Source organism: Onychomys torridus, chromosome 5, assembly GCF_903995425.1.
Source record: "Onychomys torridus chromosome 5, mOncTor1.1, whole genome shotgun sequence".
Taxonomy (NCBI): Eukaryota; Metazoa; Chordata; class Mammalia; order Rodentia; family Cricetidae; genus Onychomys; species Onychomys torridus.
This window is the reverse complement of record NC_050447.1, coordinates 22473533-22613714: the sequence shown is the minus strand read 5'-3', so window position 1 is coordinate 22613714 and position 140182 is coordinate 22473533. Positions and strand designations below refer to the sequence as shown.

The 140182-nt window shown below is 50.9% G+C and overlaps 4 protein-coding genes across 14 annotated transcripts in view; 1 reads left to right on the top strand and 3 right to left on the bottom strand.

The window, feature by feature from the left end:
- The first annotated feature begins 49448 nt into the window (after nt 1-49448).
- On the top strand, nt 49449-83568 carry Kifc3 (kinesin family member C3). 9 transcript variants are annotated; one of them, XM_036187910.1, is made up of 21 exons: nt 49449-49616; nt 53871-54075; nt 56833-56975; nt 62498-62645; nt 65081-65262; nt 73546-73611; nt 74054-74197; nt 74289-74528; nt 74883-75056; nt 75482-75629; nt 75752-75882; nt 76752-76863; nt 77678-77859; nt 78573-78677; nt 79248-79378; nt 79755-79878; nt 80442-80571; nt 80781-81010; nt 81268-81402; nt 81883-81991; nt 82962-83568. In XM_036187910.1, exons 2-21 carry the CDS (start codon nt 53910-53912, stop codon nt 82985-82987), a joined length of 2826 nt encoding a protein of 941 aa, XP_036043803.1. In that variant the 5' UTR covers nt 49449-49616; nt 53871-53909; the 3' UTR covers nt 82988-83568. The 9 variants fall into 9 exon arrangements, with proteins under 9 accessions (XP_036043803.1, XP_036043804.1, XP_036043808.1 ...); XM_036187911.1 differs by lacking the exon at nt 49449-49616 and adding an exon at nt 49623-49788; XM_036187913.1 differs by lacking the exon at nt 49449-49616 and adding an exon at nt 49982-50083.
- Nucleotides 83569-84502: 934 nt separating this feature from the next.
- On the bottom strand, nt 84503-103365 carry Katnb1 (katanin regulatory subunit B1). 2 transcript variants are annotated; one of them, XM_036187916.1, is made up of 20 exons: nt 103285-103365; nt 101818-102112; nt 97483-97613; nt 94743-94860; nt 90049-90149; nt 89729-89770; nt 89101-89184; nt 88819-88934; nt 88426-88497; nt 88146-88296; nt 87851-88041; nt 87611-87741; nt 87213-87263; nt 86342-86409; nt 86125-86244; nt 85878-86027; nt 85579-85655; nt 85432-85506; nt 85168-85284; nt 84503-84895 (listed from the first exon to the last, which is right to left on the bottom strand). In XM_036187916.1, the coding sequence occupies exons 2-20, from the start codon at nt 101855-101857 to the stop codon at nt 84763-84765; spliced, it is 1968 nt and encodes a 655-aa protein (XP_036043809.1). In that variant the 5' UTR covers nt 101858-102112; nt 103285-103365; the 3' UTR covers nt 84503-84762. The 2 variants fall into 2 exon arrangements, with proteins under 2 accessions (XP_036043809.1, XP_036043810.1); XM_036187917.1 differs by lacking the exon at nt 103285-103365 and adding an exon at nt 102738-103236.
- A 2958-nt stretch (nt 103366-106323) lies between these two features.
- Nucleotides 106324-129062, bottom strand: Drc7 (dynein regulatory complex subunit 7). The gene is made up of 18 exons (XM_036188549.1): nt 129019-129062; nt 126179-126418; nt 125683-125857; nt 124525-124650; nt 123806-124000; nt 121427-121585; nt 120924-121142; nt 116219-116347; nt 114042-114114; nt 113148-113276; nt 112867-112995; nt 111615-111835; nt 109972-110187; nt 109279-109389; nt 109086-109196; nt 108000-108194; nt 106638-106777; nt 106324-106554 (listed from the first exon to the last, which is right to left on the bottom strand). The coding sequence occupies exons 2-18, from the start codon at nt 126382-126384 to the stop codon at nt 106461-106463; spliced, it is 2628 nt and encodes an 875-aa protein (XP_036044442.1). The 5' UTR covers nt 126385-126418; nt 129019-129062; the 3' UTR covers nt 106324-106460.
- Nucleotides 129063-135757: 6695 nt separating this feature from the next.
- The window catches only part of Adgrg3 (adhesion G protein-coupled receptor G3), a 9078-nt gene continuing 4653 nt past the window's right edge, over nt 135758-140182 (bottom strand). For both annotated transcript variants that reach the window (XM_036188334.1, XM_036188333.1), the window contains exons 7-9: nt 140164-140182; nt 139548-139822; nt 135758-135870 (exon numbers count right to left, since the gene is read on the bottom strand). The exon at nt 140164-140182 is cut by the window's right edge and continues 75 nt beyond it. In XM_036188334.1, coding sequence (XP_036044227.1) covers nt 135758-135870; nt 139548-139822; nt 140164-140182 — 407 coding nt within the window. The remainder of the gene's footprint in view (nt 135871-139547; nt 139823-140163) is intronic.

Below are 140182 nucleotides of genomic sequence, written 5' to 3'. Positions count from 1 at the left end.
GTAGACAAGGCTGGCCTTGAACTCAGAGGTCTTCCTGCCTCTGCCTCCCGAATGCTGGGATTAAAGGTGTGCGCCACCACTGCTTGGCTTGTTCAGAATTCTAATAGCAACCAAGGCCCGCAGTTTCTCTCCTCTGGCCCCTTGTGTTCTCATTTCCTTCTTCGGCCTCGGCTCCCTGGCTTCTGTTTCCAGCACTCTGCTGCCCCTGCCCTGGGCATGCTCCTGGACTGCTCAACCTCTTCAGCGCACAGGCAGCGGGCTGCCTTGCTGCGTTTGAGTGACAGCTCAACCAGCTGCGCCACACCGCTCTTTCTGCTGCTGTTACCACTCAGCCCACACTACTGAAACGAGACAAGGAAAGACTGACTGAAAGACTTCCGTTGGGCCGGATGTTGCAACCCCAGAAGAGACAGCACAGCATGGTATGTGTCTCCCAGCCGACTCACCAAGCCGACTTACCAAGCAAGCCTGAACCACCTGCCTGTGTGCCACAGGAGGGGTGATTGTACTAATTACAATACACTTCACTTGCAGTTGAAGGTCAGCGATGGCATCAGTCACTGTACTCTCTCTTAGGACCAGTCACAGGCCGGTGGCTTCCCCAGGCCACAGCGGAAGTGCTGTCCCTCTGGGCTAGGTGCCGATGGTCATAGAGTCCTTTAGAGTTTTCTAAGGCTCCAACACCTTGTTGTTTCCAACAGTCCTGGCTGCAGCCGTACCTTCAGGAGAGGGGCAATCAGCTGGGGCCGAGTAATTTTTCTCAGAGCTCCTAAGAACGGTGATGCTGACAAGAGACTAATGGTGGGGTTCTGAAGAGTATGACAGCTGTCAGTCACGGAATCCGATTGCCCCAACTCCCAAAGTTTTTGATGCTTACAGTAGGCACTTAAGGAGTTATTAGCACTCATCACACGATCTTAACAGTGGTTTACCAACATTTGACACCTGCCCCACGCAGAAGTGGGTCCCCCCCAGTCCTGTCAGTCTCACTTACACATATGCTCACCCAGCCCCAGTGAGACATCTTGAAGGCTGGTTCTGAACTTCAGCTCTCTAGGGTCTTGCTCTCAAGTCTTTCCCTAAAAGCAGAGCTGAAGAGATCAGCATTGGACATGGAGAGGACAAGTGTGGTAATGTTTTGTCTGTGCTCTAACAAAGCTTGCCTGGAGATCAGAGTGTGGCGCTAGCCACTAGAGGCCAGGCAGAGGTGGCACACACCTCTAATCCCAGCACTTGGGAAGAGGAAACAGGAAGTGATGTGGCTGGGAGGAAGAAGAAATGATAAGGCAGGTGGAGACAGGAATTTGGTTCCCTTTCAGGCTGAGGATTCCTAAAAGTAAAAAGTCTTTCTAGTGGCTGGCTGCCCTGCTCCTCTGATCTTTCAGCTCTCACCCTGATACCTGACTCTGGGTTTTTATTATTAAGATGCACTACAGATAAGGGCTTTTATAGTCCAGGAGTATAAGGAGTTTCCAAATTGGGGGGGGGGTGGTGGGCAAGCAAATGGGCTCTCATACGAATTATGAGACCCATGTGCAAACTGCAGCTTCTGGTGTTACCCTCAGATTATAAGGTATCTCTGGAACTGTAGTGCATTTTTCTCTGTCCAGCCAGCCAGCTCCCAGATAACCACATGGAGATCTATATTAATTATAAAAGCTCGGCAGATGGCTTAGGCTTGTTTCTAACTGGCCCTTATAACTTAAATTAATCCATTTCTATTAACTTACTTTCTGCCTCATGGCTCTGTTACCTCTGTAGTGTCCATCCTGTTTGTTCTCTGTCTTCTGGCATCTCCACCTTTTCTTCCCCACATTCTCTCTGCCCGAAAAATTCTGCCTAGCTCTTGGCCATTTGACTTTTTATTAAAACAATCACAGTGATATATCTTCACACAGTAAAAAGGAATATTCCACAACATGGAACCACATTAAGTACCTCTCTCATTAAAAGAGAGAGAGGGAAATCCCCCAAAATGTTTCTTTTTTTCCCCCCAAAATGTTTCTTATAGCACAATTTTATTTACTTATTCATTTAGGTGGGCAGGTATAGAACTCACTATGAAGAACTGGTTGACCATGAACTCACATAGATCTGCCTGCCTCTACCTCCCAAGTCCTGAGATTAAAAACATGAACCATTGGGGTTGGGGATTTAGCTCAGTGGTAGAGTGCTTGCGTAGCAAGCGCAAGGCCCTGGGTTCGATCCTCAGCTCAAAAAAAAAAAAAAATGAACCATCACATTTGTCTAATAATAAATCTTTAAAAACAAAACAATACAACCTTCCAACTCTGCTTCACTGGTTAGCCCTGAAATTCTCAGTGTTGAAGTCAGACCCTGATGAGGTTCTTAAAAGATCTCCAGGCTGGTGAGGATGGCAGTGTGGAGCAGTGTGTCTGTGCTGTCACTGTGAGGATAGCAGTGTGGAGAGGTGTCCTGTCACTGTGAGGATGGCAGTGTGTCTGTCCTGTCACTGTAGGATGGCAGTGTGGAGCAGTGTCTGTCCTGTCACTGTTGACAGAATGACTTCCCAGGTTTGAACATTAGGAAAGTCTTTCTTCATCATCTGATAAATACTTATGTCACCTGTAAATTTGTTTCTGACTCTCCTCCCCAAGGGTGACAGGAAATTGGGCAATTCCCCCCTCCCCCGTGTGTATTTGACACAGAGGACTCATTTGAGAACCTTGGTTCTACTCATAAAACATTACTGATATGTAAGAGAGACCATTTAAATTATGGCCCTTACTAACCAAACCCTCCTCCTCTTGATGCCCGTGAAAAGAAGCCTCATGCCCAGGATCCTTGCGTGCCTTCGCTCATGAGGCCTGCAGTCACTCTTGACAGTGTGTCCCTCTACAATCTGCTGCTCCAAAGCTGACTTGTGACTTTTGCAAATCCGAGTGAGCCCTTATTTTCAGTGCTTTGAGTTGCCAGGAATTTGGCAACATGCGGCCTCTTCCCTCACAACCTGTAACAGTTCAAGACGGTGGCCACTTCTGATATTGGTAGCAAGCCCTCAGCTGCCAGACTTTCTGACTGACAGGTGATACACTCAAGGAATGCCACATCCCCTCCTCAGGTGGGCTCATTTGCTGAACAGCTCCCAGCATGCAGGAACTTAACAGTGCTTCAACTGTCTGGCCTATTCAAAACGATGAGATGAGAGACAGAGAGGGCTGGGCTGGGCTCCTGAGCACTTGCTTGCACCCCGCAACCCAGGGAGTCAGGGCACACAGAACCCCTTTAACACATGGCTGCATTCACCCACTCATGGGAGCTCAGCAAATCTCTTTCTCTCTCTGACTTATTTACAGAAGTCAGTCTTTACTCCTGCTGTCCACTGCTTGCTGCCAGGAGGTTAAGGGGGTGAAAGTTCCAACCTTCTAACCATCCCCCTTTCTGGTGTCCCACCCCATCCCGAGGCCACCTAGTAGCCTTACCTCAGACCATCCATTAGCATTTACACAGGTTGACTGAGAGCAGCTCCATATTTATTTATTCTAGACAGGCTCTCCCTACATAGTCCAGGCTGGCCTTGAACTCCTGACACTCCCACCTCAGCTAGGCAGAGATCCTGGGACCACAACTAAATAGGTTTTCCTCTACTGCAGAATCATAAAGGCATGTGAAGTCCTTTCATGGGTCATCGTGCTGTTGTGTTCATAAAAGAGCTCTCTTTGTCACAGTCAAGCTTGGGAGGTTTCTCAAAACGCACTACCTGAGTGTTTGGGGAGGAAACTCAACCTGTGGAAAAGAGATGGATGTGAGTGGGTCAGTGGGGCGGCCTTGATCTAGCCTCCTGGGAGACATTTTTAATCCGCTTTTCCCCTGTGGTAACTGGATGGAAAGGGAAAGAGAAGGCGGAGGATCCTCCGTGGGAGTCTTGCTTAAGAAGGGCTTGGCAAGAGAATCGCGCCTGTCTGGGCAGTACCACCATCCTGGCCCAGGTGGCCAGGTTTCCCAGTGGTACCTCACTTGGTGCCCACAGGTGCAGCTTGCCTTCTTCAGTGTTGTAGTTCGGAGCATGTGTCTGGAACAGAGGTGGTGGGAGGCCACAGGTAGGGATCTGATAGCTCTGCTTTTCCTAGCTGAGCTTCAGGTCTGGGGCCAGGGACCAAGAGAGATCCCAAGACCCTGGATGTGAGTGCCTCGCCTTCCCTACTCTGGAATGGGTGCCGCTCTCCCTTACCTTCCCCCAGGTGCCTCCAGAGTTTGCTTTGGTGAGGTGGAGTTGGATGCCTATATGGTCTCTAGCCCTCACCCATCCATCTCCCCAAGGGACAGGAACGTGGGAAGTGTCCTCTGTTCTTTTTCTTGTTCCAGCAGCTATTCCATGCCCTTCATTCACACCTTTGCAGCAGCCATCCCATGCCCTTCATTCATTCACACATCTTTGCAGCAGCTATCCCATGCCCTTCATTCACACACCTTTGTTGCAGCCATCCCATGCCCTTCATTCATTCACACATCTTTGCAGCAGCTATCCCATGCTCTTCATTCACACACCTTTGCAGCAGCCATACCATGCCCTTCATTCACACACCTTTGCAGCAGCCATACCATGCCCTTCATTCACACACCTTTGCAGCAGCCATTCCATGCCCTTCATTCACATACCTTTGCAGCAGCCATCCCATGCCCTTCATTCATACACCTTTGCAGGGCCTTTGCTCCACACCAGGCTGGGGAATGGCTGCCTGGGAGCCCTTGGCAAACACTGTGGACAAAGATCGCAACATGTAGGGCTTACTGTCCTTCATAGAGGGACATAGGAGGTGAAGTACAAGCCATCAGATGCCCTGTCACCAAGCATAATAAGTGACTGTGCAGCTATGACAAAACAAGGCCACAAAGCCAACCATGGCAGTGCACACCTATGATCCCAGTTGAAGGAGGAAGGCTGAAGCAGCAGGATCTTTCAGGGGTTCAAGGCCAACCTGTGTTACAGTGTGAGGCCCTGTCTCAAAAACAAACAAGGGCTGTTGTGGGATTTTTGTACACAGTGTGAAGATGTATTGCTCTGATTGGTTTAATTAAAAAGGTGAATGACAATAGCTAGGCAATAGAGGGATGGGTGGGGCTGGCAGGCAGAGAAAATAAGTAGGAAGAGGAATCTAGGCTGAGAGGGAAAGAGAGAATGAGGGAGAAAAAGAGGGAGATGCCCATGCCTGGGGCCAGCCAGCCAGGCAGCCACCAGCCAGCCAGACACAGAGTAGGACATACAGAATGAAAGGTAAAAAGCCCCAAGACAAAATGTAGATGAGAAGAAACAGGTTAATTTAAGTTATAAGAGCTAGTAAAAAACAAGCCTAAGCTATAGGCCAAGCTTTCATAATAAAAAAGTCTCCATGTCATTATTTGGGAGCTGGCTGGCATGGTGTCCAATGTGGGGCACATATTTCCGCATAGGACCTGAGAAAGTTTTTTTTTAAAAAAAAAACCTCCAAAAATGCAAACACAGAGCCAGACACAGCTTCCTAGTCCCACAGTCTCTCAGGCAGGCTGCAGTGTACAGAGATGAAGCTCCCAGCTGCTGCCTGAGGTCTTGAGCCAGCCAGCACCATGTGTGGAGCCCTGCTGTGGATTTAAAGCTTGGCTTATGTGGTCAGAGAAGGCTGCAGGTGCTCAATAAAGCAGTTCAGACTGAGCAAACCTTTAAACAGATCCAGTAAAAAAAATGGGTATAGACAGTCATAGAAAAAAATAGTTTAAAAATAAAGTCTTTAAAAAGAGAATAAAGCAATATATAAAATAAGCCACATAAGAATGAGAAATGCATAGGGTGTCTGGATCCTGTTTGGTGCTTTGTTGAGTTGGACTTTTTAAAATGCTAATGTACAAAAAACAATAGCTACTTGAGAGACATAGGATTATGGAAACTGCTAAATTAAACCAACCTATATATTTTTAAAATGTCTTAACTTTAAAATGGAAGTAAAAAATATGTTGCATTGGGGGAGAGGTCATGCCTTTGTTTCCACAGGAAACAACAAGTTATGGTTCTCTTCAAAATTAACAAAGATTTGATTGGGGGTACCTCCTGAAAATCCTGGCTACAGACATTATAAAGGAAACCAAGAAAGACTAAAGGACAGGTATCATATACACTGATCCCTCAACATGGGAACAGCTCTGAGCCTGGATAAGACATGATAAATCTTGTTGGCTACAGAGTCCTTGTGACTTATTGTTATATGCCATCCTTTTATTTGGCATAATATAGATTTGGACATACAGTCCTTTTACCTGCTCCAATGTAGAACAAAAAAAAAACATCATCTTTAGCTGACTTGTGCACACTACAAGTTCCATACTGTGTTAATGCAGATATGTGTGTATATATATATATATATATATATATATATATATATATTACATATATAATCTTTTTTTTTTTTTTTTTTGGAGCTGAGGATCGAACCCAGGGTCTTGCACTTGCTAGACAAGCTAACTACCACTGAGCTAAATCCCCAAGCCACATATATAATCTTTAAAGGTTTATATGTTTTTAGAAAAAAATGACCAGACACCAATAAAGATAAGTAGCCAGGTGATCTAGCCTCTCAGAATGCTTCTGTTGTAGTTTCCTTAAATTTATGCATCCAAGACAACTTCAAAGCTGCTAGCTGAGATGGTCCAGCCTCACAGACTATCCAGCCAGGACTGCAGATTAGCTTTACACTTTCCCATCATACTGAGACTGGACAACAACTAGCTCTCCCAGGACTTGACCATTATACCAATTTTCCCAGGGTCTCCTAAAGATGCCATCTCCCCCAGACAACAGGAAGCAGTTTAGAGAATATGACACCCACGTTCCCAAGAGGTGGGGTGAGTGGTTTTTGGCCATTCAGTGGGTTATGGATGTTTGTCATTGTTTAGGAGGGTTGGTTATAAGTTGTTATTGGTCATGGTCAGGGAAAAAGCTGAACAAAGGAGATTAGATTCAGAGATCTCTTTCTGAAGGGAAGAGGGGGGATAAAATATATAAATGATGGGATAAAAGGGTGAATTGTTGAGACTACTTTTGAATAACCACTAGTCTCAAATATTTTACATTGGTATGGTTTTTTTGTATATTGATAAAAATTTAATGTTATTTTTGTTATATTGTATATATATTTCTACTCTTGTTTAAGGTGTTGTACATTTACAGCTCATTTTAAAATGTAATGTAAAGTTTTGGTCCTTGAAAGCTATTTAGGATAATAAAGAAAGACGGGGTTGGGGATTTAGCTCAGTGGTAGAGTGCTTGCCTAGCAAGCACAAGGCCCTGGGTTCGGTCCTCAGCTCTAGAAAAAAAAAAAAAAAGACAGACAGACAGATTAGTAGTTAGTCACCTATAACAATCAAACTTATAGTGACATTAGGTATGTTTTTAAGGTTAAACAGAGATATGTTTTAAATATAGATGGTCTTCAAAGACCTACAGAATATGGCATTTAAAATGTTTTAATAGGGGCTGGAGAGATGGCTCTGAGGTTAAGAGCACTGGCGGCTCTTCCAGAGGTCCTGAGTTCAATTCCCAGTGACCACTTGTGGCTCACAACCATCTATAATGAGATCTGATGCCCTCTTCTGGCCTACAGGCATACATGCAGGCAGAACACTGTATACATAATAAATAAATAAATCTTTAAAAATGTTTTAATAACATGAGGCTTTTCATGACCATGAGGCAACTCTGCTTCTGGCAGCACTGATTTAACTTCAAAAAGGGATGATGGGCATCAGAAAACCTCCATGTGGAGTTTGCTTTCAATTTGGCAAAGTTAGCCACTGGGCAAGAAACTGCCCTTACCTTGACTGCTGATAGTGTGCTGTCCAAATTAGACAAACTGGACACAAAAGAAGGTGATTGCCAAAGTTTGCCAAGATAAGGTGGGACAGTCATTCAAAATTCCTGCTTTACAAGAAAGTGTGTCAGATATTCTAGGCCTGTAGGTTGAAGATGGATGCCCCAACATTGCAGAGGAAACTTGGGTGACTGTCCAGGCAGCCAGCTGTTTTTGTCATTTCTATAGTTTTGGAAGGTGCTTGCTGTGAATCTCCTGTTTACTCAAATAATATTATATCCTTCTTGGGTCTTTGATGGGGTTGAAAACTAGATAATTATAGTTATAGTTTTCCTTGTTGCCAAATACAGAAAAGAAACTCACAAAAGAGGTATAAAGTATATAAGGTTGAGAGACATAAAAGCTTAAATTGTTCATCTAAGAAAATGTTTTGAACTCTAGAAAGATAGGTGCTGTGGATATCGCTCTGTGTAAATAAAGTTTTGATTGGCCATTGGCCAGGCAAGAAGTATAGACAGGACAAGAGAAAAGAGAATTCTGGAAAGTAGAAGGTTGGAGGGAGACACCGCCTACCGCCGCCATGAGAAGCAACATGTAAAGACACTGGTAAGCCACGAGCCATGTGACAAAGTATAGACTAACAGAAATGGGTTAATTTAAGATAGAAAAGGTAGATAACAAGCAGCCTGCCACGGCCATACAGTTTGTAAGCAATATAAGTTTCTGTGTGCTTTCTTGGTTGGGTCTGAGAGACTGTGGGACTGGTGGGTGAGAGAGATTTGTCCTGACTGGGCCAGGCAGGAAAATTCTAACTACAGATAGGTTTAGGATGGTAATACAAGTTATGATAGAAAGTGGTTTAGGTATAAAACTTTGGACTCATTAAGATAAGATACATAATAGAGTAATTTTTCCAAATTTGCAAAATACAAATGGGCTGGACATTGTGAATGTAATTCTTACCTGATAATTCTTCTTATTGTATTTAGTTTTTCTGTGTTAGAGTTAAAACCTTTCCTTTTTATTTAGACAAAAAGGGGGAAATGTTGTGGGATATTTGTACAATTTGTGAAGATATATTGCTGTGATTGTTGTAATAAAGAGCTGAATGGCCAATAGCTAGGCAAGAGGTATAGGCAGAATTTCCAGGGAAAGAAAGGAAGAGGAATCCAGGGGCAGGAGAAGCCAGGAGACATGGAGAGGAAACAGGAGGTGCAAGATGGAAGAGAGGTAATGCCATGTGATAGAATGTAGATTAATATAAACAGGTTATTTAAGTTATAAGAGCTAGCTAGGAACAAGCCTAAGCTATAGGCTGAGCTTTCATAATTAATAAGAAGTCTGTCATTGATGGGACAGAGAAAGACTTGTTCCAAAGAGCAGACTTGGAGAAGTCGACACTCTGTACAAAGAGGGAAGATAAGGGGGTGACTTTAAGGGAGGAAATCAGATGAAGCCCCTTGAGGAAAAATGCTGCTGTGGAGGTAAGGAGTTGAGGATGCCCAGCAGATTTCAGGAGTGTGGAGGGATTTGGGGAATAATGTACAACATGAAACAGCGCGCTCGAGGGACACTGTGTTTGGTGTGATTTTTGTTTGGGTTTGCGTGGGGGTCATTGAAAGCTCTGAGCAAGAAAGTGATGGGACTGGGCTTTGGTTTTAAGAGAGTCCCTGGATGCCATGATAAGATGTGGCTAGAGCCTATGGTAGGGCTCCAGGCTGAGATGTGGTTGGATTCTGGATTGTATTTGAAGGGAGGGTGTACAGAGTGTGGTGATAGAATGTGGAGTGTGAAAGGGTTGACTATGATAGCACACACCTGTAGTCCCAGCACTTGAGAGCCAGGGGCAGGAGGATCTGACAATCATGGCCAGCCTGGTCAACATGTTCAAACAACTGCCCCTTCCCCATTTCCAAACAAACAAAAAGACAAAAACCAAACCAAACCAACCAACCAACCAACCAAACCAAAAAACTCCATAAGCCTCAGGGGCTTGTGAATGGGCTCAGCAGGGAAGAGCATTTGCCACACATTCCCTGTTGACCTGGGCTCCAGGAACCCAAATGTGCTCTTAGTGCCTTCCTGGGATCCTGGACCTGGATCTACCCCAGAGCTCATGGGGTAGAGGGCGAGAACCCACTCCCCCAAACTGTGCTCTAACCTCCACAGGCATGCTGTGGCTGCATACATACTAACAGTAACATCAAACACAAGCATCAAAAAATGCCTGGGAACTTTCCATCCAAGTCACTCGAGGAGGAGGAAGTTGCTGTTGGCTGGGCCAAGAAGGCTGAGGATGAAACAGAATTGGGGAATCAAGATCAGGTGTGGATAACTTGCCAACCCTCAGGAGGTGGAGTCAGGAGGACCATGGTGTTCAGGGTCAGTCCTAGCTACACAGTTTGAAATCAGCTTCAGCTGCATGAGACCCTGTCTTTAAAAAACAAAACAAACAAACATACACCCCCCAAAAAAAAACAACAACAACAACCCTGGACATTTTGATTTTCCACTTGGAAGTTAGAAGCTGTGGCTGTTACAACTCTTAGGACCATGTAGAGTGGACTGCAGAGAAGGCATCTGTCTGAACACTCTTGTGTACGGGTGGTTTTTTTGTTGTTGTTGTTGTTTTGTTTTGGTTTTTTTTGTTGTTGTTGTTTTTAGCTGAGGATCAAACCTAGGGCTTTGTGCTTGCTAGGCATATGCTCTACTACTGAGCTAAATCCCCAACCCCCAAACACTCTTAATAAAAGGTCATGTTCTAAGACCCTTGATTGTGACCTGGGTGATTCCCTGGAAGCTGACGCAGATGCTGCTTCCAGAGCCCTTTAATGGCTGTACTAAAGCCTGAATGCCTCCTTGTTCACAGCTGAGCTACTGCTGGTGGAATTGGTGATCCAAGCAGAACACCCCAGGGCATGGGCTGCTGCAGGGTCCAGCTGGGCAGAGTGTGGTCAGGGCCAGCCTGGCAGTGGGTGCCATGCTTGTAGGGCCAGCCCTGGTCTGGTTGAGCTGGAACAGCTGGGCCCAGAAGTGGAGAGAAAAGTGGAAGAGAGACCCCAACAAAGACCTGGAGAAGATGGCTGGCGGGTGGTGGCCAGGTCTCTGCACCTCTGACCACGCCTCTGCAGAGCTCCAAGCTGGCGCCTCAGCAAGCATCCTGAGCTCAGAGGCCTGGGGCCCTAAACTCCAGGTAAGCAGCAGGACCTACCTAACCTTTGGATGAGGAAGCCCGTTCTCTAGTGAAGTGTGAATGTTTGCCTTGAGGCCCTGCAATCATGCCTGAGGTCTATGTTTCCTTTTCCCTAATATCTTCTGTTATGTCCAAAGTGCCTGCCAGTTGCACAGATCTAACTGGAAGAGATAGACCAGGTGTTTCTCTTGTTTGTTTGTGGAGATAAGGTTTCTCTGTGTGTCCCTGGCTGTCCTGGAACTTGCTCTGTAGACCAGGCTGGCCTAGAACTCAGAGATCCGCATCCTCCCGAGTGCTGGGATTAAAGGCATGCACCACCACATCCTGCATGAACCAGGTGTTTCTAATGATGAGTCTCAGCCCAGCCAGAACTAAATTCAGAACTGGCTCCTTCCCTTGGTTAATGAACCGAACCTGGTTTTCACTACCTAGTGTGTCAACGACTAAAATGAGGCATTTTGCAGACGAGGAAGTGCTTGTTCCGGAGGAGCATGTGGTGGCAGGGCTCTCCTCATAGCTGAGGCTGAAGGTAGGGAATTGAAGGGTTAGAAAGCAGGGTGGTTGAGGAAGGTGGCTAAGGGGACAATTGAGGTGATTGCTGGGTCTGCACATGTGTAATCAATACTGAGGTACTTTGGGGGTACATGGTCAGAAACAGTGCTGCTACCAAGAACTAAGGATGGCGTTTATCTGTTTGACATCAGAAGGTCACCCACTGGACACCTGTGTAGGTCCATGCGAAGGATTCTGAACAGTTTGAGATGGGCAAATGGCCTCCTATAAAGCCACCGAGGTGCCTATCATCACCTCATCTCATGCCTCAGAGGTATAGACCAAGGTGATAGATGAGTCCTGTTCAGCCGCTGACTTTGATAGGTAGCATCCCAGTAGTGAACCCTTGATTAGCATGTCTGAGACCCTGGTTCTATCTTGGCATCAAAATAAACAAATCAGTTCAATGATGACGGCAAGAAAGTAAAGTATGGGTTTTAAAGACTCATTGACTGGGAGGCAAACCAGAGGCCTGTATTTTAGACAGAATTTTCAATGAATTCTGACCCCACTGACATCCAGGTCAGTAGATGGCTCAGTGGGTAAAGGCGTTCTAGTTTCCTCATGGGTTTTTGTTTTGTTTTTTGAGACAAGGTCTCATCATGTAGCCATGCTTGGCCTAAGCAGTCTTTGCACACTAGGCTGGCCTCAAACCACAAACATCTGCCTGCCTCTGACTCCCAAGTGCTGGATGGGCTTAGAGGAATGCACCACCACACCTGGCTCCTGATGTGACTTTAACACAGTAATATGACCATGTGCTTCTACAATCTCAATTCACTTTGATGAATAGGGAAGGGCTCTTCTGATACAGCCTAGGAGTCTTGATGGAGTCAGTTTTTCTGCCAATTAAAGAATTTAAAAGCAGGAAAAATCTCTAATTTGGCAGACGGCGGCAGCAGAGAAATCTCAAGAACAGCAGACAGAATCAGCAGTTGAAGAAAGGCATTTATGGGGTGAGGAAACACACACACATGCTGCAGATACACAGAGAAAGAGGACATACACATATGACACACACACAGAGAACACATACACACATGCCACAAACACACACAGAAAGAGAACACACACATATGCCACACACAGAGAGAGAAAGAGGACACACACACATGTCCCAAATACACAGAGAAAGAGGACACACACACATGCCACACACACACACACAGAAAGAGAACACATACATGCCACAGAAACACAGAGAAAGAGAACATACACACATGTCACACACAGAGAAAGAAAGAGAACACACATACACACACATGCCACAGATACACAGAGAAAAAGGACACACACACACACACACACACACACACACACACACACACACACACCACAGATACACAGAGAAAAAGATCCTCTGCTAAGCAGAGCAGAGACTCAAGAAGTGAAAATTCCAGTCGTCTTGAGGGCTGGGTGTTTTTTGGGGGTGGGATTGTTTATTTGTTTTTTCTTGTTGTTTAGTTTCTGAACAGTTTTCTTCAGTTTGAAGAAAGATATGACCGTTGATTGACTGGCCCACACTGTTGTGTGACATGTCCTGATCTGGCCTCTCACCAGTCCATCAGCAGAGGGCCTACTGTTGGGAGAAAAAAGCCTACAGACCTTTGTTTTAAGCTACCAGACTTTTGTCTCAGGTTAGAGAGGAGGAAGAAGCCGGCCATTTGGAGAGTTTGCCTTTTATTGCGTAGCCCCAGCCCCTCTCCTGAGCTGTCTGTTTCCCAGTGCCTATCTTCTACTGTTAGGAATAAGGTGTTTACCAGCCAGTGTCTCATGGAGGTGCTGGACAGACTGTGTGTTTTATGTGTGTGTGTTTACATCAAGGTGCGAAGTCATCCTTCATTCTGAAAATGGAGTGAGTCTCCAATGACAAGGTCTAGCCTGGCAAAGCACTGTTTTACACAATATGGAGGACCTCAGGGCAGGACACAGCCTTACACCATTCCCGGCACACAATAGGGGTTCAGGGACACTTGTGGGGATTTGAACACAACCATGTGTTCTGGTGTTAGGGTCCTGGCTCTCCCCTGTGAGAGCTGTGTGATTTTGGGTGGGTACAAAACATCTCTTGAACCTTGGGGACCTGGTAACCATAGGACAATAGTTTGTCCTTTCCCTAGGTTGTGAGAATAATGATAATAAGTGACGAGGGCTGAGCATGAATGCCCACATTATAGTGTGATAAACTGTTACTGGATGGATTATGAAATTGAATTCTTCGATTACGATTAAATTATTTTTATTTTATTTTTCTCTTTATTAAATTTGTTTAAGATTTGTTTTTGAGTTTAAGGCCAAAGCCACCCTGGTCTACATAGTGAGTTTCAGGACAGCCAGAGGTACATAATGAAAAAAAAAAGACTTATTTTTATTTTATGTGTGTAGATGTTTTGCCTGCATGTATGTCTGTGTACCACATTTAGGCAGTGCCTGTGGAGCCTAGAGAGGGGGTCAGATCCCCTGGATCGGAGCTTCAGGTGGTGGTTAGCTGTTGTGTAGGTAGGTGCTAGTAGCTGAGCCCTAATCCTCTGCAGGAATAGCTAAGTACTCCTAACCACTGACCATTTCTCTAGCCCCCAAACTTAGTTTTTTTGAGATAAGGCTGCACTGAGTAGTTCATGTGAGCCTTGAACTCACTATGTAGCCCAGCCTGGCCTTAATCGCCTCCTTCCTCAACCACTGAATGCCTCCATGCCTGCACTGGATGTTCTTATTGCTATTGACAGAACAGAAGAGCCTGAGGTCTGGGTCAGATGTGAAGTCCTGAGTGGTTCTAGCCTGAGGCACTGGACCAAGTGAATTATTACACACTTATTATCTAGCTCTATTTGGTCTATTGATTACCTCACTCCATAAATATGCATCGGAATGCGTGCTAATACCCAGCCCGTCCATATCTGTGTGTGTGTGTGTGTGTGTGTGTGTGTGTGTGTGTGTGTGTGTGTGTGTGTGTCTGACCCTGAGTGGTCTACCCCCTTGGAGCTTGCATTCCTGGTAGAGAGACAAGAAGAAAACAAGATGGTTTCAGTGATAAGAACAAGGCTGTGTGTGATAAGATTAAAACACGGAAGGAAGGTGGGCATGTCAGAGGAGGGCTGTCTGTGGAGGAGGTGTTAGATGGAAGCCAGCCTTGGGGAATGTGTAGGGGGCCTAGAGAGGACAGAGGATGCCTAAGGAGCTTTGTAAAACAGCATGGGCTGAAGGCGTTGGGAGGTGGCTTGGGTTGACATTGCTTTTGCACAGTAGGGCCCGCTGGACTCAATAATGGCTTGGACACAGGTCTGAGAGGATTCAAGGCACTAGGCATCCCTCCTTAGCCCCCACCCTGCTCCATTGTGCATGCTAGGCAAGCTCTCTGCTTCTGAGCTATGCTCCAAGAGTCTCACAGCAAGGTTTTGATCTGAGCAGCTGGGGAACATCTGCAACTGGAAAAGCTGGGGAGTTGGTCAGGGAGGAGCCTGTCCTAGGAGGAGTCTCTTAGCGCTGAGTTCTCAGTGGGAAAAGAAAGTACTTAAAAGTGCAGAGACGTCCATATGCCAAACAGGAGCTGCTTAAGTATGATGGAATTTTAGATTCCTAAAAAGAGAGAGAAGAAGAACAGAAGAAAATCAGTCCACTTGAAATCTGAGTATTCGAGGAAACAAACCTGGTATTACATCCAACTGGCACTGGACAATAGTACCAAAATGGCTGTATTTTGCTGAGTATGGTGGCTTTAACATGCCTTTAACCCAGCACTCAAAATCTCCATGAGTTCAATGCCAGCCTGGTCTACATAGTGATTTCCAGGCCAGCCAGGACTACACAGTGAGACTGTCTACACATTTTTTTAAGCCTGTATTTTCAAGTTAGAGGTAAGTTAAATATCAATAAAAATATGCAATAAGATCAGAGGAATGGTACAGAGAAGTCTCCAATTTACTACTTTGGGGAGGACAGTTTAGTTACAGAAACATTTATAAATAATATTTAAAATAAATCTTTGTATTTATTTTGGAGGATTAGGGATTACACCCAGGCTAAGCATGCTATACCATAACCTTGATATTTTAGCAGACAGATAAAGACAGACATTCAAATGTAACAGAAACTAGCACTTGAGAAGCCCTGGACTCCATCCTCAGTAGCGATGGGAGACAGGCTGTACAAATCAGTAGTCAGCTTGTCCCTGGAGGCATCCCAGCATTATCTTGTTCCTGGTCTGTTCTTTCCTTGTGATAAAGTCAAATGACAAGGGACAGGCCCATCTATACATTGTAACTAGGGTGGAGACAACCTAAGTGGATAGCAGGCCTTTCGGGGTAAGAACATGAGGACCTACGTCTCCTGTCCCCATGAGTATCACCACTACTATCACCTACACTAAGGTTATATCTGGATGTGTCCTTAGGAAGAGTCCCAGTGTATTCTCCACCCCAACCCTGTATCCTGCTGCTCCCCAGGCCTCCCCGATCTTTCCCAGAGGCCATTCCATCCCAGCCATCTCTCTACCTAACTCACCTCAGTATCTAGCAGTGTCTTTTTGTTTTTTTTTTTGTTTTTTTCCCCACACACGCATGAATACTATCTGTTTTCACTTGATGAAGTCTGGGTTGACTTCAAGAGGCAAGAGAGGTTCAGGACTCAAAGATGACATTCCAAGCCTCATCACTTTTGTGGACGAAAGTGGTTCCACAAAGCTCTGGAACAAGCTTATCAGTAAGCATTTCTTTTTCTTTCTTTCTTTCTTTCTTTCTTTCTTTCTTTCTTTCTTTCTTTCTTTCTTTCTTTTAATTAAAACTGCTTGGCTATTAGCTCAGGCTTACTACTGACTAGCTCTTACACTTAAACTCAGCCCATTTCTGTTCATCTATATGTTGCCACGTGTTCCCTGCTTTACCTGTGTGCCATTACATGCTGCTCCCTGGATGGTGGACTGGCGTCTTCTGATTCAGCCTTCTTTTCCCCAGAATTATCCTTGTCTGCTTATCTCACCTATACTTCCTGCCTGGCTACTGGCCAATCAGCATTTTATTTATCAACAAATCAGAGCAACACATATTCACAGCATAAAGAACATCCCACAGCACCTCCCCTTTTCTGTATAATCAAAAAGGAAGGATTTTAACTTTCATAGTAAAATTACATATAATAAAATAGTTATCAAGCAAGAATTACAGTTATAATGTCTAGTATATTTGCAAAATTAAAGAAAATATTCTATCTATCCTATATTTATGAGTCTAAAGCTTCATATCTAATTTATCTTTTATCATAACCAAGGAAAATTATAACTATCTAGTCTTCAACTACATCAAAGACCTCAGAAGGATATAATATTACCTAAGTAAACAGGAAATGCATTTTAAGCAACTTCCAAAATTCTGCAAACAACAGAGACAGCTGCCTGCCTGGACAATCATCCAAACTTCCTCTGCAACGTTGGAACATCCATCTTCAGCCTATGGGATTAATCTTTTAGTCACTTTTTCCTGTATCCTGTAGAATGTCTGGCAGTTTCTTCAGTGAAGCAGGAACCTGAAGGATCATCTATCTTCCTTCCTTCCTTCCTTCCTTCCTTCCTTCCTTCCTTCCTTCCTTCCTTCCTTCTTCTTCTCTCTCTCTCTCTCTCTCTCTCTCTCTCTCTCTCTCTCTCTCTTTTTTTAATGCAAGCTACAGTCCCATCAAAATTTCAGCCAGTCCTTCCCTCCTGGGGAAGTCACAAAAGCAATATTTTCCACCTAGAGATTTTGTCACAAAAGCCATATTTTCCACCTAGAGATTTTCCCATCCCTGCAGAAATGGTTTGCCAATGGCTCCTATTTTCCTCCACAGAGCTGCACTTTCTGAATACTGTCCTGTGTGTGTGTGTGCTTGGTAGCAGACGCGCACAAAGCCTTGCCTCGGAGAGAAATCACTGCAGACAAGCACAGGCAGAGCAGTAAGCAGGTGGCGGTATTGGGACTTCCCTGGGTTGCGTTTAGTATTCCGTGTGCATTGTCCTTAGCAACCTCATAGCCGTGAAGACTAAGCCAAAGCTGCCTGTCTGTGCAGCTTTCTGTGTCTTAGGCTGAAGAGGTCTGCAGTAGACATCACCTGTCCTGGCAGATAACACAGCTTAATGCTCTCTGACCATTGCCGAGTCTGGGGAAACAGCTGGTGCATCTGTTTTCCTGTCCTTTGTCTTTGGGCAGCAAATTTGCTGACACTATGACATATGATGTGTAAATGAGGGTGATTTGAGAAGATAAATGAGGCCTTGCATCTTTTATGTATTTTAACTATGCTATGCAGCCTGCATATCCCAATTTTTTTTTTCTACTTCCCCTATAGAAGTTGACTGAGCAGGCCAATCTGAAACAGACCCCAGCTGTCACTGAGCTGGGGCTCTGCTGAAGTCACTCTGCATGGCCCATCCATGCTGTCTTTACATGGTGACTTTGGCTTTTCTGACCGGGGATGCTCTGTGCACTGCCTGTTAAACACCCCAATCCTACCATCCCCCAAGTGATGAACACTGGCAGGAGGAAGTGTGATACCCTCATTCTCACACATCCCTGAGGACACGTGTCTGCCCCACCTGCCCAGAACAAACGCTTGGGAAATGAAAATGTCAATTAAGCTGGGTTGCCATAGCAACCCCAATCTCATGTTTGCCGTTAATAGAAAGAAAAAAGAAAAAGTACAAGGCTGAAGATTGAGTGGGTTGAATTTTTCAGTTGTTCCATTCACCCTTTCAAAATACACAAATACTGTACACATTGATTTGTAAAGACTAAAGCAGCCAATGAGACTTTCTTAAATGGTTAGAGGGAATAAACCCAGGGCATTGTTCATGCTAGACAATCCCTCTCCACAAAGCCACAGCCCAAGCCCCCATAATTCATCTTTAGTTTTATTTATCATCGTCTTTTTTTGGGGGGTGTGTGTGGGGGGGGTTTCAAGATAGGGTTAGGGTTATCATCATCACCGTGTGTCTGTGTGTGCATGATGTGTGTGTGTGTCTGTGTGTGCGTGTCTGTGTGTGCATGATGCGTGTGGGAAGCCAGAAGACAACTTGGTGGGATTGTTTCTCTTCTACCTTTTTGTGGGTTCGGGGGCTCCAACTCAGGTCCCAGGCTTGCTGGCGAGTGCTGCTCCCGTGCTGAGCCGTCTGGCTGGCCCCTGGTGATGTCTCCTCTTAGGCTGGCTTCCCACTTGCAGAGCGCCTTCTCCCTGGGCTTCTGGAGCGCTGGGATGCCAGGTGGGAGCTACCAGCTCGGCGATCTGCCTTGTTGGGGCAGAACAGTGAAACAGGCCCAGAAACCTGCGGTTCTCCTCTGGACCTGGCTGGCGTGAGCTCCGCAGCCTCTCTTCATTGCGTTGTTGTTTTTAAAATGCGGCCTCTCTGCAGCCGGGGCTGGACCGGCGCATTCCAAACTGACCACAGGGATCCACCTGCCTCTGCCTCCTGAGTGCTGGGAGCAAAGGTGTGCGCCCACACCTAGGCTTGTCCTTAAACTCTCATCCTCCTGCCTCACCTCCTGAGTGCTGGGGTTTCCAGACTATACCACCACACCCGTTGTTTTCATGGTTCTGGGGAAAGATTCTAGGGTTTTGTGCATTGTGGATAAACACACTACAAACTGAGCTACATCTCCAGGTGTCTGCTGCCCCTTGTCCCACCCTATCTCCTCCACTCCCTTGTCCTGCCACCTTTTTTTTTTTTTTTTGAGACAGGGTTTCTCTGTGTAGCTTTGCGCCTTCCCTGGATCTCACTCTGCAGACCAGGCTGGCCTTGAACTCACAAAGATCCGCCTGCCTCTGCCTCCCAAGTGCTGGGATTAAAGGCGTGCGCCACCACTGCCCGGCTACCCTGCCACCTTTTTAAGCATGCCACTACATGCTTGTACCAAACTCTGGGTGCTCTGTAGGTTTTCTGCACTGAGTTTTGTTAGGCACAGTTTGGGGTAACTTAACCCCTTGTAGTCCTGGTTTGGGAAATGAGGCTGACAGGCATGGTGCTTATCAGGCTGGGGGTATGGTTAAGTGGCTAGCCCATGCCTGGAATGATGGCTCCCATCCACAGTCCCCTACCCAGCAAAAATGCTTCCCTTTTGATAGGGTTGTTCTGATAATTAGATGAAAAGCTATAGACACTCTGGCTCACGGTGAGTCCTGGGTAGAAGTGGATCATTGTTATATTAATGTTGGTGAGGGAATTCACAGAGTAGAAATACATTTGCCAAATGGCCATCACTGAAGGTACGTGCTTTAAATGGTACTTTCTAGTTTTCCCTTTTCTTTGTGTTGAGGAAGGGTATCGTGTAACTCAGGTTGTCTTCAATCTCATTGTGTAGCCAAGACTGATCTTGAACTCCTTATTCTCCTGCCCCAACTTCCAGAGTGCACATTACACTTATGTGCCACCACACCATCCTGGCTACTGAGCACTTCATGCATGCTGGGCCAGCACTCCACACTGAGCTGGGTCCCCAGACCCCTTTGCTAATGTTTGAAATGCATTCTGCTGGCTGGATATTGTTCACAGCATGTTTCTTTCTCTCCCTATCAATATATAAACTGATTTGTTTTGTGCTCTCTTCATTTTTACTTTCTGCCCTTGCCACTGCCAGAGAGTGAACCCAAGCATTAAGAGCCAGGCATGTGCAAAGCCAGTGAGCTATCACTCACTCTCCCTTTTAAAAAGAAGATGACTTAGGCCTATAATCATAGCACTTGAGAAGTGGAGACAGGAACATCAGGAGTTCAAGATCAGTCTCAGCTATGTAGTGAGTTGGAGGCCAGCCTGGGCTATGTGAGATCCTGTCTCCAAAAAGGCTTAGGACTGGGGTGTGGTATAGTGGTAGCACTTGCCTAGTGTACTCCGGGCTCTAGGTTGGATGCCAACCCCTGTAAAACCGTTGTGTTTTGTTTTGTTCTTATCTAATGAATGGTCAGTCACAACTACACAGATGTTAGTGTTGAACTCCTGGCGCAAAGGGGCAACATCTCTCCCATGACGGTCTCAGAACAAAAAAAGGAGCCTCCTTCTTACTCACAGGGTGGAGGGACCTGCAGGAATTAAGGCAGCCTTGGCAAAGAGGAAGACCAGGAAAGTTGTTGTGTATGTTTTAGGAGGAGCCTTTCCCCTCTCCTGAATTTTACAGTCACATCCAGGCATCTCCCACAGTCTCCCAGATTCTGTCCCTTAAGGAAAGATGGACAGCAGAGGCCTGGGCAGTGCCAGTCAATCAGGGCTTCGACGGGATGACCGCCAGGGAGGCTGGAGCTGCACCCATTCTGGAGAGCAGCCAGTCTTATTTGTGTTCACAGACTTCAGAATTTTAGCACGAAGGAAGGAGGGTGGGCCAACAAGATGGGTAAAGGCTCAGTGGGTAGAGGTGCTTGCCATCAAGCCTGACGACCTGAGTTCAAATCCCTGGTAGAAGTCAAAAGAATGCCTTTCACAAGTTCTTCTCTGCCCTCCACACATGTACTGTGGCACACAAGCGTGCAACCACATACAAAATAAATGTGTGTGTGGTTTGTTTGGTGTTTCTTATTTTTTGGGTTTTTTTGTTTTTGTTTTTTTAAGGAATAAGCTGACCAGGTGGTGGTGGCACACACCTTTAATCCCGGCACTCTGGGAGACAGAGGCAGGAATATCTGTAAATTCAAGGCCAGCCTGGTCTACGGAGCAAGTTCCAGGATAGCCAGGACTACACAGAGAAACCCTGTTTTGAAACTGCACACCCACACACAAACCCCTGCTCCCCGCCCCCCCACAAAAAAATGCAATGTCAATGTTTCTAAATTTTAGCACATGTATTACTTTAATGCCAAAGGGTAAATGCATTCCTGAATAGGGTCTTTCATTAAACTAATCATAAGCTGCGGGCACAATGTCTCATTAAAAATATGACTGAGCCTGTAACCCCAATACTCAGGAGCAAGAAGCTGAGGCAGGAGGACCAAGGTTCCAGGCCATCCTAGGCTACAGAGTGAGACCAGGTCTCAATAAAACCAAAGCCTCCCCACAGGGGCTGAGGGTGAACAACTCCATTGTAAAGTGCTTGGCTTGCCAGTCTGGGAACCTGTGTCCAGTCCCCAGGACCCACAGAAAGTGCCAGTCCTGGTAGCACATGCTTGAGTCTCAGCCCTGGCAGACATAAGAAGATTCGTGGAGCTCGCTGGCTAGTCAGTCTAGCCTGTTTGGAGAGTTCCAGGCCAAAGAGAGACCCTGTCTCAAAAGAGATAGGTGGTATCCTAGGATGACTCCCAAGGCTGTCCTCTGGTGCATGAGCACGTGAGTGCGCTTACACGTGCGTACACACACACACACACACACACAACTAAGAACAGCAAAAACAAAAGTTGAGGGCTGAAGAGATGGCTTAGTGGTTAAGTGCACTGGTTGCTCTTTCAGAGGACCCTGGTTCCAATCCAGCACCAGCCACCCATATGGTGGCTCACAACCATCTGTAACTCCAGTTCTGATGCTTCTTCTGATCTTCAAGGGCACCAGAGACATATACACACATACAGGCAAAACACTCATACACATAATATAAAATAAAGAAATCTAATTTTAGGCTGGGCGGTAGTAGTGCACACCTTTAATTCCAGCACTTGGGAGTCAGAGCAAGGCAGATCTCTGTGAGTTCGAGGCCAGCCTGGTCTACAGAGTGACATCCTCCTTCCTCTCCTCCCAGTGCCCCCACCCGCTCCCCCATCCACTCCTCCTATGGTTCCATGCAGGGGAGGGCAGGCCTCCCATGGAAATCAACCAAACAAGGCGTATCAAGTTGAAGGTTGAACAAGGCAACTCAGTATGAGGAAAGGGGTCCCCAAAACCAGTCATAGATGGAGAATAGACATCCTAGGTGTTTTGACCTCTGGCGACAGCTTCCAGGTGGAGTATCCTTGGGGTAAGCTGGCCCAGACCACGCCTGGAGGTTCCCTCACAGTCATGCCTGCCTTCTTTGGTGGTGTGTATACTCCACTTCCAGAGTGGGCTCCTCCCTCGGATCCCTTAGTGAGTTGGAGTTTGCCTCCACAGAGCGCTGTCCTCAAGCAGGAATTACGTCCAAGCAGAACTTTTGAGTCCTTCAACTTGCGTTTGCTGTAACCCCAAAGACCTCTCTCTTGTAGCTGGAAGGTTTCTCCTCCCACCTAGCCTGACAGTCCCACAGCTGCTTAGAAAATAATCACTCAGAGGCTTAATGTTATTTACAAACTGTATGGCCTATGACAAGCTTCTTGCTAGCTAGCTCTTTCATCTTAAATTAATCCATTTCTATGAATCTATATGTTGCCATGTTGCTGAGGCATTACCAGTCTGCTGGCATGTTGCTCCTTGGGCAGCAGGCTGGTGGTTCCTCTGCCTCTGCCTTTCTTCTTCCTCTGTCTTCTTTCTCTGTCTTGGATTTCCTACCTGGCTATAACTTGATTCGCCACAGGCCAGAGCAGCTTCTTTATTAACCAATCATAGCAACACATATTCACAGCACACAGAAAGACATCCCACCGGGCAGTGGTGGCGCATGCCTTTAATCCCAGCACTTGGGAGGCAGAGGCAGGCAGATCTCTGTGAGTTCGAGGCCAGCCTGGGCTACAGAGTGAGTTCCAGGACAGGCTCCAAAGCTACACAGAGAAACCCTGTCTTGAAAAACAAAACAAAACAAAACAAAACAAAAACAAAAACAAACAAAAAGAAAGAAAGACATCAAACAGCAACAACCTCTTTCTTAGGTGTCAAGTGGGAACACCCATCCCAGATGCCACTCTGAGCCCCTTCTTTTTTAGAAGAGCTGTCTGAGGTGATCCTGTAAGAATTGAAAATAACTACTGAGAGGTAGGGGAGATGGCTCAGTGGGTAATGTGACCACAGCACAAGCCCAAGGAACCAAGTTAAAATCCCTAACATCATATAAAAAGCCAGGCCCTGCTGGAGATCGGAGGATCCCAGGGGTGGCCAGTGTAACCAGTCAGTGAGCTCCAGACTTAATTAGAAACTCTGTCTCAAAAAATAAGGTAGAGAGGCAGCTGAGGTGATCACGGTAAAGATCCCTGTGAGAGCCTGAGGGCCTGAGTTCAATCCCCAGAACCACGATGGAAGAACAAGACTAATCTCAACCTTGTCCTCTAACTTGACATGCATGACATGGAGCACATGCACCCGCACTTACACACACACATTAAACACACAGTAGTAATAGGTCAAATTTAATTGTTTTAATTTCAGTAACTAGCAATGGAGGAAGGCGCCTGACATTGACCTCTGACCTCTACATATGCATGCATTGATACATGCACACATACACACAAACACAAAGATAAAAAAAAATTAAATACTCATAGCTGAGACCCCAAGTCTGATTTATTTATTTGTTTGTTTGTTTATTTAGGTTCTTTCAAGACAGGGTTTCTCTGTGTAGTTTTAGTGCCTGTCCTGGATCTTGCTCTGTAGCGCAGGCTGGCCTTGAACTCACAGAGATCCGCCTGGCTCTGCCTCCTGAGTGCTGGGATTAAAGGCATGTGTCACCACCACCCGGTGATTTTTGTTATTTTTTGTTTGTTTTGATTTTTTTTTTTTAACATATTCTCACTCTGTAACTCAAGCTGGCCTGGAACTCATATATCCTAGGGTAGCTTTGGATTTGAAGCAATTCTCCTGCCTCAGTCTCCCACATACATGAGTCACCAGGCAGAATCCAAGACCCCAAGGTCTGGACCACATCTTCCTGCAGGAATAGCTGACTTTGAGGACAGGGGACTGTGAGACTCTGCTCTGTCGGCAAGCCTGGGGTCCTGCTGCTGCAGAGGTCCTGTTGCTGCAGGGCTGCCTGCCTCCCAGAGCTTTGGAGGCATCCTAAGAAACTGTCCCTGTGGATGAGCAGATGGGGCTGTCATCACAGCTTACTGAAGCCTGGCTCACCGCACCTGGTCCTTTGCCCCATTGCACAGTTTCTGTCTTGGGCTGTGTAATCCCAGACTTCCAGGGCTTAAGTCACCCTGGCGGAGGAATTTCTGCTTCTGGGGCTTTAATTGGAGGCCAGGCTCCCTTTTCTTTCTGTCTAAGCTGTCCCCTCAAAGACCTGATAGGAAACAGGCTGACCTTACCTCTCCTTGTGGTCCCAGGGACTTGCTTTGGTGACATTTCCAAATTTATCAAAGTCTCAGGCAAACCCATAGCATAACAATTACTTGAGGCCCCGGGGATCTGCAGTTAATATATTTTTTCTTTTCTAAACAAATGACTGCTCTGCCTTTTGTTTGTTATGTTGGCCTTGCACTATAGAAAGCACTTGATTACAGCCCATTCTCATTACAATCATTTCATAAAAGGGAAAACACAGAGAACTGAAGTAATGTTTTCAGGGTCATAATTACATAGCAGAGCAGGGTCCAAAACTAGGTCTGTGTTTTTGAAGCCAGTGTGCTCTGGACACGTTGGGGAAACCAGGACCAAGCCAGGCATGGTGCACACATCTTTAATGCAGCACTCCCAAGGTAGAGGCAGGTGGGTTTGTGTGAGCATGGGACAGTGGTTCTCAACTTTCCTAATGCTTCGATTCTTTAATAAAGTTCCTCATGTTGTGGGGGGGGACCCCCAACCATAAGATTATTTTCATTGCTACTTAATAGCTATAATTTTGCTACTGTTATGAATCAGAATGTAAATATCTGTTTCCCTATGGTCTTAGGCAACCCCTATGAAAGGGTTATTCAACCCCCTCCCCCTCAGAGGGGTCGAGACCCACATGTTGAGAACTACTGGTTCAGGGCTAGTTTGGGCTACATATGGAGTTTCAGACTAGCCAGGACTACACAGTGAGACCCTGTAAAAATGGCAGCACAGCAATCGATGGTATAGGCGGGTAGGGGTTCCTTTCCGGGGGGGAGGAATAGCTAGAGTGTTCTGCATGGTCCTCGGCACTCTGTGTCCTTGCTCAGGGTGAGCACCTGCCCATGCTGGTACTGCCCCCGCCTTTTCTCCATGAATGACTGGCTTCTGAAATGCAGTTTCTTTTGCTCTGGTGGCTTCCTGGAAGGCCAGGAATTGAGCTGGGGCTACTTGCCCGCTAGGATTTGTGGCCAGCTGGGCAGGCTGGCAAGTGGTGTTCTGGCTGTGACCCTGTGGCCCTCTAGGGGACAAGTGAAGACGCAGTCACTCCCTGAAATGGCCCTAGCCAGCTCTTTAGTCACTGGGTTTGGCCAGACCAGAATGGCTTTTGGAGGGAGCATGCCTGGGTTCAAATTCTGCCCCATTGCGCATCTACAGTTCTGGGTACTTTTGCCTTTGGGACCTCCTCTCCACCAGAAAGAAAAAAAGCACCGAATGAATGTCACTGCTATAGCAGACTAGAGAGCATGTTCGTGTGATGTGAAAAGGATTATAAGTGCTAAGATTAAAAATAGGCACCCCTGTGCCTCGCTAAGACCAGGAATGTACATGCTAGGCAAGTACTCCACCACTGTGCCACATTCCCCAGCCCAGGCTGATCCTTTTGGAGCAGTCTTATATGTAAAATGGGTATAGTGACATGTCCATTCTGACTCACAAGCTGCGAGCATTGAGGAGGCCCCAGTGCTTAGTATCTAGTGCTGCTGCTGTACTTGGTGGAACTGTCCTTCCTGCCTTCTACTGGGCCAGGGCCTTATGCAGGAAGGGCTGAGCATGCCATGGAGGGGACAGAGTTTCTCCTGTGGGTGACAGGCAGCTCCTTGGGCACTTACTGAAAGAGGATTGAGACCAGGTACATAAGCTCAGCACTCTGGAGGCTGAGGGGGTTCATGATTCTGAGGTCAGTCTGTGCTACATGGTAAGACTCTGCCTCAAAAAAAGAAAAAGAAAAAAGAGGAAAGGAAAGAGGGAAGAAAGGTTTCCACTATCAGCTCTGTTGCTGGCTCCTGTGTCTCAAACAGTAGGGCCTGGATGTCCCAGGACTTGCCTTCTGCCCAGGCCTGCTCAAAGACCGTGTCTGTTCAGCAGCGCTGGGCCAGCAGCCAGGGTGCCATTGCGCTCTGCCTGCCTGTCTCTCCAGGGTGCACTCTCAGGCCGACCATTGCAAGCAGCCTTGGCAAGGACACACACACAGGGCTTTGCTTCCAGCCTCCCTCCTCCCACTGGCAGCCCACGCTGCCTCCTTGGCCTCACCCTGGCTCGTTCTGCTTTCACGTGGTCACATGTGCACGTGGCTGGCCACGTGCAGTGCCCAGGGAGAACTTTTAACGACGGCACAGCCCTGGACTGAGTCCCAGCTCTGTTGCTGACTGGCTGGGCAGGTTACTTCACCCCAGCTTCCTGGGAAAGGGACATAATCCCAGTTCCTACCTCACAAGTGACACCAGAGGACACAGGTGCCGTACCTGCATTGTGACCAACATTAGTATGGGCCCCATTTCATCCTGAGGTGGAAGTGGGGAAGGTCATGGAGCTGCTGGAGACTCAATTGTTCCTTCCTCTAGCAGCAGGTGAAGAATCCCACAAAGACCAGGGGCAAAGCTGTAGATCTGCCAGAGTGACCGATTCCCTACCATGCTATAACTTGGAGTCTGTACAACACTTTTCCACCCCTCAGCTTCCTCACCTGAGACTTGTCTCAAGCTGTTGCAGGAAGGAATAAATGTTGTCCCATCTGGAATGTTCCAGTTGGAATCTGGTATCCACCAAGGCTCTAAGGACATGCTGGGCCTTTTATTATTATTATTATTATTATTATTATTATTATTATTATTATTATTATTGAGACAGGGTTCCTCTGTGTAGCTTTGTTTCTTTCCTAGAACTCACTCTGTGGAGCAGGTTGGCCTCGAACTCACGGAGATCTGCCTGGCTCTGCCTCCCGAGTGCTGGGATTAAAGGCGTGCGCCGCCACCACCTGGTTTATTATTTCTTAATTATTATTATTTTTTCATTTTTTTTAGTTTCAGGCAGAATGACTTTAGTCTTCAAGACAGAACCTTCTAGAACTGACACCAATTCCAGAAATGAGAGTTCTCAGTCCCTTCCTCTCTCAGATGTCAGAGACCCATTCTTGTGCCTGCTGGAAGGGCTGTGACTCAGAGAGCACAGAGAGTTTCTGGCCACCCAGGGTTTCATGACGGCAGCTGCTCAGCCTCAGAAAATGCCCTCCACTGGAAGGCTGTGGGCCTAGGGTCACTCTGTGGGTATCACATAGGCAGGATGAGGCTCTGGACAGGCTTCCAGCTCCAAGAACCTGGAGAGACGGTGTCCCGTGTTCCCACCATGCCAGGCACCCTGAAGCTTCCTGGCTCAGCCCTGGCTTGTGACTGAAAGATGTCCTTTCAGATGAGTGGCCCTGTAGTCAGTCAGCCGGATCTTTGGATCGCTGGTCTCAGCTCTTGCCACATCTTCAGAGTGGGCATTATCCTTGGATGTGCAGCCAGCCATGTACTGGGCCTGTAGTCAAGGAATATTGGACCCCCCAGGGCACCGAGGGCAGACCTCTGTCTCTGAAACGAGGCTCCCACCGAGCATGGCTGTTTGCAGCTCACCTTCCTTTTGCCTTTTTCTCCCCTGGAGAACCCCTTTAGTCTGCTGCAGCACCCGAACGGAGGTGGCAGGATTCTTCTTTTCTGTTTGGCTCCTTCCTGGAGTAACTTTTGTTCCCCTGAGTCCTTACTGGCTGTTGGATAAAATATTAATGCCCTGGGTGTGTGAGCTCCAGAGCCTTCCTGAGCAGGGTCTGGTTTCACAGTCCTGAGGCTGCAGCTGTCCCCCGGGGTCTGCAGCAGGCCCCAGGGCCCCACACCTCAGCATACTTGTGTCCAGTAGCCCAGCCCAGCCCTTATACTGCATGGCGGCCACATCCGGGGTATCCAGGGCCAAGCAGCATGAGAGGTATGTACCCTGGCAATGGAGCATATAAAGACTTCTGGATTGGATTTGGACTTCATTACCTCTTACAACAGAACAAGGGTGGCTTCCTTAAGAATAACCAAGTCAAAACACGCCCACAGAGAAGTGATGGCTGGAGACAATTCTACCCTGTTCTAGTCTCCTCTTTTTTAATAAGGGGAAGGGTGTGCCATGGCATAACAAGAAGATCAGAAGACAACTTTCAGAAGTCAGTTCTCTCTTTCTATTACTACAGTCCTGGGGATCAAACCCAGGTTGTCAGTCTTGGTGGCAAACAACCCACCCCCCCACGCCCCCCCCCCTTTATTTATTTTTGAGACAGGGTTTCTCTGTGTAACAGCACTGGTGTTCTGGAACTCACCACGAAGACCAGGCTGGCCTCAAACTTAGCAAGATCTGTCTGCTTCTGCCTCCCTAGTGCTAGGATTAAAGGAGTGCACCACCACATGGCCTGACTCCCCTCTTTTAGACTGGGTTTATTATACAGCACTGGCTGGCCTAGAACTCACTTTGTAGACCAGGCTGGCCTTGAACTCACAGTGACTCACCTGCCTCTGGACTACTGGCATTAAAGGCATGCACCAAGCCTGCCACTCCCCAGCTCTCTTCTCATCCTCCTTGACATGAACTCTGTGAGTCTCCATCCAAACATCAAATGCAAAATAATTGCATGGCTTTTTATTAGGCTTTTAAAATTAGATTCCTAAAGGGGGGAGGTCACTGTAGCTCTGTAATTTCAGTCCGAAGGGATCTGACATCCTCTTCTGACCTCCATAGGGGCCAGGCATGTATATGTACATGATACATATACATACATGGAGGCAAAAACACCCATATGCATAAAACAAAGACACATCTTCCAAACTACTAAAGAAACAATAAGATAAATGATAGTGTCAGTTGTTCTCTTTGGGGGTGTCTACTACTTGTGGGTGACAGGAGAGATCCGGGTTACAAAGACATCCCTGGAAGCATTGTGGCTGCAAAGGACCATAACTACCTTGATTATCCCAGGCTAGGTTTGTTTTTGAGGCGGGGTCTCTTGACCTAGGATGGCCTGGAACTTGACCTGTGGCAAGACCCTCCCTGCTTCAGCCTTCCAAGTTCTGAGATTCCCGGCATGCACCACTACATCTGGTTTAGATATTTTTGTGTGGTTGGTTTGTGGTTTTCGGTAGATTGGTGAAATCACCTGGGCACATGCAGTCTTTGAAAGATGTCCAACCACGGTGCCAGGGAGTTGAGGTTAAACTGCCTGGCTGTTGGAATGTTCCTCAGGAGAGTTTGGTACAAAGAATCAAGTGCTGGACAGTGTACGAGCCAGGCTAACATGTGAGGGGGTGGGGAGCAGTTTTCAGACTGAGCTCATCAATGGGGCTAATTTCTGGAGGTGATGTTGGTCTCAGGAGTGGGATAGAGGGCAGAGGTTGAGCAGGGAGACATGTTCTGCCTGCACAGGGGCTTATATTATTTGAATTTGGATGGTTTAAAAACTGTTAAACAATGAAATAGTCTCACAGCAAAGGGCTGGCTTGGTTTTCAAGAGAATCAAAGTTGAGAGGCCTGTGAGAGGCAGAACCGAGGCTGGACAGGGGCAGCTAATTTGGGTGGGCAGCTGACACTCCTCTAAATTAAGCAGACTACCCAGGCCGAACCCTGATTCACAGCTGACCCCGCTGTGCCTGGAAGTTAAGTGGAGCGTTATCCTCCTCAATTGGCGTTTACATGCACGCCTATATCCTCATTATAATCACATGTATCTTGGCTTCCATGAGTAGAGCTCAAAGCTGGGGTGCAAACCCCATTTTCCTTCCCAGGAGCCCAGGCTGGGGACAGATGCTTGGCGTTTAAGGGGGAGGTGGAGAGTGACTCATGAGGTGGTGCCTCTTCCTGGCCTTAGTCCCGTGTAAGGAAAGTCCCCAACAAGGTCACCCAGGTGCAGACCAGCCCAAGACTGCCCACAGGCCTGGCCAGCAACCTGCCAGGTGGGCTGGGTGGGGATAAGGTGCACCGTGGGTCACATTCTTTGGCCATGAAGTGCTCTGTCCCCGCTTTCATCCTTCACCTGAGATTCCAACCTCAATGATGTCTGAGTAGACTGAGGATGCAGGGTAACTATTTGCCTGAGGCTCTGGCCAGGAAGTGCTTCGGGGTGGAGCAAAGAGCCTGCTTCTCTCCACCCAGAGGCCTGGGAAGGGATGCAGATGGAAGGCTACCCTATACCTACCTTATACCGAGAACACCTTGTCTTGATAGTAGGGCTGTAGCTGGCTCTTGTTGGATGTGCTGAAACGTCTTGTGTGAATTTAGCCTGCTCACTATAACCCTGCCCCAGCCACCTTGGTGGTTCACTCAATGAAGCTTATGATACATCTGTGAGTTAGTCTTGTCTTTCTGCTTGTCTGTGTCTCTGTCTCTCTCTGTCCAGAGTTTTGCTCTGTAACCCAAGCTGGCCTCCAGCTCACCATCCTGCCTCAGCTTCCTGGAGATGCAAGTATCACTGTATCTGGCTCACCCATGGTTTCTGCCTACTGGTTGGGTGTCCTTTATTCAAATGCTTGGGACTAGAAGTATCTCAGATTTTAAATTAATAATATATATGTATAATTTCCATACACATGATGAGATCTCGTAGAGAGGGGACCCAAGTCTAAACGCAAGATTTGTTATGCTTCATATTGCCTGATGGGAAATTTACGCCATGTTTTAATTTTTAACAGTTTTACATGGGTGCTGGGGGTTCAGACTCAGGCCCTTCTCCTTGTAGCACACAGGTTCTCACCCACGGAGCAATCTTCTCAGCCCATACTTGTTTTTAATATTATTTTATTAATGTGTGAGTATTTTGCCTACATGTACCACATGCGTGCTCAGTGCCCGAGGAGGCCGGAAGAGGGTGTTGGATCCCCTAGAAATGGAGTTACAGAAGATGATGTGTGGTTATGTGGTTGCTGGGAATGGAACCTGGGTCCTCTGGAGGAGCAGCCAGTGCTCTTAACCTTGAAGCCATCTCCCCAGTCCATTTATTAGATTTTTATTTAAAAACGTTGTGTGTTTTGAGATAGGCCTTGGTGTTCCGGCCTGCTTCCTGTGTGCTGGAATGCCATGCCTGTACCACCTCATCTGGCTTGTTCATTGTTTTTTAATGTGTCTGCATTTAAACTGTGACGTGTCACATGAAGTCAGGCGTGGAATTTTTCAGTGAAGGCATCCCATGTCAGTGTGCAGCAAGGTTCTGCTAAGTGGAGCATGGAGCCACGTGCCTGTAATCGCCTCACTATGGGGGATGAGGCAGGAGGATTACAAATTTGACAGCAGCCTCTGAGGGTCGCCTGGGAGTAGAGTGACCAGCCACACTGATTCACACAAGGCTGGGGGATTTCCAGGACAAGGGGCTTTTGGCACTAAGGTCATGACAGGTCTCGGCCCACAAGGATGGGGCCACCCTCTAGAGACTCCAAACCTCTTCAGTACCAGGGACTAGGCACATCTTCCTTTCCATTTTCCAGACTAATTACAGACTTCATAGAAAAGTTGCAAGAATAAACAAAGAAATGGATATCTGTAGTTTCAGGCCAGCCAGGGCTACAAAGTGTAATCCTGTCTAAAAAATGTGAGAAGTTAGAGAGCATGGCCCATACCTTTAATCCCCAGCACCTAAGAGGCTGAGACAGAAGGACAGAGAATTCAAGGGCATGCTGGGCTACAAAAAAAGACCCTGTCTCAAAAAAGAAAAAAGAAAAACAACAACAACACAGAATCGAGCTTCCCTTGAATTCTCATTAGCTGACTAAACCTCCCCCCCCTCTCTCTCCCCTCCTCTCCTCTCCTCTGCTCTCCTCTCCTCTCCTCTTCAGTTTTTTGAGACAGGGTTTTTCTGTGTAGCGTTGGCTGTCCTGGAACTCACTCTGCAGACCAGGCTGACCTCAAACTTACAGAGATCTGCCTGCCTCTGCCTCTGAGTAATGGGATTAAAGGTGTGTGCCACCACCACTTGGCTTGCTCTGAACTCTTATCATTATCATCATTGGTTTTTGAGACAGGGTCTCAACTATGTAGCCTTGTCTAGCTTGGAACTCACTCTATGGACCAAGCTAGCCTAGAACTCCTAGATCTCCTCCTGCCTCTCCTGGGATTAAAGTCATGTGCCACCACTTTCTAGGCCCTCTGAACTCTTTAAAAGGCTTCAGGCATAGTATCTCTTTCCCCTTCCATACAGAACCATGTACTTTCAAAAAAAAAAAAAAAAAAAAAAGTCAAGGAGCTCTTTGGTACCCACTGCCCAGTGAGCAGCATCAGGAAGTTGCTGTTGGAGCAGCGCCTCTGTCTAATGTATAGTCCACAGGGGAGTTTGCCAGTTGCCCCAGTAATACCTGCTAAAGCCGCTGCAAACCCAAGCTCACGTGCTGTGCGCTGTTCTTTCTTTAGTTTCCTTTAACCCAGAACTGTCTCTGTTTCATGAAGTTGACATTGACGAAGGACCAGGCCAGTTATTCTGCAGAAGGAATGCAGGAGAGCCCAGCATACAACTGGTCCCTAAGAAGGACCATCATGGGGGCAGGGTGTGATCACACATATCTGTAATCCAGGCACTCAGGAGGCTGAGGCAGGAGAATCATGAGTTTGAGACTAGCCTGAGCTATATAGGGAGATTTCTACCTCATACACACACACACACACACACACACACACACACACACACACACACACACACCTCTCTCTCTCTCTCCATATATGTGTGTGTGTGTGTGTGTGTGTGTATGTATGTATACAGAGAGAGAAAAAGCACACCACCATGTTACCATGTATGCCAGGCTAACCAGGCTTTCTGTGTGTATATTAGCTCATTTATCCTTCAGCATCTTCTCTTTTGAGGGGTGAGTGACAGTCATCTCCATTTTCACAAGCTGTGGAAAGGTAGGGTCTTACTCAAGGTTGCTTAGCTACGAGGGGAAGCCTCAGGGTTTTATTCCAGGGCACATTTTCTTAACCATTGGGCCACCTGGCCCTGGTGGTGTTTCTTTTGACTTCCAGAGCTCCAGCGTCACCAACTGTCCTCAAGGTCCTATGGCATCCCTTACCCATGGCCCCTTCTCCCCACGAACCTTCAGAGATAGGTTGATCTTTGTCCTTTCCCCAGACCTCCAAGAAAGAGGGTGCAATTCACCTTCAGCACCTTGGAGAGGTTCCAGCAGAAGGGGCTGGAGAATGACTGGGTAGACATGTCACCTTTGAGCTTAGGACCTCTACTACCTAATCCAAGTCACTGGTGGGCTACGCATGATGGTGTAGACCAAGGAGCTCTTCCCTGGTTGGTGTCTCTGACAATAGCTGGAACCGGAGCCACAGAGGGCCATCTGGCTTCTCTTTCCAGCCCTGACTCAAGTCGCAGCCAGAGTTGGAGGCCTTTCTCATGGAACTTACAACAGACTCTCTACTGTGGCAAACCAGGCCGTTCAAGGCTGGCCCAAAGATATGATCCATGCCCACCCCCAATGAGGTCTAGTCACAGACTTCCAGGTGGAAGCCCAGCCCCACTTCTGCTTTGCCAGTATGTCCCCAGTGGCTTCCACTTGGGTCTCACTCTCTTGGGCCAGTCTCCTGACACCATGCCCCTGTTAGGTCTTTGTGTCTCTGTATTCCCTACTAGGCTCCTTTATTCATTAAGTGACTATCCGTTGAGGACCTAGTATGTGCTGGGCAGTGTGGCAGGTGCTGAGGGCAGCAGAGAATGAGACCAGAAGCCTTTGCCTCAGGGAAGAAAGACCATGGGGAAGCAAAAGAGACGAATACACAGAGTAATTGAAGGTAGTAGTAAGTGCCACAGGAAATGATGGTAGCTAGACCCGATAGAGAATGACTCAGGGCCTCTGCCTGACTCTACAGTGTCTCAGGAGGGGGCAGCCGAGCTGGGATGCTAAGGATAAGGAGCTAGCATGCAGGGTGCAGGGGATGACATTCCAGGTAGGAGGAACAGCAAGTATAGTGGCCTGGTGACGTATTTGGGGATCAGGAGGGAATCTGTGACTGGAGTTAAATGGAAGAAGACCATGTCATTGGGCCAGCCTTGAGCAGCCTGGTTGGCACAATGAGGAATCTGTTGTTAGCTCCACAGGAAAGCACTGGGGCTTTTTAAAAATAAACAAAAGCAAACGAAAGTGTGCTGTGGCTCATACCCATAATCTCAGTACTCAGGAGGCTGGAGGCAGGATGGCCTTGAGCTTGAGGTCATCCAGGATTACAGAGTGAACTTGAGGCATGCCTGGACCATCGAGTAATAACAAAAACAAAGGAAAGCATTGAAAATGCCGGGGACTGGTATGAAGGGATTTAATGTAGAGATAGGGCTTTTACATTTCACCATTAGGCTTTTATTTTGAAGGCAACAGAGAGGCCTAGAGTGTAAGCGAGGGCCGCTTGAGTCTACAGCAGGTTGGAGACAGGGCCTGAGAGGGCATCCAGTGTCGTGCAATCCATCAATGACACCACAGCTGCCAAGGCCCTAATTGAACCTGTACATCTTACTGGTCAACACGTTGGTCTCTGTTTGTTAGCAAAATATATTATTAAAACAACATTCATGATAGTTAAAATCAACAAAAAAATGTGTTGACTGCTTTTGGAGATAAAAATGAAGCAAGGCCCATTAAATCATTGGGCAATTTGGAAAATCATTTTAAATAATCATATATAATAGTAAAACACAACAAACACCCAGACCACCTTATAGCCCAGGCCGGCCTCAAACTTACATGCTTGTCACCTTGGTCTTTGTACTGCTGAGAATATATGTGTTTCCACTGTGTCTGTCTCTCATGGATCCTTCTTTGTTAAGATTTGTTTTCATGTTTACATGTGTGGGTATGTGTGCAGGATTCAGGTGCCCATGAAGCCAGAAGAGAGTATTGGATCCCCTGAATGAGGGTGCTGGGAACCAAACTCAGTTCCTCTGCAAAGACACTTAACCACTGAGCAGTCGCTCCAACCCTTCTCCTGGACTCTTGGTCAGATCTCCACTGTGTGACTACTCACATCACTGGCCCTGCTGCCCACAGAGAGTAGCAGGCACCAGCCTGACACCTGAGGAGGTCAGCTGGAGCCTTTTACAAGCTTGGCAGGTGCAGCAGACATGGATATTATCAGCAAACACGGTAATGCCATTGATCACGCTGGGCCAATAGCCTTGACTGGCTTAATACAACCGCAGAATGCTCCCATTAGATTGCCTGGTGGAGCCTACGTGGTATAGGGTGCTGGACCTGGCCCAAAGGACCCGCTGCTTATTCACTGTAAGAGCTTGGCCAACCAGTGGAGTCCCCTCACCCCCAGTCCCTTTGTGAACTGCAAGCCTAGCCCCTCAAGGTTGCACAGGAGGAGCTTTGTGGGTGATGTGAGGAAAAGAGTGAGGTGAGAGACTTCACTGGGACTGGGAGATGCTGGGTCCCCAAGTGTGGCTGTGTGACCTCTGGCTCGCTGTGTGACATCTCCGAATCTCTTGTCTGTGTGACACGGGGAAGAGCAGGGTCAGGTGTGTTGAGAGAATTAACACGTGATATATTGGGGTGAATAATGTATGTGCCCTGAACTAGTGACCATGACCTTAATTAGCAATATGATCTTTGCTCTTTGCAGATGTATGTGAAGTCATTTTGGATTAGAGTAGATCCTTGAGTACAATATGGTTGGTGTCTTGCTAAGAAGAGGGAACTCTGGACACAAGAGAAACTCAGAGTAGGAGCTCAGAGACACGCAAGGAACACTCTACCTTCCAGCCAAGGAAAGCCAAGAATTGTCACAACAACCAGGGAGGCAAGGGCTCCTTGCTAGAGCCAGCTGAAGGGGCAGGGCCCTGCTGGTGGCCTTGGCTGTAGACCTCAGTCTTCAGAACAGTCGTTTTTAGCTACTTGCTTTGTGGAAATTTTGTTCCAGGGCCACAGGACCCTCACAGTACCACACAGGAATGTGCTGTGCAGGCCCATCTCAGCAGGGGCTGGGGTCAGCATTTGCCATTACTGAAGTGGCATAGGATGGTAGTCTGGGGTTACATTCCCCCATTTGCCTTGCCTGGAAGAGGTGGCTGACTTCTTTTTTTTTTAATCTTATTTATTCTGGAGAATATGTCCATATATGCCATGAGACATGTCAAGGGACAACTCACGGGAGTCAGGTCTTTCTTTCTACCATGTGGGTTCTGGGGAGCTACAGGTCCTCAGGCCTGGCAGCAGTCGCCTGTACCCACTGAGCCATCTCGACAGCTAAGAGGTGGTGGCTGGCTGCTTTGCGCCCTCGGAGGGTGTGTTGAGGTTAAGGGTCCTGCATGCATCCTTGTACGAGGGGGTGGGGGTTGTCCCAGACACCGCCCCATGCAGCAGCAGCCCAGCCTGGTTTCGGAGCTGGGATGTTTCATAAACCTGTCTGGCAACAACATTCCTCCGGCACCGAGCTGTCACCATGCAGTTTGTTGTGGTTTTGTGAGGTAGCCCGGGCTGCTAACCCATGAAGGCAGCTGTGACTCACAGGGGCCTCAGAACTGGAGCAGGTCTCCTCAGTGATGGTGGCCAGAGCCCTTGCCTCTAGCCCCAGGTTGCTCAGAGACTAAGGTTGGGTCTCAGAGGTCTTCCTCCCCAAGACAGGAGGGGGAGGGAGACCACCTGGTCTATGGAGAGAAACAACCTTGGAAGACCACCTTCTGGTTCCTTTCCTGTCCTCATCACATTGTTTAATTAATTGAGTGAGTGACTCTGTGTGTGTGTGTGTGTGTGTGTGTGTGTGTGTGTGTGTGTGTGTAGGTTAGAGGACAACCTGTGAGAGTGAGTTCTTGTCTACCATCATATGGGGTCCTCAGGTCGTCAGCCTTGGCAGCAGGCACCTTCACTCACTAAACCATCTTGTTGGCCCCAGGTCATCTTTCAGACTTGGCTTTTCCCACCTGTATAGGGATTAGTTTTGTTTTGTGTTTTTTTTAGACAGGGTTTCTCTGTGTAACTCTGGTTGTCCTGGAACTCATGATGTAGATCAGACTGGCCATGAACTCAGAGATCCGCCTGCCTCTGTCTCTGTCTCATAGCACACACCATCAATACTGGCTGGGCTTTTTTGTTTTGTTTTGTTTTGTTTTGTTTTTTGGTAGGTTGAGACAGGGTCTTTCTATGTAGTCCATATGTGGCCCCAAACTCATTATGTAGCCTAGGCTAGCCTCAAACTCATGAACTCTCTGCCTCAGCCTCCTGAGTTCTGAGAATACAGGTGTATACCACAGATCTAGCTTAATGGGAATGTTTCAAAACTTGCTACTATAAGTAGAGGCCCCTTTCCTTACCTTTTCATCTCTGTATCATTTATTAAGTAGCTACAGGTAGCTGGCAAAATGGCTCAGATCTTCTGGGAAGAGAGTTTCCCAGCATCTTTCGCCACAGGCCTGTAAGTTACATCAAGATTGGACCTCATGAGAAAAGGGAACAGGACACGTAAAAGCCTTCAAGGATGCAGACCATTTGTAGCAAGGTGCCTGGCCAAGTCCACATGTGAATGTCATTGGGGACACTAGCAACACTTGCCATGGGGCACAGACTCAGTTTAGGTACCCAGCCTTGTGTGGGTGTCTGTGGCAGGGAGTAGCAGGAGGCCTGGGGAGTGTTTGGGACATTTGTGATGGGACAAAAGAACTTGGTGACACCATGCCCAGGCTACCTTGCTGTGGACCAAGCCATGCTGGGCATTTGCCTTTCCCCAGGCCCCAGGTAGACAGTTCTACATCAGGCTTTCCTGCCTCTCAGAGATGGAGCCTGAGCCTCCTGGAGAGGGGGTCGTGCATCATCACAGCCTTGAAGCCTAGTAGAAGAGGAAGGACGAGAGGCTGATGTGGTCCAGCCCAGCTAGGCTGGAGACTAAGGGAAGAGAACCTCAAACAGAGCCCCTGGGGCTTCTGAGAGATGCTTGGAGGAGACAAGACTATGAGAAACTGGAATGGGGCTGGAGAGGTGGGTCAGTAAATAAAGCACTTGAAGTGCAAACATGAGGACCAGAGCTTGGAGCCCCAAACCCAGATAAATGTCAGGTGGGCATAGTGGCCCGCCTACAATTCCACACTCAGAAGGTGGAGACAGGATCCACAGAGCAAGGCTGGCTAGCCAGGTCATTATGTTCTGGGTTCAGATCAGAGACTCTGTCTCAGTAAGGTGGAGACTAATTAAAGACAGCTCCCTATATCGCCCTAGTGTCTCTACATGCATGTACACACATGCACCCACACATGTGTAAATACACACACACACACACACACACACACACACACACACACACACACACACTGAAAGACAGAAAACACTAGGGTCGGTTAGATCCTGGAGCACAGAGATATGGGGCATTCTGTCCCTAAGACCTTGATCTGGCAGCAGCATCCCCAAGCAACTGGTTACCACCGTGCCTTAGATCCTCAAAGCTTGGCCGCCACTGACCCAGCCAGCCTGTTTGCCTCTGGCTTTGCTCACTGCACAGTTGGTTTTGGTAGAGGCCGTGGTGAAGACAGGGCTCATGGGAGAGGCAAAAGCGGATAACTCAGGTCCCCAGCTACTGCAGAAGGCAGCGCCACGCTCCAAAGATGGCGGTGCCCCAGCCAGTACAGGGCTCTTTCAAGACTACCCCCAGGTAAATCCCCTCACTTCTGCCTACATTTGAATTTCACAGAATTAGAGTGCTATTGATTAAAAATTATCTTTTCTTTAATCAGGCAGGGTCTCATTATGTAGCCCTGCTGGCCTGAAACTCACCACATAGACCAGGCTGGCCTCAAACTCACAGTGATCCATCTGCCTCTGCCTCCTGAGTTCTGGGATTAAAGGCGTGGCTACCACATTCAACCTATTGGACATCTTCATTATTTACTGATTTATTTGCATTTCCTTGAGTGTCTTTAAAACATTTTAAAATTAATTTTTACTCTATTTAATTTGGCTGTGTGTGTGTGTGTGTGTGTGTGTGTGTGTGTACACACATATGTTGAGAACAAGTTGTGGGAGTCAGTTTTCTCCATCCACCATAGAGTCCCAGGGGTTGAACTCAGGTGGTCAGGCTTGGCAGCAGGCGCCTTTGCCTGCTGGGCCATCTCATAGGCCTGAATCTGAGGTCTCCTGAGTGCTAGCCTTTGTGGCAGAAAAATTAGCAAATGGTAATATTCTTGTTGTCTTGTTGCTGTGGTAAAACAGGGGAGGAGAGGATTCCTGGCTTCTTGAGGGAAGTCGGGGCAGAAACCCACAGTAGGGACCTACACAGAAACCATGGAGGAACCCTGCTTGATGGCTCACAGGCAGGCCCGCGCATGGCTAGCCTTCTTCTGTAACTTAGGACCACCTGCCCACGGAATAGTAGTGCCCACAGTGGGCTGGGCTCTCCTACATCAGTTAATCAAGATAATCTCTCACAGCATTCCCACAGGCCAATCTGATATGGACAATACCTTAACTGAGACTCCCTTCTCAGGTGACTCTAGGCTGTGTCAAGTTGTTGACTCAAGCTAACTATGAGAAGTACTCACTCCCTGAGTGCTTTAAGGATTAGCACATAGTAAGTGCTCAGGAAATAGTACTCACTTAAACACTGAGGCTCAGAGGCTAGCTGCCTTATCCAAAGTCACACTGCACTGGGTGGGGTGTCTGAATCAGGGAGTCCTAGTCTGCCTAATGGAGGAGACAATGAGTTCCCCCTCACCCACACTCCAGCATAGGCGGATTCTGTTGCTGTGGTAAAATACCACAACCAAAAGCGACTTACAAAAGAATTTGTTTGGGTTTATGGTTCTAGATGACTAGAATCCACAATAGTAGGGATGACATGGGATCAGGAGCAGGAAGGTGAGAGATCACATCTCAGCTGCAAACAGGAAGCCGCAGAGGGTGAACTGAAAGTGGGTCCGGGCTCTAAACTCTCAAAGCCCGCCCCCAGAGATGAACTTCCTCCAGTAAGGCCCTGAGTCTGGAAAGTTCCATAACCTCCCCAAACAGCATCACCAACTGGAGACCAAGTGTTCAAACGTATGAGCCTTGGGGTACATTTCTTACCCAAACCACCAAAAGGGGATATGTTCACCCACGGTCACATGATGAAAGGGCCTGCTATGGAGTGACCATGGGACAGGGTCTGCTCTGTGGGGTGTGTAGCCTGCTTACACCCTGTGTGGGAACTAGCCCTGCCTGGGGACCATTCCAGCCACACAGCAGGAGGAAGGTACGCCCACACCTGTGCTGGGTTCTCCCTCCGCCTCTGCCAGCCTGACCAGCAAGGCTTTTAGTGTTTGGAGAGCACTCTGCTGCAGCACAGCTTCCTTGAGTCCCTGGGTGTTTGGCCTTCTTCCCTCTGGGCACATGTTACAGAGGCTAAGAGGGTGCTGAGCCCACCTGGTAAGTAGCAGTGGGCTCCTGGGGGTTTCTGGGTACAAAGCTGGAGGCATGCTTCTGAGCAGCGGAATCTCAATTTCTGTCATGCAAGTGTTTGGCCGCCATATATGGGTTTTGCCACGCCTGATGCTTCCAAGGTGGCAAGTGTGTCCCAGGAGCATCTTTCACGGTCTCCCTTGGACTGGTCACCTGCAGCCACTGGCCCAGGAGGAGATTGGAGAGGACAGGTCTGTGTGGTGGGAGGTCTGTCATGGGCAATTGTGTTCTGGGTCATGAGGATGAGCTAGTGTAGATCAGAGGTCTGACCAGGACGGGTGCATTCTGGGTTGTCTTCTAGGGAGATTTAGACACCCTGGGATTCTCTCTCAACAGGAAGTGCCCTAACAGCCAGGGTGGGTTAATCTTCAGCCTCTTGCTGGCCCATGTTGTCCTGTGTACCTGTGCTACTGGCTTGGGGTCAAGTTTGAGCTGGCATCGTCCCTGGGAGGGCCAGACCTATCAGTCCTTAGAGTTGTCACCAAGATGGAGTGCACCAATGGTGACCTTGGGGAGTTGCATGTGTTTCTGACTCCCCTTCTGGAGTGAACTGTGTGCCCTGCTGCAGTGATTCCAGCCTGGGCTCACTGTTTTCAAGCCCAGCCCCTGCCCTGAGTCATCATATCTTTCCTGTTCAGGCCCCATCCATTTTTCACCTCCTCCCGACTCCAGGTCCACATACACCCGCTCTGTGATACCCAGAAAGGCAAACAGTCGGGCGGGGGGGGGGGGGTGCAGGGCCACTCTTGGTCCCAGCTGGCCACTGTCGCTGTTGCCCGCTCTTTGGGTGACTTCACACACACCTTTCTCCGGCCCTAGAGCTGGGGTATATGGGGGATCACTGGAGAAGGGCTAGGGGCTGAGCCCCTCTCTAAGAAGGCAACCTTAAATGGCACCTTTGGCTGACATGATGTAGGTCTCTCTTTCCTCTGGCCGCTTTCTTCTCCCCGATTTTCAACTACAGCCATCCTGACTGGTCAGCTGTCTTTCCTGTCAGGACGGTACTGGAAGGGCCACCAGCCTCTTCTGCTTTATTTTATTTTATTTTTTAATTTTTTTTTTTAATTTTTCAAGACAGGGTTTCTCTGTGTAGCTTTTGGAGCCTTTCCTGGAATTCACTTTGTAGACCAGGCTGGCCTTGAACTCACAGAGATTCACCTGCCTTTGCCTCCTGAGTGCTGGGATTAAAGGCGTGCACCGCTGCCGCTGCCGCCACCACCCGGCATTATTTCTTTACCAGGGAACAAGACCAACAAAAGGGTAGGGTCCACACAGTAGACCAGGAGACACAGTTTATGTCCTGAAATGCCCCCTTTACAGCTTTCTGAGCTGTCTTCCAACAGCTTCCACCTTTAAGATGGGAACGCTCATGCCTGCTGTACGTACCCCCATAAGATGAGGTAAGGGGTGCAGGCAGAGTCCAGGCTGTGCTGGGAATGCTTGTCCTTAGGCAGAAGACAACAAAGCTGGCATTCCAGGCCCCGCACATCTTGGCTGTGAGGATGGTTGAAGTTCATCCCCCGCCTCCCCTGGAAGATGAAATATGGAAGCTACAGGAACTATAGAGGTCCTTGTCATTTCTTCCCTGTCACCTGGATGCTGGCAAAGTTCCATGTGGAAGGTTGGGACTTGCGGGGATGACTAAGAACCGGGGCGCCGTGGGAGGCTGGTTAATCAGCAGCGTCAAAACTTCCGTAGCTGTTTGCAAACAAGGGCCACCCCCAGAGGAGGAGGACAGGCTACAGGGAGCTGCTGGCAGTGGTGGCCTCAGCCAGGCGATGCTGCAGATTAACACCAGTGGTGGCTGAGGCAGCCGGGTCACCAGACTGGGAGGGTGGTCAGGCATGGACCTATGTGTTGTGGAAGCATCCTTAACCTGGTGCCCCCTGTGACCCCCAGCCCCCAGGGTTTCCTTTCTAGGAGTAATTGACATTTTGTAAGAAGCCAGAGTGTAGTCAGGGTGGAGTGGGAGGAGGGAAGATGTTGCTGCTGGCTGCCTGAAGTGTTCCACTCAGCGTTTCCCTGTGTGCTCCTGGATCCTGGCTGATGGGATGTCCCACAACCACCTGGGAAGGGGTTGACGAAAGAGCAGGTGGGGAAGGGGAGCCTGAGCCAGTGCCCTTAGCCAAACCTTCCCAGGTCAGGTGACAGACACTCTGGGCCTCAGCTCTGCCAGCCTGACACACCCTGCTCTTGACAGCCTTCGCTCAGCCGTCTCTTCATGTGCCTCCTCAGAGAGCCTGCCAGGAAGAGCGTTCCAGACCCAAGGGAAGAACTGTAAATTCATACGAAAATGCTGCTTCTCAAGAAGCGCTACCAACAACAGAGTAACTTTGGTACAGCCCTTCTGAAGGCAATCTGGAAATGTGTAGAAAGCAACAGTAAATACTCAGGCTCTGTTCAGGAAGATTCCCTGAAGCTGATAGCCCCTGCTCCTTACTCCTGCCCCAGAGGGATGCATGAGTTGGTGGGGTGGGGTGAGGGGAGTGTGAAGAGCATGTTCTTTATAAAAATGAAAAGGGGCGGGGCTTTGGGAGTTAGGTAGTAACTAGAGGATCAGGAGTTCAAGGCTGTTCTCAGCTACACATCAAGTTGGAAGTCAACCTTGGCTTGAGGAGACTCTCAAAACAAATAAGGTAATAAATTAGCCAGACAACTTGGGCGGGGGTGGCGCACGCCTTTAGTCCCAACACTTGGGAGGCAGAGCCAGGTGGATCTCTGTGAGTTCGAGGCCAGCCTGGTCTACAGAGCGAGATTCAGGACAGCCAGGGCTACACAGAGAAACCCTGTCTCCAAAACAACCATTAGCCAGGCAATGTTGCACATGCCTCTCCTTTCAGTACTTGGGAGGTAGAGACAGGAGGATCCAGGGTTCAAGGCCATACTTAGCTACAAAATGAAGTTGAAGCCAGTCTGTGGAGTACAGGAAATCTTATCTCAAAAAACAAAATGAATAAATAAGACCGTGGTAGATGGGCTGAAGGGCAGAGCTTGGGTAGTATGCGTGAGGCTCTGGTTTGATTTCCAGCACCCCAAATAAAGCAATGGTTCCTTTCATGAGGACCGATGCTCCATGGGACCTGAACTTCAGCCTTTAATGGAGTTCACAGAGAAGAGCAGATCTTCTAAACAGTGATGTGGTAGCGCCAACAACATCCCAGCATTCAGGAAGCTGAGGCAGGACTATTGACGGTTCTAGGCAGCCTGGGCTACGTAGCAAGACCCTGGAGAAAAAAAACAACCAAAGCAACAGAAGAATTATATGAAAAACATTGTTAAAGTGAAGCTGGAGGAAATGGCGGCTGAGCAACTTACATTTTGATACCACTTATCCTGTGCAAGGATGGCCTAAGCTGCTTCTCGCTCACATTTCTATTCCATAACACCTCATTGGGTTGGTACAATACCCTTATGTTCAGAAGAAACTGAGCCAGGGAGGAAGAGGAGCCCTAATCTAGGCTTCCCATCAACATGCTCCTGGCCCCTGAGCCCACTTCTAACCACCGTCTCTGTCTCCTCTGACTGTAGATTGATATCTGCTCACAGCCCATTGCCAGGAAGGAAATCTAGAACAATGGTCTAAGTAAAGGGTAGTGGGATTTGGGGGCTTTTCCAAGCTCTGTCAGCTTCTGTAATAATTATACATTTTTAAAAAATTAGTCACACGCTTACAAACCCCAAGCATTTGGAGCTGGTGGCACAAGGATTTCTTGAACCCAGGGTTTTGAGACTAGCCTGGGCAAGAGGGCAACACAGCAAGTTGCTATCTTAAGATAAAAACTTTATTTACATTTTTCCTTTGTGTGTGTGTATGTGTGTGTGTGTGTGTGTGTGTGTATTGTGTATGTGTGTGTTGCCTGTGTGTATGCCTATGCATCACATGCATGTAGTGCCCTCAGCAGCCAGAAGAGGGCGTCAGATCCCCTAGAGTTGGGAGTTACTGGGGATTATGAACCACATGTGGGTGCTGGGAACTGAACTCTGGTCTTCTACAAGAGCAACAGGTACTTAGCTGTCACCCATTTCTCTAGCCCCCTCCCATTCAAAAACTCATTTATTTCTTGTATATGTGGGAGCATCTGTATGCCATGGCACACTGGAGAGGTCAAGGACAGTTTATGGGAGTCAATTCGTTTCTTCCATTATGGGTGCTAGGGTTTGAAATTAGGGTTGGTGGCAATGCCTTTATCTAATAAGTCTTCTTGAAGTACCTCTAAATGAAATCTTTCAAAACACAATAGGGCCTGCTCAGAGTTAATGGACCATTCGAAAAAACCAAAAGCCCGGGGTTGGGGATTTAGCTCAGTGGTAGAGCGCTTGCCTAGCAAGCGCACGGCCCTAGGTTCAGTCCTCAGCTCTGGCAAAACAAAACAAAACAAACAAACAAACAAACAAAACACCAAAACATCAAATGAAAATGGGATCACTGAGGCCCAGATGGAGAAGATGAAGGTTGGAGGCACAGGAAACAGGAAGCGAAGCCAAAGAATCTGTGTTTGGCTGAGAAGATAGTCTGGGAGGTGTTGTGGGGTAGGCAGGACTTGTCCACTGCCCCTCTCCCAGGGGCACTTCCTTTTGTTTTTATTTAATTATTTGTTCATTTGTTTTTGATGCAGGGTCTTACTCTGTAGCTCTGGCTGGCCTGGAACTCAGTTATCCACCTGCCTCTGCCTCCAGAGTGCTGGGATTAAAGGTGAACACACACACACACACACACCCCTCTCTCTGGGTCATTCTTACTAAATCTTTTTATTACCTGTCATTAATGGGATTAAAGGTGAACACACACACACACACACACACACACACACACACCTCTCTGGGTCATTCTTGCTAAATCTTTTTATTACCTGTCATTAATGGGATTAAAGGTGAACACACACACACACACACACACACACACACACACACACACACCTACACCTCTGGGTCATTCTTGCTAAATCTTTTTATTACCTGGCACTCAAGTACATTATCACCCAGTGTTTGCATTCCTCTCATTTTTTAGACTACAAGAGATGATAAGGATGAGAAAGCCTCTATTTGAATGCCAAATTCCTCCGCAGGGCAGAGGTAGATTTTTAGCTGCCTTCCTGGGAGTGGGGGAGTGCCAGTTTAATGAGGCCTCTGGGCAAAGGGTGAAAGGCCATGAGGTGTGAGAATTTCAAAGTTAGGTTTGGAGGGGGCAAGGGTTGTGAGAATTGTTTCATCCTGTTAATGTGGGTGGCTTTTAGAAAGTGGGAACACAAAAGGATCAGGTAGGGGGTGCAGGAGACTGGTGGGAGGTACTTACTCCTTCAGGAATCCCCAGTGACTGTGGGCATGGAGTCTACAGCCAACAAGGGCTGGGGGAATGCATAGCCTGGCCAAGAGTGGTCCAAGCCCCCTGTCCCTTTGTGCTTCTAATGTGCTCAGGCTGAACACACTGTGGGACTGGGTGCAGAATGCTGTCACCTTCCCATGGTCCCCTCCAGCTCCTTCCGTGTTCATGATGGACAGCTTCAGGAATATTGGAAGATGTGAGTTTCATTCAGCAGGACCACTTAATTTGAGTGTCAGCTCTAGAATGTTCTCTTCTTTTAAGGGTCTGTTACCTGAGTACAGAGGCACGTGCCTGTAGTTACAGTTCCTTGGAACGCTGAGGCAGGAGAATTACTTCTGCCTAGGAGTTTGAGGCTTGTCTGGGCAACATAGTAAGACAATCCCTCCCTGCCCCTATGTCAAAGCAAAGCCCAAATAAACTGGAGTTTCTCCAGCATGAAGATAACCTTCCCCAGATGCAGGGACTTCTTTCTGACATACTGAAACAGCTGTCTAAGGGTCCTTCTGTCTGCTAGGAACGACCCTTCATCTGCATGAGAGGAAGTCTATTTGGGTGTGTTTCCTGCATCCTGCTCTCAGAATCCTACTATATACTAACTGTGTACTCAGTCATGTATGGGATGCCAGGCACCAGGCTGAAGTTTCTGAGGCTGTGAAGTGCAGAAATGGCCCTGTCCTCCAGGAGGGAGTAGTGTTGACCAGCCAGGCCACAGGGATGGCCGTGGTGGGGGTGTGGGGGTGTGTGCACTGCTAGGGATGGGGAAACTTCTACTGCCTGCGGGGGGGGGGGGGAGGGGGGGGCACTGTGAGTGAAAGGGAAGGTAGCCTGCTGGACTTGCAGAACTCGAAGGTCATCTAAGGAATGAGGCCTCACCTGGGAAGGAGGTGACTGGCCAATGGACTTTCAGAGGCTGAAAAATCTTGTCTGCTTATCTGTGATGGACTTTGGACCCCAGGAGAAAGGGAAAAAAATCACAGAAGGGTTTTCTCAATTCTCCTTTCTGTCTCCCTCTGGGGAAGAGCTCTTGGGCCCTTGGCTGCTTCAGATAGATGTGAGGGTTTCGGCTCTCATGCCCTTTGAGCACCCAGAAGCTACTGGGGGCCCCCTGCCCTCAGATGTGGGTGTGGGTTCTGGCCACTGCCTTTTATCTGTCCCTAGACAGCACCATCTCTAAAGTGGGCAGGAAGCATCTAGGCCAGAGGCTGTGACGGCCTGACCTGGTTAGCGTGGCCAGGATTCTGGGAGATCTTTCACATTTCCTATGGTTAGGAGAGAGCTGGCAGCCTGTTGAAACCACCCGGGAAAGGGAGTTGGTATGCAATTCCTGGTAACCAGCAGACTTTGAACTTAAAGCCTCTTATTAGCCTCCCCAGTGGCTAGGATGACAAGCCTGTGCCACCAAGACCAACAGAGTGTGAATTCTTAAATTCTTCATAATCAGTTGAACAATTCGTTTTTACATTTTTAAGCCAGAGCCTTGCTGGAATTTTAAGAACGCTTCCTCCTAATCAAAAACCAAAACCACCAAATCAAAGGGTGAGGGCTCATGAGATCCTAAACAGCCCTTGAGTACCTGTAGGCAGTTGGTGGGCAAGAACATTTTCTTCAGGGCTATAACTGCTAGTTAGTTAATAATCCCTCACCCAGGATCTTATAAGAAACCCTAAAAGCCAGTTGGTGGTGGCGCATGCCTTTAACCCCAGCACTCAGGAGGCAGAGGCAGGTGGATCTCTGTGAGTTCAAGGCCAGCCTAGTCTAGAGAGCTAGTTCCAGGAAAGACGCAAAGCTACACAGAGAAACCCTGTCTTGAAAAACCAAAAGGGGTTGGGGATTTAGCTCAGTGGTAGAGTGCTTGCCTAGCAAGCACAAGGCCCTGGGTTCGATCCTCAGCTCCGGAAAGAAAAAAAAACAAAAAACAAAAACCTAAGAAAAGAAACCCTAAAATCCTTAATCAGGGAATAAGGGAAATGAGAAATGAATAGGATAAAGAGTACATTTTACACACACACACACACACACACACACACACACACACACGAGTGAAAATGTTACAATGTAGCCCATTATTATGTGTAATTAATAGGTGTGAATAAAAATCAAATAAAAACGGGGCGGGCGGGGAGGGGGAGAATGCTTCCTCCTAATGCCTCAATCTTCATGTTTCCCTGGCTGGTGCTTCCTGTGTTCACACAGAGGCCCTGGATGTACGGCACAGATGCACACATCTCTACTGGCCTCGGAGCCTCTGCTCTGACACATTGAGTTTGCCAGCGAACCTTTCCTCTGTGAACGAGCGGGCCCAGTATGTGCCACCTCCTGGGCTGAGCAGGATCAAACAGGGGCTTGTGGCTAAAGAGCCCAGCACAGTGCCTGGCACTAAGTTCACTATGAATAAATGGTGTCTGTTTTGTGCACAGGGAAAAGGCTGCACTAAATAAAGTGTTGGCACCATTTATTCCCAGTGGGCGGGATCATGCTTACAATGAACATCCATTACTCTTGTAATCAGAGAAAAGGGAACAATAAATGTTTTTATTAGTTTGAAAAAGCGGCAACTGACTTTTGCTTTGCTAGAAGGAAGCTGAAGTCAATGTCAGTGTCCCAACTGTTAGGCAGGACGCGGTTTTTGCTTTTATACTCAAACTTTAATGATAGACAATAGAACCTCCAGTAAAGGAGATAGTATATGCTTCCAGCTGCGGGCTTATTGTCCTATTCTGGTACCAGGCACTCTTGGGGCCTACACCCATGTCCCTGTCTTGGTCCAGATTCTTGACTGTTGGATGTTTCAGCAGCAGCAGAAGGAATCGGGCCCATCTGAAGCTGCAGGCTCTCTAGAGTTCCCTCCTAGGCCATCCTTGCCAAGCCTGCATAGGCAGACCCCCACCGCTCTCAGGTTATCTGGGGACCATCAGCCTCTGCTGGATGGGCTCCTGCGCCACTTTCTCCTTCCGCACCCTCGAGTGGGCATACTGCGGCTGAAATAAATGCTTCTCTGTGTGGGAGACAAAGAACAGAGTGGTTCCTCTGGGTCAGCTGTCTCTTTTGGCTGGCTAGGCCTGCTCTCCCCCAGGCCTTTTCTGAGGCTCCCAGGCGCCCCAGGAGGAGCTTTTAAAGACAGATTGGGGGCTGTTATTCACTGAGCTGTTTGGCTAGAGCTTATGGGAATGTGTTACCTTAACAAACCCCAAGCAAGCTGCTCAAGATGCTCATTGGCTGGGGAGCAGGGGCGCAGCTGGAGAGGCAGTATGGCAGGCAGGGCGAAGAGAGAGTGAGTGTGTGCATGCCTGCATGGCAGAGCAGGTGAACGTGTGTGTATGTGCTTGACCTCGTGTGCAAGAGCATGTGTGAGTGTGCTAGAATGAGAAAATGTATTCTTAAGATGTGAGTCTGTGTGCCGGATGTGTGCGAATCTTAGCTGGAGTGCGTGAAACTTCTGCCCCTGGGTTAGGGGCGGAGTGCAAACCATTTAAGGGTGAGTGTAACGTTTCTCAATGTTAACACCTGGGTGTGAGTGAGAGGCCGGCGTTCCTGCGGGACCCGGCCAGGGCGAGTGTGCAGGCACGCAGTGTGTGCAGTGGAGGGTGTGAGCCCGCTCCGAAGGCGCAGGCAGGTGTGCCAGGGCGCGTGCACCAGAGGGTGTGCACGTAAGTTGTACCAGCCCGTGTTGGGGGTAGGAGTAGAGGGGGGCATGCGCCCGGGGCAGGCGCGTGCGCGAGAGTGCGCGTGCCCCCCTCCGGAGCTCGTTGCCATGGGAACGCGCCGCGGCCTGAGTTAATCATTTCCTGTGGAAAGTGCGGGAGGGGCGGGCGCGGGGCGGGCCGAGGAGGCGGCGGCGGCGGCGGCGGCGGCGGCGGCGTGGAGCTGCCTCGCGCGGGCGGGCCGGAGCGGGCCGAGCCCTGGGCTCTGCGGCGACGCTGGGATCCTGTCTCCGCTAGGCCGGTGAGTCGGGGTCCCGGCAGGCTAGGACCGGCCGGGCCGGGTTCCTCCCAGGCGCGCCTGGTGGGTGCCGCGCCCACCCTGCCCGGGGACCCCTCCGTCCCGATCCACCGCAGACTCGGCGACCGGGCCCCAGACACCCGGCTGTGCTTGGGGGTCCCACTGCGTCGTCCAGTCGGGACGTCCTCGCTGGGACCTAGGCTTGAGGGTGGCGCGGCCTCTGGGGTCTCGCCGCCTAGACCCGCTTCGGATTTCATTGGTGGGGACTGTGCAGAGCCTACCTGGGAGCTGCCTGTCAACCAGCGAGCCCCCTTCCCCCGCATGGGTCCCTCCCAGGAAGGCTGCAGTTTGGGCCCTCCCTCTGTGTCCCCGGGGTAGTTGCTTTCTCTGGCCAGGCCCGAGGTGGGGTGCGCCAGCCCCTAGGTTAGGAGGAAAGGCCTCAGAGATAACCCTCACAAGCTCAGCCGAGAATCAAGTCATTGACAGCTGCAGCTGAGGAATCCCTGCAGGGAGGGGGAGCCCAGAAGCTGTCTGTCCCCCTACAGCCTTTCTATTCCAAGTAACAGCGGAACTCTGGCTGATACAGTGAAAGGCCCGGTCCAGAGACAGTTTAAAGAGGAAGCTGGGTTTAGATTCTTAAGTACACCTGTCACCTCCCACCCTTTAATGCATGTCTCAAGCTTGGGCATTGGGACTACCCCAAGCTTCACCTTCTTTAGTGTCCGTCTGCCCCAGACTGGGTGAGTGCCCTTCCTAGCCTGGTAGGATTTTTCCCCGTGCCCTTGGCCAGAGAGAGTCATTTGCTAGGAATGCAGTCCCAGAACGGTTCTGTGTATTTGTGTGGCTGGACTTCAGGGCTTCAGGTAGTGAGTTCTGCTCTCTGTATGAACACCAGGGAGCAGAGAATTTGACATCTGGATTCCCCCAGAACACGTTCTTACCTAGGAGAACCAAGCTGTCTTCCAGCAGTGGTGCATAGGTGACTATGAAGTCTACTCCCCAGTCTTTGCACTGTCTCTGGTCCAGGACAGGGGGAGGGCAGCTCTACCAGGCTGGCTTAAACCCAGAGAGGCAAGCGCCCCTCCCCCAACCAGCCTCTGCATTCACCCACCCATGGGACAGTACACCAAAAGATAGCATCTGGAGCTCTCTGTACATGCCAGCACTTCATACGTGCATTGTCCGATGTTTATGCCAGTCCTGTGAAGGACATCTCTCACCACTTTACACATGGAGATAAGACCAAGACTGGGTGATTCATTCTCCTTGGTGGCGGGGCTAAGGCCTACCACTCTCATAGCTCTACCTGTGAATTCCAGATGAGTAGAGGTCCCAGGACCCTAAAATCAAACACATTGTATACGAGAGTATGTGCTTCTCTCTCGGCCTAGAACCCTGGGCTTGTTTGAGATTCCTGACCTCACATCAGGGTTTCCAGCTGCTAAATTCAGCTGCCTTTTCCTCTTGGAGATCTAGCCCACACCCTTCCTCTTTCTTCAGGCTGCCTCTCCAACTTCCCTTCCTGATAGCACAGAAATGATGGTCTCCTACCTCTGCCCCTGCTAGACTGAGCTGATGTCCCCTGGAACTCTCTGCCCTACATGGTCTTACCTGCAGAGGACGGTCCTCCCATCTTCCCCCGTTGGCCTGCAGGGTTGGCTTTATGCCCAGCTCTGGGCCAGGCTGCCTAGGGAGGGTGGTTGTGTCTTCTCCTCTTGCTTCTTCACCTTACACGCATGTCAGAGCATCAGCGGTGTGGGGCTACTCTCACATGGACCAGCCTTTGTTCCACATCCCTGTCCCCTTCCCGGTGGGTACCCCACATTGTCATCAATCAAGGAAGGAAGAGACCAGCCCCCCCCCCCCCCCCCCCCCCCCGTCTTCAGTACGTGGCCCTGTGAGCATCATATCTCAAGTCTTCAGTCTCCGTCCCAAGATTCTTGCTTATTTTTCTGCCTCTAAGATGCGTTGTTCCTGCCCCTGGCTGACCTCACATGCCACCTCTCCCCGTCTCAGCTCATCTCCTTCCCATCCTGGCTAAACTTCCCCCAAAGAAGGAAACAGCTGCCTCCTAGGCCCTCTCCAATTCCACGAGCCACTTAGAACTTGCTTTGCAGCCTAGGCTGGTCTGGAACTTGCAGCCTTTGAGTGCTGGGATGGTGGGTGTGAAGCCCACCCAGCTCTCTCTAGGGCTCTCTTTTACTTCGCCATGGCCACCTGACTATCCTACTTGCTCTCCAGCCACTTCTGAGGACTTTGTGTGTGCCCTGGGCCTCTCTGATCTCCCTCCTCCAGTCACTGTTTCCACCCCGACCCCCGCCCCAGCCCCCACCCCAGCCCTGTCCTTAATACTGCCTCCCCTTTTGGTCAGGCTTGCCGATTTCATCCTCACCTTTAGCAGTGGTGGCCTTTAGTTCTGAGTCTTGGTGGCTAGCCGGTCCTCCTTTCCAGGCTTTGGTTCGTGTGTGCATGTGTGTGCGTGCACGTGCACTTCAGGATACTCATGTAGTGAGCTATCGTGGAGCATGTGGGCACAGCTCTGTGAGCCCCTCACCCTCAGGGAGGCAGAGAGGGTGGGGGAGACAGACCCTGTTCCACACGTGTTCTTGCTGCCTGGCAGGCGTGGGGAAATGGAAAGTGGTCCACAGTCCAGGGAGCTCTGTAGCAAGTCCCTTGGGTGCCCAGCTCAATCTGCACACCAAACTCCGTGGTGCCTCTTTAAGCTGGCTTTGCTTCTGCAACTGGCCTCCACAAAAGTCTGGTCAGCATGTTCCTGAGGCTGCTCTGCACACAGTAGGTACTCAAGAAAGACTTTTGAGTGAGGAACATGGTGGGTCAAGAACAGCCTGAGCTACATACTGAGACGCTGTCTCAAATAACCAAACCCAAAACAGAAACTCCAAATCCAAAAAATTGTGCTTGAACTCTCTCCATTTGTCTACTTCCTATCCCGGCCCCATGCTCCTGGTGAACCTCTCTAGCCTCCCCTAACCTGTTTGTACTGTATAAGTTTGTGTTTGAGATAGGGTTTCACTGTGTAGCCCTGGCTGGCCTTGAACTCTGCCTCTGGAGTGCTGGGATTAAAGGCATGCACCGCCACTTCTGTAAACCTTTACCTAACATTGTGAAGGTTTGTTCTCTTCTGACTGGATGCTTGAGGATCCATTCTTTCCTAATCAGATGACTTCTGCTAGCTAGTACCCAGCACATAGTAGGCACTCGATAAATGGATTATGAAAGAATGAATGAAGGCCTGGCAGGGTGCCTGCCACACCCTCAATACTGAGTTACTTGAATGTGTGAATGAACTGGCTCTGAGAATTTGCTGGATGTAAACCCAGCTTGCCTCTGGCCCTGAGCCAGCCTCTTCTGAACCCCTCCTCAGTGAGATGCTAATACTCAGGAGTATTAGCTGCTGGGCCACTGGCTTGGGACACAGCCCGAAGGCTGAGACTTAAGCAGGCAGCTGGGTGCAATTAGAAAATGAGATGTCACAGAGGAAAAGGATTAAACTTACCACTGCTTGGAAGCATAGGCTGGGCGCTTCCTCCACACGGGGCTGCTACCCAGGGTGCCCCCTCGCAGATCTTCACAGTGAGTGGCAGACACTGGCCCATTTGGAAATGCCATAGTCAGTACCCCCTCCTGTGAGTCCAGGGTCCTTAGGGGTCGCTACACTTGGGGCTGCTATCCTAGGTGGCAGGGGACCCTTGTTTGCAGACCCTTCCAGACGGCACAGCATATGGGCTACTCACGCCTCTTAAACCCTTTCCCGTTCTTCTCGCCACAGGCTGCCCGGCACCCAGAAGAGGCTGCTGAGCCCCGGGCCATGGTCCCCTCTCGCAGGACGTGGAACTTGGGAGCCACGCCTTCACTGCGGGGCCTGTGGAGAGTGGGCCGGGTCCAGGAGCCCAAGCCTGGGATGGCTCGCCCCGCCCCAGCCAGCCCAGCCGCCCGCCCTTTCCCACACACCGGCCAGGGGAGATCGAGAACTGGTGAGTCCGCATTTTTAGAATGCCTCTTCTTTCCCCTTCCTTCCTCCAGATCCCAGAGATGAGACTGAGGTTTCTCGCGGTTCCTAAACTCAGTCAGAGCTGTCAGGTAATTACAGGGTAGCCAGCAGCTCAGAGCCGGCTGGGCGTGGAGCGCAGAGCAGCTCAGCGTCACCGGGTGCTCCTTCCCTGCGTCCAGCCGGGGAGGAGGAGAAGGCTGGAGCCGGTTAAACCTTAACAGTCCGCAGCACCGCGGCATTAGCTTCATTCCCGCCAGCCGAACCAGGTCAGGGACTCTGAGATCTCACTTGGGTGCTCTCTGATATCAGCTGGAGGTCGGTAAACAAGGTAGGTGAAGCCGCTGACCTCCTGGGTGCCCTGCTCAGCGCCGACACCTGATTCTGCCAGGCTGCCCTGGACAGGAGTGAGGAGCGAAGGCAGGCTGCTCGGTGTTGCCCAGCAGCCTTTGGGTGCCAGGCCCTGGGTTTTCGGTGTCAGCCAGCCAACGCTGCTTTCAAAGCGATCCTACCAGCAGGTCTATAGGGAGAGGGTCCTGGAGCCTGGGCCACGTCTGTACCCTAGGGAACTGTCAGCAGTCAGCTTTCTGGGTCATGTCCCAGGTGCTGAGACTGTCAAGGAGCCAGCGGCTCCTCTCTTCTGGGCAGGGGCTGGGTGTGGGGGTGAGGAGCTGTCTTGACCCTTTCCCCAGCTCTGTGTGGGCAGGTAGGCAGGGTGCCCTGGTTGTGTGGGAAGGCAGGGTTATCCAGGAGAGCTGCCTTCAGGGGCTTGCTACCTTTTTTGCTCATGACCTACCTGGAAAAGTGTTCAGATTACCAGCCTGGCCCCCTGGGCCATGAGACCATGGAGTCTAAGCCCCTCGGTACACAGAAGAGGGGGTACATGGAGGCTCAGAGAAGGCCGGTAACAGATTCCTACTGTCTTCCTTTCTAACTGTAACTCTGCCCATGGTAGCCAGGCAGTGCTCTGAAGCCCTGCAAGCTGCTTCTGTGATTGCCCGGGACTGGCCACCCCTTATACCCTGGGAGCCTTCAGGCAAAGCGGTGGCTCTGTGGGTCAGTCAAAGCTGGTGGTTTGAAAAGGGCCAGGGATGATGATCTCTACAAGGTTGTCCCCAGGGTCTGAATGTAATAGAGACGAGTATGACTTTTTTGGTAAAACAAAACAAAACATTTCATTTTAGAAAACTCACTAAGTTTTTCATCTACTTCGTGTGTGTGTGTGTGTGTGTGTGTGTGTGTGTGTGTGTGTGTGTGAATGAAATGAATACAGTGACTTTAGGGACTTCTAGCCACTTTATAAACTTAAGATACAGGTCCAGTGATCTCTTAGGAGTGTGACAGACAGGCACAGGCTTGGCACCTGTGAGTCCCAGTCAACAAGGGCACCTCAGCCCCCTGCCTATATCCCCTCTAGCCTTCCTGTCATCATGAGAGGGATAGTCAGGCGGGGCCTGGTTGGCACATGGGGTTTGAATATGAGCCCTGGGCAACACTCAGCATGCTGTCAACTATTCAGGGTCTCTGGTTTTCTGCCTGCCCAACCAGGGGAGTGTCGCCGCCTCCCTGGGTGGGTGTGAGGACGATTCCTTACCCTGCCTAAGTTCTCTTTGGTCCTCACCATGGGCTTATGCCCTCAGGATATTAGTTTACCCCAGGGTCCTGGCTGTGCTTTTTTGGTTTTTCGAGACAGGGTTTCTCTGTAGCTTTGGAGTCTGTCCTGGAACTCGCTCTGTAGACCAGGCTGGCTTCGAACTCACAGAGATCCACCTGCCTCTGCCTCCCAAGTGCTGGGATTACAGGCGTGTGCCACCACTGCCCAGCGCATTTTTTTTTTTTTTTAAAACACAGGGTCTTACTTACTATGGCTGCCTGGAACTCGCTTTGTAGACCGGGCTAGCTTTGAACTTACAGAAATCTGCCTGCCTCTGCCTTCTGAGTACTAGGAGTAAAAGCACACACCTGGTGAAAACGTTTCCGTTTATTGATTTAAAAAAATACTTATTGTTTTATTTTTAATTATGCTATGTGTTTTTTATCTGTGTGTAGTTAAATGCACTGTGTGAGAGCAGTTACCTACAGAGTTTAGAAGCATCCGATCCCTTGGAGCTGGACTCATAGGCAGTTGTGAACTACCCAGTGTGGGTGCTGGAACAAAACAGCATTTTTGCAAGAGCTCTATGTGCTCTGTGTCTGAGCCGTCTCTCCAGCTGTCTCCACCTTGGCCAGGCTGGAGGTGAGGGGAGGGTGTCCTTCCCCAGTAGAGGCCCCAGAGGATGTGCTTTAGCTGTTCCTGGGTATACTTCTAGAAACAGCAGGAACCAGGCCACCCAGTGTGGGTTTGGTCTTAATGAAGACCAGGGAGAAATTGCCACCTAGAGGCAGCCTGGGTAATAAAGCTGTGTCCCTGTGTACAGTTCACTCAGTGTCTCAGCTTCTTCTTGCTGCTCTCTGCAGAGGAGCTGATGAACAAGTGTGGACCCCAAAAGCCACTGTGGCAACTAGAGAGCCCCCAGTAGGGTCTTGGGTACCCTTCAGAGAAGAATCTCAGGGTCCCTTTTGGTAAGAAAATCAGGTAGCCCCAACCTGTCCCTACCGTGTTTCTGTGTAGAGAGAGCCTGTGAGGCCGCATGAAGCCCTGCTGGTCACACCTGGGCAGGTTGGAGGGAGCAAAAACTGAGCTCAGGTCCCTTTGGCCAGCAGCCAAGTATGTCATCTCACCTGTCTGTCTGTCCTGGAACAGGGCGTGGAAAGGACACCCTAACTGGTGGTGAGGAAGACTCCAGCACCCGAACTGCAGCTCGCCCGTCCCTGGCACAGTGTCGGGCCCTCAGTGTAGACTGGCCTGGCCCAAGGAGTCCACATAGACTCTACCTGACAGTTCAGGTAAGCGTGGGCCATCAGATGCAGGGCGAGGGTGAGTGTGGCCAGTGTGCTGGGTCCTCTGAGCTTGGGCAATTGGGTCTGGCAGGGAGAAGCACTGGGGACCTGCCAGGCTCCTGTTGGCTGGCTAGCTCTATGCAACCCACAGCCGAGAGCCTGCATGAATGCAAGAGGTTTCATTTCAGCTTATCTCAGGGAAGATCTCTTAGGAGGTGACAGGAGCTTTTCAGCCACACCCTGGTTGAGGTGGGAAGTGAGGCCTTTGCTAAGATGTGCGGGAGCTGGAGGAGATATTGGGAAAACAGGCCGGTTTGGGGGGAGCTGTTTATTCCTTCGTGGACAATGTCTGTGTTCCCTTGTTTGGAGAATCAAAGCTCAGGCCAGGCTGGGTATATGGCGCATGCCTTTAATCCTTTAAGGAGGCAGAGGCAGACAGATATCTTCTGGGAGCTTGAGCCCGGCCTGGTCTACAAAGCAAGTTTAAGGCCAGCCAGGGATACAGAGAGACTGTCTCACAAAAGGAAAAAAAAAGAGTCCAAAGGAAGATGGTGGGGAGATGGGGCGATTCTTTTCCTCTGCAGCTGTCATTGACTTTCAAAAGGCATACTTACTGTATATGGGGGGAGGCTTTGGCTGCAGAAATAATACAAAGAGATAGCAGTTTTTAGTCACTGCTGTTTTGTAACACTGGCTTTAGATCTCACGTCTCAACAGAAAGAAACTGTTTTGTATGGATTTTATAGACGAGGCCACGGAGGCTCAGAGCTCAGAGGCTCACTTGCTGCTGGTCACACAGTAGGCTGAGATCTGAACTACTACTGAACACAATTAGCTTGATTTCAATGGTGTAAAGAGGTGTTAATGGTGGTGGTGCTGCTGGTGGTGGTGGTGGTGCACGCCTTTGATCCCAGCACTCAGGAGGCAGAGTTCCAGGACAGCCTGGTCTACAATTCCAGGACAATTCCAGGACAGCCAGGGCTACAACCACCCCACCCTCCAAAAAAGCATCCAGATGGTGTAAAGAATCGACAGTATAATCCCTAGAAGCTGTATGCCCTCCTGGTCCTTCGGCAAGTCCACTGTGAGAGGTTCATCTTCACCCACACTCTTACTTATACTACCACCTGTTACGTGGTTTCTATTACATATTATTCTACAACATGCTGTTTCCCTCACAGTCATCTTGGAGATCCTACATGTCAGTCACAGAGCACCACCTCCATTCTCTTAACCACTGCATAACATTCCACTCGAGACTTTGCCATAAACTGTAATTGGGCTGTGTGTATAGTTTAGCATTAGAGCACTGGCCTGACATGCAGGAGGCCTTAGGTTCATCCTATCAACACCAAATGTCGATGGTGGTCGATAGTAAAGTCCTGTGTCTGCCTTGGGTGTTATCTGATTACAGTGAGCTCCTTTGATGTCCAAGAAGTTGTAACGTTAATATTTTACATTCATTGTGTATATGTGTGTGGGTGCTTGGGGTGGGTGAGTGCAGCACAGTGGGCCCGTGGAGGATAGAGAATAACTTGTAGGGTAGCTCCCCTTCCACTGTATAGGTTCTAGGGATGGGAACTCGGGCCATCAAGTGCCTTCATCCAGTGAGCCGCCTGGCTGGCCCACATTAGTTTGTTGTTTGCTTTGTTCTGAGACAAGCTGTCACTATTTAGCCCTGTCTGGCCTTAAACTCACAAAGATCTACCAACTCAGACTCCTAAGTGCTGGGAATAAAAGCATGTGCCACCATACCCAGCTGTATTAGCTTGGTATGGCATTTGTTTGTTTTAGATTTATTTTCATGTGTTTGAATGTTTGCCTACATATATGTATATGCACCATGTGCATACCTGTACCTGCTGCCTGAGGATGCCAGAAGTAATCAGATCCCTGTAACTACCATGTGGATGGTGGGAACCAAATCTAGGTTCTCTACAGCTCTTGGGTAGATCTGCTGACACTCCATGTCTAGGACTGGTTATCAACATGAATTCCCATATGGGTGCTAGGAACAGAACGCAGGCTCTCTACAAGAGCAGCAAGTGCTCTTAATTACTAAGCCATCTCTCCAGTGCCTCTGGCTTAGTCAGGGTTTCTATTATGTAACAAAACACCCTGACCAAAAGCAAGTTGGAGAGGAAAGGGTTTATTTGGCTTACACTTCAGCATTGCTGTTCATCACTGAAGGAAGTCAGGACAGGAACTCAAACAGGGCAGGGTCCCAAAGGCAGGAGCTGATGCAGAGGCCATGGAGGGGAGCTTTTTACTGGCTTGCTTCCCATGGCTTGCTCAACCCACCTTCTTATAGAACCCAGGATCAGCAGTCTAGGATGGCACCACCCACTGTGGGCTGGGCCCTCCCACATTGATCACTAAATGAAAAAATGCCTTGCAGCTGGATCTCAAGGAGGCATTTCCTCAGCTGAGGCTCCTTCCTCTGATGACTCTAGCTTATGTCAAGTTGACACACAAAACCACCCAGTACATCCTACATTAGTATATATTTTTAAGATTTATTTTTATTTTTATGTGTATGTGTGTTTGGTCACATATATGTCTGCTGCCTGTGGAGGCCAGAAGAGGGTACTGGATCTTCTCAGACTGGAGTTACTGATGGTCATGAGCCACCATGTGGGTGCTGGGAATTGAACCTGGGTCCTCTGGAAGAGCAGCCAGTGCTCTTAACTGCTGAGTGTCTCTTCAGCCCTCCTGCATTAGTGTATTAATATGTGTATTTGCTGAACAGATATTTATGGACTGGCTGCCTCTGCCAATGCACCTTAGCATAGGTGCAGGGATGCTGAGGAGGGAAACAGGGAAGATAGCCCAGCAGAGGCTCCGGAGAGTCACAATGGCCTCAGATGCATGAATACAAACGGGAACCCAGGAACACGACTTCAGAGGATGAAGTGCCAGAGTTACCTGGGGGTGTTGCCCAGATCCCCTCCTGGTCTTCTTTCTTTCTGCTTGTTAGACAAGGACTCCCTGGGTAGCCTGGGCTGGTGGGGAACCCAATGGCAGATACTCCTGCCTGTGTTCCTACGTGCTGTGGTGATAGGCATAAGCCACCATGTCTGGCCTTTCCTTGCAGCTTCGATGGCCTCATGCACACATCCTGCCCTTCTCGTAGCCACTGACGGAGCTGGGAAGAAGCAAGTGGGCTGGGTGCTGGGAAAACACACACCTTTGAGCCCTCCTCCCTCCTGGGCAGCTGCAACCCTGGGCTGCTGCTCTGGGCGGGACCCCAGGGGGGGATGGTGCTTCAGGCACCGCTCTGTTTCACTGTGTTTCTTGGTTCTTGTGAGATTCTCCTGGGAGCTGAACCGCCCTTGCTTCTTTCCTTTGTGAGGTCTGTGAGGAGAGCAGCTCTGGTGAGACAATAAATAGTTAAGGGTACCAGAGAGAAGTTAAATCTGGAGGCTGTGGTCAGGAGCTCAGCTGGGTGGTGGCCCTGTTCTTGAACTCTGATTATGGGGTGCTAGGCTGTGGCTGCTATGGAGGCCTGACCTCCATTCAGAAGCCAATAGGGACTGGCTCCCACGTTCATGTCCTTCCGGCCCCTGCCGAGCTCTGCCATGTTTATGGATATGGATGTGTGCCGGAGTGTGTCCCAAGCACGGTGAGTAGACCTGCAGGTCACAGAGTGACCTGCAGTCACTCCAGCCTTGCTCCAGCAACTACACTGTGAGCTGTACCCACAGAGGCAGTGCAGAAATTCCCAGCCCCGGGGGGACGTCTGTCCTTCCTGTGCTTTGGCCAGCAGCCCAGAAATAGTGTAACCTTTGCTCCTGTCTGAAGGCAAGTGGAAACTTCCAGCTGCTGCCGTCCCCGCCACCCCACCTCCCCCAACTTGGTTGGCGGGTGGGGACAAAATGAAGCGGAGGAGAGTTTTCCTAAATACGAAGAGAGGGAGAGAGGCCGAGGGCGTGGCTGACCAGGCACCTGCCCCCTGCCCTGGCTGCTTTTCACTCTTGTAGTTCTTTTGATTGGTGGTTGATGCTCAAAGAGTGGAGACTAGAGAAATCATAACCGGTCACAGCTGTCTCCGTGGTGCTTGTGGCATGCCAGGCACTGTGAGTGTGCTTTACTTGCAGCTGCCACCGAATTGCCCACTGGCACTAGAGGGCAGAGGTTAGGGGTTCTAGACTGATACAGTGGTGAGAAACAGCTACTGGTAAAAACACAGAATTTGTCCACAGCCGCACAGCACACAGGTGACACGCTGTCTCACTGGGCTTTGCCCTCCCTGTACTGAGCATTAAAGAAAATATATGTGGCAGCTGGCCTGGGGTGTTGGCACGCACCTTAAATTCCAGTAGTGAGGCGGGCGGTGGTGCACACGCCTTTAATCCCAGCACTCAGGAGGCAGAGGCAGGCAGATCTCTGTGAGTTTGAGGCCAGCCTGGGCTACAGAGTGAGTTCCAGGAAAGGAGCAAAGCTACACATGGAAACCCTGTCTCTAAAAGCCAAAAAAAGAAAAAAAAAATTGCAGTAGTGAGGAGGCAGAGGCAGATGGAGCTGTAAGTTCCAGGGCTACAGAGTGAGACCCCGTGTATAGAATAACACTTGACTTGAGAGGGCACAAAGACATATAAGCCTCTTCCCAGATCCCTCCATGGACAGAAACAAACCAAACCAAACTGTGTTGATAAGGTGAAAAATTCAAACCCCAGACGTCTCCAGAATGACCGGGAAGTCCCGGTCTGCTCTTCACCTTGACTTTTCTCCTGTTACGAAATTTATTTCCATGCCCCAAGTTTAAATTGCTTTTGTTTCTCTCTCAGTGGGTCTCTGTGTGCACACCCCACACCAAGCACACACAGCTGCTTGTGAGTTCTCCAGTTCATTTTCACGTGTATCTTGTGTATGACCCTCACATGGGGGCACACTTCCCACACTGTTCTGACCCTTGCTTGGTGTCTTTCTTTATGAGCTATGGGGGTTGTCTGAATGAAGCACCCCTTTCCGGCCCCTCCACTTGTCTGCTCTAGCCCAGCTACCTCTGCCTCAGTCCCTTGACCAGGACATGGGGTCACATTGCCCCTGAATAGCCCCAAGGGATAGAGCATGATGGAGGCAGGTCGGTCATTGTCCAGATGAACTCACGTGCAGCCTCCTAGTCCCGGGAATGCCATCCTTAGGTGGGAGGGCGTCTGCCAAGGTGTTGGTGCAGATCAGGACTGGATCATCGCCTATGATGATGTGAACCAGCTGCTCACATGCTGGTGACTCCTGCCCCGCAGAGCCTTCATGGACAGCAACAGCTTCATCCAGGGACCCTAGGCTCTTCGAACCTTTTTTACTGGTGTGGAGGCTGACTACTGTGGGGCCCGAGAATAAATCACCGCCATCCTCCTGTGGGATGTTAGTCTGGCTTCCCCGGATCCCAGGCAGGCCTCTTTGTCCACATCTCCATGGTGGAGATAATCTGCTGGGCCCTGGGACCAGATGCTCCCCATCCCGGGGCGAGGGTCCCTCCTCAGCACAGTCCCCTTCACGAGAGGATTCTGGTTGTGTCTTGGCAGCAGGCCCTGCAGGACAAGGGGTCCGAGAGCAAGAGTCAGGGGACTAAAGAAGACAAGCTCCTGAAGAGGCAGGCGCCGGCCCCCAGGCGGGACCGGGAGGCCCCAGAAGCTGGTGGCGCCGTGAATGTAGAAAACACAGGTAAAGGAGGTCAGTCCCACCATCGGCACACCTGGCTGAGCTGGTGCAGGATGCAGGCTCCTGGGGGTCCCAGCTGTCTGGTACTCTGCCCACAGCTGGAGGCGGCTCAGCCAGTCCGGGCACCTGACATGAACTTGAGACCCTGGACAGCCTCTTCCAGATTCAGGGACAGCCATGTGTCTGTCCTCTCTCTTGTCCTGTCCCTTGTCCCAGGGCCACTAGGGCTCCACCCAGTGATAAGAGACCTTGGCCACTGGAGGCTGGGGTTGGATTTCCTTTCTTTTTGTCTTTTCCAAGCACCCATCTAAAGCAGAGCCCAGGAGCAGCCTCCCAGACGCCACCGGTGCCTGCTGCAGGGGCCTGGCTGTGCTCTGGTCTGAGGATCTCGAGGGCAGGATTTGTTCCCGCCCTTCAGGCTGAGAAAACAGCCTGTGGTTCCATTATCCTCGGCCCCCTGTGGCACCTAGAGCTGACTCGTTTTAGAAGGTTCTCCAGGCTCATTTGCAGTCCTCTGGGTTTTCTGTAGTAAGTACAGGCCAGTGATCACAGAGAAAGAGCCTCCCAGGCAGCCTTGGGGCAAGGCCGGGAGTGTGGGGGAAAGGTGTCCCTATCCCAGAGTCTGTGTATCTGAACTTGCTGTGGTTCTTGGAGGAGTCTGGGCCAGTGCCTATTCCGGGTGAGCCCTGGTCTACCTAGATTCAGGCCTGGTATAAGGTCTGGCTCAGCAATGGGCAGCCAGGGTTTCAAAATGACCACCATCTGGCCAGCTAGGTAGGATAGGCCCAGAGGAGGAAGGCTAGGCCCTCCTAGCAATGAAGACTGGCACAGTAGCTGAGCCCTGGGCCCTGTGGTGGGTGCGCTTCTAGAAACTGACTTGTCAGGTGGTAGCGTCCTCAGCACAGGGCTTGTTCTGTTCAAGTGCCCTTGGGCCTCACCTCTCCTGACTTCTTCCCATTTTCAGACCTCCTTTAGGTTCTTCAAGAGTGTTTCTTGTACTACCCATGATTCTGCAGCTTCTGCTTAACTCCTGGCCCCCTACACAGGGTACCACGCTGAGGTCTGGGCCTCAGGGCCTCTCAGGACAGGAGCCTTGTCATGGATGACAGGCCTGCCGAGGCCTGTGATAGTCACCCACACCTGTGTTACCTATGGGATCCCAGCTTCTTTCCCAGGGCTGCTTTTGGGATTGGCACATTGTAATGTTTCACATAGGAAGAGCCTGCAGGGTCCCTCCCATGTGACTCAAGAGGCAAGACCAGCTCTCAGCAGCCGAGCCCAGCACATTCTGTCCGGCACCAATGCAGTCTGTGGCCATGCTGATCACATGTCACCCGTGGCAACCCCGTGTGCTGGCCTAGAAGCATCGGGCTGCCCTTACTGCCTCTAGAATAGATCACAGAGGCTGGGCCAGCCCTGTGTGACTTTCGTGCTGTGTCACATGCAGAGCCACACAGCTGGGGCCACTGGCCCAGCATGGATTGTTTAGCCCCAGCTCCCTGGAAGGAGAGGACACCAGCGCCACCCAAGGAGCAGAACGCCTAGCAGCTGCTGCCTCCCATTCCCCTGTGCTGCCCTGGGGCTTTGCAGAACTGTAGTCAAGGGTGCTATTGGTAGGGGTCAGACCCAGGAAGGCCCCTCACCTCTAGGAAAGCCAGAAGCTAAGGCCTCATCGAAGAGGGAGGCTCACCAGCTAGCACCAGCCCTCTGCCCTCCCAGACACTTTGCAAGACTGCTTGGGCTGCTGAGGGAGAGGGCAGATCCCTCTCTGGTCCCCCTGGACTGCTGCTGGCTCCTCAGTGTATAGGCCATGCTCATCTGTGGAACAAGCACTGACCCTCGATGCTTGTCCTGTGTCTCCCATTCTGATGACAGAACAGCAGGTGTAGGACAGGGAGGACTCAGGCTGAGGCCATCTGACTTGGTATTTGTCCCTTTCTCGCACATGTGTGGTCCCACGTGCAGACATCAACCTACAAGTACACCTGGTTGCCCCTGTCCCCTGCGCTGGTCTGTTAGTGCCCTGATTGGTTGCACTTGCACACTCTCCCCTTGCCCCTCCTGCATGCACAGGTGACCACTGTGACGCAGCACAAAGAGCCGTTTCTGAGTGAGCCTCCGTTCTTTCCCAGTGGAAGTTGCCTGGAGACTGGCCACCGAGAGGCCCTAGCCCTTTAGACCTGGAACACACCGCTTTGGAGGGAGTCAGGAAAAACTGCTTTCCAGGCCTTGGTTTAGGCAGTTTTGTCCCCAAAAGCTGCTGCTAAAGTGACTTCCCCAAGGCAGACTGGAGGTCCCCTGCGAACCCATTTTGCTGTAGCTTCCAGACCTTGTCCTAGCCCACCTGCTTGCATCTCTTCCCACTGATGGCGTGCTCTGTGACGGCCGTACCCCTCCTCCAGGCAGACCTCCACTGTCCTGCTCATCAGCCACTACTTTGCTTGTAGGTGGGCGGCTCTTTGGCATCGGGAGGTGCTCAAGCCTGTCGGGGTCACCAGGCCCAGACCCCGTGGTACATAGGACGGTGGAGGCCATGTCCCAGCTTCAGGAGGAGCTGGTGGTCCTTCGGGAAAGGCTGGCCCTCCATGACAGTGACCGGCAAGCCACAACTGCCCAACTGCAGAACCAGGTACCTGGGGAGGCAGGGACGAGCAGAGGCCCCTGCCCAAAGTGGAGCAGGTCAGAGGACATTGTTAGGGTACCTGGACCCCACTGAAAGTCAGGTGGTGACATTCTTCTGGTTTGGGAAGATGCTACAGGGTGAGGAGGTTCAAACTCAGGTTGTTGTACTTGGCAACAAGTGTCTTTAACACCTGAGCATCTTCCCAGACATAACATTTCCCCTTTAATTGATGACATCTATTTGCTTATTAAGTGTGGAAGTTGAAAGTGAAGCCTTTCTGGTGTCCCTAAATCCCCATTTGAAGGATCCTCAACCCACCCTCAGGCCTCAGATGACTTGGGAGTTAAAAATGGTACCTAACCTTTGCTCAGGTCTTATCTACGAACTATTTGATTACATATTTATAACAGTGTTCTCCAGGGATGGTTCCTGAAGCCCTGTACCTATGAGCTGCTCCCTGTAGGATCCAATCCTGTGGAGACATGGCCAAACTCCTGGGCCTGGAGTCGGGAGCAAACGCTGACTCTGGTAGTCCTCCTGAGCCCTGTGGCCCTGGGCTAGATAACTGCCAGTCTGCACCTTTTTCCCTTAACCTACAACAGAACCTGGATGTGCTGTGCCCTGTCACTGTGTACTGCACCGCGTCACGGGGCAGGTGGGAACCACAGACGTAGATCTGCCTGAGGCCATCTTGGCTGTAGGAGCATTATCTATCCTCTGAACTCCATCTTCTGATTTCTAGCCAACTGATGAGTGTGGCTTTGTTATCAGATGGGTCGGTGATAAGTGTGGACAAAAATTGATTATGAACTATGAAGTGTAGGGTTCCTGTGGCCTCTTGTCTCCCGGAACCTCACAGTGGGTTTTATTGTTGTTTTGTGTTGTTGGCTGTTGGTTTTGGTTTTGGTTTTTCTGAAGTAAGCTCTCAGTCTAGCCCGGTGTGCCGTGGAACTCCATAGTGGGCAGTGCCCACCTTCTGGGCACTGTGAATAAGACCGCTACTAACAACTATGTGCAGCTGTGCTTTAAGTGCCTGTTTTCGGTTCTTTGGAGTATATACCAGAATTGGAATTGCTGCGTCATGTAGGGTTTCATTGCTTACTTTTGTTTACTTATTGTTCAGACAGGGCTTTCTTTTCCTCTTTTTTAGACAGGATCTCACTATGTAGCTCTGGTTGGTCTGGAACTCCCTGTGTAGACTAGGTCGGCCTCAAACTGAAACTCATAGAGATTGTTCTCTCTCTCTCTGCCTTGCAAGTGCTGGGATTAAAGTTGTGTGCTACTGTGCCTCACTGGGACAGGATCTTGATATTGACTGCTGTTGACCTTGAGATGACCTCCTGCTTCCTGCCCCATGTACACTGGTATTACAGGTGTAAACCACATACCTGATTCAATTTGTTGTAATTATCATTATACTTTTTTTTCTTAGAGACTTGCTATGTAGCCCTGGCTGGCGTGGAACTCACTACTTAGACCAGTGTGGCCTTGAACTCAAGGCAATTATCGTGTCTCTTGTCTCCTGAGGGCTGAGGCTACAGGTGTTTACCCTGCCCCCAGGCCTAACTCAGGTTTTAGTTTTTAGTTTTCCCACAGTGGCTGCCCCATGTCCCATGTCCACCAGTGGTGCCCAGGGGTCTGGTGTCTCTGTCTCCTCACTGGCACTGATTGCACAGCCATTCCAGCGGTGTGCAGTGGTGGCTCGTTGTGGATTTTCGGTTCTTCGTTTTTTTCAGTCCAGGTGATTTGATTTCTGTTGTAGAAGAAGTCCTTTACTTCATCTGGATAGTAATCCATTCTCAGGTGATTGGTTTGCACATTTTCCTCCTTTCCTCCTTGCACACCTTTCTATTGGTGAAATTATTAAGGCCACTCCACGTAGTTAAAAGGGAGGTTTATTTTGTGGGGTAACTTACAAATGAAGGGATAGGTTGTAGGGTCTGGCAAAGGTATGGCGCAGTCTGGCGGTGTTCTCTGGAGAACTCTACTTGGTCTACCTCCAGCGTCCAGAGTCCGGGAACCAAGAGAGAACTCTCCTCTCGATCCTGGGTCTTCAGCTTCCTCCCTCCACCCCGCCTTGTGGGCGTGACCATTGCAGAAGCCTCTGTTTGGTGTCTTTTGTTTCAGGGATGAAAATCTGAAGCTTTATACCTGTGATTTTTTAAAATGTTTTATTTTTACTTTTTTTTATGTGTATGTGTGTTTTACCTGCACATGTGTCTGTGTACCACATGCATGCAGTACCTGCAGAAGCCGGAAGAGAGCATCAGATTCTCTGGGACTGGAGTTGTTCACAGCTGTCTTGTGGTCTCTGGGAGTCAAACCTGGGTCTCTGGAAGGAAGAGTAGCCAGTGCTTTAATTCTGCATCTTCTCTCCAGCCCTTATACTAGTGATTTTTGTTGACTTGTAGAAGTATGAAAGTTAATTTTTGTAAAGGCCACGTAACTATTTTTTTCTTTTACTCTTCATGTTTTGGGGATCGTATCAAAAAATCACTGCCACATTGAGTGTTTTTCTTCTATATTTTCTTTTGAGAGTTTTATTGTGTGATTTCTTTGACCCGTTTTGTATATCACTATGGTATGTGGGTAAGGGCCCAGCTTTGTTATTTGACACATGGAGATCCAGTTTGCCACCCCGAGTTGTCAAAAAGATTGTTCTTTGCTGTTGCATGGCCTTGGCACACTTGTCAAAAGTCACTAGAAACATGTATGTGAGGTTTCTTCTGGACTCCCTAGTCCTTCCTGTTGTCTTCATGTCTGTCTGTCTGTCTGCCAGAGCCACACTGCTTTGACTGCTGTAGTACTGAAGTCAAGACAGACTTCCACCTCCATCTTTCTTGTGCAAGACTTCTCTGTCTGGTGCCCTTTGAGTTGACATATGAATTTTTGGATGGATTATTTTTTTAATATCTTTAGAAAATGCTGTTAGGGTTTTGGCAGGAATTGTCTTGGCTCTAGATTTCTCTGGGCATTGTTAAAACCCTTGTATTGAGTCTTCAACCCATGACTATAAGACACTTTCCCTTTATGCTGTCTTTAGTGTTCTTAGCAACCTTTGTAGCTTTCCTTCCATGTCCTTACCTTTCTGGTGTGTGTGCACATGCATGTACACACGAGCTGCATGCACGGGTAGAGGCTGACATGGAGTGTTTTCCTCTATTACCCTCTACCTTATGTTTTGAGAGAAGGTCTCTCACTGAACCTGAGCTCAACATTTCAGCTAGTCTAGCTAGACTGGGCAGCTCACAGCCCTTGGGATCTGTCTGCCTGTCTGTCTCTTCCTTCCTTCCTTCCTTCCTTCCTTCCTTCCTTCCTTCCTTCCTTCCTTCCTTCCTTCCTTCCTTCCAGGACTCTAGTTAGAGGTGTGTGCTGCCATGCCTAGGTTTAGAAAATATATTTTTAATCTTTTATTTTTATGTGGAAGGATGTTCTGCCTACATGTGTGTCTGTGTATCACAGTGCTCTTGGGGGCCAGAAATGGTTGTCAGATCTCCCATGACTGCAGTTACAGATGGCTATGAGCTGCCATGTGGGTGCTGGGATTTGAACTCAGATCCTCTGGATGAGCAGTCAGTGCTCTTAACCAGTGAGCCATCTCTCCAGCCCCAGCCATGCCTAGCTTTTTACACGGATGATGGGGACCTGAACTAAGATCCATTCATTTCAGCAGCAAGCACTTTACCTAGGAGCTATCTGCCCAGCTCCTCTTGTTTAAATGTATTCTGATTTTATTCTTTCTGGCTGCTACTGTAAGTGGAATGATTTTATTTTCTACTTTGAATAGTCTGTTGTTATAGCAACACAACTGATTTTTTTCGTTGATTTCATATCCTGCGACTTTGCTGAAGTTAATAGTTCTTACTGGCCGGATTTTAAAATCAAATTACTTGCCAGCTTTAAATCTCCATTTGCATGAAAATCTGCCCCCCGCTCCAGTACTGAGGATTGAACCCAAAGCTTTGTGTGTGCTAGACCAGTGCTTAGCCATACCCAGCCCTGGCCTTCTCTTCTGTTTCTGACATTGGAAGATATGGCTCCTTTGACATTCCCACACTGGCAGCCTCTGCGTGAAGTCATGTGGTGGTTCTGGCCTTTAGTGGAGCAGACATCTGTCAGTCCACCATAGCCCAATACCATGCTGATGGCTTCATGCTCTGTGCCACCTTCAGCGCCCGCTGCCTTTGAGAGCTCTCCATTCAGCATTCATCTACATTTACTAAGAACCAGCCTAGTGCAAGGCACTAGGAAAGCAGCTCTGAGGGTCACCACAGATCTCTTATGCTAGCCCATAAGGGTGAGCATCCTTAATGCCCAAATCCGAAATGCTCCAAAGTCCAAAACCCTATATCAAATGTGATACCCCAACTCCGACAGCTAAGCCTGAACAAAGTTTATTTCATGCACAAAAATGTTAATTAAAATACTGTAAAAATTACCTCAGACTATGTGTGTAAAGTGCATATGATACACAGGTGAACTCTGCCTAGACATGGGCCCCATGCCCAAGATGTTTCATTGTGTATATGCAAAAAATTAAAAATCTGAACTACAGAAAATCTCTGGTCCTGAAATTCAGATGCCAGCTGCTTGGTCTGTAGTAGAATGCGTCCTGTGCTGGGCCTTGGCAAGCACATTCCACAGATTTCCTCATTTAGTCTTTAAGGCCTCGATGAGGTCGCCCCGTAGTGCGGATGGGGAAGTGGAGAGGCGCGGTGAGGTGAAGGGACTTGTTTGTGGTTGCTCTCGTGAGCTGAGGTCTGGTTGGATTTGAGAGCCTGTGTTCTTAAATGCTGGAGGACTTGAGGGAACCTCTCAGCACTGGATACAACTATCAACCAGGCCAGGCCAGCCTCCTGGCTGGGGAGTATGCGAGGCAGAGTGGGTGAGTTGGTTGTGGGAAGGGTACTGCCTTGATCCCCCAGGGGCTCCAGGTGAAATGCCAGCTCAGCAAGGCTCTGTAGTACTCTTGGCAGAGCCTCATTTGTGCCTAGAGATAGCTGCTGACCACGCTGCCCAGGCATGGTGGGAGGTATAGAGGTAATCACTGGGTTGGGAGCAGACAGCTGAGAAAATGCAGACCTGACTGGGTATCCCACCTCTACCCATGGTAAATGCCGGTTTGTGTCAGGTAAGTAGACAGACAGGCCCCAATCAACTCTGCCCCCTGCCTCAGTTTCTCTAGCTGCAGCACTAACTTTCCTAGTACTGCAACCCTTTAATACAGTTCCTCACGTTGTGGTGACTCCCAACCATAAAGTTATTTTAGTTGCTACTTCATAACTGAGATTTTGTTACTGTGATGAGTTGTAAAGTAAGTATTTTTGGAGACAGAGGTTTGCCAAGGAGGTCAGGACTCACAGGTGGAGAACCGCTGCTCTAGCTGATAAGCTCAGTGGGGAGGGTGTTGCCCAAGGCCAGGCCAGAGCTCCCTTACCTCTGGGAGACTCCACACTCTTGAGTTCGCAGCTCTTTTGACTCAGGAGTTATACACACTGCCCTCTGCTGTTGAACTGCTCTGAGCATCCGCTTCTGCTTGGCCTTTGTAGACCTTTGCAGCCCTCCCTCCTCAGCTCGCTACAGCAGGCCAGCTGTGTGGGTGCCGCCCCGCCCCCGCCCCACAGGCTTGCACGGTGTGGTACCTTGCTCTGTGCTCTTCCTGTTCCTGTCTTCCATCCAGTTCTCTGGGCATTCCATCTCTTTGAGGCACCTGCTTATTCTGCCCTCAAGCCCTCTCGAAACAGCGCCACCCTCCAAGTACGGGCCGGGACCTTCTCCTGGCAGTGGGTTCTAATTGCCCTGGGCCAGCCAGGCGCAGCTGGTCCTCAGGGGCCATGAAGGAGTTAGGAGGTTATGCCTGGGGGTGGGGAGCGACGGCCTTCGGACAAAGAGAGTTAGATTCCCTGCTCTGCTTCCTGAGATGAGCTCACAGGTTACTTCGTGTCTGAGATCTCAGACCAAAGGGGTCTTTTATGCTCCCTCCCTCTCTGTCAGCACGTCTTTCCCATCCTATCCATCTCCTGCATCTCCTTGCTTATCCCAGCAGAGCCAGCAACACTTGGGTTGTCATTATGATGCAAGAAGGAGCTAGGCTGTAGACAGGCCAGAGGTCCTCACTCCCAGGAAGCATTGCCAGCCCCACGTTCCCTACAGCAGGGCTGAGAGCCCAGCATCAGCCAGCATTGGAAACAGCCAAGGTCAGAACTTCAGCCTTGGTGAGGCAATATGGAGAGGTAGAAAGTAGATCCTCTTCTTCTAGGGTGAGGGAAATGCAAGAGAAAGTCTTACACTTAATCCCTGCCTGTGATTCTACAGTCTGGAGGCCCTGCTCTTTCGTATTGCCACACAGGGTTTTCTTTGATAAGATGCTTTGATAAACTGCCATGAGGCTGGCAGCAGGGGCTGGGCATAGTTGTCAAAAAGGACCGGAAAGAGCCCTCTGGTTGGAGATGCCACACACTGAGGGCACTCTGGGCTTGTTGGGGGCTGAAGGCAGTACATCTTGGCAACACAGCTTCGAGCTGGCACTTCGGACTTCAAACTTTGCCCTCAGAACACCAGCGATCAGGGCTAGCTTTGCAGCTGCCTTGCAAACAAATACCCCAGTTGACCTAGCTGCTTCCGCAATGGTAGGACTTCAGGTCAGCTCAGCTTTCTGGTGCCTAACTCTGCTTGTGGCCAGAGGGCACACATGCACGTGTGCTGGGTTCTCAGCCCCATGTGGGTAGTGGTAATGAGTAGAGAAATGGCGTGGGCTTTGCTTTTCTGCCGGGCCCATGACTGGGGGTGCCCCTAGGAAGGAACTTACTGGAGGTGGGGGCAGAGGGGAGTAAGTTTTCTTAAGTCTTAGCTTTTAGGTCACCTGCTTATCTCCTGGAGGTGGGGGCAGCCTGGCTGGGCCTTACAGTCCCTCAGTGGGGTCTCAGGCCACTGAGAGTTGACCTGCACCAGCCTGCTGGGTCTACAGTGAGGTGGAGAAGGATCTCATGGACCTCTTCCTCTTGATCAGAGAAGCTAGCTTGCCCAGCTAGCCACTCAGTTCAGGCCTAGGGAACAGTGACCTTTGAGGCTGCATGCTACCCAGAGCCTTGTCTCACCTGAGATTTTTACACATCCAAACATCCAGGCCCCACCCCACCCATCTTTGAGACAGTTTCTTCCTAAGTAGCCTTGGTTGGCCTGGAACTCTCTAGGTATGTAGACTAGACTGGCCTCAAATTCACAAAGAGTTCCCCTTGCCTCTGCTGGAATTAAAAGTGTGTACTACCACACCCAATATTAGCCTCTCTTGTGAGATAAGTTTTGAGGTACTGAGTATGAGTTCCCATCAGACTGCGGCCCATGGGGACGGACCACATTATAGATGCTTCTCTGTGTCTCTGTCTGTCTGTCTGTCTCTCTCTCTCTGTGTGTGTGTGTGTGTGTGTGTGTGTGTGTGTGTGTTACTTGCCTCATCTGCCTGGTGCCTGTAGGCAACATTCCTCTTCACCTCATTTACTAATCAAAGCCTAATACTTTTGTGGCCAAGATATACAAACCTCCTAAAGAAACCCAACATGCTCTGGCAAATTCTGCTGCTAGGGCTCTTGTCTGTCAAGCCTGTTCCCTGAGGAGGGGTCCTAGGGCAGACTAATGTGGGCTCAGGGTCTGGGGCCTTCAGGGATGGTAGGCTGTTGGGGGCAGCTCCAAGGAAGGGTCACTGTCCTCAGAGCTTTATTCAAGGCATTGTCACTACAGACGCTCCCCCTCACTGACTATCTTGCTTGCCCATGTTCACGTCCACCTTCCTGGTCATAATTCTTCAAGGTCCTGGACTTGACCTGGCTGCAGAAAACACAGTTTCACAGGCTGATTCAGTAGAAACTCCCCAAAGGTGGAAAATTCTGGGGGCTGGGCAAGGCTGAGCGCAGGGACCATAACTGTTCATGTAACTTCAGAGTCCTCTTAAAGCAGGAGAATGTTGTTATTATTTTCACAGATAAGTAGGCAGACCCAGGGCTTCTGAAGAGGCCTATGCCAGTGAGGGGTCCCGAGTTTCCCAAGAGTATCTCTCCAGGCCTTCCTGCAGAGCCATGGCTGGCACATTCTTACAGGGAGTGGGCACTACAGGCCATTGAAAGCAGGGTAGCTTACCAGAGTTCCAGGCATAGCCTGGTGCTTGAACATAGGAAACCTGAGGCCCTGGGGTCAGAGGGGCACACTGGCTATCACTGGAAGTGGGCAAGAGGCCTGGGTGTGGGCTGGTGGTGAGGACCTGGGCTCACAGTGCTCTTGGCTTTGGGCCCACAGGTGGAGCATCTAAAGGAAAAGCTCATTAGCCAGGCCCAGGAAGTGAGCCGACTTCGATCCGAACTGGTGAGGCCCCCAGTGCCATCTTGAGGAGGGTTTGGTGGAGGCCAAGCTGAGCATCCCACCTCGGGGTGTGGCTGTCTGGATCCCCATGCCCTACCTAAACTTTATGCTGCCTTGTCTCAAAGACTTGTCACTTCTCACCTCAGAGCAGAGGACTGGATCTCATTTGCTGACGTAAAATAGGAGTGTGAACTCTGCATTAATGTGACTCTGTGTTACTTTCACACTCAGGAAAATAGACTGAGCGGAGCAGGGGCAGCAGGGAGCGAGCCTGCCTTGCCTTGCTGGCCTCCTTTTCTGTCTTTCCCTTGACTTCCTTCTGAGCCCCTGGCCTCTCCCCTCCCCTGCCTCTTTCTTTCCTCTCTTGCCTCTGCTCTCCTAGCTTCAGCTCCCCTCTCCTGGTATGCCCTGGCTCATGCCTCCTCTGGGCCCCGGCTCTCCACAGGGAGGCACGGACGCCGAGAAGCACCGTGACAGGCTGATGGTGGAGAACGAGCAGCTGAGGCGGGAGCTGAGGCGCTGTGAGGTCGAGCTGCAGGAGCTTCGGGCACAGCCAGCGGTGCCCTGCGAGGGCTGCGAACACAGCCAGGTAAGCTGGCAGGCCACCTCCACCCTGGGCCTGTGGGCTCAGCTGCTCGATGTGACCCCGTTCCTGTCCCGGCCGCCCTGGCTACCCGCAGGAGAGCACCCAGCTCCGTGACAAGCTGTCCCAGCTGCAGCTGGAAGTGGCTGAGAACAAAGGCATGCTGTCGGAGCTGAACCTGGAGGTGCAGCAGAAGACGGACCGGCTGGCAGAGGTGGAGCTCCGTCTCAAGGACTGCCTGGCTGAGAAAGCACAGGAGGAGGAGCGGCTCAGCCGGCGCCTGCGTGACAGCCACGAGACCATCGCCAGTCTGAGGGCCCAGGCCCCGCCGGTTAAGGTGAGTGGCCAGCTAGGCTGCACTGCCTTGAAGGAATCTTGGGCCCAGGGCAGGGCTTGCCCCTTAAGAGAACCTTGTCCCAGTGAATAGCCTGGTGTGCATGCTGAAGGCTCTTCCCAGTCTCCTGCTTCAGTGTGCTCTTTCCTGACTCCCGCAGCCAGGGCAGCCTCTGTGAAGGTGCTCCGTGTTTACTGTCGTCTCTGTCCTTCCTGGCACTTTGTGCCCAGCCTGGGCTCAGCAGGCCCTGCAGCATTCTGCAGAACCAGAGCCTTTCAGCTCCTGGTCGTTGGGTTGCCCTTCCGCGCGGGCCAGCCGCATCTCACGATGCTCGGCCTGTCCTCCCGCTCTTTGCAGTACGTCATCAAGACAGTGGAGGTGGAGTCATCCAAGACCAAGCAGGCCCTCAGCGAGTCCCAGACCCGAAACCAGCACCTGCAGGAGCAGGTGGCCATGCAGCGGCAGGTGCTTAAGGAGATGGAGCAGCAGCTGCAGAACTCACATCAGCTGACAGTGCAGCTGCGGGCTCAGGTGGGCAGGTCAGGAGGACTGTCGTGGGGCTGCACACTCTGGTCTCGGGAATCGGGTTCTCCTTTCCCCGGCCGTGTGGTCCAGCTCTGTTTCCTCGCCTATAACATGAGCTGGTCGCAGAGGCCCCTTCACAGTGGGGACACAGGAAAATGATCATAAGGGGCTGTCCCTGGCAGCTCACAGGTGTGCCCAATAGGTCCTGCTGCTGTGCCATCTGAGCATATGTGCCTTGGGGACACGTGGCCTGTCACCCACTGGGTGCACAGACCAGCTGGAGCTAATACAGGGAGATGGTGTCTGTACAGACTGACAGCCCTGTGGGGTCCCATCCCTCCACACCATCCAGGGATATGTCCAAGCCTTCTCACACCTTCCCTTTCTCACACACCCCCCCCTACTGAACCTTTTCCTGGCTTGGCCATCAGATCGCCATGTATGAGGCAGAGCTGGAGCGGGCACACGGGCAGATGCTGGAGGAGATGCAGTCCCTGGAGGAAGATAAGAACCGGGCCATTGAGGAGGCCTTTGCACGGGCCCAGGTGGAGATGAAGGCAGTCCATGAGAACCTGGCAGGTGAGCCCGAAGTCAGCTCCGCCCGCCCCCATGCCCCTACTCGCCCCCATGCCCCTGCCCAGCCCCCATGCCCCCGCCTGCCCCCATGCCCCTGCCCACATGTCTAACACCTTTGCCCATAGGTGTCAGGACTAACCTGCTAACGCTGCAGCCTGCACTGAGGACCCTCACCAATGACTATAATGGGCTCAAGCGGCAGGTTCGGGGCTTCCCCTTGCTGCTGCAGGAGGCTCTCAGGAGTGTCAAAGCTGAGGTGAGCAAGCCTAGCGGGAGTTATGGGAGAGGCCAGCCATCTTTGTTCAGAGCCCCTAAGCAACAGCTTCTTGCCTTGTTCCCAGAAGACATTCCCCTCCCAGCTCTCCTCCATGCGACAGTGCCCTTGTATCTGTTAGGTTTGTTTCTATTTCGTTTTTATTTGAGACAGGGTCTTGCTACATAGCCCAGGATGACCTTGACTCCATGGTTTCCTGTCTCAGCCTCCTGAGTGTTTTAATCACTGGCTCCCGCCACCATGCCTGGCCCACTGTGTTTATTTACTTTGTCATGCTATGCTGAGATTGAGCCCAGGGCTTTACACCTGGTAGGCAAATGCTCTACCACCAAGCTTCATCCCTAGGTGCTCGTTTTTGTTTTTTAAAGCCATCCTCACACAGTGTGAGAACAGCCGGTGTCTCCTACATGCCTCCTATGTGGCTGAGCCTTTTATAGCCATTGGTTTCTCAAGTTCATATGACAGCTCTGCAGAGACAGATATGTTCTGGGAACAAGACAGGAGTTATTTAAATAATTATGTCAGCAACACACGGATGTGGTGAGGAACCAAGCCCAGGGCACTCTGAGCGTCGTCACTCAGTGTCCTAGCTCCTGGGGAAGGAAGGGTTTGATGTGGGTATAGCTGCGTCTCGCTGCAGCCAGGTCCTCCAGTTCCAGGGCTCAGTTTTTTCTTGTCTATGAGATGGGGTGCTGGCTCTACCGCCTCAGAGGTATGATTGGGAAAGGTTGGTCTGCTGTGACAGTGTATGCTGGGTACTCAGCCTGGGCAGGTGAGGGCAACGTCATCAGGCCAGGTGGCCGGGAAGCTGAGGGGGCCAGGCCTCTGACGGCAGTGTGCATGCTCCCCAGATTGGCCAGGCCATTGAGGAGGTGAACAGCAACAACCAGGAGCTTCTGCGCAAGTACCGCCGGGAACTGCAGCTGCGCAAGAAATGCCACAATGAGCTGGTGCGGCTGAAGGGTGCGTATCCTGGGCTGCATGGCCGTTACTCCTAGACCTGTGCTCCGATGCCAATGAGGATTCAGGGCCCCAGAAAGGGCAGGAAACTTGCTTAAAGACACGCACCTAGTAAATGGTCCACCTTGGATTTGAACTCATTGTCTTTAAGCTCCTTGCCCATGGCAGGTTCCTGCCAGGCCTGGGGGGGTGGTAGGGCACAGTGATGCAGTAGAGGCCCTTGTTCCAGGTTGGGGCTCCACTGATCTCTGCCCTGAGCTCTAGGAGCTGCTGCTGGGTCAGCCCCTGTTGCAGACCCTGGGGAGCCTGCTGTGGCCCCCGATCACAGCCCTCACCATGCTCATGTTGACTGGGAGAAGAGACAGTGATTACCAGTGTCACCCAGAGAACCCACAATGCCCCATCCCCAGGGCTGGGAGCCCGTGGCCACTGGGTACACTGCCAGCCACCCTTCTCTTCTCTTACCTCGTCCTTTTCTCCCATCTGGTACCCAAGTCCTGCCAAGCAGTCCCTGTGCCCCTTTAGATTAAACAGAATAAATCCCTTGGTTTATGGAGTCCAGGCTCCTCCTTGAATAGATGAGGAAACCCAAATCCGTGGAGAGTGTTAACCAAGACTGGCTGCAGTGTCTGAGGTAAAGCACCCTGAATTTGCCTGCTCAGGAAGAAAATGTACTAAGTAAAGTCATGCAACAGTCTGAGTGATTAATAAGAAGTTGCTCCTGGGACTTGCCTAAAAGATGGAACTCTCGGGACACTGGTCCGCCTGGGATTACAGTCTCACAATGATCCACTCCATCTCTCCATCTTCAACCTAGGAAACATCCGGGTGATTGCACGAGTCCGGCCAGTCACCAAGGAGGATGGGGAGGGGCCGGAGGCAACCAACGCTGTGACCTTTGACCCGGATGATGACTCCATCATCCACCTGCTGCACAAGGGCAAGCCTGTGTCCTTCGAGCTGGACAAGGTCTTCTCCCCATGGGCCTCACAGCAGGATGTGAGTGTGGCTCCGTGGGCAGGGTGTTTGCAGGGACGTGGAAGGAGCAGCAGAGGGAAGGGCAGAACCACAAGGACAGGGTCAAGGCCAGATGAAAAGGACAACCTAGGAGTGGAGGAGCATGGTCACCCTTCTTCCATCTGGAAGGAAGAGGGTGCAAAGGTACCCCTGGAGGCCTTAGGGAGAAAGGGCCACACCCAACTGCCTTACCCGGGACCATGGCTCTGCCCAGCCCTGTGGCTCCTTCTCCTCAAGACCTCATCAGCCAATAGGCCCTGGGTGGCCTCCCCTGCCCTGAGCTCCTTTCTTGTAGCAGTACCATGGGACTTTCTAGAGCGCCCCACTGTCCCTGACCCCCCAGTGTCAAGGCCGAGCAACATGAGATCCATGGGGGTCACAGCTTCACACTCTCTCTGCTCAAAGATGGCCTTCTAGGCTTGTGTGGCCCACATCTGCTCCTTCCTGCTGGGGCTCAGGCAGGCCCAAGCCAGAGCCTGTGCTCGGCACATGCTATCCTCTGCCTTGGTTTGATCAAGTCTCCCCTGAGAATGGGATTGGGCCCCAAACCCTGTGCTGGTGATGGTGAAATCCTCTACCGTGATCTGGTTCTCACTGGTGGAGGCATTAGCTGGGAGGTGACTGAAGTTGGGGCTGTGGGGCCCGACATGCCGGCAGCACTGGAAGCCCTTTGGTCCCTGTCCCGTGTCCCCCAGGTGTTCCAAGAGGTGCAGGCCCTCATTACCTCCTGCATTGATGGCTTCAACGTCTGCATCTTTGCTTACGGCCAGACAGGTGCCGGCAAGACATACACAATGGAGGTAGGCGTTTGCCCCGTGGGGAGGGGCCTAGGGACCTAGCTCCCTTACGGCGTCTTTGGGTTTGCACAGTGTGTGCTTTGTCTTAGTCTCATAACCGCTTGAAGCGGCCCTAACACAGGAATGGGCTGAGGGAGGTGCCTTGGAAAGGGAGGAACGGCCTCTAGGGCCCAGGTGGGGCTCCAGGTATTTTCTGAAAGGTGCTTCACCCACAGAGCTGCCTTCTGGCCTCCCCGACAGGGAGCCTCCCTGTGGGCAATGGTTGACAGTTTGCTCACTTTGCCCCTTCCAGGAGGCCCAGTGACCATAAGCCCTGGTGCTCATCAGGGGTTGGCAGTCCAGGCCCTTTACCCCACCGATCCCTGTTCATTCTCGCTACCTCCCTGGTAGCAGGGTAGCAAGGGAGTGAGAAACTTGCTTAATCCTAGTCGAATACCCAGGTATTCTGAGAGCAGATGGCACCCAGCAGGCAGCCTCACAGGGAGGCTCACCTGTGAGGGTACCTGGAGGCATGGGGTGGCAGACACTGTGTGAGCATGTGTAGGGCCACCGGGCCCTTCCTTCTGCCATCAGGGGACCCCCGAGAATCCAGGCATTAATCAGCGGGCCCTGCAGCTGCTCTTCTCTGAGGTGCGGGAGAAGGCATCTGACTGGCAGTATGACATCACCGTCAGCGCGGCTGAGATTTACAATGAGGTCCTCAGGTGGGCCTGGGACAGAGTTCTGTGGGGCTCGGCAGGTGGTGGGCTTCCTGGTCTCCAGGTCTAGCCTCTAGATAGAGCAGGCTTGACCAAACCTAGGAGGTGGGTCCTCCTCTCATATCTGAGCTCCTTTTCCTGTTGTGGGCTGCACTGTGCTGGGTTGGGATGGGGACCCCTGCCCAATTGGGGTGTGCTACCCTCAGGACCTCTGTGGAAGTCCCCCCACCAGTACAAGGGAGAAACAACGATGAAGAGGAAAGGCCCCCAACTCCACAGTCCAAGTTCGATTGTGGGGCAGCGTCCAGGCTAGGGGTTGGGTGCCCTGTGAGCAGAGGCCTGACATGGGAGGGGAGAAGTAATGTCCTGCTGGCCCCTCCAGAGACCTACTGGGGAAAGAGCCTCAGGAGAAGCTGGAGATCCGACTGTGCCCAGATGGCAGTGGGCAACTCTATGTGCCGGGGCTGACGGAGTTCCGGGTGCAGAGTGTGGATGACATCAACAAGGTAAGAGGTACTGGGGAAGCGCTGGGAGACCCTGGCCACCAACAGCTGCTCTGGAGGACAGAACCGGGCTCAAGTGTGGCCTTTGTCACCACCTGACTAGGCAGCGTGGGTCCCTCAGCCTCTCGAAGCCTGTTTCCTCATCTGAAAGGAAAAGGCAGGATTGTGAATCTGAAACCAGTCTGCTACCTAGCAAGATCCTGTCTCAGAAACATTTCAAGTTGTACACACTTTTAATCTTCGAACTCGGGCTCTCTGTGGGTTTGAGATCAGTCTGGTTTACATAGGGAGTTCCAGGCCAGCCAAGGCTGCATAGTGAGACCTTGTCTCAAAACAAAACATTAAAGAGTAGCCAGATGATGATGGTACACCCTTTTTTCCCAGTATTTGAGAGGAAAGGCAGGCAGATCTCTGTGAGCTTGAGGGCAGCTTGATGTACATAGTAAGAACTTGCTCCCTCGCAAACCAAACAAACAAACAAACAAACAAACAAATAAACTTCAGTGTATAAATAATACAGGTGGCATTACCCTTCCCAAAGGAGCCCCATTGCCTTTGCCCCCCAGGTGTTTGAGTTTGGCTATAACAACCGTACCACAGAGTTCACCAACCTGAATGAACACAGCTCCCGTTCACACGCTCTGCTCATCGTGACAGTGCGTGGTGTGGACTGCAGCACAGGCCTCCGCACCACGGGTAAGAGACACACAGTGGGCATCCTGGTCAAGCGCTCCATGGGTATCCTCTGAACAGTGCCCTTTGCCCTGGCCTGGCATCCCGGTCAAGCACTCCGTGGGTACTCTCTGAGCAGTGCTGACCTGCCCTTTGCCCTGCCCGGCATCCTGGTCAAGCACTCTGTGGGTACCCTCTGAGCGGTGCTGACCTGCCCTTTGCCCTGCCCGCAGGGAAGCTAAACCTGGTGGACCTGGCTGGTTCGGAGCGTGTGGGCAAGTCAGGGGCTGAAGGCCACCGTCTTCGGGAGGCACAGCACATCAACAGGTCACTGTCTGCCCTGGGGGATGTTATTGCGGCCCTGCGTTCCCGACAGGGCCATGTGCCCTTCCGAAACTCCAAGCTCACCTATCTGCTGCAAGACTCTCTCAGTGGTGACAGCAAGACTCTCATGGTAGTGCAGGTGAGGGCCTGGGGTTCAGGAAGGGCTTCCCTGGCTGCCAGCCATGCCCCCCGCTCCCTCCCCCTAATTCCCACATGGACCCTACCAAGACTCTTTTGCAGTGCATAAATCTCTCTCCATGCTTCTGGCCTTCTGCCATTTTCATTGTCCCTGGTGGCCTCCCCAGCAGAAGCACCCTCTAGTGACCATGCTGCCCGCTCCTGTGCCCTGGGAGCAGACAGCTGGCATGGGTTGGACCTGAAATCTCTGTTCCCCAGGTGTCCCCAGTGGAGAAGAACACCAGCGAGACCCTGTACTCCCTCAAGTTTGCTGAAAGGGTTCGCTCCGTGGAATTGGGCCCTGGGTCCCGCCGCACAGAGTTGGGTTCTTGGTCAAGCCAGGAGCATCTGGAGGTGCGGGGGAGGAGGGAAGGGTCCCCTGTGGGCCTGGCTCAGGCTGGTACTGAGTAGGGCAGGGGTGGACAGGCTTGTGTGGTGGGGGAAGCTGGGACCCAGTGGTGCTTTTGGTTTTGAGGCAGGCTCTCACCATGTAGCATTGACTGTCCTAGAACTTGCTTTGTAGACTAGAAAGCCTCAAACCCTGAAACCTGCCAGCCTGTTTTCTGATTTCCAAGATTAAAGGCATGTGCCAACTATACCCAGCTCCAGTGGCCCCTTTAGGCCATCTTTGGGGGGGCAGTAGTAACCCACTGTAGATGTCAACACAAATTAATCTCCTCCTCCATGGTATTCCTGTGCTGACTTCTCAAGGCCCAGTGTCATTGTCCCCTTTGGAGATGAGGGGGCATTGTCAGGAGAGAAGGGAAACAGTGTATGGAGGGAGGAGCCAGGACAGCCGCAGCTCCCACAGCTCAGAGCCTTCTCTGCTCACAGTGGGAGCCAGCTTGCCAGACACCGCAGCCAACAGCACGAGCCCACTCCGCCCCCGGCTCAGGGACCAACAGCCGCCCGGGCTCCATCCGAAGGAAGCTGCAGCCATCGGGTAAGCCTGTCTGGGAGTGGACTGGGTGGGAGGGCAGGAGGGCAGCGAGCCTTTCCCACGTCGGTGGTCACAGTGCCAGGCTGCCCTTTCCTAGATAAGCTAAACTGTTTTTAAAGGGAAGAAAAAGCCTGTGAGCCAGGCCCAGTGGCCCCCATCCATAGTTCCAGCTCCTTGGGAGGCTGGAACGAGGACTGAAGTTTGAGGCCAGTCTGGACAATGTAGTCTCAAAATAGAATTTTAAAAAGAGGTAGGCATGGTAGCTTGTGCCTGAGCCTAGCGGTTGGGAGGCAGAGGCAGAAGGACTTCAAGCTCTGGGCTAGCATGGTTTACACAGTGAGTTCCAGACCAGTGAAGGCTGTGTAGTGACACTGGACCCCCAGAAGGGAAGCTGCCTGCCCGGCACACACAGCTGTGTTTAGAACTAATCCCCTTCCCTTGCCAGAGAGTCAGAAGGCAGAACTGTCTCTGAGTCCTGGGCCCCTGGAGAGGGTGACAGAATCTGGTCCTAGAAGCTCCTAGGATGTACTGACTCAAGGCCCATGCTGTGTATACAGGAGCCCTCACTCCGCAGGGCACCTCCCACCAAGCAGCCCAGCCATCCCCAGTGGAAAAGAGGTCTCATCACAGGGCTGTGACCTGGGGTTCCTGACTCATTTGGAGGCCAGGCCCCCCCACTGGGTCCAAAAGGGGTGGTAGCAGCTGGGCCAAAAACCTGCTAAGTGAGATGTCTATCACTTTGATTTCAGCCTGACGGCTGGGGCTGCAGTCTCCAGGTGAGTGTGGGCCAGCGGCCTGGGGCTGCCTGCCTGCTGTCCGCTGTTGGTGGCAGGGCTCTGCCAGGGCTCAGTTGTACAGAGCTGGGCCTGTCCTCTGCTGCCTGCTGTCCATGTGCTTCTGCTGGCTTCTTGCTCTGCATCTGCTGTGGGCACGCCTGCTGAGGCAGGAGGCTGAGAGCTCCCTTCTTTTTCAGGGAAGTTGAGACCAGTGCCTGTGTGAGGATGTGTCATGCTGCCAGGCCTGGAGCCCGGGCTGGCTCCTGCTGTAACACCTACTACCATGACCGCAGGAGATGGAGGCCCGTGTGGAGGCTCTCCTGCCCTGCCTGTCCTCAGAGATGAGAAACATGTTCAGAAGGAAGCGAGTCTCTGTGTGGCTCTAGGCACCCAGGCATGGGCTTCTGGAAGGGTAGGGATGGCCCTCTGCCTGGGAGGCCGAGGCCATGGAAGTCCATCCCTTGCAGGGGAGGGTGGCCCCTACTAGTGGGGAAGGCTGAGGAACCGGCTGGGGGTTGGGGAGAGCAAGAGCATCTCTGCTTACCCTCCTGAGGAGGGGGTCCCTCACTGGAGTGTGTATATAATGTTCCTAGGTGTATAGAGGAGCCCTCACCCTGTGGGGTCTGGGCTGTATTTATGGCTGGCAGAGGCCAGTGGACAGGGCTGGGTCCTGCTCATCTGCCTGACACCAGGCACTCTCCCTGCCCACTGATTCTCAACACGTTCCTCTCCCCGAATCCTATTTAAGAACTTTTGGAAGCTTAGCCATTTTTACTTATTAAAATGAATGTCTTTTTGCACAAGCATAGTCTGAGTCACTGGTAGTGGGAGACCCTGTGTGAGGATCATGGAGAGTAGACATTACATGCCCTCATTGCTGCCTGACCATGCAGACTCTGGAAGCTACCACTGAAACCCATGTGTCCCCACTGGGAGCCAGGAGTCTCACTGCCCCCACGCCTTCTCTCTCAGTTTGGTTACGATCTAACTGAATACCCCACCGTGTGCCTGTAACCAGTCCCATCATCTCCATGTCACAGATGGAGAACTACGGCTTCTGGGAGCTTCAAAGACCTGTCAGGTGGGCCAGCCGCTGTGCTGGCCCTTCTCCCAGTCTTTGAAACTGTGGCCCAAAGCATGGGCTTCTGGAAGGGCATAAAAATGACCCCACCTCTACATACCCATGCCTGGCCCCAGCCTTCTTCCCTCTTGCTGGCCACATTAAAAACTGTCCTGGAGGGCAGACTCTCAGGATGCCTCTAGGGCCGAGGCTGGCTCTCATCCAGCCAGGAAGCACAGAGATTCCTGTAGGCTGTGTAAGCCACTCTAGTTTTCCAGGGTCATCTAACATCCTGGTCTAGTCCCTCAGGGCAGCCAGAGGTCAGAGGGAGGGTTGACAGCTCTTAGCCAACCCAGTGGGAGTTAGCCATGAGGCTGGGTCCTGCCATCTGGCTATGCAGTCATTGGACTGGGCATCCACTGGCATCGAAGGAACCCAATGACAGTTGGGAGTGTGGCTAAGATACCTATGGCCTCACCTGTTCCACTTGCCCGTCTCCAGAGTAAATAAAACTGACCAGGCAGCCCTTTGCTGTGTACCAGGCACTCTGCTGTCCCCTGCTGGCCACATCCGGAAGCTGCACTGGGACTTGGAGGAGGACAGTCTCAAATCAACCTCCAGAGACCTCTAGGCCAGTGTCTGGGAGAGCCAGAGGATATCTCTGATAAGGAAGTCAGGAACAGTTATACATTTAATAAATCTGCCTGATAAGTTACAGCAGCAGCTCCAAGGCTGGCGTTGCCCTGAGAAGCAAGACTGTGCAGCTGCTGCCGGAGAGGAAGTTAGGAGTCCACAACTGTGAAGGCGGTCTGTGGGCTGGCAACGCTGCCTCCAGGATGGCCGTCAGGGCAAGAGTGGAGGCCAAGCTGAGGCTCATGGGCCATGGGCATACAGTGAACTAGAGTGTGAGGGCAGCTGGTGCTCCACCCATGAGGTCCTCAGTCCAAACTGGCCATGAGTAGGTGCAGCTCACGGAAGGCACTGCCATGGCGGCCACTCAGACCTGACTTGCTCTTGACGAGGCCACTGATGCTCTTGAGTTGTTTGAAGCAGAGTCGACACTTGTGCAGCCTGTAGGACAAGGGGCAGCACCTGAGGACAGAGGCCACCCACCTGGCCATCGTGCCCGACAAGCCGAGGGCTTTGGCTCCCCTAACCACGCCAGTCTCTCCTAAGAGCACAGAAAGTCCCCTAAGCCATGCCAGCGTGGAGGGACAAGCAAGACCATGGAGGAACCCATGCTTTGGCCACACCCATTCATCCTGAGCCACTTCCCACACAGTGTTCTCTGTGAGCTGTTTGGGCACAGCCACCCACAAAGGAGGATGCAGCCCACTCCTCACCTTTCCTCTCGGCTGATGTCCACGCCCACAGAAGGCGGGGCTGCCAAAATGTCGGTGATGAGGGGCAGGAACCGCTGGAGGATCAGCTTCAGGGAGGTGCACCCAGTCTGGACATAGCTTCAGGAGCAAGGTAGTGGAGTCATACACGGACGGGCCCAGAGCCAGAGAGAAGACAAGAGAGAGAGGGGCCGTCCACAGATGGGGCATATGCACACACATGCCCACTTCCACTCTGACGGCTCCAGGGTATGGAGGGCTTCCTACCTCTCATACTTGCTTTGCAGAAGTTTCTCAATCTGGGGCAGCACTGTGGTGCACAGGTCCAGCTTCCACAGGGAGCTAGAGAGAGAGCTGGGTGTGATGCCTCAGGCAGCCCTGACCACCCACTCTTCTCTTCTTGAGGCCACTTACGCTTTCTGGTTGACAATGTTCAGGAGGTCCACCACCACAGACAGGTCATTGATGGCCACTGCAGAGTCCACTGAGGTCTGCAGACAAGCGCCATTAAGAGGGAGGGCAGCACAGGATGGGAGTAGACAGGGTTGGAGGCATGTATGTGTGCCAACCAGGATGGCAGGGCACAGCCAGATGGCAGTACTCAACTGATTGCGTACGTATGGTGACATCACCAGGCCGCCGTACCCAGGCCCCGTGTGGCTTCTCTGTTCAGCCTGAAGACCACGCAACAGGTAGTAAGAGGTCACCCTTACCTTGATATCTCCTGTGGTCCACACAGCCCGTACAGTGTCCAGGTTCTTGTGGCGGCTGGTGAGCACCACACACATGGTGTCGTGGCCTTTGCGTATCTGTGACATGGCATCCTCGTCCACCAGCTCTGCCTGCTGAGGGACTTTCACGGCCTATGAGGACAGTAGCCAGATGCTAACACGGGAGCAGACAGCACACTCCATTCTCCTTTCAGCCCTCAGCCCCACCTCTTGGGTAGGTCCCACTCACGGGCAGGAAGTCAGAGGCCTTTAGGCCAATGGGCTCATTCCGTGTGGCAGGGATGATGACAGGCTCGCCCTTGGGTGCAGGAGTGGAAGTCAAGACTGGAGGCCGGGCTGGGACCTCGAGCTGCAAAGAACAGAGGCTCAGCTAGACCGGCCTGAGTCCTCGCTCAGCTCCTGACAGGAAGGTCCCAACCCTGGCTGCCCTCTCTGCTCGGACATACATTTGGCACCGGCAAGTGCACATCCATGGCTGGGCTGGGCTTTGAGGCCTCCTTGGCTGTGGCTGTGTCTAAGAGTAGAAAGAAAAGCTCGCTGTCAGACGAGAAGGACCTGATGGGAAGAGGCCAGAGGTCAGGATGGGATTCTGACATCTGTGACTGGGAAGGAGCAGGTGCCAGCAGATGGACAGAGGGAGCCAGGGAGCTAGGCACAGGGAGATCATCAGCAGGTGGAGGGTCCCGGGGAGCTGAGGCAGGGGCTGTCCTTGGGTGTGTGTAAATGGGACCCAGTAGCTGCAGGGCAATCCTGCCATTAGGAGTGGAGTATGTGAAGAGGGCAACAGAGGAGTGGGGGGTGAGCAGGACAGGGAGAGGGTCTCAGCAAACACTCTCACTAAGATAAAGCAGCAGCACTGGGTCCCCAAGGGAAGCCAGAGGACAGAGATGCTATGGGTGGACCCGTTGCCATCCCAAAGCAGACTAGATGGTCCCTTTCTTCAGTCCCAAACTCCGGGTCAGGGCTCTCTGGCTCCCGCTCCAGGTCTGGATCCTGATGATGCCCTGGTGGTTCCCCCACCCGGCCCTTGTTGCCCTCTGCCCCCTCAGAGCCTTGCTTCCCCGCACCTGCAGCAGGCCCAGTCCTCAGCAGCACACCCCCGGGGCAGGCCCACCTGTGTGTTTCTCTCTGAGCAGTCAGGCATGGGTCTGAAGGAGGCAATGCCTGCCTTGCTTAAGCTGCCTCCAGGGCCTTCCCTGGGGCCAGGCACATGGTAGGCACTTTTAGTTAGGTACAGGGGCAAGATCTAATTGGGTAGGCTAGGGGCTGCACCAAGAGAGGCAAGGCCTGGTCCTCAGCCCAGTTCTGCCCACTCACCATCCTCTGGGGGTGCTGGGAAGGGCTCACTCCTCCGGGGCGGTGTCCGACCTGCCAAGGCAAAGGAGGCTGATACTTGGGTTCCCATAAGCTCTCTGGAACAGGCCCTGTGTGTGGCCAAGGTCTTCATCGAGATAGACACATGGCTGGAAGGTGATCCCCAAGCACATGTTTCTGGCCCTGAGAACCCATCTGCACCCATAGGCCCTCTTTACTTAGAACAGGGCGGAGGGCTGGGCAGGGGCCACCAATGAGTAGCTGCAGGACCTCTGCTGCAAATGTCCAGGTTCCTGCTTTTAGAAACCAGCCCGGTATAAAACCGCAGAGACCAGGTAAAGTTTAGGAATACAGCCACAGCGAGGTGCTGGGCTGCGAGGCGGGAGGGAGGGTGGCCTCACTGATGCTGTTCTTGGGCTGGAAGATCTCATTGTAGTCCTCGGCATTCTGAATCTCGGCCCGGGACTCACGCTCGTCCCTGTCATCTTCGCTGCTGGGGCTGCGCCGCTCACTCTCTGAATTGTGCTTTACCCTAGCGTGTGCAGTCAAGCAGAAGAGGCCAGGATCCTCAGTGAGGCCCCGGGTTGAGGGGTCGGGGGCCTTCTTGGGACATACACCCAGCCAGGGCCATGAGCACCCACCTCTGAGCCTTGCTGCAGGTTGTGCTGGGCCGCTCATAAATGCGGCGGAGGGAAACACCAGGGTTGGGGGTCTGCTGTGTCAGAGGCTGGCTAGCCTGCACTGGGTCCTGGGTCACAGTGCCTGTCCTGGTGACTCTCGTCAGGTCCACCACGTAAGAGGAGACATTACTCTGGGAGAAGGCCACACCTATCTGCAGGACACGGCAGGGCTGGTGTGGAGCAGGGGCCAGACCCCAGGAGGCCCAGGAGGAGGGAGCATGAAGGGAAGGGTGGGGGTGGGTGACTGAACCCTCACCAGCTGGTCATTGCAGATGGCCAGGTCAGCCACCTTGCCCCAGTTGACAAGGACCACATCAAAGCAGCGCTCAGGCTCCCAGCCATAGACACGCAGTGAGTCCTGGCAGCCGCTGTACAAGCAGCAGCCGTCAGGATTGAAGAGGACGCTCCTAGGCCAGGCGAGAGTTGGCTGTCAGTCCCAAGACACCCAGGACCCAGGAGAAGGGGGGCAGGCAAGATCACCCTTACTACATCCCACTACTCAGCTGAGGGGCAGAGAATCCAGGTGTTCTACATACCTGACAGGCCCTGGCTCCCCTTCAATGCAGCTCACCACCTGGAACTTCTCCAGGTCCCAGAAGCGGATTGTCCTGCAAAGATGGCCACAGGAAGCCAGTCCCTCATGCTGCCCAGGGCCCCTCCCTGCAGGGCACTAGGAGTGATGTCTGGGGCAGGGATGGCCCTGTACGTGCAGAGGGTGAAGATGACCCAGGCTGTGCCTGAGAGACCTGGCCCAGTAGGGGGTGTGGGTCCTCACCGGCCAGGAAAGTACAGCACCAGGACACTAGCCAGGGAGGGATGGGACCAGGAACCAATCCTGGCTTCAATTTAGCCTACACAGGCTTTCAGGCATATGACAGGGTAAGAGAAGGAGGGGACAGCCATAGGCAATGTGCCTTATTCCTCCTCACCTGTCAGAGCTGCCAGAAGCTAGGAGGTACTCATTGGGGTGAAACTCCACCACGTTGACAGGCCCTGTGTGACCAGGGAACTCAGACATCATCTTGCCAGCTGTCAGATCCCAGAGCTGGAGCAGGGTGGGAGGAGGTAAGGGCCAGGCTGGGCCTTTGGCTGCAGGTCTGAGCTCCCTCTATTCTCAACAAGTTTGGGGGTCTATAAGCCCAGTTAAAAGGGAGGTGAGGTATGACCAGCAGACCACTGGGCCCAGCCTGCATGCCTGGGTCAGGAGTTACCTTCACTGTGTGATCATCCGCTGCTGATGCCAACCACTTCCCATCAGGGCTGAACCGAAGACACCGCACAGCCTGGCTGTGCCCCTGAGGAAGAAGAAAAGAACCAAGCTCTTTGGAGGAGCCTGGGTCCCACAGCACCTCCCCATCCCCAATGTCTGCCCTGAAACACAGGGCCTTCCTAAGGACCAGCCACAGAAAGGATGGATGGCTACTACTGGGAGACATGAGGGATCCTTCTATGTGGCCAGACTCCCAGACCTCCAAGAAATCACAACTGTGAAGTCTGTTACATGCTCCAAGTGTTTTTATGGCCTCTTCCAAAAGCCCTTGAGAAGGATTCTGGTAGTCACAGTACTGCCACATACCTATGAACAGGAAGCCCCGCACCCAGGGACACCAGCTACCTGACTGCAAAAGCAAAGCATGGAAGAGTTTAATAGCTTGGCTCTGGGGATTGGTGGAAAGCTGGGGGTCCAGATGACCACCCAAGGCACTCCCATTTCTACTCCAGATCTGTTTTGAGGTTTAACCTGCAATGGACTGCAGCCCCCCAGCCCCACTGTGGTGTGGACCCATGCTGTGACTGATGTCATATAAGGTCATAGGTAACAACACAGGTCATGCTTACCCTATATCGGAAGACACAGCCTTTCCTCCTGATGTCCCAGAGCTGTAGGGAAGAGAAGCAGGGGAGGGGATAGGGAGGGTAGATCACAAGAGGTTGTGATGGCCCTAGAGACTAGGCCAGAGGGTACACTGCAGCTCTGAGCAGAGAGGACTCTGGATACCTCTAGGTCATGTCAGACCCAAAGAGAAGCTGGAAGGTTTGCCCAAGCTGGGCATCCCAAGTTGAAGTGTCTAGCCAGAGTCCACAGGTCCTCTGTCCCAAGGATGCTGCCATGGAGGAAGGATTCCCTTACACTTGACATAGGCAGAGTGGTACTTTACCTTGATATTTGTGTCCTGGGAACCTGAGGCCACAAATTCGCCATAGGGGTGGAAATCCAGGCTGCAGATGTTGGCTTTGTGCCCCATGAGCGTACGAAGAACTAGTGAAGCGAGATAAAGCAGAAGCGCCATGTTAGTTGGCCAGCAGCAGCCTGCCAAGCCTAGCTGTGTGTACCCTTTGGCACAGAAACTGGGGTGCCAATATGAAAATAGGGGAGATTAGCCAGTGCCCTGCCACCTTAACAGTTCTACAGCCATCTCTGTCACTACTCAAGTCCCCAGAAAATACATGGCATTACCCAGAGCAGCAGCAGTCACAATAGTTCTCGGTGCAGACCATATGGCCATGGGCAATTATGCAGGGCAAATAACCCCCGGGACAGTACCAAGGACTGAGCAGAGAGGCTGCAATAGGGGGAGCTGCTTGGCTAAAGAATCCAGGAAGACAAGGGGCATGTGGATAGCAGCCATGCAAATGACCTTGAGGATGGCCCTAAAGCAAGTACGAATGGAGGATACAGGTGAGGTGCAGCCAGGAGCAGACTAATCATCCGTTGGTGCCCTGGTGACACAGCTAATCCATTAAGGCCTGACAGGCCGGTACAAACTTGTGTCTCCGAGTGTTATAGGTAGCTTTTTGGAAGACTTGTATTTCCACTGCCCAAAGAAAGCTTACCAGCCCATGAGTGGTAGGCCAAGATTTAACAGGTAGTGAGCTCTCGTGTTAGGGGCACATACCTATAGGTCCAAACACAGCTAAATTGAGTAACTACTGTAGAATCCCCCCGTCCACACTAGGCCATCCACAAAACTAGGATCGGTTCTGACTCTGCTTCTTAACTGCTGTGTGACTCTGGGCCGTTCCCTATCTCCTCTGACCTTCAGGTCGGTTTACAGTGAGAACTAAGAAAATGAACACCAAGGACTTAAGAGTGGGACTCTGCAGGTTTCAATGACCCCCATTATAGCTTCCTTCTGGAGGCCTGCCTTCACTTCTTCCGGTCTGTCCTCTGGACCTCCACTCTTCCTCCTCAGACTTCACAGCATGCGTCTTCTCCCTTTTCTGGTCTCAGTGAGGATGCACTACTCAGAGCTATGGCTAGCTAGTACCTCCTGTCACTGCCTATCTGCTGAGCATTTCTGGTGTTCAGCGAGCTGACTCTATACACTAGCTCAGGGTCCCTCTGACAAAGCCTGGAGGTGGGTGGGTGCTGAGGCGTCCTGCCTGAGGCTGAACTGCAGTGGATGGACCACAGTAGATCAGGTGCTGTGCTGCCTCTGAAGCGCCCCTGAGCCTCAGGAGTGAGCTGGAGCCAGGGCTGTCCAGGCAGGAACAGCACAAAGGAATGGCTGCCCTAGCCAGTATCCGGCCTGAGGCCCAGGCCCACTGCCCATCTCACCTCTGTGCTTGGTTTCTGACGGACACTACAGCTGGGATGACACCTCCTTCCCATGCCTGAAGACTCTGCCAAGGCCCCTGACTCATCCTTGGTGTGGATGTCCAACTCCACAACACCCACACTGAGCTTGGCGTCCCCTGCTCCTCGGCTGTCTTGATCGCTAGAAGTTCAGGAAGCCTGGGTAACATGCTGCCCTAGCCACCTCTTGCCTTGTTGCCACAGCAAGGGAAACTGTGACACAGAGACTGTGGTGGGGCCTGCCCAACCCAGGCCAGCTTCTTGAGGTAGGGGTGCCTTCCTGCAGACCTCCCGGGCTGGTGCTCCTACCTCCCAGCTACACTGCGGGAAGCTGGGAGGACCACATTCTTCTGCCATGACTTCTGCCCTTGCTTGTCTCTCCCAGAAGTGTCTAGCCTTGGTCACAAGCTCTAGGGACTGCAGAGTGGAGGAGACTTGGACTTGTCTGCACATGTGGGGACCTCCAAGATCTCTCAGCGGAATGGTTGTTCAGTCTCTGCCCATCCTCCACTGTTAACTGTGGTTCTCTCAGAAGCCCCTGTGTCCTTGAAGTTTCTCTGGGTTCTCACCCCTGATGCCCACATCTGGGGCAGTAGTAGCCCTGAGACCTTAGCTCTCCTCCTGAGGGCAAGCTTGAGAATCACCAACTAGAGGCAGATGGACAGCAGAGAGTACTGGGGGAGGGCCTGACACCAAGGTTCAAGTTCTAGCTTCTGCCACCTACAGCCTCGGTTTTCACTAAGCCTGTGCCTTTGACGGTCTCAGCCTGCCCATCTGTCAAAACGGGTAGCCCTGCCAACCAGGCTTTACTGTCCATTTCCGCCTCGATATTGGAAGGCATCACTCTCATCCCCCAGGTGGAGCACAGTGACTGGGGACGTCAGGGGTGGGTTATATCCTCGTAGCTTTTCCCTTTGGCACATGGCTCTTCGGTGAATCATGAAGAGTGGTGATCTTCACTGGCAATCAGTTTGAGGCAGAGGTTTCCTGGAGACTGACTGCCTTCTCCGTCAGAGCCTGGCACCCTGACATGGTCCTCCCTGCCTCTCACATCCAGTGATAAGCATAGCATGCTCTGAGGCCTGTTGTGGCCTGGCCAAAGAACCTCTGCTGAGACACAGTGCATTGCCCTGTTTGTCATAAGGTATCCTGGGGCCCTCTGTTCAACGCCATCAACATGTATAGTCACCCCTCCCCCCCAGGACTAAGGGATACCATCTTTCCTGAGGGCCACAACACAAAACCACCCATGTTCCTGAATGAAGTTACGCTCACTGGCAGGCACACACACCAATGGCTTGTGTGCTGCACAGAGGCTGTGCCAGAAGGGCCCTTTAGACTCAGCCAAGCTCAGGGAGCTCTCACTGGACAAGGAAAGCTGGAGCCTCTGAGCTGCAGCAGAAGGCCCCAGAGACAAGCAAACCAACTCTACTCAGATCTCCTGAGGCTGGCCTGAACAATGGATGGTAAAAACATGCTGAGTTCGCTGTCAATGATACAGAGTAGGGAGGAAGTGTTCCACATCAAATTCCAGAATTTTCTGACAAATCTGTGGGGCTATTGGGGATGGTAGCATCCACAGAGAAGGCAGGACTCTGTGTGGCCACACTCCAGCGTGAGAGTTTCTAGACCGAAAGGAATCTTCGAAGCCTAAACTCAGATGTGAGAACACACCCACAGAAGGGCATGTAGCCATGAGGCCAGAACACATCCTACACACTGAGGGAGGAAGAAGGAAGAAAAGCAGATCCCATGTAAAGAGACAGCAGAAAAACAGCACCGGATTCTGCAGCAACTCTGGACCCTAAAAGCAGTTGTGACACCTTCAAAATCCCATTAGTAAATTATTTCCAGTAGGATCCTACACTTGAACTTTAAAGAACAGAGATAGAATAAAGTCGCTTTCAGCCATAGAGGGTCCATAACACTATGCCTGCCATTCGCCCTTAGTGCCAGGGATCAAACCAGGGCCTCACACATGCCAAGCAAGGGCTCTACCACAAGTGAGACAGGGTGGGCTTGAACATGCCATCTTCCTGCCGCTGTCTCTTGAGAGCTCGGACTCCGGGTGTATGACACCACGCCCAGCTCCCTTCACCCTTTCATAGCAGATCATGGAAGAAAACACTCCATCTGAGAGGAGGAAGCCACAGAAGGGCACTGTGGGTCTCGGCACTGTCTGTCTCAAAGACAGAGATGAGAGGCCAACAGTGATGGCTAGCATGCAACCCCAGGGCTCCCAGGCCCTGGGCCTGAGCAAGAGAGAGCGATTACAGGAGAGGTTCAAAGCTGACTCCTCTTGTGATGACGGTTAACGATGATCAATAACGAGTTTGACAGGGATGTGGAAAATGCACATGGGAGAAGAGCAGTTGTTCACTCCAGGAAACCAAGTCGCAAAAGAAACCACGTGGGGTCCTTACACCACCAACACTGACCACGTAAATGGTGACACTTCAGGGACAGGAAATGGGGGCAACGGGCCAGGCAGCTGCTGAGAGCCAGGTCCTGCTTCTCATTGTGTGGGGGGGGGTGGGGGGGGGGGGTACCTTTCCTTATTTGGGGCTTGTTTGTTTGTCTAAGGTGGGTTAATACACCACAGGCTAGGCTGGCTGTCAGTCTTACACTAATTCTCTTGCTTCTGCTTCCCGAACGCTGGCATTTTAGGCAGGCACCACTATGAAGGGCCAACTTGTTTTTGTTTTGTTGTTTTAAAGAAAAAGGAAAGGCGTGGTGGAGATGGGCACACAGTGGGAAGGGAGAGCAAAGGCCCTTCGAACAGGGGAAGGATGGGGTAAAGACTTCCTCCTGCCATCGGGGTTTGTGCTGAAATGGACCTGTTAAAGCATGTGTTATTCTTGTCAAAGTGAAAATTAAATAAAGACAGCGGGAAGGGAGGCAGACCCAGTCACCCAACCCCTACTCTGAGGTGGGTGCTCCCCAGGATCTTAACCAGCTCTTCCCACACGGCCATCTACTTACTCACATGCCTGCAGGGTATCCCCTCACATCTGATGTCCTTCAGGGTTCCAAATACACATATGCACAAGTACACACACACACCTTACTGTTCATTACTTGGGGCACCACCCCAGCACTTGGGGGATGGCAGTGCCCATTGTTGCTGGACCGATGGAGTGGTATGGACGACATGCCACCCACTCTGGTCAGTGCTTGGAGAACAAAGCACCCAGACCTCCTGGAGGCGGCAGTCCAATGCCCCAAGCCTGAAGCGGGGCCCCCACACATGAAGGAACAGTAAGCAGGGGGGCCTACTTTTGGCAGCTTCCAGGTCCCAGACGCGGATGGAGCCTGACTGGGAACCGGCCACGATGAGCTCTTCAGGGGTGTTGAGGCGGACACTCTCCACAGGGGACGTGTGGCCTGTCAGGCTCTGCAGAGAGAGGGTAGCAGCTCCAATGAACTGCAAGGGTAATCCCGCTCCCAGCTACTGTCCCAAATTTAGGGTCCCTGAGAATGGCTTCAGTCAGAAGTAATATGTGGTGAGCTGTTCTTGGGGTCCCCACCTCTGCCCCAACTCAGCTGAGCATGGCAGCTCATCAGCACAATGCACAAAACAGCCCTTCAAACACATGTGGCCCCAGCATTGGGGGTTGGGGGGGCAGAGACAGGAGGATGATGAGTTCCAGACCAGTCTAAACTACATAGTGAGATCCCAGCCAGCCTTGATTACATACTGAGACCCTGATTGAAAAAAATCCCCAGGCATCCTTCAACCTTATCCTTCTCCCTTCTATAGAAATGGCTCTGGCTCCTGGCATGGACAGCACCTATAGAAACGGCTCTGGGTCACTGGAAGGGAACAGGCTGCCTGCTCCATGCTTCCAGGGGCCTGGGAAGGTCTGCTGGAGAACATGGAGGCTCTTGCACACCCAGAGCAGCGAGAGATGGGTCAGGTAAGGTGCTATCATCTTCAGCTTTTAGGAGAGAAGGCCAGAACCCAAGTCCATGGTGTCTGTCACTCTCTGCTCAATGCTGGCCTCTCAAAGCATTTCACCAGTGTTTACTAAGGCAACATTCCTGATGGGGACATGTGGGAAACAGGGGCGTTCCTCAGCACCAGTGTCTGAAGCCTTGTAGTAGCTTGTCTGACTCCTGCTGGACAATGGCAGGGGGTCTAAATGGGCCCAGGCTTCCAGGATCACAACTGGGTAAAAACAACCCCCATTCAAGGCGGGTGTGATGACACACATCTTCAGTCCAGCAGTTTGGATCATCTCTGGTCTCTGAGGCAGGAGAATCTCCAAGCTCAAGGCCAGCCTGGGCTACACAGTAGACCCTGTCTCAGAAAAAGAATAGCACCACAGTTCTTCAGGGAACTTATCCTCTGTAAGCACAAACTCAGTGTTATTCATGGCAAGAGACTGTAGGCCATGTGAACACCCTTCACAGTAATCCTCCAAACATGAGGAAGACTGAGTTCCATGAGGCCAGGGTGTACACAGAATGAGACCACTAGAGGGAAACATGCATTTGCTTGTCCATGGACTGAATAATTCTAGGACACAGAAGGAATCTGGAGGTCTTGTCACCTCCAGGTGACACAGGTCACTGCAGAGAGAACTACCTCAATGCTCACTTCTTTTCTTTTGGGTGACTTTTTATTTTATTTTTTTAACCATGTAGGCAAGCACGCTACCACTGAGCTACATCTCTAGCCTATGCTGATCATTTTTCAACTTAGGGATATTCCTTTGACATTTTATGAGGAATGAAAACATTTGAGTCTTACAAATAAAACAAAATGGGATAGGGAAATGTCTCAGTGGTTAGAGCAATGGCTGCTCATCCAGAGGACCTGGAGTCAATGCCCAGCACAAGCATGGCAGCTACCAACCATCTGTAACCCCAGTTCCAGGAGAGCCAATGCCACCTCCTAGCTTCTAAAGACACTGCCCTCACACAGTGCATAGACATACATGCAGGCAAAACGCCCAAACACACAAAAATACAATAAAAATAAACACAGCTTAAGGAAAGAACACCAACAAAGCAATTCTGTTCCTGAACGCTGATGTATGGGCTACGATCTGATTGGGTCTCAGTTTCACCCAATCTTACGAAATCACTGAAATAAACAAGTTCTCACTAATGGTTATTACCTTCCCCCAATTTTTGTTTACTTGGTCAAAAGTTAAAAAAAAAAAGACAACCGCCTAAGGTGGCTGGGATGCAGGGCATAGCCATACTCCCATGAGAAAGTGGCTTCTGGAGCCCACTGTGACAACTTCCCGGAACTGCATACTAGAGGCCTAGATGCAGTGATCACGGATCTGCTCAAAGGTTTGAACAAATGAGAATGTTTGGTATATTGTGGTTTAGCAGAACCTAAAAGCTGGAGCCAGCAGCCCTGTTGATGACAGGGTGTGGCTAAGCTAATTACAGCTCATCCCTGTGATGGATACCAAGGAGCCATTTAAAAGCATGCTGTAAAATAGTATTTGTTGACATGGGAAAATCCTCATGACACTGTCATTCTAAAGAACCAGGTCACTCATGAGTAAGATGGTACCCGGAGACACATGTGTGCACATGTATGTACCTCTATTCCATCATCGGGAAAGGCACAGACTTCAAACCTGGTCCTCTCTGGCCACAGCAGTGCCTGAAATGACTCTTCTCCCTAGTTGTGCTGTCCTGCTTGGAGAGCAGCCTGCATCCCTGTATGATGTGTGACCAGGGAAACTGCTTCAAGAATGGCCTCCAACTGAGCCCCTCTGACCCCTTCCTTAGACAAAGACACGCCCCCACACAGCTGGCAGGTGGAGAGTGGGGCTTATTTAAACCTTCCCATGAGTACTCTGGAGATCTGTCCCACACCTGTGTTATCCCCTCCTCCTGGGGGCCGGCCACCAACCCAGCTTCCTGGGCTGTCCTGGCCCTTATTGAGCAGATAACTAGAGTAGCACTAATGGTGTGCAGGGCCACTCTAGTGATCTGGGATCACCAGGGCCTGCCAAGGAGCCCCCACCAGGAGCCACAGTTCATCACTCACCATGATGCAGTTAGGCTTGTTGATGGACCATAGGTTGACACGGCAGTCATCCCCACCAGTGGCCAATAGCCGCCCTGAGGCCTTGCCCAGCACCAACGAGGACACATTGCTGGCATGGGCGACGATCTCTTCTACATAGGAAAGGAGGAGAAGAAGGTGCTCAGGGGACTTTGACAGGCCATATGGAGGAGGTGGCCCTCCTTAGCCACCAACTCTGAACACAACATTCAGATAACCCCCACCAGCTTCAGGACCAGCCAGGCACAGGCAAAGTGTGGGCCAGAGGCTGAGATCACTGTCTCCACCTTAGCTCCCCACCCCCATCTCAGGCCTCCTTTCTGAGTTCCTTTCTCTTCCCATCAGCTGGCGACACAGACTACATGGTACACACTCAACCAACTGCAAGGGGCATACTTAGGACAGGTGCAGCTGAAATGCTGGGCACATGGTGCACACTTGCAAACGCAGCACTTGGGAGGCTGAGGCCAAAGGATCATGAGTTCCAGGCCAGCTTGGGCTACATGCAAGACCCAGTCATGAAGCCAAACAAGCACCTGTGCCTATCAGTACGAGTGGACTTTTCCTTGTCGCTAGTCCATAAACAGTATAATGCAAGAACGATTTAAACAACATTACACTGTATTGAGTATCATAAGGAAGAGCGATGAGTCAAGGTACCCAGAGGAAGTGCAAGTTTCTACTCAGACACATCACTACATGAAGGACTGAGTACAGGGAGACATGGCTGTCCGTGTGGAGGGGTCCTTGAACCAACCGCCACAGATAATGTGGGAAGACTAAGTTTACTTTTAAAAACCAGCTTCCTGTTTTTATCTACTTTGTCTTAAGCACTAATATCCAGAGATAATACTTTTTCTGATAAACAAAAAAAAAAATAAAAATAAAAATAAAAATAAATTTTTAGATGGGCCCAGGCATCACCTAAGCACCTTCAACCACTCAGATGCCACCCTACAGACAAAGCCTGCTTGAGACACACCTTCCGAAGAATTCAAGTTCTGTCTAGACAGCTGTCCCTAGATCCCAATTCAGACTTCTGAATCAAGTGCTGATCTGAGCTCTGCCAACTGCATGGCCTTGGACAAGAAACTCTTCCTCTCTGAGCGTGACCTTGTCTGGAGGACAGAATGACCCCAGGGCCAGCTCACTGGGAATGGGCTGAGAGTGAGCCTGAAGACTGGCCATCAGGGACCCAGGTAGGCAGGGAGTGGGTTCCATAGCATAATGGCAGGCACAGCAGGAGCTGGGGGAGGGGGGGAAGCTGCCCCTGAGAATGCGAGATAAGACCTAAGGGCAGTCCACCAGAGCCCCTGGCCTGGACTGTGGTAGAGGGCTGAAGTGGAAAACACAGGCCGGAACTGTGGGCCTTCTCACTGCCCAGAAAGAACAAACTCAGCAGAGAATCAAGAGACAGCCTAGGCCCGCAAGCTGGTCCCTGTCCCCAGCTTCCTCTGGGAACAAGGAGAGAGGAGAGGGCAAGTCTCTCACACAGGCAAGGGGAACCCCAAGATGTGGGTGCTCTAAAGCAGCTAGAGACTGGCTTGGACGACATGGAGAAGGGTGTCATGGCTGTTAGTAAAGGACCCTTCCCTCACCCTAGGTCCTACTCTACCCAGCCTGGGTAGCTCTTGTGTGAGCTACAGACCATAATGATACTGGAAAATAGGCCCAGGAAAACCCAGACAGTTTGGGTTTCTAAAGACACCTAGGGTCCCAACCCAAGACACAACTTCTGAAATGACTCCTCTCTTCAAGGCCTGGCAGGGCACAGCTGGTACAAGCAGCGGCTGACCAAACCAGGGTGAGAGTTCCTTATAGCCCAGACACTTCCAATCTAGGTACTGGAAGACCTGCCGTCTGGACCCAAGGGAGTTGGGTCTTGCTGTAGTCACCATCTCAACCACAGTCCTATCCTCTGCACACTTCGGGGCAGCTGCTCACAAGCTTGAGCCACAAACCCTCTAGATCTGTCTAACCGGCAGGAGGGCGGTGCAGCTGTTCCCAAGCACTCGGCTCTGTCTCTGCAGCCACACCCTGAATTCGTCAGAGACACCCCTGGGCATCTGCCCTGGTTCTCACCTTCCCCAGGCAAAGTGAGAAAGGACAGGCTGAGTCCCAGCTCAGCAAGCCTCAGGACCACCTCCAGAGCCAGCCAGGAATGTATAACAGAAGCACTTCCAGGCATCTGCTGTAGGCCTGGCACTGCGAGGCCGTGGCAGGAGAGCTTATTGCCTTCAGGCTCCAGGGGGATCAGACGGATCCCAGGCAGGGCCTGGAACTGGAAGAGTCACAGGCACGGGGTGGGTGTATGATGATTCCCTTTCAAGCAGGGGCTGATGGAAACCTGTGCAGACAGGAAGGCAGCACAGGCCTCACAGCGGCTTTCTCTCTGGCTTGGCTAGGAGAGCCAGCATCAGTGGCCAGCACACGGGTGCTGTATTTCCATACAAACATCAAACTCTTCAGTATCTGCCTCCCAAGACAGCCACTGCCCTCCCTCCAGCATAAGTCATCAGGACCTCCCCAAGTCCCAGGAGTATAGCCCGGCATATCTCAGCAAAAGCTGGGCATCACGCTTGGTCTGCCCAGAGGTGCTAAGGACCTACATCCTGAGAGGATGATACAAAGGACAGGGGGTTTCAGCAACCCCACCCTGGCAGAGCCTTCTTATCCTCCCCACACTCTGCAGCCCCAAGAAGCCCCAGCCTGTGTGGTCTCAGGCTATATACCCATAAACCTCTGTGCACAAGAAACTGTCAGCTCCTCAACATATCTGATCACATTACTGTTCGCTGCTTAAATACTTGGATGCTTGGGGTCTAAGATGGCAAGGGTCTCGTGGACATGTGCCCTGCAGAACTCACTAGGTTTACCTGGCATCACTCTGTCCTTGCTGAATGCAACAGCCCCATGGTCTCCTGTAAGTCTTTCCAATATGCAAAGCTTTCTGCCTCAGGGCTTTTGCACTTGCTGCTCATACATCCTCTACCCACATCCGTTAACTGATTCAAAGCACACGTACCAGCTCAGAACTAGAGCAGGACGAGAAACAGATGGATGTAATTCTGGTTCTTGCCTATTGCCCTCCCAAGCTGAGCTCCTTGGACATGGTGGCCCTCACTTGCTCCTAGCATCTGATTCTACCTTCAGGTAGGGTAAGCCATCAAAGAGCTGGATACATAATGCCAATAAACACAAAGCCACCCCACTCAAAGTACACCTTTCCTGAGTGCCATTCAGAGGGTTCTCCCAGAATCCTAGGGCTTTGGAGAACAACTTGAAAATGGTTCCCAATTTCTCACTTTACAAATGAGGAAAACGAGACCCAGAAAACAGCTCTGGCCAAAGTCTCCTTGTCCACTCATGAAAACAGCCCAGGAGCGGTGCAGCAGAGTGGGACCAGGGACAGTTAACCTGTGACAACGAGCTGCAGCTGGGAAGAAACCCACAGAAGTGAGATGAAGGTCCTCCAAACACATCTAGGGCTCAAGAGCCTTTTAGAGGGTCTAAAAGAACAAAACTATTATCTTAAACACTAGGATGATACCGGCCTTCGGTACTCTCATTTGCTCCAGAGGCGGAGTCTTCGGGAAGACACACAGCATTCGATGATATCCTCACTACTGTCGGGTGTGAGTATATATACATATATATATATATATATGTCTCAGTTCTGTTTTCTAGTGCAGTACATATGGATAAGTATAACTTTCATAAACAAGAGCCCTTCAGGGTCCTCAATAACTTTTAGGAATATGGAAGAACTAGGTGTGGTGGCACAAGCCTTTATTCCCAGCACTCAGGAGACAGAGGCACATATCCCAGGCCAGCCAAGGCTGTAGAGATACCCTATCTCAAAAAGGAAATGAGTATAAATGGGTTTAGACTACAGAACTCAAAACTTTTTGTTGGATTACACTCAGAGCCCGGCCAGCATCTTTGAACATCTCCCTCTACCTCCATCCCTAGACTTTCATCTGATGGAGGAAAACTGACTTGGAACAGAGCTGAAAATCCTAGAACACCTTCCAGCCTTTCTGAAAACACTCTGCCCATCAGCCTGCCTGGCAATTCTTTACAAAGTGCTTTACTAAGTTCACGATCTCACTGGAATCTCAGCACATAGGAACGACTCCTTTGCTGGACAGATAAGGCAACTTGGCCTCAGTAGGATTACTGTGCCACCTGCCCAATGTGATTTACATCCATCTACCTTAAAACAAGGACTGAAAGACAAAACTGAAGGTTCAAACTACCCAGCAACGAGCAGCTCACGAAACAACAGTGTGATAAAGAAACATGAAAAGTACTTACGCAACTTCCAGGCAGTCTTGGTGACCACAGGGGTGGCCATGCTTCTGAGGGCGGCGCCGAGACCCCACCCACAAAATGGATTGTGCTTTCCCTGTGGGGTGGGGGTGGATCCCCCCCAGATCCGACAATCAAGTTGGCAGGGAGTTCCCACACATCCAGGCAGAGAGACCTCCTCTCCTGGCCCAGAACTGCCTTGTAGGTTAGATCATCCACCACCAAGCAGTAGCCTGTACACATAGGTCAGGATCCCAGATCATGGAATGTCAGGCTTGGGCCATCTCAGCTCAACACTGGGCTAGAATACAAGCAGAGGTGATGGAGTGTTAGCAAGTACTTGAGATGAGTTACAGCTCCCTGGGTCACCAAGGCCGCTTGATACAGACCCACCAAAGTCCCCAGGGCCTGGAGCGGCAGTGCACACTGGGTCGGAAAACCTGACCAGGAACATCTCTGTGTCTGGGAACCCAAACACCTTAGAGACAAAAGACCATCCCTAAGTAGCTGGTGGTGCCAGACTTGAACCCCAGCACTCAGGGACACGGGCAGAGGCAGGCGGATCTTCGTCAGTTCGAAAGAAAGACTGACTGACTTCCCAGCAGCCTAAAGCAGTGTTCCAGGATGACTTAAGACAGCCAGCGACTGCAGTGGGGAGGAGAGGCCCACGTGTCTGCAGTTCACGCAGATTTGCACCTCATGTGCTGGATGGGGCACTGGAGTCTGAGGCTATGTTTAGGGACCCATGAGAGGCACCCGAAAGGCAGAGAGAGACACACACAGAGACACAGACACAGAGGGAGAGTGTGAAAGTGTGAGAGACTGACAGTGAAGGCCTTGGGGAGGAGTGATTCTCAAGAGGACTCTGAGGGTCCAATGCTCTAGCTCCCTCCTTCCCCGGCTCCTGGTAAGGGAACCACGCCCACCTCTTGTCAGTCTCAAGGACACAGCCGGGAATTGGGTCCCCAGTCCAGCGTGAGTCGGAATGACTCCTCAATTCTAAAAGGCCACTGCACGGACGGAGCCTTCCACAGCCACGGCTCTTCATCTCTCACCATCTCTTCCTTCTGTCACCTGTGCTCCTCATTCCCGCACACCCTGAGCTCCCTGAGTTGGCCACGCTTCGCCGGACCCTCTTCACTCCCCTTTCCTTGCCGCTCTCGGAGTCCCCCATTCATTCGCTCCCCTGTTTCTGGAGCCCCAACTCAATACGGTCCTCCGCACATCCCCAGCTCTGCTTCCGGTCCGCTAGCTTTTCCCCCTCCGGCCTCCACACCCGTCCCGCTCGCTCATCCAAATCTGCTACCGGTCTCTGAGCCTCGCCTGACCCTCCGCCCCTCTGTCCTGAGGGGCACCGGCTCCAGCCTTCCCTGGCCCAGAGCCCTCTGCCGGCGGCGCGACTGTCCCCCTCCAGGCTCGGCAAAGGCCGGGGCCATCTTCCCCTTGCCTCCAAGAGCCCGAGGGCCACTCTACCTGCAGCTGTAGCTCGGGAGGCCAAGGCTTCCCTCCAGGCGCGACCCCCACTTGCCTCCATCCTCTGTCCTGATTGGTCGCTGCTTGACAACCGACCCTCACAACAAAACCTCCCGGCCTAGAGTCCCTCCCACTTCACTTCTTACACCAATCACTCGCCTCGGACGCTCCGCCTTCCTCTGAGATTGACCAATAGAAGCAAGCGCTTCTGCCGATTTGCGTAACTACCAGCCTCCTTTTCCCGACTCGGACTAATCACGAGAAAGAAGCGTTTACGGGCCTCCCTGAGGTCTTGAAAGAACCAATGTGGGTTTCTATATCCTTAGTCCCGCCCCAACTCGGGCTACCTTTTTCCGCCCTTTTCCTTCACTTCCTGGAACCCGGTTATATTTGAAAAATCCGCGAGCCGCACACGATGGCGGCTGCACCAATCACTTCAGCAACAGCCCTAGCTCCACCAATCAACATCAGTATTATTGGAGCACCAATTCCAAGACATCCAATGGGAAGGGAACTTCTGGAGCAGCGTGAAGTCGCACATCTTCCATCTTTGAACAGGGCCGCCTGGACCCCGCCCTCAGCCTGTGGGTGTTGCCCGCGTGGTCTGATTTGGGTTCTGCCTGGATCCGCCTACCAAGCTTGAGTTCCCTGATGGAGGCCTCGAGAGAAAGGGACCCTGATTATAGGTGGAGCCGGTGTAGAACCCAGGAGTGCGCCCCTAGAGTCACGGTGGGAGATGGATGAGTAAGCTTGTGGCTGCTTGGGGGCGGAAACCACAGAACTAGGAAACCGGAGAAAGGCAAATGATGTGTGGTGACATGTCAGGCAGGTTGAGATCAGGAGTGGGTAAGGCTATATAACCCACCGTGAGGGTGCCCCCCTCACGAAGGAGGAACTCGGTCCCGGCCCATTGCAGTAAGACCCTCCAGCCTTGGTCCTTCCTTCACTCACTCATCCAGCCGCAGCATCTGGTGGTGTGCTCCACACAGCCCTAAGCGGATGAGGAAACCGATGCTGCGGTGCAAAGACCCAACTTCTGGGCGATGGCCCCAGGATTTGAATCTTTAAAGTCAAGGCATGCCAAGTCTCTACTAAGTGCAAAACTTCTGCGGGGACGGAAGACACCCACCAGCCTTCAGTACTTCGGGAAGTCGGCCCTGAGTAGAATTTGGGGATTACTAAGAGACCTGGAATCGGAGAATAACGCTCAATCAAAACTTTGTAGCTTGCTGTTCTTCTCAACTTTTTAATTATTAGAAACAAAAGTCAAATCCTTGATTTTGACACATTTTGCCTTGTTTGCGTTGTCTGTGTACAAGTATTCGAACATTACCCATTGCAAGACATTTCAGTCATGACAACACCGAGCATGAGGCTCTTTAAGGGTCCTTGGTCACATGACCAATGTCACCACCCCTAAAATAACTTAATCCTCTAACATGCAGACTATATTAAAATGACCTTAATCACCCCCAATACACAAGTAACTTCTAAGTAGGAACAGGACTGAGAATGTAGCTCAGTGGTAGAGAGCTTTGACCAGTATGGAGGAGGCACCAGGTTCAACCTACATCACTGAAAATAAAAACTTACTAGAAACAAGAGAGATGGCCCAGTCTTAGGAGCGATTGCTGTGCCAAGAATAAGGACCTGAGTTCCAATCCTCAGCACCCACGTAAAAATCTGGCATGGCTGCATGTGTAACCCCAGTGCCGACGATTGCTAGGGACTGCTGAGGAGGAAGCTGACTAAAAGGAATTAGGCAAAGAATGGCATGTCAGAATGCATGGTGATAGTGTAGGGGACAGACGGACGGACGGACGGACGGGGACACACACATACACACAGACAGACAGACACACACACACATACAGACACAGGTATACACACAGACAGACACACAGACACACAGACACACACACACACACACACACACACACACACACACACACACACACACACACACACACACACACACACACACGGGCTTGGGGGGTGGGGAATGTGTCTTAACTAAGAACCAGGCAAGACCTGGCGTACTTGGCTCTTTCAAGTTCATCCTATTTCTGCCCCTGGAATCAATCTCCTCTCTCTGGATCAGGCTCTCACTATATAGACCAGGCTGGCCTTGAACTGGCAGAGGTTAAGAGCTGGGATTAAAGGCATGTGCCACCACATGTAGCTTGAGCCCCTGGTTTTAACTGTGGGTTTGGAACTATGCACTGAAACCTGGTAGGTTCACCTTTGAGTGAAGACAATGACTACCCCTCCACCAGAATTTATCAGTAACCAGTAGTTCAACAGGGAGGACCGGCCTCCATGCCCGCCCTGAGCCATGGTTGTTTATTGACAGGCCAGGCTTGTGCAGGCCACCACAGCTGCTGTGAGATCATTTGCAATGTCTGTGTCATGCCCTGGAGATTATAGGCCAGGTTTTCTCTACTTTGTTTTTGCTTTTTTTTTTTTTTTTCCCAAGACAGGGTTTCTCTGTGTAGCTTTGCCCCTTTCCTGGAACTCACTTTGTAGCCCAGGCTGGCCTCGAACTCACAGAGATCCGCCTGGCTCTGCCTCCCGAGTGCTGGGATTAAAGGCGCGTACCACCACCACCCAGCTTGTTTTTGCTTTTTAAGACAGAGTCTTATGTAGCCCAGGCTGTCCTCAAATTCCCTACATAGCCAAGGTAGACCCTCTACCTAGCTCCTGCTGGGATTACAGACATGCACTACTAGACCAGCTTTCTCTCCTCTTTAACATTACTTCAGGAAACAATGCTAGTCCCTTTTCACAGGTGGTAAAGGGAAGAGGAACTTAGGATTCAGTCCCTTGTCCTCTAACATCAAGCCTCCAGTCCTGGGTTGTGCTCCTTGGCCAGGCCATTCCCATTTTATGAGCCAGCCCACCATCACCACACTGAGCTCTAACCAGATGGCTGTAGCTGTGGAACCATCTGGAGACGTGTAAACACTTGATATTCCAGCAGAGAAGAGGTCGGGTGAAAGACTAAGGGTGGAGAGGACTGGAGTTGTGAGTACCGAAGTATAAGTGGTAAATAGGAAGCGTATTTATTTGAGGGAGACTATGAGGGACAGGGAGGCGATGTGGCAGTGAGGCCGGTATGGGATTACGGTGAGGGACTCCATTCTCCCGCAGCTTCTGCCATGGTCCCGTGAGGGGCATCAAACAAAGCCTTTCACGAAGTCTACCAAACGTGGGTCCTTGTAGAGCTTTTCCTCCAGCGCCAGGTACTTCAGCGGAGCCAGCTCTTTGTGCCTGAGCAGAGGGAGGAAGGAGGAGGTGAGGGATGTCCGAACTCTCAGAGTGCTCCCAGGAGTCCTCCTGGCTCTGCCCCTTACCGATTGAGCCGCTGTTCCAAGATGCGAATACGGAACATGGCCTGAGAGCAGTAGCTCAGGTACAGGTCTTCGTCCTCAGACGTCAGGGTCACCTGGTTCTCCTGGTACCACTGCTGCTTCTTCTGCAGTTCCTGAGTCTCCTGGGGGCATAGGGAGATGAGCAGGGGGAAGGTGTGAACTGATCCTCAGCCAGGGTGTAGGCCCATAGATTACCAGGCAGTCCCAAGAGGATTGCGCGTCCCAATCCGCACTTCCCAAGGAGAGGGACAGAGTTAGAGGATCACAAAACATCTTGGGTGGGTACTACTGGAGTCATGATTCGAAGGACAGCATGTGGCATGAACTCAGAACAGGGCCAAAACAGCTAGTCAGGGCTAGGGATGTGGCTAAGTGTGTGGCCCTGGGTTCCACTCCTAACACCTCATATACAAAATCAAAACAGCTGGGTGTGGTGGTGCACGTCCCAGTACTCATTAGGCAGAGGCACAGGCATCTCTGTGAATTTAAGGCCTGTCTGGTCTCCACATCAAGTTCCAGGCCAGTGGGGGCTACAGAGTGAGATACCATCTCTTAAAAAAAAAAAATCTAAACAAGGGCACTGACTGCTCTCCAGAGGACTGGGGTTTGATTCCCAAAACTCACATGGAGGATCACAATCATCTGAAACTCCAGTCCCAGGGGATTGATGCCCCCTTCTGGCTTCTGAGGGCACCAGGTGTGCACATGGTGTACATACACATGTGTAGACAAAACACCCATACACACAAAATAGCTACATGATCTAGACAAGTTGCTGATATGCGCAGAGCGCCCAAAAGCTCATCTCCAAAAGTAAGAATTATTGTGTCCAATTCCACCCAACTCTGCTCTGTGCACTCTGTGAAAACCAAGGCACTGCATGGAGACAGAATGGTACACACCTCACCTATCTCACAGAAATGGGCCAAGGAGCTGTTAGAATGTGCCACCCATCCATCCATATATCCACAAATGCACCCATCCATTCCTTTATCCCTCATCTGCCAAATCTTATCTACCCATCTGCCCACTCATTAATCCATCCACCTACTCATCATCCATCCATCCATCCATCCATCCATCCATCCATCCATCTATCCCTCCCTATCCCACCTCTAATCCTCACCCACATCCATCTACCCACATATCCAGCTGCACCCGCCCATCTGCTTCATCCATTTACACATCTACTTGCCTATCCACACATCTTCACCTACCATCCATCCATCAGCTCATCCACCCATCTGCCTCACAGATCTGTGAGGCACCGAGCAAAGACTTCCGGGCCCATTTTCTGGCTGAGGACAGTAAAGTCACCTCCCCTGCCTTGGGCCCTGGCCACACCTTCTCAAAGCGCGCCTGGATGAGGTTAGCCTTGTCGATGAGGCGCTGCTTGAAGTCGCTGAGACACTCGTCCTTGAGACGCACAGCCTGCCAGCGGGTCAGCTTCTCGCCCGGAGGGAGCTGTGCCAGGAACGGGGCCAGGTAGTCCAGCTGCGCCTCCACTTGCCGCAGGTGCTCCTCATGCAGGACACGCTCCTGCAGGCCAGGGAACCAGCTGAAAGAGCAGGCTATCCAGGAGCCCGCCCCAGTGGCTGAGTCCATGGTGTAATAGCACAAATCCAGGTCCCAGATCCAAGTCCTAGCATAGGGTTCCTGTGTGACCTAGGTTCCTAAGGCTCACTTCTTGACCCACGTTTAAGGGTGATGTGTAATTCCTGTTTCTGACATGAATGCATCTCTCAGTCAGAGCCTCAGTTTCCCCCTCTGAAAACAGGCCAGCTGAGGTCTTGAAAGCACATAGCCTGAGCCTGACAGTCCACAGCAGGTACTTATAATGAGTGGTGCTGGTTAGTAAAACGATGCTAACCTATCATTTTTCTCTTTTGCCCAGAAAGCCCTACATGGGGCACACAGGAGCCAGAGAAACTGGAGACACGGGCTGTTGGTGCCCATGGATCCAGGAACAATCCAAAGCCCGGCCTTGCCAGGCCAACTGCAAACTACTTCAGAGATCTGCACTGCCTGGGGAAGAGGATGGGAACCCAAACAGATCCTCCCGCCTGGGGGACGGGGTAAAGCCAAAGCCCCCGTGCTGCTGATGCCTGGTGCTCAGCTGTGCCTGAGTCAGTTGCCTGGACTCCCAGCTTAGGTCACAGCCTCGGTGGAAGCCCTGGCAGAGGCATACATGTAGTTTTCTCCATGCCAGGCAGGCTTTGATTTGGCCACAGTCCTGGATAAGGACACCTAGCCTGGACCCTAAATGCTCTTTGGGGTGACCCATCAACACAGTGTGATGGATGGTAGCTAACAGGAATACTCATATGACATCACCAGTGACATCATCCCTTACAAAAGGGCTCCCGTGCTCTCCCGACCCTGGAGGCTGGGCTCCAGGGAAGGAGACCTGGGGAGAATGGGGAGACTCACCATGGCCTCCCGATACTCTTTGCTCTTCTCGTTGCGCTTGGTGTCGTAGATGGAGACGGTCAGCGTGTGTGCCTCCTCCTCCTCTTCCCTCAGCTTCAGGATCTCCAGCACCTTGATCGCACCCACGTAATGGAGGAAATGCACATCTAAGACCCTCCCTCCCTGCTACATCCACCCTCTGGGAGGACCTTACCTCCAGCTCTGACTCCCAGGCCTGATGTCGGGACAGCTTTTCCTCATTCTTCAGGTGAATCATGGTCTCATACTGGTAGAGAAGTTTCTTGGTGTGCTCCATTGGCTCCACCTGGGACCAGAACCGCCACAGTGACAGAGAGGCTGCAACTAGTCAGGTCTAGGGACCCCTAGGTTTAAATCTACTACCTTTTTCTAGCTGGGTGGCCTCAAGCAAGGTGACTAACCTCTCCAGACCTCAGCATCCTTGTCTACAAAGACACAGTTACAAAGAGGGTCCAAAGAAAGATGCAGAGGGGCTGAGGGGTGTGCCAGAGAGTGCTAACTAGAATAGGAAGGTGAGACTATCTAGGAAGATAAGAGTACCCTGCCACCTCCAGGGTGGGTCCCTGGGGTCTGGAGTCTAGGTTCCCCAGAGGTGCAGGCAGGGACCATAAGGACATCTCAGCCTGCTGGGTTCTCATTTTGATGGAAATGGGATGATTTTCTAGAGGAGCTGCCAGGGAAATGCCCTCAGATGGGAGCTTTACATGTTGCTAGGAACAGAGATGGGGTTCCCCGTGGCCCCTTCAAGGGAGGGGGGTAGGAGAAGGGGGACATCTACCTGGTGTTTCCCAAGTTGCCAGAAGAGGCTGCAGGCACAGTGTCCAGGGTGTGCCCCCACCTCCCCTGCCCCGTGCACTTGCCAACCCACCTCGAAGCTGATGCACATGTCCGGCGTCATGATGATTTTGTTGCCTTTGCTGTCGACCTCCGTGCGCCGCAGGAACTCACGCTTGGATGAGGTGATGTAGTCATCACGGCAGTGGTAGCGAAGCTGAATGCGCTCCTCCAGGATCAGAAACACACGCTCTGCCACGTCCTCATCTGCAGGCTTCGCTGGGTTGCGGAAGAAGCGCTCTGTGATTTTCTGTGTGGCCAGAACATGTAGAGGAGGGAGGTGGATTTCTGTGCATGCTCCGTGGGTAGGAGCAAAGGACTGTCAGGATCGAGGAGTCTGGGATGGGGGTTGTTAATCAGCCCTTCCTAGCCAGACAATAGGTTCTGTGACTCCCATAAGTTCTCAGGGCCTGGCCATGTCAGCTTCACATGGTGTTGGACTCTTCTTCAGTTCTCCACAAGACTCTGCTTGCCGGCTCCTAGAGATGGGGAGCTCTCTTCAGGAAGCCTGTCTCAGTACCAGATATCCCTTGCCATGGAAAGGAGCACCTTTGGTGTGTGGCCAGGAAGCTCAGTGGCCAAGAACTCTGTAGAGAATGAGTTCTCCGATCACAATAAAATTAAAAAGACTCTCAAGAACAAATTGTGTGTGTGAGCCTTGGTGTGCATACATGCACTTGTGTGGTGGCCAGAGATTGACACTGTCTTTTTCAACTGCTCTCCAGCTTGTTTTTTCTTCTTTTTTTTTTTTTTTTTGTCAGAGCTGAGGACCGAACCCAGGGCCTTGTGCTTGCTAGACAAGCGCTCTACCACTGAGCTAAATCCCCAGCCCCTCTAGCTTGTTTTTTGAGATAGCATTTCTGTCTCAAAGCCTGGACTCACTTGAAGCCAGAGCTCACTGGGTTGACTTGGCCGGCAGGCCAACAAACCCCACGTTTGCCTCCCTTGTTCTGGGATTTCAGATGCGTGTCACAGTGCTTGGCTGTTTTTGTGGGCACTGGAGCTCAAACTGGGGTCCTCGTGCTTTACTTAGTGGGCTGTCCTTCAGCCTGGAGTTCGTTGAGATAGAGTCTCATGTAATTCGTACTGGCCTGGACTCACTATGTAGTTGAGGGTTGCCTTGAACTCTCGATCTTTCATCTACCACCTCTCAAGTGCTGGGATTAATTGTCCAACTAAGAACAAACCCAGTCCACAGTAATATTGGAGAGAAGTTATTCTGAGAGGTTGTTAACATTTCTCTGGTTTCTCATATTTCCAGATGTCTGGTCATAAGTGTATATTTGTTCATGACAATAAGGAAACAGTGCTTCTTTGTCTAGTGATTGGGGACACAGCTTAGCCCTAGCAAGCCTGGGGTCTGCATTTTTAAAGATTTATTTATTTATTATGTATACAGCATGTCTGACCAAAAGAGGGCACCAGATCTCAATACAGATGGTTGTGAGCCACCATGTGGTTGCTGGGAATTGAACTCAGGACCTCTGGAAGAGCAGTCAGTGCTCTTCACCTCTGAGCCATCTCTCCAGCCCAGGGGTCTGCATTTATTAAGGTGCTTCTTTTACATTTAGAACCCTGGAAAATCACCATACCAGAACCAGGGTTTCCCCCATCCTGACAATCCCCTATCTGCCAGAGCAGGTGGGCAGCTAGTGCCCAGCCCAAGCATGCTCTCACCACCATGGGCCTCGGGTTGGACTCTGCGCTGTTCTGAGTGAGCTTCTTGACTCTGGGTCCAAAATTGATGTGGCGATAGGAGAGGAAGTCCGAGCGCCCTTGGTAGCACTCTGTCATTGTCAGGGGCGTCTCCTCCCGCTTTATCAGGCCATCCACACGGATCTTTTCATAGAACTCCATGACGCGGTCCATCTCAGGCAGCATAGACTTGTATGAGTGCACTGGATGGGTGGTGGGAAGGAAGGGGTCGGGTGAGCACCCGGAGCTGTGGCAGCTGGCTCTGCACCCGATCCCAGGCCCAGGGAGAGAGCAGCTCTTCAGTACACATGAGCATGAGCCATGTACCCAGTCCTGACTTTCTGGGTATTATGGTTACACCCAATTCTTCATTTTTATAAACAACTCTGTAAGGAACATCTACCTCATGCACTTATGGTTCTTGCTCTTTTCTGACAACACATTCTCAGCAGAGGAATGACTGAGTCAAAATGTATGCACATATTAAGGCCATTATTGCTGTTAGAGATGGAACACAGGACCTCAGAAACGTTAAGCATGTGTTCTACCACGGAGCTACATCCCCATGTTAACACACTTAGCTCAATTATTCCTAAGAAGAGAGTGGGCTGCCAACATCAACAGGAAGCAACTCTGCTGCTTTTAACCCCTGTCACATCTGGTTAGGACCATTTGCACACAACAAAAGCTGTGCCGTGGTCCCTTGCTGTTTTAATTTTGGAATTTACCACTCCCCAACACAGTTAGTTGATGTGCTCCCATGTGTTGGTTGGCCCCAGATTTTTCTCTGGTGAAGTCTGGGGTAGGATATGAATCTTAGAAGGCATACCTTCCCAACTCATAGACTCCACAGTCATACAGTGGGCCCTCGGCCCTCTGCATTTGCCCTTATCTGTGGTGTTTAGTTGGCTTTACTGCCCAACATTCTTAGACCCTTTACATGTGACCCACACCACGTGGCCTCTGGTGGAGATTCCAGCTTGATCCCAGCCACAGAACAGCATGTGGCCCTGGCTTTGACCTTCCTAGAGAGCTGTTGACCACAACATCTTCCTTTTCTGAGGCTCCGCAGCAGCCTGCACACCTCCTTATCTTACAGAGGCAGAAGCAGTGTCTATATCGCCATCCGAGAGCCTCGTTGATACCTGGGGCTGGTTCTTCCCATCACACATCCTTATACGGAAGCCCCTCTCCCCCAGGGCTCTTGGTTTGCCCAGCCGTGGGATCCACACACCACGCAGAGCTTGGGGATGGCCCGGCTTGAAGTAGTCCACCTGCAGGCCTGTGGTCTTGTTTATGTGTTTCAGCTCCAGCATGTCCTCACGGTTCTGATACCACTCTTTGATCTCCAGAACCTTTGTACCTGAGGGGGCCCAAAGATGGCTGTTGCCGGCAGGCCAGCTCCTCTGGCCTCTGCCTCACAGACACACCAAGAAAGGAGAAGTGATATGCCCAGAGTCACCTAGCACAAACAACATTTGGTTGCCCCCCATCCTGTCCCCCAAGGTGCCTTACACTGTAGGTCTTCGTAGGTGGTGAGGCGGCACACCAGGCCATTGTTGTTGAGGTACGGGGCCCACTTCTCGAGCTGTGCCTTCTTGTACTGTATCACTTTCTTTCCACTGGGGCAACGGGTCTCAAACTCTGTGGATGCAGAGGGGGCTGGGATCTCTCCTTCCACCCTTCCTAGGCCCTTATCCATTTTCTGCATCGCCTATAAAGTGCCTCCAGGCCCAGAAAGAGTTCCAGGGAGGAAGGCAATAGTCACTAGTATTGGCTTCAACTCTTCCCAAGGCATCCAAGCCAGAATCCCAAGCTACCTAAGAAATCATATCTGTGACCCAGCCACTTCTCACCCCTGCCAGGCCTTCACCAGTGAGAACACTATGCCAGAATGACTTCTGATCCTTCAAAACCCATCCCCAGGGGTCCCTATTTCTTAAGCCCCATTTTGCCTCCATCCTTCTTGTAGGCTGTGATGAGTGCTCCCTCTCCAGGCTCCATGACCTCTCCCCCAGCACTTGCCACCTGCTGGAACAGGCTGCGCCCTTCTTCTGGGTCTAGGTATTCCTAGATGGGCACATGTAGACATGGGGCAAAAGCTAACCCACTTCCCTGCCTTCTTTGCCCATGTCTCCTGGGGCCTGACCCCCTTATACCATCTACTATAGGTACTGCACATGGCCTCCTCCAAACAGAGGATCCAAGGGAAAAGAGGCCACGTTCCAGACCTTGGTGGTCATGACATTGACAGTCCAGCTGTGTGCCAGATGGTGTTAGGCCCTGGGCACAGAGCTAGTGGGGTGTTGAGAGGGGTAGAAAGAAGGGCCCAGGGAACCTCTATGGCTTCTCTGCTGAGCTATGGTCACAGAACTCCCTGGGGTCTGGGAACTGGTGAATGACAGAGACCTTCCGGGGTGATCTCAATCTGGGTGACCCATGACGGCGGCATGTCGAAGCTCTTATCCTCCTCCTCTTTGCCCTGTGAGGAGAGGAGGTGGATGCTAGCCAGGGCCTTGGAGCAGAGGCCACGGCACAGCTCTGTTCCCTACCCCAGTCCTAGACTTGCCAAGGGAGCTGTCAGTTTCCCCAGAAGAGACAGAAATCAGGAGCATGATCAGGATGGGGAAGAGGAGGAGTCAGCTTGGGCAGACCCCCATTCCCTACTTGCCTGGTCAAAGACGGTAATACCTGCTCTCATATCCCACCCTTCCAGCCAAACCACCTGTGGCCATGATGGCTTCTCAGAGAGGGGATCCTGGGCCACACAGAGCCATACCTTTAGCTATACCTAATACCAGGTAAGGAGGGCTGGGAAAGTTCTTCATCCACACGAAGCCTTGGTTTCTTTAGCTGTTACCTGGGAGGACTAAAGGATGTCATGAACTGGGCTTGGGGCTCTGCCTGGCTGTCCTCCCCTGTCTGTGCAATAAGGCCTGACCTGGACAAATGACCCTCAGACCAGGCTCGAGATTTTCTATGTGTACACTTCCTGCCACAAACAGTGCTCAGACCTTGGACACTTGCTCATCTAATTGTGACTTCTTCCAGGAACACACAAGATAAGCAGTGAGCAGGGCGCATTGGCAGAACTCTCTTGAGACAGCCCAGGAATCCCAGGGCTGGTCCCACAGCTGAGTTCTGGTTCTCAGGGTATATCATCTGTCCATGTTGGAGGTAACAAGGATTCTCATTCTAGGCACGTGACAGGGCTTCCAGAAGGAGTGGGGTCCTAAGTCTAAGGGCACTCCCCGCTTAGGGCTGCATGCCCTGCACACTGCTGGTCCACGCTCACAGCCAGCAGGGGGCGCCAGTGCTCAGAAATGAGGAGATGAGAACAGGGTGACTCAGTCATTCTCAGGCAGTTCCCAGAGCTGAATTGTACCGTCACCTCTGAGAACCCAGATATGTCAGGCCATTCAGGTTCAGCTCCTAGCTCTCTTCCTGGGTGGGTCTTATGGCGCCTCGTTTTGCCTGCTATCTATAAGCTGTCGGCTTCCCTGGTGGAGGAGATTTAAATGAGTGAGCTCAGATTCCACCACAAAGCAGAGCCTCAGTGTCGCCTGTTGTTATGAGCATTGCTCAACCCTTGTCTAAAAATCACACATCAAAACCCTCTCCCCTAGCACCTATGAACCCAGGTGCATTTGGAAGGAAGGTCTTAGGGAAGAGGCAACGAAGTCCAAATGGGGTCTTCAGGCGGCCTCCTTGCAATGCGCTAAGTGTTCTTATGAGACAAGGGGGTTAGGACACAGATTCATAGAGAGAGGGCCAGATAAAACACAGCACTGATGGCCATCAGCAAACCCAGGGGATCTCTGAAGAAAGTAGCCCTGCTGGCACCTTGATCCCGAAATTCCAGCCTCCAGTAGTGTGGGACTCCCAGTTTGTAACACTTCGCTATGGCAGTGCTAGATGTCACCTGTGACTGTTGCTATGGATACCAAACACAGTCTGTGACCCTCACCTACTTTTACGCATAAGAGAGGAATGGAAGATCCCAAAGCAGAGTGAATTTGTCTAAGGCCCCTGGACTCCTAGTCTCTGATTTCTCACTCTAGACCTCATGCAGGAAGCAACACACACACACACACACACACACACACACACACACACACACACACACCCCCCTTGTTAGGAGATGACGGAAGGAAGGTTGATGAGGGCATACCCTGGGCCAATGGTCAATAGAAGACCTAATAGGACAGGAAGGAAAGGCCTGGCTTGATAGAAAACCATAATGGTGACTGGCAGAGAGGCCAGCCCTGGGGTTCCCACTCCAAAGAGATGTGCTGTCTAAGGAGCAGCCCAACCCTTGAACAGGGCTCCAGATGGGAGAGACTGAATTCAGGTACTGTCACTCCTTAACTCACTGGGAAGTCCTAAGCTGGTCACTGGACATGCCTGGGCCTCTGTTTACCCATCTGTAAAATGGGGGCTCAGCACAGGCCCTTCTGCTTTGAAGACTATATGATTGCTGCATCTGGACTCCCCTATACATGCACATGTTTTCAGGGGTGCCTGTCAGGCTGCCTGATGCAAAACAAGTGAAGCCCCTCAACCCACCCTCAGACCATCAGACTCACTAGGTCGTCTATATCATCATCATCATCCAGCCCTTCATCATCCTCGTCAGCCATGGACAGGTGAGGCTTATCGGTCCCCAAGAGCATATACTCCCATCTCACAGGGTCTCCCAGGTCGAAGACCAAGTCCTGATGGAGAGAGAACCAACTGAGTGCACCCCCGGCCCCCCATGCACTTCTCCAGTTTTGTTGTGTGCATCCCTTTTAGCCCGTGGGCTGCTGTTTGTGGGAATGAACTTTGGGTGGAAGCATAACACCCATGCAGGAATGTGTGTACAACCTGCAGCGCTGAGCACATTGCCCACTGAATTCTGTAAGCTGATCAGGCCCTGTTCCTGCACCCAGACTAAGAAAGAATATGACCCATACCTCAGAAATCCTGTGTCCAGTTGCTACTCCTTCCTCCTGCCCTCCCAAATGTATACTTGTACTTTAAGGACATAAACAGCACAGGCATGGGCTGGTAGGATGCCCAATGGGTAGAAATGCTGGCCACTGATCCTAATGACCTGAGTTAGACACTAGGGCCCCACCCACATGGTGTAAGGAGAGAACTGATTCCTGTGGGTCTCTAAGAATCCAGCCATACTCTTCATCTCAACCAGAAAACAGGCCCCTCTCCCTCCCATCATCATCTCCCCAGGAAGAAATCCCACAGCATGTCCAGAGGAGACTCATCGGCGCCCTCTGCTGGGAACAGACCTGTATATGAGAGCATTGTGTGTCACTACGGAGCTTTCTGAGCAGGGGAGCTAAGAGGAAATGACTCAGTTCAAGTGAGCCTCCTTGGTTTGTCTTTTTGTTTGTTTGTTTCTCTGTTTTTTCCCAGGCCATGGAGGCAAGAGCCAGCTGCTCCTCAGGATTCAGGAGGATACAAAGATGACAGAAGAAACCAACCCTGCCAGGACCTCAGTCCTGGATTTCCAGTCTTCAGAACTGTGAGACAAAGAACTTTGGTTCTTTTCTTTTAAGACCCTCCTTGTGGGGAAGAAACATTTAAATGTGGGTTGGCATAAAGGAAATGTTGGCATTCGATTATCTCCAAAATGTTTTGTATGTGGTTTTTAGTAAAACACACACACACACACACACACACACACACACACACACACACACACGGAACATTCAAATATGTGCTCTCAAAAGAAAAGTTAGTTTTCTCCAAAGGAGTCTCACTGGGAATACAAAGCACACTTAGGGCAGGCCCCATGCTCAGCAGTAGCTGGCAACACAGAACAAACTCAAGGGTATTTGGGGGGGGGGGTTTTTATGTGTTTCTTGTGCTTTTTCTTTGGCTATTTTTTTCTGTTTATTTGTTATGTCCTATTCTGCTTTGTTTTTTATTTTATTTTATCTTTTTCTTTGTGTTATTATTATTTTAGATGCCTGTTTATTCTAATAAGAAAAAGAAAGCATCTGGATCTAGGTGGGTGGGGAGGTAGAAAGGATCTGGGGGAAGTTGTGGGGAAATGACAATCAGAAAATATTATATGAGATAATTTTATTTATATATTTATTTTTGAGATAGGGTCTTTCTGTGTTGTCTTGTCTGTCCTTGAACTCACCCTGTAGACCAGGCTGACTTCCAACTCACAGAGATCCTCCTGTCTCTGCCTCCTGAATGCTAGGATTAAAGGTGTGCACCACCATGCCCAGCTTAAAAATATATTTTCAATTAAAAATAAAAAATGTTTTCAAATTTGAGGGTATACATAGAAAAATAGCTATAAATTTAATTTTATAAAACAAAACCTAGTAAGTGCAAATGACCTCATCACCATAATAAAGAAGCTGAGAATGTAAATGCATAAAGGAAAGACCCAACAATACACACTTAAATTCAGAAAATACAAACAGAGTTTTGTAAAAGGCAAAGATGGTCCGTGCTAACATAAACCTAAAGAAAGCCAGAGAACCTGTATTTATAGATTGTAAATATCTAGAAAGTGTGAAGCAAAGAAAAATAGAAGCTTTTGGATAATGTCAAAAATTTTAGAATATAGAAAACCAGCAAAGACATGGAAGAGTAGAGCACCATCAACTGACTGGAGTTAATTGCCATTCAGTAGAACATTCCACCCAACCTCAAAGGACAGACATTCTCGTCAAATGCACAGAACGCTTAAGATGCAGCATAATCTGAACCCAAACCCCAGCCATGATAAGACAGTGGGGATCACACACCAAGGATTCTCTAACAATCAGAGAATTAAGACTGAAATAAAGAATAGACTGGGGGGGGGGGATATCTACATATCTACAAATGAAACACCACGTTCGCTTTTGTTTGGGGTTTTGTTTTTTCAAGACAGGGTTTCTCGGTGCAGCCCTGGCGGATCCACCTGCCTCTGCTTCCCAAGTGCTGGGGTCAAAGTCAAGAACCACCCCCGCCCATCTGAAGCACCACATCTGAAAATGACCTGAAAACCAGAGGATAAGTGGAAAGGAAACGAGACTTTTGAACTGAATGAAAGCAAGTCCACAGGCCATTGACGTGTGTGGGATGCTCTCGGTGAAATGAAGGTCTTCACCGCAGAACAGGCCCGGGTAATTACTTCAGTTTCCACCCTAAGAAACTAATTCATGAAATTTAAAGCAAGCGTTAGAAAAATAGTAAGAATCAGAGTAGAAAAAATGAAACAAAGTTATAGAAAAAAATCAACACAAGCAAATGCTGGCTCATTGACAATTCTAACAAATCTAATTGATAAGCGCTAATTAGATCCATTAGGAGGAAAAATATGTGGACATTATCAATGCCAACACAGAGAACAGAGTCATCACTCTGAACATTGAGGTCATGGCTCTAAAACATTAAAAGGAAAATAAGGAGCAATTATTAACATTTTTATAGCAATAATTGGGAAACTTAAAAGAAAGGGGCAAACTTTCCCAAAGGACAGAAACTACCAGAATTCACTCAAGAATAAATGCCCTGGGTTGGGAGTGTGTGGATTGGTGCTGGAGCACTTTCCTACAATACACAAGGCTTTGGGTTTCAGCCCCGGAACTGCCAAAATAAACAAATTATCCAAACTGAATGTGCATTTTAAGACGTTTCCACAAAGAAAACTCTAGACCCAGATGGCTTCCAAGGGAGAAACAATATTGATTCTATAGAAACTCACCTAGAGGAGGTTTTTAAATGATCTTGCAGATAGAAAAGCCCCAAAGTCTTTCTAATTTTTAGAGTTAACAAGCAGGTTTAAAACTTCTTGGATCTGAGGACAATGCAAAAATCAATTGTAGTTTTAAAACAATGCAACACCAAGTTCTACCCACTGAACAGCTAATATGAGAAGAGAGAAAACAGGGTAGGCATCTGTGGGCACTTGTAATCTCAGCATTCGGGGGGCTAAGACAAGATTGTGGGTTCCAGAGCAACCTGGAACCTAGGGTGCAACCCCACCTCAAACTCCCAAACAAATAAATATTGAGTATTGGTAAGGAGTAGGAGGTGTCTAGACTCTCACGCAATGCTGGGGGTGGGGGCTATAAACCGATGCCGTCATTTTTTGCAAAGGGGAAGAATCTGACTCTCCTAAGTTTTGACCAGTCAGAAGTGAGTATATGTGTTCATTGAAATGCAGGTAGGGAAATGCCCACTGCAGCGCTATCCCAAATAGTCCCATGCTGGAAATGACCTGAACATGCCACTCTAAAATAGAAAAATAAGTCCTGGTGTGCTTCAAAAAGAGGGAATTAATAAACAGTGAAGATGACCCAAGTTGTGCACACAGGAAGTGGATTAATCTCACGACTATCTCCATGACTCAACACAAAGAACACTGTATGACTCAGCTGATGAGCTGTCCTGAATCAGAATAAACTGAGGGACCCTCTAAGAAGTCAGCATGGGCTCTGTCCCCAAAGCTGATCCCTCTCGCCCACATCCCCACTTTTCATTGACGGCTCAAATAAGGTCATCTTCTCCCCGTGGACCCATGCATTGTTTTCAAGTGAAGAGTGTTGGTTTATATAAATGAATTTTTCCAGTGTTGGGGATCAAATCAGAGCTTGTACATGCTAAACACCAGCTCTACCATTGAGCAGGTCCTGGTTATGTAGGGGAGTTCATTTTTACAAACAAATCCAATAAGATATGCATTTAAGACTGTACCTCTTCATATCCGCATATGCATGCATGCATGGGTGTGTGCATGCATGTGAGGTGTGGTGTCAATATAGAGGCCAGAGGACAACTCTCAGGAATCAGTTCTTTCCTTACACCATGTGGGTGGGGCCCTAGTGTCTAACTCAGGTCATTAGGGTCAGTGGCCAGCATTTCTACCCATTGGGCATCCTACCAGCCCATGCCTGTGCTGTTTATGTCCTTAAAGTACAAGTATACATTTGGGAGGGCAGGAGGAAGGAGTAGCAACTGGACACAGGATTTCTGAGGTATGGGTCATATTCTTTCTTAGTCTGGGTGCAGGAACAGGGCCTGATCAGCTTACAGAATTCAGTGGGCAATGTGCTCAGCGCTGCAGGTTGTACACACATTCCTGCATGGGTGTTATGCTTCCACCCAAAGTTCATTCCCACAAACAGCAGCCCACGGGCTAAAAGGGATGCACACAACAAAACTGGAGAAGTTCATCTTGCCAGAATGGTCACTGATGGGCAAGAGCGTGGGTTCTGGGGCCTCCTGATGTCAGGAGCTGCCCCCATCCCTGGGCTTTACCCCCACACCCCGCTGCCGCACCTTGCAGCAGTTCCAACAGTCCTGCATGTTGATCCAGTAGTTCTTGTGGTTCCAAAGGCTCTCGATGCCCAGGAAGTGATCATCCTTGGTGCTGTAGCTGCGTGCTGTCAGGGGGTCGATGAAGAAGCTCTCGGGCACCTCGCGCTTCCCGGCCAGCACCAGGACCCAGGCATGCACCCGCAGGCCATGCAGGGGGTCGGGCTTCGACTTCTCTTCCTCCTGCACAGGGAAAGTGGGTGACCACCAGCCAAGGGGAACTGTCGGTCACCCTTTCTCGAAGCCCAACGTTTCAACCCATAAAATGGGGGGGGGGGGCAGTTAGATCTGTGGTTCATTCTCTGGGACGATAGTACCTGGGGTGAGATTTCCTCTGAAGAAAGGCAATGTGCTCTACCTGTAAGGAGCGCTTTGGTGGCTTATAAGAAAGCCTTATGGCCCTAGTATGTTATCCCTTGTGGGGACTGTGACCAGCCACGCCAGAGTGCAGGGCCGTTGAGACCCACCAGGAGGCGCTCTTCCTCCTCCCTGAGCCGCTTCTCTTCCAGGTCCTTGATCTCCTGCAATCTCTTTTCCTCCTGCTCCAGCTCAAACCTGCTGGTCAGGTCCCGGGGCGGCTTGATGGCGTACTTCTTAGGAATCATCTTCTCTGCCGTCTTGACTGTCTGTCACCCAACAACAGAGGGAAGTCCAGCTCCCACCCACACCCTTCACAGCGTCTACCCTGACAGAAGAGGGAGCTGCAGAGTTAGGGAGGAGTAGGGTGGGGCGGGGGTCCTCTCTACAGGTCAAGCCCAGCTGCGCAGCAGAGAACCCGAAGGACCTCCCCACCAGCCTAGCACAGGAAACTGCTCACAGCAAGAGAAGTCTTATTAACCCTGCTGCCCAGGCTGACCTGGGTCCTAGCCAGAAGGTGGAACAGATTGTCTGGGGTCAGAGTTTTCAGGGGTTATCCTTGGGAGATTTCATACATTGACCCCAAGATCAAGTCAAGTTCTCTCTCTCTCTCTCTCTCTCTCTCTCTCTCTCTCTCTCTCTCTCTCTCTCTCTCCATGCACATATGTGTGTGTATTTCTACACGTATATGTGTACACATGTGTATATAAATATGTACAAAATGACGGCTTGTAACAGTAAAAGAAATGCAATCTCCTGTCTTGGGAATCAGACCCAGGTTTCCCAGGTTTCCATCCCTGGGTCTTCATCCTCCAAAACATGTTATCACATTTTGGTGGCTCCAAACATTGTTAACCACATTTACTTTTTTTTAACCATGCCATTTTATCTTCCTATACACTAAGAATAAGTAGCTACCGAGTCAGTTCATGCCCACATTAAATCTGTTTATCACATTGATGTAAGTTGATTCTTTGCATTGCAGCCGAGACAAGGAGGCCAGGAGATGTGAGCTCAGAGGCCATGGAAAGAAAAGGCACAAGACAGCATCTGCTCATCCCTTGTGTGGTGGTTTGAAAGAAAATGGCCCTCATAGGTCCATAGAGAGTGGCACTGCTAGATGTGGCCTTGTTGGAGGAAGTGTGTCACTGGGGGTGGGCTTTGAGGTTTCAAATGCTCCAGCCACACCCAATGTTTCTCTCTCCCTGCTGCCTGCTGATCGGGATGAGGAACTCGCAGCTCCTTCTCCAACACCATCTCTGCCTGTGAGCCACCATGCTTCCTACCATGATGATAATGGGCTAAACTTCTGAATCTGTAAGCCAGCCCCAAATAATTGTTTTCCTTGTTAAGAGTGGTCATGGTCTCTTTATGCAATAGAAACCCTAACTAAGTCACCTTGCTTGGGGAGCCAGGCACGAGCAAGCAGGCTGCCTGGCACCTCTCCCTCTTCCTGAATCTCCTGTTGAGTGCTTCAGGCCCCTGGGTCTTCATCCTTTAGCTGCAGAGCAGCTGACTCTTGCCACAGAGCCCCAGAATCCACCCAGGGTGTGCAAAGCTCTTTTTGTGCACAGCATGGTGTTTTTCCAAATATAAGGAGATTTTTGTTTTGTATGTGTGATTCTAGCATGAAACATATGCACAGAAATGCCTTTATAAACACTCATTACCCACAGCCACAACCACACTCATACTCAGTACTTCATATGCTAACTTTAACATTTTAAAAATTTTAAAAGCGCTTCTTTTGTTTGCAGAAACTCTGGTCATCATCAAGTTTTTAATCAGCAGACAGAAAACTCAACTGTCACTCATTGGGGGTAGTGGTAACTTTTCCCCACTAAATAGGATACTTTTGGGCTAGGGATGTAGCCTAGACTAGCATGCTTGCCCAGCACATGTGAGGTTTTCGGTTCCATCCTGGAACCACAGAGGGAGAGGAGAGCTGGGAATCAAGCACTCACTTGGCCATTGTTTCCCACCACTAAAAGGACCAGCTGAGATTTTATCTGATGCAAGAGGAAGTGGGTAAGCTTGTGATAGATAGAAGGCAAAAACCAGTGAGTCATAAAATTTGCCCAGTGGGAGCACAGTGTCTTAAACTGAGCAAGGACAAGGCAAGAGGGGTAGCAGTTTGGAGAACTGAGCTGTTGGTGATGCTGAGGACAGAGAAACCTCCAAGGGTCTGAAATAGGGAGTCTGGAGCAACAGAGGATGCCTGGCAGGAATCCATAAGTGTATGGACAGCCTAAGTGGGGACCTGATTCTCTAAGGGTGGCCCTAGTCTTCTAAGGGTGGCCAGGACAGGGACACAGTCTTCCTGTCCCTGAGGGTGGCCAGGGTGGGGACACAGTCCTCCCATCCCTAAGGGTGGCCAGGGCGGGGACCTAGCTCCTGCTTCTCTAAGGATGGTCAGGGGAGGCCCTGATCCTCCGAGGTGAATGGGCAGCCCCAGGAGTTTGCATTCTCTGCCATGCATTAGGCACTACCTCTTTGGCCTTTACGGTGAGTGGACACACTTCCCTTGTCAGGTCCATGAGGCACAGGTCCAGGGAGCCATAGCCATTGACGCAGTAGGCATCATAGCCGGAGCCAATGAGCATGGAGCAGAGCAGGTTGCTAAAGTCAAAGCAGTTCCCCTTCTGGTACTTGAGCACAGTGGTCGAGGAGTACAGGTGCGTGGGCTGAGCACAGAACACCCGTCAGCTGGACCAGACCCCATGCCACTCACCACCCACCTGTAGGGGCCGGGTCCCTCTTCCATTGGGGGCCTCTTAAGGACTTGAGACAAACAGACCCATGCCACCCACGTGTGACTGCCATTTTAAGGAACTGGTGGCTCTCCTCCAATGCTCTCCCCTCCTCCATCCTTCTATCAGTGCTCGGTTATTCACCCCTCCTTCCTGTCTCCTTCCATTCTCAAGGAAAAGCTGACTGAACCCCTCAGGAGCCCAAAGATGGGACTGAAGGCTACAGGCAGCTTGATATCCCCAGCTCTTTTGTACCTCCTGAAATAAAAGAGGGAGACTGAGGCAGAATCCACCAGATGAGAGCCCAGGCTTGCTGTGTATCCTCAGGCCAGTGATTGCCTCTCTGTGCGTTTCCCCCTACAGGTGTCTGAGAAGGCTGGAGCCTGCCTGAGCGTCCATCGCCCAGACTTGCCTTAAGCCTGCCCGCCTACCCCACGCAACCAGGAAGTAGCACTTACAGGCTTGAGCGGGTCAAGCAGAGGGACCATGGTAAGGAAGTCAGACACAAACTGGGCGCAGGTGTCCCAGTTGTAGAGTTCCGGGTAGGGCATCAGGGTGGGCCTCAGGGTGGTGCTCACGAACTTCTGCAAGTGAGAGATCATGTCAGGGACCATGTGTAGCAGGGAACCTGAGAGCATCCATGCCTGGCTGGCCCAACCTTCTTCCTTGACTTCTCAGGAGGACCCTAAAGAGGCACAACTCACGGGCCTCGGGGTGGTGGAGCAGTCCCTTGTTGGGAAGGTCGGGCATTGGCCAGTGGACGTGACAATGGCTGAGAGGTATTCACATCACTCCATGGGGACAGTACTAGCTTATTCTGGGTCTGAGCTGGAAGGACTGGGGACTTCCCTCCAAGCTCAGAAAGGCCAAGTGACCTTATTGTCTGAGGTCACCCAATAAGATAGGGCTAAAGGAGATAGATCTCCAACCAGGCTGAAGCCCTTGCGGAGCCTACAGAGGTTCTAAGCAGGGGTAGTGGTTTCCAGGGTGTTCTCCAATAGCAGGTGACAGCCCCTCAAGGGAAGGGCAAAGGGACAGGACAAAGTGGGGCAGAGCAGGCCCTCCCTAAAACCTGGCCCAGGTTTCTTGCTTCCCTCCACATGGCCCCAGGCACTTCCCTGAGCCTCTCTGGGCCTCAGTTTCCCCCATCTATGTCTGTCCTATGTACAGGAGGATTCCATTCAGGCACGTGAGGTCTCCTAGCTTGTGTTAGTAGTCAGAGCTGAAAGTCACAGCTTGCTCAGGGCTAGCCTGGGCTGCAAAGTAAGACCCCTTAACTCAAGACTAAGAAGGCTGGGGATGTAGCTCAGTGGCAGGTGCTAACTCATGTGATAGGCCCTGGGCTCACCCGCCAGCTTCCAATTCAGACCCCAGGCCTGCCTTCCCCTACAGGCGTCTCCTCCAGCTCCAGGCAGGCCAGAACATTCACAGGAGAGCTGTGATGTGCCCCCAAGGCAGCGGAGAGCCGGATGTGCCTCCCTGTACGCTCTGCTCCTGCTCCGGCCGGATGTGCCCCCCTGTACGCTCTGCTCCTCCGGGGCCCCTGGCTCCGGCTCCGGCCGGATGTGCCCCCCTGTACGCTCTGCTCCGGCCCTGCCCTCCAAGCCCAGGCTTACAGGCACATTGCACTCATTTAGCGGGTACAAGAAGAGGGGCACGCGGTCCGGGCACAGGTGGCTGTATTGACGGGAGAAGTTGTCGGCCACCAGCAGCAGGTGGTCCTCTTTGGGCGAGTTGGTAGTGTAGGAAGGAGGCAGCTTGGTGACGTCAATGAGGGCCGTGTTTATGATCCTGTGTCATAGGAGGGATGGCAAAGTTCCGAGTGAGGCCATGCTTGGAACCGCAGGCACCCCCAAAGTGCCTGAGCTGTCTGTGTCTTTACCTCATTAGTCCTCACAATGACCCAGAGACAGTATCAGTATTCACACTTTACACCGACAAAGTAATGGAGGAAAGATGAGCATTCTGGAAGCAGACCCTCAAACTGACTCTTGTCCCTCTATGGCCCCATCCCAGCCTGGGTGCCACCATTTGGGCTTGGTCCTTCCTGTGCCTGGTCCTTTCTAACTGTGCCAAGGATGCTGGGTGGGAAGCCCCAGTCCTGACACTCACGGATACTCAGCTGGAATGGGGGGCTCGATGGCCATGAGCCTCTTATCCAGGTTTCGAAGCTCATCCTCTGTCATGATGGTTTCCTCTTTGCTCACTTCGGCTGGCTTCGTCATCCTCTCCATCTTTTCAGCCCGTTCTGCCCGTTCAGCTGCTTCCTCACGCTCAGCCGCCTCCTCCTCCTCCACTTTCTCTCTCAGGACCTCCATCCTGATATCTCTGGGTAGCTAGAGACGAATATCTCTGTAGGAAACACAGATATGCTCAAAATGGCCATAGTCGGCCAGAAAGACGTCACTGGGACCACCTGTGCATGCTGAGGGGCCTGGGGATGCCTTCTCTCTGTCTGTGTATGCCGAGGGACTTGGAATGGTTTTCCTCATAGAGGAGGGACAGTGACCCTTGGAAGCATCCCTTCCACCAGGGATCTCTAGCCCATCTCTAACACCGTCTAATGCAAAGCTCCCTTTGAACAAAGATAAGGAGCTAGACGTGGTGAACCACAGCACTTGAGAGGATAAAGCAGGAAGATTTTAAATTCCAGACTAGCCTGGGCTACATAGCCAAGCTCCTTCTCAACATCAGACAAAGTCAGTATCAGGTTACCCAGAGTTATTAATGTGGCTTTGACAACCACTTTCTCTTTCTAGTATTTGACATTAATGCTGTAGGGATTGCTGAATATATAGTTTCCTATTTCGGTATATTGACAAAGTTCAATGAGTCACCTGGATTAAAGGAAGCTATTTAGAATAGCAAGGCAAAACAAAACAAGACCCACAAAATAGAAAGTAAATGAAATCTCATCTCACTAAACTGGAAACTGAGACACAGCTTACAAAGACCTGCAGGGCTGGAGAGTTGGCTCAGTGGATAAGAACACTTACTGCTCTTCCAGAGGACCTGAGTTTGCTTCCCTGCACATGTTCATGGTGGCTCACAAACATGTTACTCCAGTCCTAGAGGATCTGATGCCCTCTCTGGCTTCCATGGACATTGCATGCATGTAGTACACAGACATGTAGGCTGACCTGCACCTCCCAACACACACACACACACACACACACACACACACACACAATTTAAGACTAACTTTTTAAAAGGTAGAGTTACTGCTAGGGCATGTATGTGTGTGTGTGTGTGTGTGTGTGTGTGTGTGTGTGTGTGTGTCCACGCGTGGGGGGTGATGACAGCCCGGAGGACTAGTTATCATCCTGCAACACACATCGAGATGCTATGTGTGCAGCCACAGAGCAAGACTTCACTAAGATTCACGGTCACCAACCCAAAGATCTTCCCCTTTCCATACCACAGAGTCCCAGGCTTGAATTGGGGCACCATGGTGCCAGGTTTAAAGTGTTCCGCTTCCTGGACTCTCTGGCAATGAGTGGTGGGGACACGGCCCAGTTTGGCCAGCGATATGTGAGGAGAGAGGCCATTAGAGGGCAGAGGGCAGCAAGCACACAGCCTTGGTTCTAGGTCCATTTTATGCTTGGGACATTCACACCAAGTGGGAGGCTGGGAAGCCATTGGTAAAGGCCCCCTGGGAGTACCAGGGCTGTCTGCTAAAGACAAGAGGAGAGTGAGTCAGGTTCCCAGGGATGCCTTGAGCCTAGTATCACCCCAAGACTCCTAACTCATATAAAAACTTAGCCTCTGCTTGGTCTCTGCTCCATGACACCCAACACCATTCCACCTGTCTGTCTGTCCTGCAGCTCAGGCCTTTCCTCCACCCACCTTTCAGATCTACTTCAGTAGAACAGAAACCTCCAGCCCACTGGAAGCAGTGCAGACAGGACAGTAATAAGGATGAGAGAGAAAAGGGATCCAGACTTGCTCTCAGCTCTGAGAGAGGAGTCACACTAAGGAGCAAAGGGGACCAGGCGGGTGAGCTGGGATGTGGCTGAGTGGTAGTGTGCTTGCCAGAGTGCATGAGGCCCTGGGCTCCACCTCCAGCACTGCAAAATGAGGAGGAGCGGAGTGGAGGCTGGCGCTGCCTCCCCACTCCACCCCTACCCAACTGCCCCAGACTCTTGCAGGGGAAGGCATGGGCTGCCAGGCCAGAATGAGCCACAGGGAGAGGTAGGGGTTGGGTATTTGCTATTCTTTTTTACTCAGCTAGCAGCTCCTGCTGGGCCTCACAGGCCACTCCCCACTCCTTTCTGGCCCCCATTCCCCTCCTGCAATGTGGAAGGGGAGCAGGTTCTGCTGGTCCAATTCTGATATTCTGTGCTCTAGGACTCTGGAGGGCTGATTGCCTGTGGCTAGATAGTCTAGTCTGTCTGAATCCTAGTGGAGGCCTTGGGTCCTGCAGACCATTCAGGACACCTGTTCCTGGGGACAGACCTCCAGCTAAGCAGCATGGTGTGGTTATCAAAGCTCCTCACCTGCCTCTTGGGCACAGGTGAGGATAGCCAGGGAGGAGGGGGTAATGCCTTCTAAGGCATTCACAACTCCTTAGACGCCTACTGTGTGCCAAGCCCCAGGGCCATACAAAAATGATACCCCTTTTTCTTAAGTGACTCTGATGTAGTTAGTCCTATGAGACCCACTCTACAAGTGAGACCACCGAGGACTAGAGAGCCTGAGAGAATCATCTAAGTTACAGCTAGCAGAGAATAGATCTTTGACTGGAACACAGGTATTTCTGGCTCTGAAACCCATGTAAGATAGGGGAGCCATGGAAGGGAAGGGGTAGGGAATGGAGAGTAAGAAAAGAAACATGGCACAAAGAAGGTATCAGTGGGCATGCCTGTTCCAGCTGGGGTTCAAGGTCACAGACTGGGTCATCAGAGTGGTCCAGGGTCCAGACCTGCGACACTACTCCTCATGCAGTGACTTACCCATAGTGTCCTTCTTGGAGTCCCTTCCCAGCAGTAACCTTCTCCTCCCCACAAAACAGGCCCCCTGCAAGCTTTCATCAGACAAGCCAGGGCTGGAAGACCCCAAGAAGTACTCTGCTCCCTGCTGCCATCTCGTTCCTCCTCCCTATTTCAAGCAGGTCTAGCCATCCCTGGTTCCCAGATGCCTCCTTACCCTCTTCAAGAACAAGTCTTACTAGCTGTTAGTTGTCTCCATGGTAACAACAGCAACAGAGGGCAGGCCCTGGGAGAGGAGGCTTCTGGGAAATGTAGTTTTCTGCGATTGCCCCGGGTCTAGTTCCCCAAGCACCACCACCATAGTGTGCTGGATGGTAGAGTATTTGAGTACAAGAGCTGATCAAACTTTGAGGAATTTTTGTGAGCTAGTTGTCAAACACAGCATCATTAAATGATTTGGAAAAAACCCTCCAGTGAAGTGTCTTAGTTATTGCTGTGAAGAGACACCATGACCAAGGCAACTTCAAAAATGTATTAGGACTCAAGGTTCCAAAGGGTTAGAATCCATGATTCATGTCAGGGAGCATGGCAGCAGGCTGGCTGGTATGGCACTGGAACAGTAACTGAGTGTTTACATCCTGATCTACAGGCACAAGGCAGGGAATGGGGTAGCTCAAAGCACGGCCCGGTGACACACCTCCTCCAATGAAACCTCACTTCCTCCCACGAAGCCACACCTCCTAATCCTTCTAAATAGTTCCACCAACTGGGGACCACCAAACATTTAAATATATGAGCCTTTGGGGGTCTTTCTCATTCAAACCAACACACAAAGTACTTATATTAAAAACAAAAGCAGTAAATGCCCAAAGTTCATCATTTCCCAATTATTCGACTGTTTTCTGTGTACTTGTAATTTTATGCTGACCCATGCCACTGGGTGCAGTGAGAATACAGCTGCTTCCCTCTTCTCTGCTCTGTCCAGGGATGTCTGAGCAAGAGATTAAAACTCAAGGTGGGTTAGTTACACCACGGAAATTGGAAAAGGCTACAGACCAAGGCTCCTCTTGGGAAGCAAACAGCCCTGCCCCAGGAGAGGTAGCCTTCACCAAGACATCTGGAAGCCAGTGTGGGATCTAGGGTGGCAGGCTGCCTGACCAAGTGTGTGCTTTAGGCTAACTTGGGCTTAGAAACAAGTGCCTTTAACCTTAAAGCCACCACACCTACTTTTTTTCTAAGGGAGGGTCACAGCGAGTTTCTTGTCATCTCCCATAGCTGAACCTGGGGGAGGGAGGCTACAGAGAGCATGTCCCGACCTATGAAATGCCAGGCCCCAATCTCAGGAAAATTGGCAGAGATTGTATGTAATTGGGATTGCTTTGGATTAATATGCTAATTGTGAAGAATTTCATATCTTTGAATGTTAAGTTATTTAGTGAGAGCATAGAGCAAATGCACCTGTTTCCCACGTTAGTTATATTGTAATAAATTTTAAAAGCTGGCTATGAAGCACCCAGGCAGCACAAAGCAACAGATAAGAAGCTATGGAAGGGGCCCACCCTGCAACTCAACATGACCACTAACAGGGCAGGGCAGGCCAAGCTCTGGCTTAGTCACCTTCATGCAAGACAGGGGTCCGGCACTGGGAGGTGCTGAAGCTAACATCTCAGGTAACCACTCTGCCACCAGCCTGGGGCAGCAATAGAAGCCTTGCTTTCCATGTCTGCAGGTGGAATTGGCCCCAGGAGCTGCAGTGTCAGAGGTAGCCCACCTCAGGACTCTGGTCCTTCTAAGATGTCCCCTCCTCAGCAGTCACTTTTGCCAGACAATGACAGAAGCATCCTGCCTATCAGTCCCTGATGGGTACATTTGGGATGTGCTTGGATTTAACCTGGGTGCTCTGCTGGGCACTGGGAGCTGCTTCTGTGGGGACTCTAGAAAACAAGAGGTCTCAGCCCCACAGCTTCTCCCTGGCCTTGGAGAAGGGCTGTAGCTTGGTTGGCCCACATCCCGGTAAGCCTGCCTGGGAAAGCCACAGCCTGGGTTCCCTTGAGTTCCAGGGTGGGAACTTGAAGATAGTTCTGAGACAGAGTCTTGCAATGTAACTGTCTTAGTCACTGATCTATTGCTGTGAAGAGACACCATAACCAAGGCAACTCTTATAAACGAAAACATTTAATTGGGGATTGCTTACAGTTTCAGAGAGTTAGTCCATTATCATCATGGAGGGAAGCAGGCAGGCATGGTGTTAGAGTAGTAGATCAGAGCTTTATATCCTGACTCACAGGCAGGAGAGAGAGAGACAGAGAGAGAGAGACAGAGACAGAGAGACAGACAGAGAGACAGAGAGAGACAGAGAGACAGAGACAGAGAGACAGAGAGAGACAGAGACATAGAAACACTGGGCCTGGCAGGGGCTTCTGAAACCCCAAAGCCTACTCCTAGTGGCACACCTCTCCAACAAGGCCACGCCTCCTAACCTTCCAGCAATTCTTTAACTAGGGACTAAGCATTCAAATACATGAGCCTATGGGGTCTGTTCTCATTAAACCCCCACAGTAGCCAGGCTGACCTGGAGCCTGCCATCCTCCTGCGTCCGCAGTCTCCTTTAGCATTGCCCACTGTCTTTGTGTTGGTTCCTCATGCTCTTGAACATGCACGTGCTTTCCTGAGGTCCAGCAATGGTCCTGGGAGGAGCTGGCACCCCAGAAGGTACCAGTCTGGCTTCAGCCCAACCTGTGGAGGGGCTTTGAGTGGGCAGGTTGTGGTCCCATCCTTTAAGTGCAGGTGGGGGAGAGGAGGGGGGACACTAGGAATCAGGGCTGGCAGTTTATTTTGCCACATCCCTAATCCTCAGGACAGGATGGGGACTCTATAATCCCTATTTTAGGTGAGGCAAGGCTTAGATTCTGAGAGGTGAGGCCACATGCCCAGTGTCACACAGCTCCACAGTAACAGAGCCAAGATTCAAATTAGGGCCTGTCAGAGTCTGGAGCAGCTGTTTGTCAGATGACTCCATCATCAGCTCTGAGGTGTGAGAAACATCTGTGACGATAAGGTCCAAAGGCCCAAGCCTGTCCACTGAAACAGACTGTGGCTCCACAGACTCCATGTTCAAAGCACAGGATCCTCTTCCAGACTACAACAGCAGCCTTCTTGCCTCCCTTCCTATTATTAGCCAGAAGCTAGGAGACAAGGATGTCCTGGGGCTACCAGCATTTCCTGTTGGGCAGGAAAGGGCTGGCAGCCCACAGCCTAGGCATGTATAATGGCCTGCTGGGAAAGGTGGCAGTGGGTAGTTGGGTGGGGATGACAGAAAGCTAGGTAGAGAGAAAGTCCTGGGAGGTGAGGGGTGCTCTGCAGGCCAAGGTGAGGTGGGTCTACTCACCATTGTATTAGTCAGGGGTCTCTAAAGGGACAGAACCGAATATATGTGGGATTGTTAGATTGTCTTACAGGAAGGATCCGGTCCAGGCAGCCCCACAATGACTGCTCACACTAGAGAGGCCGAGAATCTGGGAACTGCTGGATGTTTTACCAGTCCCAGTCTGATGATGAAGGCCTGGAGGTTCCTAGATGGTCTTCAGTCTACATTGGATTCCCATAGAAATTCATTCTAGTATCAACTGAAGAACACCAAAGCAACAGGACAGATGAATTTGCCAGGGACAGCGAGAGCAAGCAGGCAAAAAAGCCAACTTTCTCCCTTCCTTGTCCTTTTATCTGGGACCAGAAGGTGCCACTCACTTAGGGTTCAACTAATCTGATCTGGAAAAATCCCTTACAGGTTGATTTTAGTTGATTGCAGATGCAGTCAAGATTAGCCCTGCCCCCACACTTCTATTATTGTTTTCTTTGTTTTTTGAGGCAAAGTCTCACTATGTATCCTAAGCTGGCCTTGAACTTACAATGATGCCCACGGTTACCCCCTGAGTCCTGGGATTGCAGGGTAACCCACCACATCTGGCTTTCTCTATTATTTCTCCTGCTTTTTGCTTCTTATCGAGGCTGGAAAAGAGGGAATTAAGGAGATATGGGGGCAGGGGAGCCCCTCACCCTGGGGTCTGACTGAAGGCTCTTGACAGCTGAGAGCCAAGCATCCAGCACAATGAAATCTTGCTGTGAAGGCTGCCAACCCACGCAGCAGTTACTCCCTCCACAGAGAGACTTCAAAGAATGCTAACCTAGCAATGAACTGTGCTCCAGGCCTGCGCATACACGGCGGTTTCCCTTCCCAGCTAGAGATCTGCAGCTTTGTAGGAACCCCATTTATAGTAACAGACACACCTTAACCCCCTTGTACAGCCTGTGACCCACGGATTTATCTGACCAGACAGCAGTCCTACAAGACATCGCTGGAGAAACTGTATAATCCTGTTTATCCAAAAGGAAGTTCCTTACCAACCGCTTGAGCTGTAACTTGAGGGCCGCTCAAACCACACGTGGCGGCTGTTAGGGCACTGAAGCCAGGGACTCTCTTAGGAGCCACACTCAGGCACTTGGGTGTGTCCTCTCCCTTCCCTGAGCGCCTCTTCTAGCTCCCATGCTTAAACCTACATTTAAATCTCTCTGTCTCCCTCTGTCTTTCTGTCTCTGTCTCTGTCTGTCTCTGTCTCTCTCTGTCTCTGTCTCTGTCTCTCTCTCTCTGTCTCTCTCTCTCTCACACACACACACACACACACACACACACACACACACACACACACACACACAATGCTTCACACCGGCTCTACAGAAATTCCTTTCTCCCACAAAGTCAAGGATACGGGAGCTCCTCGGGCTGCAGGTGGCAGTGCTGGCCTGTGTCTCTTCTGCCGAAGCTACACAGAAAGCCACTGGTGGTTGAGGAGTGAAAACTGAGCCCCCGAAAGCAACATGCTTAACCCGCGTGCTGCCTGAGACACCCCTTCTCCAGGAACTGTCAGGTTAGTGCAAACACACACGTCCATTTGCTCAGCCAACGAGTATGTGTTTATTGAAATCTGTGTGACTCAGATTATTGGCTCAGGCTGTGTTGGAAAGGTGGGCAAGGCTGTCCACAGACACTGTAGGGAGGAAGGCTGTCCACAGACATTGTGGGAAGGAAGGCTGTCCACAGACACTGTAGGGAGGAAGGCTGTCCACAGACAGACATTGTAGGGAGGAAGGCTGTCCACAGACATTGTGGGAAGGAAGGCTGTCCACAGACATTGTGGGAAGGAAGGCTGTCCACAGACATTGTGGGAAGGAAGGCTGTCCACAGACATTGTGGGAAGGAAGGCTGTCCACAGACACTGTAGGGAAGGAAGGCTGTCCACAGACACTGTAGGGAGGAAGGCTGTCCACAGACACTGTGGGAGGAAGGCTGTCCACAGACATGTAGGGAGGAAGGCTGTCCACAGACATTGTGGGAAGGAAGGCTGTCCACAGACATTGTAGGGAAGGAAGGCTGTCCACAGACATTGTGGGAAGGAAGGCTGTCCACAGACACTGTAGGGAGGAAGGAAGGCTGTCCACAGACATTGTAGGAAGGAAGGCTGTCCACAGACATTGTAGGAAGGAAGGCTGTCCACAGACATTGTAGGAAGGAAGGCTGTCCACAGACATTGTAGGAAGGAAGGCTGTCCACAGACATTGTAGGGAGGAAGGCTGTCCACAGACATTGTGGGAAGGAAGGCTGTCCACAGACATTGTAGGGAGGAAGGCTGTCCACAGACATTGTGGGAAGGAAGGCTGTCCACAGACATTGTGGGAGGAAGGCTGTCCACAGACAGACATTGTGGGAGGAAGGCCTTTTCTCCCTTTTCTCCCTTGGCCACATGCACTAATGTGGATGGAGCAGGCATGCCTCTAGCTCTGGACCTCTACTTCTGCCCCCACAATGACAGCAGATTAGAGTCAGACCATACGCCTGGCAGTCAAGTGGGGTGGGTGGGGGTGTTCCCGAAGCTCACCCTCCGAGTGGCATTTTTGGAAAGTGTCCCTAGGAGGACCTCAATCCTCAGCAGAGCAGCAATTGGAATTAGGATGAGGCCCGACTGGGGAGCAGAGAAGAGGGTGGTGTAGATCACCAAAGCCCCCAAACAAACCTCCAGTCCTCTGCTCCCCTAGCACACAGGGGACAGTAGCCTGTGACTGTCCCTGGGTGGGGACAGACAGGCAGCTATAAGGTGGGACAGTGACAGGGATGGGAAAAGACTGGAGTCTCTTCAAGGGTCTTCACCAAGTCTCCTCTCTTTGGCTCAGGCTCCTAGCGAGATGAGAGGTTGTCCATGCTGAAAACATCTGCTTAGCTGTAGAGATCTGTCTCCATAGCAGCAGGGGTAAAGATGACACTCTGCTGGGGGGTGAGGGAGTGGTCTCAGGCTAATAGAGACTTTAGTCTCCCACAAATCTGCTTTTGTAGCTTTTTGGACCCATGAACACATCTGAACTGGAGCTTTTCAAAATGTTTTTTAATTTCTATTTGATGTGTATGAGTGTTTGTTTGCCCGCACATATGTATATACAACACCTTTATGAAGAGAGTGTCAGATCCCCTGGAACTATAGTTACAGACAGTTGTGAGCCACCATGTGGGTGCTGGGAACTGAAGCAGTGTCCTCTTCAGACCATCAGTCTACTCAGCCCTCTGTATGAGAGCTTTGAAGCCGCATGGTTCAGCCTGGTCCCCATCCTCTCCCTCCTCAGACACGCTGTACAGAGAAGGCACTGGAGACCAAGGAAGTAGGGAGCTGTCCGAGGTCACTCAACCCAGCTGGAGGCGAGAGCAAACTCCAGCCACCTACTCCTGTGACGCGGAGTGGGCCTGGTCCATGCGGGCAGTGCCAGAGGAGGAGACTGTGGTGCTCTTCCTTGGGAAGTAGAGGATGGTGAACCAGCCGAAGATGAAGACTCCTGTGGTGAAGAGAGGGTGTCAGTGAGCCTGGAGCAGGCTGGTACAGAAGGGTTCCACTCCAAAAATTCAAGCACTTAATGCAAGAATTAGGTAAAATAAAACCTAGTCCTGAAAGACAGTCAAGTAAGAACCTTAGAGACCACAAACATTGGCCTCAAAATAAATGACACACACGTCTACCACAGAAAAGGGAGAGCAAAACAGAGTTATTTTCAGACAGGTAAAACCAATGCCACTACATACTGGGCTCTCCTACCATCCTTCTGTAAAGGACTACTACAGGATGTGTTCCAGCTAGATGAGAAGGTGAGTAGAAAATAGAAAACCAGAGTAAGTACAGGATTGCCTGGGAAGGACAAACTTTGTGTGTTTAAGGGGAATTGATAATAAAAACACTATACAACAGTAACAATATCGGGAAGTTAAAAGGTACCAAGGGCTCTGTTATGCATGGAAGAAGATGGGAATACAAAATAACTTAGACCCATCCGAGGGAGACATGCGGGCTTCAATATTAATGTAGCCCATGCAAGAATAGTGATGTCAGCCAGGTGGTGGTGGTGGCACACACCTTTAATCCCAGCACTCAGGAGACAGAGGCTGGTCTACAAATTGAGTTCCAGGTCAGCTAGAGCCATTACCCAGAGAAATCCTGTCTCAAACAAAACAAAACAAACAAATAAAAAAGAATAATGATGTCATCTCTAAGTTCAAGATGCCTCTCTCCCCAATTCCAAACCTCTGGGATTTTCCAAACGTGAACTAATGATATTTATCTGGGGACTATCTCAGATGGCCCTAAAGTGTGTGTGTGTGTGTGTGTGTGTGTGTGTGTGTGTGTGTGTGTCTGTCTGTCTGTCTGTCTGTCTGTCTATGTATATTATTTTTTAAGATTTGTTTCTTTGTATGTATGAGTGTTTTGCCTGCATGTATGTATTTGAACCATATATCTTCAGAAGCCAGAGAGGGAGTTAGATTCACTGGAATTGGAACTCCAGCCCATTATTTATTCATTTTTAGTTAACATACAAAGAAGTAGATTTTACTATAACAACACTTTCTTTTCTTAAAAAAGATTTGTTTTTATTCTATGCATATGAGGTGTTTTTGCCTGCATGTAAGTGCACTTGCGTGTGTGCCTAATGCCAGAGGAGGGCACTGGATCCCCTGGAGCTGGAGTTACAGAGGATTGTGAGCTGCCCTGTGTGTGCTGGAAGGGAAGCCAGTGCTATCATCCACTGAGTAACCCCCTCCAGGCACGAGCTGTGGTATTCTCATACCTAATCTGTCTTGGCTGGTCACCCTCTCCACCTCTGCCCCCAGCTTGTACCCTTCTGTCCCCGCCGTCCCTACCCACTTTCACAGGACTATGTATTCCATTACTTTCTCCCCGGCCTCTTCCTTCAAACCTCTTTTTCCTTTCTACGGTCCCTTTCTAGTTAATGGCCTTTGCCCACACCCCACATTCTTACATGTTTAAAACCTAAAGCTAGGGCCTCATGTGAGAGCGTCTGTGGCGGTTCATTTCTACTGCAGTCCATACAGTGCCTGTGAGGATTAGAGGCTGCTTAGCTAAAGGCATGGATCTTCATGTGGGCCAGCAGATGCTGACGTGTCAGTAAAAGCCAGGTAAAAGTGTGGTGTGTCTCCCCTTCGCTGCCTCAAACAGGGTTAGACTGGCTTCAACTGTGTACACAGACATGTTGAACATCTAAGGAGTGTTTGTCTAAAATGGTGATTTCCCGTCAAGGCTGATGCAATCAGTAGATTATTAACCAGCAGCTTTTGCAGGGTCCTTTCGCGGAGCACTGCTGGCCGTCTACCGTCACTGCCCGACACACAAAGACCTAACACACCCCACCTTGCCTTTCTGACCTGTCCTTTTTCTGAGTCTTCCTGGCCTGTGGTCACCTTGGATTCCTGGAACAGCAGGTCTAACACCTAAACGTGTTTTGACAAAAGATGACGCTACCCCAAGGCGGGAGCCACTTTCTTACTGCAGACAGTCCCCCGTATAACTGTCTTAAGAAATGATTAACGAGACCTGGCTGTGCATACTGCTTACCCTGTCTTTTGTTCCCGCCCTGTGTAATGCCACAGCCGGCATCACCCTGGAGTCAGGGCAGAGGGCGCTTTTCTCCTGCTCCTCCAGGATTGCTATTCTCAGTGAACCCCTTTTCTATTTCAGCTGGTGGACTAGGCCAAGTGGCTCTGTGTGGAAGGAAGCCAGGCCTCTGGCTTAGGACTCTGGTAATGTGCCAGTGTATTGAAGACCTCCTGGGTCCCACACATGCACATTGTCATCATGAGGAAGGGACAAGGACTGTTCTGACCTGGAGCTCAAAGGGGGTCATCTGGTGGGATGGGGTGGGGGCAACGGTTAACACTGATGGTCACCCTGACAGGATGTAGAATCGTCTATGAGACAAGCTTCCAGGCATGTCTATGACAGAGTTCCTAGGTCAGGTTAATCCAGGTGGGAAGACCCACCCTAAAAGTAGGGGGCACCATTCCAAGAACCTAGAGGTCCCGTGACAGGTCAGTGGGTAAAGGCACTTGCCAGAAAACCCAACAACATGAGCTCAACGTCTGGGACCCACATGGTCCCAGAGAACCAACTTTCATGGGCTGTCCTCTGACCTCCATGTGCATGCATATAAACACAAATAAATCAGCATCATTTTAAAAATTAAAAAGAGAGAGCTGAGTGCCAGCGCCTGTCTGTCTCTCCCTCTCCTGATGCAGGTATGACATGACTAGCTGCATCAGTGCCTTCACAGTGGATGGCACTCTTGAAATACGAGCCAAGATAAGGCCCTTATGAAGTTGCTTTGGTTGGATATTTTGTTGCAGCAATTAAAAAAAAAAAACATAACACATTAAAATCTTCTTTAGGATTCTGTGTCATGTCACATCAAACCACATGACCCTGCCTTCCTGGTTAGAAGTAGAAGAGGTCATCTGACTCAGGGTGCAGAGGCTTGAAGCAGCCATGTTAGGCAGCCATTTTGGAAAGCAGAGAGAACGAGTTTCCAGAGGCTAACAGGGGACAACACTCAGCTCCAGATCAGAAGGTGGATGTTAGAATTCCTGGCCACTCCCCAAGCTGCATGACGGCACATGCGCTGTCCAGTAGCCAGGCAAGATGCTTCATCCCAGGGCCTTAGGTCCTATGTAATCCATGCACAATGTGGTCACATAATCTATGCACATCTATGGCAAAGCTACATAAGCCCATATGCACGTGTGTGTGGGAGGGTTACCTGTAAAAGCGGGTTCCACCTACTCCTCCCCCCTCTTCCTGCACACTCATTCCACAGGCCTATGCACACCCCTTCTGTTCCCTTCCCTTAATAAACCTATAGTGGGTTTTGTTGTACCTTGTGGCTTTTCTCAAATGGCAAATAGCGTCAGTCACTTAATGAATAACACTGCGCCACTTAATAAATAACAGTGGGGAGATCTGCTTTGATGTATGTGGCTTTTCCTGATCCTGGTCCCTGTGACACCAGCCACCCTTGCTGGCCTGGATTCCACAAGAGTCTCCGATATCTAAAGTTAGTACCTTTGACTTGAACTAGCTTCTACGGAACCCTGTGTCCTGAAAAGTGCCCTCCCTGACCCCCAGGTCCCCATGGTGCAGATAAGACAACCTGTGGCCCCCCTGGAGCCTCACCTTGCAGGGAGTTGAAGAGGGCAAAGATGTAGATGGTGGACAAGCCCAGGGGTGTGAGAACAGCCAGCCCCCACGTCATGCCCACCAGGCTTGAGAGGCCCAGAACAGTGAAGACCGACTTCCAGGTCTGGCCCTGTTCTTTGCCCGCTGTGGCACTGGGCAGTGTGAAGATGTTCCAGGCCACCAAAGCCAGCACCACAGCTCCAAAGAGGAAGCTGACAAGGAAGTAGGCGTGGACAGTAGCATAAAGGGCGGGCTCTTTCTGGAACCAGCACCTGGAGGAGATGGATAGCCACAGGGGCTGGGGAGGAAACCCCTGACCACTGAGCCACAGGAAGCTTCCCTGGCTGGTCCTCAGTGACCAAGGAGATGGCCACACAGCCCCACCCCACTGCCTCTGGCTTTCCTGGGCCTCCTTCCTTACTTCACTTTCTGACTCCAGACTTCCATTTACCCCCCACAGGTCAGCTGGAGCTGACTGTCCTTAACATTGCTGTTCTCCTCCTAAGACCTCCTTCCCTCCTTCCCTCCTTCCCTCCTTCCCTCCTTCCCTCCTTCCCTCCTTCTCATGAAACCAAAGACCTCCATACCCTCTGCTCCCCACAGCCCCACTCACAGCTCCAGTGAGGTGCGGT

What these genes read in the sequence shown, in the direction of transcription:
- Drc7 (XM_036188549.1), bottom strand. Translation starts at nt 126,384, where the DNA reads ATGGAGGTCCTGAGAGAGAAAGTGGAGGAGGAGGAGGCGGCTGAGCGT. An exon ending in CCCATTCCAGCTGAGTATCC is followed by an intron (nt 125,858 to 126,178) that starts GTGAGTGTCAGG and finishes CCTATGACACAG; the next exon opens with GATCATAAACACGGCCCTCA. An exon ending in AGGAGGAAGAGCGCCTCCTG is followed by an intron (nt 121,143 to 121,426) that starts GTGGGTCTCAAC and finishes TTCCCTGTGCAG; the next exon opens with GAGGAAGAGAAGTCGAAGCC.
- Katnb1 (XM_036187916.1), bottom strand. Translation starts at nt 101,857, where the DNA reads ATGGCCACCCCTGTGGTCACCAAGACTGCCTGGAAGTTGC. An exon ending in TGCACTTGCCGGTGCCAAAT is followed by an intron (nt 86,245 to 86,341) that starts GTATGTCCGAGC and finishes TGTTCTTTGCAG; the next exon opens with CTCGAGGTCCCAGCCCGGCC. An exon ending in AGGCCTCTGACTTCCTGCCC is followed by an intron (nt 86,028 to 86,124) that starts GTGAGTGGGACC and finishes CTGTCCTCATAG; the next exon opens with GCCGTGAAAGTCCCTCAGCA.
- Kifc3 (XM_036187910.1), top strand. Translation starts at nt 53,910, where the DNA reads ATGGTCCCCTCTCGCAGGACGTGGAACTTGGGAGCCACGCCTTCACTG. An exon ending in CAGTGCAGCTGCGGGCTCAG is followed by an intron (nt 75,057 to 75,481) that starts GTGGGCAGGTCA and finishes CTTGGCCATCAG; the next exon opens with ATCGCCATGTATGAGGCAGA. An exon ending in CATGGGCCTCACAGCAGGAT is followed by an intron (nt 77,860 to 78,572) that starts GTGAGTGTGGCT and finishes CGTGTCCCCCAG; the next exon opens with GTGTTCCAAGAGGTGCAGGC.